Source organism: Crassostrea angulata, chromosome 4, assembly GCF_025612915.1.
Source record: "Crassostrea angulata isolate pt1a10 chromosome 4, ASM2561291v2, whole genome shotgun sequence".
Taxonomy (NCBI): Eukaryota; Metazoa; Mollusca; class Bivalvia; order Ostreida; family Ostreidae; genus Magallana; species Magallana angulata.
In genome coordinates this window covers 10,884,491-11,006,511 of record NC_069114.1, presented here as the reverse complement: position 1 = coordinate 11,006,511, position 122,021 = coordinate 10,884,491, and the positions used below count along the sequence as shown (strand labels likewise).

General features: G+C 32.3%; 7 protein-coding genes and 1 pseudogene across 12 annotated transcripts in view; 4 read left to right on the top strand and 4 right to left on the bottom strand.

Annotated features, from left to right (window-relative positions):
• Window positions 1–605: 605 nt before the first annotated feature.
• LOC128181752 (tripartite motif-containing protein 2-like) lies at window positions 606–2,951 on the bottom strand. Its single transcript, XM_052850268.1, has 2 exons — window positions 2,832–2,951; window positions 606–2,097 (listed from the first exon to the last, which is right to left on the bottom strand). The coding sequence occupies exon 2, from the start codon at window positions 2,084–2,086 to the stop codon at window positions 752–754; it is 1,335 nt and encodes a 444-aa protein (XP_052706228.1). The 5' UTR covers window positions 2,087–2,097; window positions 2,832–2,951; the 3' UTR covers window positions 606–751.
• A 1,060-nt stretch (window positions 2,952–4,011) lies between these two features.
• On the top strand, window positions 4,012–21,075 carry LOC128180933 (uncharacterized; annotated as a pseudogene).
• Window positions 21,076–23,762: 2,687 nt separating this feature from the next.
• On the top strand, window positions 23,763–38,251 carry LOC128180932 (uncharacterized). The gene is made up of 16 exons (XM_052849138.1): window positions 23,763–23,877; window positions 25,179–25,324; window positions 27,899–27,979; window positions 28,190–28,261; window positions 29,795–29,889; window positions 30,809–30,890; window positions 31,548–31,748; window positions 32,094–32,220; window positions 32,604–32,720; window positions 33,299–33,405; window positions 34,706–34,836; window positions 35,075–35,208; window positions 35,894–35,988; window positions 36,377–36,488; window positions 36,883–37,043; window positions 37,877–38,251. Exons 1-16 carry the CDS (start codon window positions 23,763–23,765, stop codon window positions 37,952–37,954), a joined length of 1,854 nt encoding a protein of 617 aa, XP_052705098.1. The 3' UTR covers window positions 37,955–38,251.
• Window positions 38,252–40,465: 2,214 nt separating this feature from the next.
• Window positions 40,466–73,168, top strand: LOC128180930 (glutamate receptor ionotropic, kainate 5-like). Of its 2 annotated transcripts, none has more exons than XM_052849136.1 (13): window positions 40,466–40,800; window positions 62,940–63,080; window positions 65,390–65,719; window positions 65,982–66,175; window positions 67,533–67,709; window positions 68,511–68,615; window positions 68,910–69,128; window positions 69,917–70,020; window positions 70,177–70,267; window positions 70,576–70,891; window positions 71,221–71,438; window positions 71,838–72,103; window positions 72,623–73,168. In XM_052849136.1, exons 1-13 carry the CDS (start codon window positions 40,704–40,706, stop codon window positions 73,014–73,016), a joined length of 2,652 nt encoding a protein of 883 aa, XP_052705096.1. In that variant the 5' UTR covers window positions 40,466–40,703; the 3' UTR covers window positions 73,017–73,168. The 2 variants fall into 2 exon arrangements, with proteins under 2 accessions (XP_052705096.1, XP_052705097.1); XM_052849137.1 differs by lacking the exon at window positions 40,466–40,800 and adding an exon at window positions 60,647–61,101.
• A 4,408-nt stretch (window positions 73,169–77,576) lies between these two features.
• LOC128181401 (C-type mannose receptor 2-like) lies at window positions 77,577–83,264 on the bottom strand. The gene is made up of 6 exons (XM_052849798.1): window positions 83,056–83,264; window positions 80,581–80,813; window positions 79,887–80,067; window positions 78,779–79,011; window positions 78,380–78,463; window positions 77,577–77,803 (listed from the first exon to the last, which is right to left on the bottom strand). The coding sequence occupies exons 1-6, from the start codon at window positions 83,262–83,264 to the stop codon at window positions 77,577–77,579; spliced, it is 1,167 nt and encodes a 388-aa protein (XP_052705758.1).
• A 13,184-nt stretch (window positions 83,265–96,448) lies between these two features.
• Window positions 96,449–105,197, bottom strand: LOC128180677 (uncharacterized). Its single transcript, XM_052848811.1, has 5 exons — window positions 105,134–105,197; window positions 104,382–104,550; window positions 102,227–102,468; window positions 96,801–96,884; window positions 96,449–96,678 (listed from the first exon to the last, which is right to left on the bottom strand). Exons 1-5 carry the CDS (start codon window positions 105,195–105,197, stop codon window positions 96,449–96,451), a joined length of 789 nt encoding a protein of 262 aa, XP_052704771.1.
• A 4,626-nt stretch (window positions 105,198–109,823) lies between these two features.
• Window positions 109,824–113,339, top strand: LOC128181595 (thrombospondin-1-like). The gene is made up of 5 exons (XM_052850059.1): window positions 109,824–110,020; window positions 110,176–110,358; window positions 111,373–111,543; window positions 112,733–112,897; window positions 113,159–113,339. The coding sequence occupies exons 1-5, from the start codon at window positions 109,966–109,968 to the stop codon at window positions 113,248–113,250; spliced, it is 666 nt and encodes a 221-aa protein (XP_052706019.1). The 5' UTR covers window positions 109,824–109,965; the 3' UTR covers window positions 113,251–113,339.
• Window positions 113,340–116,865: 3,526 nt separating this feature from the next.
• The window catches only part of LOC128181902 (uncharacterized), a 9,798-nt gene continuing 4,642 nt past the window's right edge, over window positions 116,866–122,021 (bottom strand). For all 5 annotated transcript variants that reach the window (XM_052850471.1, XM_052850470.1, XM_052850467.1 and 2 more), the window contains 8 exons: window positions 121,498–121,611; window positions 121,241–121,416; window positions 120,947–121,064; window positions 120,697–120,763; window positions 119,599–119,748; window positions 118,827–118,939; window positions 118,627–118,705; window positions 116,866–118,228 (listed from right to left, as the gene is read on the bottom strand). In XM_052850471.1, the coding sequence (XP_052706431.1) occupies window positions 118,113–118,228; window positions 118,627–118,705; window positions 118,827–118,939; window positions 119,599–119,748; window positions 120,697–120,763; window positions 120,947–121,064; window positions 121,241–121,416; window positions 121,498–121,611 (933 nt within the window). In that variant the 3' untranslated portion in view covers window positions 116,866–118,112. The remainder of the gene's footprint in view (window positions 118,229–118,626; window positions 118,706–118,826; window positions 118,940–119,598; window positions 119,749–120,696; window positions 120,764–120,946; window positions 121,065–121,240; window positions 121,417–121,497; window positions 121,612–122,021) is intronic.

Genomic DNA, 122,021 nt, shown 5'->3' with positions numbered 1-122,021 from the left:
GGTCAAGGTCAAAGCAAAATTCTCTGAAATAACATAAGGGGGGCCCTTTGAAATGTTCACCATTTCAATGTTGTCTGGTTCATAGTAATTTTACATAGAAAATATTCACAGAAGTACAGTAAAGTAAACTTTACATCGATAAGTTTCTGACAATTAATGACGCAACGAGCACACAGTACGAAAGGTCAACCTTTTGAAAAGCTGTGAAGAGGAAAAGTTGCTCAGAATTATGTTTTAAACAAAATTGATTTTTTACATAAATTTAAATTTTGCATTCTGGGTTAAGAAAAAAGATGTTAGTTCTAGGTAAAGTAAACTTGTACCTAAAATGAAGTCAAATTTGTTAAGTCGTACTTAAACACATTGTTTTTTTTTGTTAAGTCGTTCTTGAAATGGTTAACGGTTTTTGGTTAAGTCGTACTTAAAAACATTCGGATCATGTTAAGTTGTACCAAGAATCATTCGATTTTTTTTTATCTTTTTGTACTTAGGTTTCTTTGTTACTAGATTAAGAACTCTGCTTCTTAGACGTACTTCTAGCGTTGCTTTCGACATTAGCGGAAAACCCACTCGTTGCTTTGCAACGAGCTTTGCTCTAGTTGCCTTTATTGTTGTTGGCTCGTTTATTACTTGAATTGAGGTTTTGTGACCATATATATATATAAAAGTAAAATAAGTCGTTGACTTGTACACTGCAAACAAAATATACATGTACTCATGTTGTTTGTAAACATATAGTACACAGGTTAGTTTACGTGTAATATTGTATTTTTTTCACTTTTCTTGTGTACCACTCAGCCACAAAGAGGTTGTCTCTAGTGTCCACACATAAACCCCATGGTAGCTGTAATTCACAGTTATCAATGTAGCGGAGGAACTGTCCGTCTTGATCCAGGATGTGGATACAGTGGTTGTCACGGTCAGCTGTCAGGATCCGACTCTGACTGTCTGTAGCAATGCCGAACGGTTTGAAAAAGGAAGGTGGAGTAAATGGAGGGCCGTTATATGTAAAACGGTGTTTTCCGGCCTGATTGACCACCACTATTGCATGGTCTTGATAACTAGATACACATATATCTTGATTCCTATTTTCACTGATATATTTAATGTAACCAGTAGATAAATAGAGAGGTTGTCCTTTGTCATCGGGTTTAATACTTGGTTTTTCTGTCGAGCCAGAGTAACGCACGACTTTTACCTCTCCATTATGAATATTATCCATGACAACCAGGAAGTCACCTAATGAGGTAGTACACACACCGTGAGGTTTCCATTCCTGTATACTGATCGATTCTTGTACCGTTGAGTTCTGAACTATGTTCACAGTTCCTTTTTTGTAATCAGTATAAACTAGGTTCCCATCCTTTGTCACTGTTATGTCCCGTGGCTCGTTCCCTGACTCTGTTTGGATTGACTTTAGTAGTTCCTCTTTGAGATTATAGAGTTTCATTGTGTTTTCATTACCACACGTCCATACTTCGTTATTATTGACACATGTAACACCGTTAAGATATCCATACTCTGTGTCCAAAGTTGCGCTGATCTGGGGTACATCCATCAGTGACCGGTCTTGGGGAGAGGACTCGGCTCCCTGGGGCGGCATGCTGTAGTCTTGTTCCTCTGTTGTAAACGATAATGCTGACAGAGAACTAAACTGGGGTACATTCATCAGTGACCTGTCTGGGGGAGAGGACTCGGCTCCCTGGGGCGACATGCTGAAGTCTTGTTTCTCTGTTGTAAACGATAATGCTGACAGAGAACCAAACTGGGATACATCCATCAGTGACCGGTCTGGGGGAGAGGACTCGGCTCCCTGGGGTGACCTATTGTATATTTCTTCCTCTGTTGTAGAATATAAAGCTGACAAAGAACCAAACTGTGGTTCATCCATTAGTGAACGGTCTGTGCAATTGGTCAAGTATTGTTTATGTATCACAGCAGTGTGATTTTCCGATGCATATGGATATTTCTCATGACAGTTTTTACATACTAGACGAGTATGGCAAACTTCACAAAACACTAGGTTCTCAGGACTTTGACACAGGGTGCAGCGTACAGCATCCTGGGCACTGTTGGATTGGTCCATGGTCAGGGATTCTAAAAAAGGAATACAGTACATATGAATTCTGTGAAATATAATCTTTATATGTATGAATCTTTTATTTAAAGTTAAAATGTCGAAAATGTATTGCGAAGATCTTACTTTGGGGTACTCTGATTTTGCATTAATTAAAGAAATAAGTAAAACACGGTGTGTATCTAACCATTGTTAAAGGATAAAACAAAGGAAAGAAATTGAATTTAATTGTCTCTATTCTTTCTTGCTTCTGTAGAAGATCAAGTTCTACAACTGTATGCATTCATTATTGACTTTATTGCTATTCTGAAAGCTAAGAGAAACATTCAGCCGTTTTAAACAATTGACGGGAATCACTAAACAAGAATATTCAGACTTAATGATTTATTTTTAAGGTACAGAAAAATGCTACTCGACATAAAATGGGCAGTGGGGACATTTAATTTCGTGAACATTCATTCTATATTATATTGATATTAAACCCCTTTTGACTACATAATGCCATGCTGTTGTTTAAGAAACTGCTATTCCATGAAGAAAAAAAAAACCTGTATAAAAGAACTCCTAAACATTTATTTACACTATAGTTCAAAGTAACACTGATTAACTACTTTCTCTTCTTTTGTGTCCAATATTTTTTATCATTGAAAAGTAAAAAGATACATGTACATATGAATTCATATACGTGTTTTTTCTTTGCCATTTCAGAAGTAACATTGCAATCACTTAAGTGAACATGTAGTGAAAAACTTACCGTCTATTCAAACAAACTCAGTGTCACGTTCCAAAATGGCGTGTTTCGGTTGTGGAATATTTCCCTGTTCGCCGTTACCTTTACAAGATCACATGAATGATTTAAAATGCAAGTACACTCTTTTGAAATAGAATGCAGTATTTGAATTGATTGGCCTTATCTGGTGTTGTCAGATTTAAAGAGTAATCAATTTAATTATAATATCTTTATATAACCATGCAATTTTATTAAGATGTGAATGCAATAATAAATAAATATTCACAATTCATTTAGAGTAAAATAGAACAAAATAAGCTTATGGGCATAAACGATCGGCAATTATGAATATGATATATTTAAAAAGTTATGGTTAATATTGCTTAAGAATATATGCATGTTATGTATATTAAAATAAATTACATGTATACGTTAAACTTACATCATTTAGATCTATCTACATATCTGACTTGCATTACAAAACTTTGAATTTTTTTTGCTCATGATTAAAAGGTTAAAATTGTGTGTATCAATTTTTATTGGTTCTTTAAGGTACATCTATGTAAATGTATGACATTTTTTTTTTTTTTTTTTAGATCTAAGTACAATGTTTTGCAGTTTCAAAATATAACAAGAAACTGTCATTTTCCCGACTAAGACTTGAATGACTCGCGAGTTATCGTTCATGTTGAATTACAATTGACATTAATTATTAATTTTATACAAGGAACACTCCATCATACATGTTCTCACTCGGTATAAGTTTGTATGAAAATATACCATGCGTAGAACTTTATAAATACTTTACAGCGTATTAGTATACATGTAGTTATATTCATCGTATAAAGTAGCCTTTCCCTAAACCATGTGGGTCAGTATACACATAATGACACTAATTTTACTGCACATATTGACAGTTAATAAATTAGATGTTTATTTGTTAAAAAGTTCTTGATGCCATGGATGTTTCTAAAATTGATAAGAAATAAAAATAAAAGTACAAAAAGTATTACGGATATTATATGTATATACAACAATATGTTCCAGCAAATAAAGTAACTCGACATAGCAAGTGTTACAAAAATAGAGAGATGTCAAAAAACAAAACCATATTTGGCCATGTACATGTGCATGCAAACAATACGTGTAAGTACTATGCAAACGGAAATATAGTTTATTTACGTACCGAATACCGGATGCCCGGATGCGCTGCACAAAAAAACTGGACACCCTGTTTTCGTTCTTCACGAGAACGCATTTCATACCCAGCCTCCAGCGATGCTGCCGTCTTTACTTCTTCTCTGTGTTGTTGGTCCACTCAGTGGGGTATATGGTCTGCCATGGAATCTTCCTCCCAACTTCAGGTGTAAGTATACCTAAAGATAATACAAGAAATCATATTGACGCAAGCGTCAAATGGGCCGCCAAAAAAATTGTTGTATGATATACTTTCAGCAACTTGTTCTGAAGTTTAACATTTTACTATTATCATAAAGAATCGCTTTCGTTACTGTAAGCATTTCTAACCAAAATTGCATGATCATTGCCAAAGTATGAAGTAATGGAGAACACATTGATTTGTGCATTTCTCCAATACAAAGTCCAACTCATCATTTGAAATTTCTCTAAGAGATTATGTATTTCAAACCATTTTGGTTTTTTGTTGTTATTAGTTTGTTATATGATTTCAAGGGACCTCATAATAAAATAAAAATGGATTAGTTTAAATTTCCAGTCAATTCAAATTTTCATTTCTGTCATATTCTTGCGTGAATAATTGATATAATGTCATTTCATGATATTTTCTACCACATTTTACATGGAAATATAATAAATACACACGCAAAGACATTTTATTTGACACGGCACATAGAAATTCAAATATATCATTTATATAAAATTTAATGACATTCATTAAGGTCTTTAGTATTTCAGGTCTTTAGTATGTCCATCATACCGTTTTGAAAAGAATGAAGAACTCCGGCATGTCCGGAATTTTCCGAAAATATTATAGTCTCGATAAAAACGCGCGAAATATGACAATCTACTAAGTATGACCTTCTTTTTATTTACGAGTAAAACAAAAAATATGTGATATTTCTAAAAGGCATAAAACATATTTCTACATGCAAATTTCCTTTTAATTCATAAAAATAAGCATAGTAATAATTCTACTAAAAAAGGAACTATCCCGCAGAAACGCAGTAACAATATTTAAATGTGTATCAAATAACGGACCGCCTTCCGGCGGCCCGTAATAACTTGCATGATGATTTTTCTTTACTGATATGTGTGAAAAATTCACATTTTAAAAAAGGTTATTAATAATAATGTTTCGTTTATATTTCTCTGATTTCGTATAAATGTTTTGTAGGTTTCATAACTCAGATTAAATTACTTTATTAACAATGTAGACTTGTTGAAATTTGTAAGGGTTCATTTTCCGTTGATTTCGTTGATACCCCTTACACATGTTTTTTTTTCATTCCTAATACTTAGTACCAATTTTACGTAGTTACATCTTAAAGAACCTTACAAAAATGACAATCCATAACAATTAAAATGATTTCGCCGATTCATTTGATTTTTTGTTTAATTTTCATTGACGTTTCATCCACTTGTACATGTACACTGTAAATTTTTTTTTATCTGTAAAAAAATCTTCAACTTTGCGACACGACTAAGGTATTAACAATTTCTTTTAATGCATGCGAATTGAAATGTACGAAAAGTGTAATAATTTTTTTTAACTCGAATGCGGAAATTAAAACATCGAGGTTAATTTCTCTATGACGAATTTCCTTGATATTAATGGATTCAACAGACTACATATGGATCCAATCTTGTCCCGATTTTCTGTAAAGATTCAACGTCCAACAACTTTTACAAAATGTTGCTTAGCTTCCTGTTCAAATTAAATCTAACATAGAGTAACTTAGTCCCGGCATTCCTACAAAAATATAGCATTGTAACAGCGAAAACTTAAAATCATTTGCAACGTCAATATGACGCAAAAAAAGGCAATTTCAAAGATTTTTTCTTTAAAGCTTAAATACTGAACTACTGAAGCTGTCAATAAGTGGAAATTGATTCATTATTAACAACTTGATTTTAACTTTACTTTAACTTTTTTTGACAAGTTCTTGAAAAAAATATACAGCATGTTTGACCTTTGACCTTGTAGATCGGCCCGAGTGGGACAGCCTAAGAGGTATGTCGGAAACGTTTCCCGTCTTTCCTGTTTTGTTGTTTCTTGAGAGCTGTTTCTTGTAAAAAAAAAAAACACACACACCAAAAAATTCGAATTTATTTTTTCTTTTCTTATCTCCCTTATACTTGTTCGAATTAAAAATGAGTATATCCTTTTTACAGTTAAATGGGGACTTAATATATTTAGCGAGAACAATTTTCGAAGTCTCCCGAGAAAGGTTTCTGATGCCCACGATAGCCGATTTGCTTTGCTGCGTGATGAATGTCAAGGTAAGAAAATAAATCATTACACAATAGAATAATACACAAGCTGAAGAGAACTTCCATTAAGGCCTGCAAATTATTGGCTTCTTTAAATGAAAATATATTTAAGATAACATGAATTTAAAAATAGCCAGAATATGCATGGCGTCAAGATTAGCACCTGTTGTCAATTGCTAAATAGAAAAAAAATACATATACATGTACCTACATTTTCCTTTGTACCAAGACATTATTAATATCTCTAAAATATTTAAATATAACAAATCCATACTTAATTTTATGACATGTAGAAATAATTCTTATGGAAACATAGACAAAGGACTTTATATGATATTGGCCTAAAATGGCCCCCTAAAATGAACATCATCATTTTACTATAATTCATTGTTTTCCTTGTACAAATATGTATGTGATGTGTTTATATAATATTCATTTTGGTTCAAGTGCCCATAATTTAGAAATGTGCCATTGCAAAGACAATCTTCCCGCCATTTCTGCATTTCAAGCAGTTTTTCCTTCCGAAAACATAGAGTGCATGCTTGAACAAACAAAATATTTTAATCAGAGATGTATCTAGCCAAGACTAATAAGTGACAAAAAAAATTCCTTGTTCAAGCATGCACTCTATATTTCCCATTCGTAAATAAATAAGAAAATTGCCAATTTTTAGCTGATTTTGATTGAATTATAGAAATGGCATCATTTTTGACGTCATATACTACCATTGAGTGCAAATAAATCAAATGAATAGATGAAAAATATATTTATATCAACTATTCTAAAAATTAAGTTAACATTTTATTGTACCCAAAGCACTTAAATAATGGCAAATTATGGGGGCCAAATTTAACTTTATATAGTTCTTTTACCAATTCTGAAAAAATCCATCTTAAACTAATAGATTATTTCACATAAATTGAATGAAGTATGTACTACTTTTGTGTTTTATTACAATTATGTCCATGAGAACTCCATACGCGCACAATGAACGGTTACTTAGAATTGCTTGAAACAATGTAACACTTTTAGCGGCTGCGCATTGTTTTGCACTTTAGTTTTCAAATATATCAATTTTGATGTTTAACTACAGAAATCGAACAGGCTAAGAGGGAAGGAAGAAAAAGTCGAGCTAAATTTGCTGGTAGACGCTACTGGAAAAACAATGACCCCAGCGTTGTCCTCATATATGACACCAATGGCTATGTAGCTGGAATGCAAACTGCAGTGAGTTTTACAGAATGTGACAAAATGTTGTGCACCATATTTAGAGATTGTTGTTAAGGTTAAATGAAGAGAATGTTGTATAAGGTTAAAATGACATACATGAAATTTCATCAGAATTAAAATTATAATTTTTGTGAGTCAGATTGAAAAATTACAATATTTTAGATTCCTAAAAAGATTTTAGAAAAGGATGGCGAAATTATAAAATCTATTGGAGTATGGAAAGACGATGAAAAAATAATGATGCAGTCTAAATCACATGACAAAAGTGCCAAGGAAACACTTCATCGTATACGAAGACAAGTCCAAACGAGTAGCACGTCACCGGCATCGAGCACATCAACACTAGGTTCAAGTACAACACCATCTGGACTAGGTACAACAACACTAGGTTCAAGCACACAATCAACATCAACACAAGGTTCAAGTACAACACCATTAACTCTAGGTACAACAACACTAGGTTCAAACACACAATCAACAGCAACACTAGGTTCAAGCACACAATCAACATCAACACAAGGTTCAAGTACAACATCATCAGATCTAGGTACAACAACACTAGGTTCAAGCACACAACCAACATCAACACTAGGTTCAAGCACACAATCAACATCAATACTAGGTTTAAGCACACAATCAACATCAACACAAGGTTCAAGTACAACACCATCAGGTCTTAGTACAACAACACAAGGTTCAAGCACACAACCAACATCAACACTAGGTTCAAGCACACAATCAACATCAACACAAGGTTCAAGTACAACACCATCAGATCTAGGTACAACAACACTAGGTTCAAGCACACAACCAACATCAACACTAGGTTCAAGCACACAATCAACATCAATACTAGGTTTAAGCACACAATCAACATCAACACAAGGTTCAAGTACAACACCATCAGGTCTTAGTACAACAACACTAGGTTCAAGCACACAATCTACAGGCCAATCAGGAACACCTACTTTTTTAACAGGAACACCCACACACTCCACAGGAACACCCACACAATCCACAGGAACACCCACGCACTCCACAATAACACCAATATTGTTTACAGAAACACCCACATTGTTTACAGGAACGCCCACACACTCCACAGGAACTCCCATGTTGTTTACAGAAACACCTTCGATGTTAACAGGAACACCAACGCACTCCCCGGGAACTCCCACACCATTTACAGACACAAAAACTCTCTTTCCGGCTACATCTTCACCTATCCCGGGGTCATCCACCACCTTCCATGAAACACGTACCCACGTTTCGGGGACACATAATAATACCCCTGAAACATCTTTTACAAATCCCCAAGGAGGATCTTCAACAAAGAATCCAGAGTTTTCAAAAGATCAAATGGAAGTATTACTGAAGAGACCATTGCTGTATCCGTATGTTGAAGACGAGGAGTTCTTATTCTTTACAGTTTATTTCATTAAACCAGGTAATTTAAACCTAAATACTGGTAGACATTAATGGACATGTATTCATTAAAGCTCTGAAAAATAGACGAGAATAATTTATCGTTGAAATGTTATTCCGTATTAAAATGAAAGAACAATGAAACATAAATAAAAATGAAAGAAAAATCAGACTGGAACAATTATTTAAATGAAGACAACAGACAAAACTAATGACAGTTTTACATTAACATGTACATTTTTTTAAAGAACGTATATGTAATCCCAAGCAAGCGCAGACAGTGGACGAAGTTGAACATTTCGGTACGGGTTCCGGATTTTACATGCAAAATGGAACAGGGGTAAATTCAGTCATCGAAATACCACGTGACGAACAAAAGTTACAGGAAAATCATCCATGGAAGGCAGAAAAGTGCTTTTGGACTCAAGGTGACAATCCTTTACATAGGAATGAATAAATTGCTTCTACTCTCTTTTAGAAAAATCATTTCCGATAAACCACATTTCTTAGTTTTCATTGATTTAAGGTTATTTAATACTTTCCGTCATAAATGAAAAAAAAAATCAAATGAATGATAAGCTACAAGGAATCAATACTTTAATATCTTTAGGGAAATCTTTTACCAAAATCATAAAACTACTGGACTATATTGACAATTAAATTAATCCGAATGCTATTTCTATAGCAGTATTTCTTCACTTAAGATGTTTGCTTAGTTTAAAGTAGTTGACAAAAGAAAGAAGACACTTTAATTCATCTTCAATAGTTGCATTAAATACTTTGTAACAGTCTCTGTCGTCATTGTGATTTCAAGGTAAAGTATTACTTTATTTCAATAAGTTTGTTTTATATACCAATATGAATTCATAAATATATTTATATGATACAGGGAAGATCTATTCATACAACTTTCACGAAGACCAGGACTGCAAAGCCCAGTTTCCTCTTCTACTAAACTACAACAAAGGACGTCTGACTGGGTTTGCCATGTTGTGGAAGATGGACTTCTCATCCCCAAACTTAGAGCATCCAGACAAAGGACTGTTGAAGGTGTGGTTGCTATTTCAAGTACAATGTGGCATAGGTTTTAATTAACCATTACAAATTTATTTAATTAAAACAAATATTTAAACCAATTTGTTTAGTGATTCAGAAAATTAACTTAACAGTCGTGTAGTGTTGAGTTTATTAATCAGGCAATACATTGTACATATTATTACTTTAAAATCAAATGCTAGTTCGGGGTTCATTTTATTCATTTAAGACGTATATCTGTATCGGTTATTTTCAAATATATTTCGATAAATACTTTCCATGTTCTTTTCTATTTCAGTACATGTTTGAAAAGGTACCCAAGTGCTACAAAGGAATAGGGCGCCTGACAAAACTACAAGTCTATTTCACTAACCACTTTCTGTCACATCGATGCTAAAAACTGAATATTGAACCAAACTGTATTATATTCTTTATTTTCGCTGTATTGATAGACTATTCCGATAATTCATATTTTTTAACGTTACTCTAACCGTTTAGATAATAATCTTATTAAGTATAAATACTGATAACAAGTAAATCGTATTTTAGACTATGGGACATTATTTTATTAATTTTGCGTCAAGCCCATCCCCCAATGACTTTCCCTATCCAGAACAAAAAACCATACAGACTTTGTAAAACAAAATTGTTTTTGTCATTTCTGTCCACAGCATAACTTTATCAATCAAACTTCACGAAAAATGTAACTGGTATTGCTTTAGAAACTTTATTGTTGCATTTAAAATAATGATTGCATCGAAGCAAAAGTAAAATATTCCTGATTCCTCTGTTGCTTTTTATCTTCGTCTTTTTAAAAAAAAACAACAAACCAACAACACGTAGATTGTATATCAATTTATCTGCAGTGTATATTGCCATTTGTATCTTTAAGTTGCATGCAAAATATATTTTACTATTACTAGATAGTATGTAATAAATCTGTAAGTATTTATTCTAAAGCAATAGTTGTTACTTTTTATATTGTACTGTATTGTTACTGTTAGCAGATGTCGACAATAGCTTGATTTACATGGAAAGAATGGAGAAAAGAATTTTAAAAGATTGATTTTTCGTCCATGTCAGACAGAGGTTAACAGTAGTAAATGCGAAAGACAATGCAAATACCAGACATATAAACATATGTATCTATATATCATAAAGGTATTTAAATTGACGAAAATTGTTATATATATATTATATATATATATATATATATATATATATATATATATATATATATATATATATATATATATATATATATATATATATCAATTTATCTGCAGTGTATATTGCCATTTGTATCTTTAAGTTGCATGCAAAATATATTTTACTATTACTAGATAGTATGTAATAAATCTGTAAGTATTTATTCTAAAGCAATAGTTGTTACTTTTTATATTGTACTGTATTGTTACTGTTAGCAGATGTCGACAATAGCTTGATTTACATGGAAAGAATGGAGAAAAGAATTTTAAAAGATTGATTTTTCGTCCATGTCAGACAGAGGTTAACAGTAGTAAATGCGAAAGACAATGCAAATACCAGACATATAAACATATGTATCTATATATCATAAAGGTATTTAAATTGACGAAAATTGTTATATATATATATTATATATATATATATATATATATATATATATATATATATATATATATATATATATATATATATATATATATATATATATAATACCTTAATGAATTAAAATTAGCAGTGGTTATTCTTTACTAGAAAATAAATACAGAAAAAACTAATTATCATGTAATTGGATATAATCATTACGGTTTAATTTGTATTTACAAGTGCCAACTGGTTCTCATTTTGCTGTTTTGTTTCGTTTTCAACAATTCATTTTTAGTTAGTAATATAAATGTATCTGACGATGTAATATAGATAAGTGTAATATTAGAAATTTTTTTTTATGATTATTAGATGTATAGATTCTTTACTTAAATGATTATCAACCTTCATATAAATAAAATATGAACGCCTGCATTTAACATTCAGCGGATGTTTTTTGTAACAAAAAGTCATTCAAAACAAATTTATTCGAGTCACTCATTGAATGCAAACAACGTAGACTTTATAATCATATGCATCTCTATGTATGTGCTGAGATGGTTTTAGTAGTCTAATTAAACAAATTTGTTGTAAAGTAGACCCTTTTCCACTTCATAAATCTTCTGCTTAGTTAAAATATGCTTATTGATTAAACATACAGTCACATTTTATATGTTTAAGCTTAGATAATTTTTTCTGTAGTAATAAACGTCGGTAGACAGGTTTCAATCAATTAAAATTTCAATTATTAGTAATAAACAAAGAAAATCCAACAACGCAGTTTACATTTGATATCTTGTTTGGGGTTTTTTGATATGTCAGATCGGTTTAAACGCAAGAAAGACAGTTATGGCTATAATACCACTTGGTGTACATCCCATCAAAATAAATTGCTGGAATCTTAATTAAAATCAAAAGAAGATTTTAAATGAAGTTTAACGTAAAAATCAAAGATTACAACGCATCCTTTAATTTAACTTGTTTTTCTATAGATCAAAACAAATAAATAGTGTCCTCGGTAACAAAATCTACAGATATGTTTTGAAAAAAAAAATCAGCGGAATGAAATTGTTGTGTCAAAACTGGAAAACAGTTGTTTTATGTAATAACAAATAAGAGTACATATGTCCTTTTTTCTGCAATATTTAAAAGTAGAGGTAAAATTTGAACATATTAGTCTTATTGCTGTGTTAGTGCACTGAGATGTTAAATATTACATCGGCCATTACAGAACACTTTTACATTTTATCAGCAACTGCAAATATATAATCATTTCAATTTTGCATTAAATATTTTTGAATATCGTTAAATAAACATTAAGCACGTACACGCATTACTTAATTTGCATTAAAAAAAAAAACAAGATATTAAATGCAATTTGACAATGAAAGTCCAAAGGTTTCCTACAATAAACAAAAAAGGCTTTTACTGTAACATTACTTAACATATAAATTTACAGGATCTCCTATCTCAAATGTTAAAATATAAATTTGAATTCAAACGTAGTAAGGACAGTACAAACACATGCATAAATGCCTCAAAAGATGATTTAAAGTATACAAAAAAAAAAACAAACAAAACAAAACAAAAAAAAAAACACCCCCCCCCCCCCCAAACATACAGATTTAAAAAAAATTATAAAAACATACAACATGGCTTTAACAAATACTGATAGAAAAACACTTTGAAAATACCTATAAAGTTTGATAAATGCTTGACGTTTCTTTGATTAATGTATATGCTTTGTTACATCATTATTTCGTCTAGAGGTGGTTGTATTTTGCAAATAATATCATGTACATATTAATAAAATATTATATGCAATTTATAATTTCATATAAAGGATTAATAATGGTTTTTGCAATGTGTTTTGGATAAGAGTCAGAAAAATTATTAGTAGGTAGGTTAATTAATATAAAACATTAGTCATGACTTCAAAATTAACAGTTTCAGATATAATAATTTCTTCATTACAATTTAAATGTACTTTAATTTACCGTGCAGTGTTTTTTTTCGTAACATGTTTATACCGTACCCAAATTTAATGTTTTACAAAGCAAAAATGTACTTTAACAAGATCAGTCGAGTGAATTACGAATGTTTACTAGAGCCTGGCCTGTTTCCTCTCCGCTCCGGTCGGGTATGACGGCCTTCTACACTTTGTACCAGGCTAGTTTTTGTACAATAAATGATTCGATCTGTGTGTTTTTATTTTTATTCCAATAAAAATACGCGATAAAAAATCGGTCATCCCTTTGGTAAACAAAAATGATTTAAGATTATTTTTGATAAATATCTGCTAATAAGATTGAAAATGTGTTATACTTAATACGTACTTTAAAGTATAGTACGTGGTCCATAGAGGTAAACAAAAATATAATTGCATTTTTTTGAACATGAGGTTTCGATTTGTTGGACGTTTCATGATGATACAATTGCAATGGCGATGTAGTGTTTTACAAAGAACAATGAAAATTTGAAAGACGTGTTTGGTTTTAAGAACTGTGTCCTCAACAAAAAGTGACAAATATATGAGTTTTAAGATTCTTCAACATGATAAATATATTTTTTTTCACTATTCTATATGCTAATACAATCTATATCTAACTTTATAATTATGTAACCTTTTTTACTATCATTAAACAGATTTTGGTACGGTGTTACAAATAAAAGCCCGAGTAATGAGATATTTTGAATACATTTTCCCATTAAATGCATACGAAATTTTCAGACACCGCAATAAATTATTAATCATCTAAAAATTACGTAGGTTTACATAGATTTGTTTCTTTCAAATGAAGAATCTACATTGCAAAACAGTCCTAATAATTGAAACATCGAATTTATGAATGCATTATACTTATCGAAGATATACCCCCTACCTCACCTAATGAATATTAAAAATTACTGCTACTACAAATACTGGACAGTGGTATACATATATTCTCGCTAGGTAAGTTTTTGCTTTCATGTGCTTGATAGAGAGTTCTTCGTAGACAGAAAGAGTGCATGCGCAATCACAACAACAACTTCTTAATATGTAAACACCGGAACTGGATATGTTAAAAAAAAAACAAGTTAATCTTTTGCACTTTACCCAACGTCATTATTCAATATGGCAAACAATGATATCATATGTACTTTTCAAATTTAATTGCATTTTTAAAAATGCGTCTTAAGATTAAAAAGACCCCATAAAAACATGATATTTTTAATTCGATAAAGACGATAGCGACAAACAAAGGATATGGGTGGGTCTAAAACATGTATAAAAAGGAGAGCTAAAAATCAAACGGTCAGAAATCCGAAAGAAGTTGTTACAACTTTTAAATCGACACGACCATGCAGAAACTGGTATCAACAATACTCCTTTGCATCACAGCGGTTGCTGCCCTGCCTTTAAACAAATCATCTCGAGGTAAGTAACTCCTGTCTTTTTAATAATCTTGTAAAATGTTTCGGTTTGATTATCTTATATTCAATACTATTTGATTAAAAGAAGATGTTAAAAATCATTTGCTGGAGCTTGGTCAAACAAAATAATGAAAAAAGAGATAGAAAAATGGATTTCCGATAGACTATTGTATACTTATTTTACTCCGGTACGAAAAACTTCAGTTAGTATCGCGAGATTGCTATTCTACATTTACGTGCACCTGTACGAAATACAATTAAAAAAACCCCAAAACAATGTATTCTTTCTTCTTAATTAAAGGCCCAACAAGGCATATGTTTTCAATATGAAATGAAATCAGAGAGTGCACATGTACCTATTTTTTGAGAATTTTTTAGTATATTAAATAGAAGCGAAATATCATCGAATGCATTTTTGACAGGTAATTTCTAAAAATTAAATTGTATTTTATTTTCCTTATTAACTTCAGTTCAGATAGTTGGTAATTTTCAATTTCATTTCTCTTTGCCATGAGGAAAAACACGGAAAAATCTAAACAAACTTTGAATAGGGATTATATCTTTGGTCCGTTTTGAAAACGATGTTGTGTTGTTGAAAAAAAAAGTATAATGTTTATTGTACAGTGTATTTTTACAAAATCCACAATATTTCAATCTAAAAAATCTTAATTCCAAAATGAAGATAGGAAAAAATATAATCGTAACAATAAAAGTGCGAGGAAGTCGTTACATAAATACATTATGTGTACAGAAAAATAAACCCCTTAAGATCTTATCACTCTCATCTTTACTCAACCTGAAAAACATTACGAAGCAAAGAGATTGTTGTTAGTGTATTTAAAAACTTGTTATCTCTGCTTTAAAGGTGTTTTTATTTTTAATTTAATTTACATTTCATTTCACAATGAAAATAAAACTAATTTGTACTTTATTGCAAAAAGAAAACTCAAAAGACAAAACACAGGCATTTGTTAAAACGTTAAAGTTAGTAAGTTTGAGTTGACACACAAAAATTAAACCAATAGTTGATAAAGAACTCATGAAAGTGTTTGTAACTGCAGCGGTAAGCAGAGCTGGTAACTTTGAACTACCACCGACTTTCGTTTGGAATATTTGGGATGTCTTGACTCAAGCTGGAAACTGGCACCCTCGACTGTTTGATGAATGGGTATTTGGTTTTTTGTTTTGGTTTTTTTTTTTGTTTTGTTTTTTCATGCGACGAGCTTTTGAATAATGATATCATTGTAAAATAAATAACATTAAACTTTTTTTCATTATATAATTATGTGATTTTGGTGCATTTGTGTGACTAATAACCATGTAGTTGATTGAGTTTAACATTTTAATTAACGTTTATAAAAATCTAGTTTGGTCTGTTTATAGAAAAGTTCTTGTACATATCTTAAGACGAAAAAAACTTACAATATGCATCTTAAAACATCGTTTAAGAAATCGAAAGTATTTTAAAAAAATTGATGTATTTTCATATCAAATATGGGCGTGGATATATCCTCGAGAATCTGACGATATGGCTAAATCTTGTTTTTGTTTTTATCAAGGACCGAAACGATCAAGATTCACCTATCGCTGCTCTTCTTCAAACCATGATAGTGTTTGACGACAAAGGAATACCACATAAGGTCTTTTTCTAACAGCAAAAAAGCATAATTTAGACTTTTAAGCACTTCTTAAAACAAAAATTCTTATCAACTTAACAAACTATTTATGTTTTTAGATCGAAATTAACATCAGTAATTATAATCACATAAAGCTAATGCTTAAAATATCTTTCAGCCACGGGGAATTAAGCCAAGCAGAAAATCTTCGGTTAAGATTACCGAATTAGATCGTCATTTAGAAGCACCGGTTAGTATACATAAGGCAATGTGTAATTTTGGTTTTATTCAAGTTAAGCTTGCATTAATGATATTCCCACATGATGAACCCTGTCATTCAGTCAGCTTAAAGTGGCCTAGTGGTAACTGAAAGGTGACCGTATGACATATCCATTCATTTTATTCATTTTCTTATGTTGTTGTTGTTGTAGAAATCAGGACAACGAAGAGTAAGTTAATCTAAAAGCTAAGGCGCGATAAAGATTTTTTTTTAAAACAAATGTTTGTTATTTATAAGATACCAAAAAATATCAGAATCGAAATCGAGCAAATATATAACTAAATGAAACAACACAACGAATTGTTGTTCTTAAAATAGTAAATTAATATTGTTAACGCTGAAATTAATTATCATAAGCATTGTAAATGTTTGTGAGATAAAAATATTTTTTTCAACAATAATTGCTTTTATTACAGAAGAAAAGAAACTTCCTGACTACCTCAAACCTTTGGGAAAATAAGATCGTTCCATACACAATACAAACTGGATGTGAGTATATCATTTCGTCAGAATACAAACACATTTATTAATGATAAAACATCATATCAAAACAAATATGACAAATTTAAAGAAATATATCAAGATCTTAATTACTACAGAATAGCCCCTGCGGTGATTATATTAAAAGCAAGTCAATAAGATGTTTTGTACGGGCTTAAAATTCTTTTCAAAAGACTTCTAGCATTTCAAAAATGGAACACTCCAAATCTACAATGTACGTTAAAAGGAATGTATTATAATAATATTTTTGAATTGACTGGCTCAGATAAAAATGAAATACAGAAAACTTTTAACATTTCCTTATCGCAAAATATTTGATAAAAAAGACTACTGTAAAATATACGAAAAAAGGACAGATTCTAATGGTATTTTTGAATTGATAGTTTCTGCGCAAATGAACAATGGAATACAGGAAGGAATTCAAGACTTCCATGACATGACATGCCTTCAGTTTGTCCCAAACAGTCAGAGACCAAGCCTTCCCCATAACACGCACATAGCCTTTGTAAACGGGTACACAAGTTTAACCTTTTTAAAAACCTTTTTAACTTTTAACTTTGATGTTCTACCTTTTCATTCTGTACATGTTAAGTGAATAACAAAAACAGTGACCTTTATTTAATTTTAGAAATTCCTCCGAGATTAAGAGCACTTTTAAAAGCATATGCATGGTAGCAGAATAACTAGCTGCAAATAATACATTGGTCCAATTTCAAATGAAACTTCTTTTCTACAGTCAAGGATGCTCTTCGTACGTTGGACGAACATCATTCACTGCACAGCAAGTGACTTTACAGGACCCACAATGCTCAGAGGTTAAATTACTTATGTAACCTATTAACAAAGATATTTGTACAAAGATAACAACCTATTTATAATTATCCCATGATTTCTAGCCTTGCTTAAATATTGTCATTGAGATATATAATCCTTGCATAGGTAATATTTTAAAAAATATATTTAGTTTCTTACCACTTTTAGTACTGAGATTTGTTTTTGTTTATATACAAATTTTTTTCTTCAGACAAAAACCGTCATCCACGAGCTAATGCACGCTATTGGTCAGATGCACGAGCAACAACGAACTGATCGTGATCAATACATCGAAATATTGTCTAACAACATTCCAAGCAATGCAATGAACAACTTTGACATTAGCAACACCCATGACAGAACTCCATACGACGTGGAATCTATCATGCAGTACCCATTAACAGTGAGTTATAACAACCCTTCCATGTATTTATTAAAGAATGATTGAACCTCCAAATTTTGAAACTCTTTTAAACCACGTGTTATTATTAGAAATATAAGAAAAAAAATACACAGCTCTTGTGGTCTTGCGTTTTAAACAAAGCATATGAATAATAGATGTATATTTTAATTTTTGATAAAAAAAACTATTGTTCAATTTGTTTTAGTCATTTTCCCAAAACGGAGGAAAGACGATGAAACTCAAGGATACTAGACTAGAAGTATTGATAGATACCGCCAAAACCTTCACCCATAATGACATAAAGGAAATAACTCTTGCTTATCAATGCACAGGTACGTGTTGCAAATGTATCCGACACAATGATAATAATTGCACCCTTTCTGTAAAAAAAAAAAACACCCCCAATAACATATTAAAAGGATTCAAATGCATAAACATGTAGATTAGGACCTCCCTCCTCTAAAACAATTTTAAATGTCTATTTACGATACTATACATGCAGAATGATTAAATAAATAAAAAAAATTATATTATTACTATTTAAAATGGTAGAACACTAACGTACATAGTTAAAATTATCTATACGCATTCTTTTATTTATTGTATTTTATCACTGTTTTCAACAGAATCTTGTACCAGTCCGCCTAGCTGTCAAAACGAGGGTTTTGTGGCCCACACGTGTCAGTGTCTTTGTCCCTCTGAACTTACTGGCTCTACCTGTGAACAGGTTCAAACGGACACAGGTAAATTTATGATGCATGCAGTCAAATGGTAATGTAAAAACATTAGGGAACAAAAAAAGCAGAATGGTTTTCAAAAACGAAATAAATAAAGATTAAAAGGACATAACTTTAGAAAAAAGCTTTTTGCTAAATTTGATTTTTTTATGGTATTTAATTTCTCCGATCATAAAGTAGAGTCAAGGCCAAAACTGCAAATTGTTGTAATCGACACTCAAACCATAAAAACAGGAGCTTAAACTGTTTTAACACATCAACGGATTTTTATTTAAGAATTGGATTGTAACAAAACACTCTTTTTTGAATTTTAAAAAGGATGTGGTGGAGTAATAAACTTAAATTCTGGACAGCAGCATATCGTTGAATCTCCTAATTATCCAAACACAGTCACAACCGACAAGGAATGTGTTTGGCTTGTAAGGGTATGTGATCTAATTCATATTTATTTCATAAAATTACTACATGTATACTTATGTTGACGTTATATTTTCTTTTAAAATGTAATACTTTAAGACAACCGTGCCATCAACGAGGAGCAAAAAAACACCCGACATCAAATATGATGTTAACAATATACATGCATGTTTTAAGATCCAGTTTTCAAATAAGGGGTGGTTGAACATGCACTTCTACTAATTGTATTTCTCTTAAAATTAGTTGTGCACTTAAGATGTTTTCTCATTTTGAATTTATTCAGATGATTGTTAAACATTTTCACAGGGCCCCACTGGATCAAACATCAAACTTGATATCCAGGAGCTAGATTTGGCAAGAAACAATTTTAACTCGGAATGCCATCATTGGATCGAGATAAGATACAACATGGTTGGACAAAGTGGTATCAGGTATCTAAATATATATTTATATAACTTTATAAAATGTGTCTCGAGACTCTTAATTTTACTATATATTTTAGCTGAAAAAATACATTGATTTTGTCAATCTTACTTCCAGACAATGTAATACTGTTAACAACCAGGTGTATACCACCACTAATGACGGAGAGAGAAACTTGATGCTTGTAAAATTCGACAGCCGAGTCAGAAAGGATATTCAATCATCTCAAGGTCAAAAGTTTAAACTCCAGTTCACAGCTGAAGGAGGTAGGTGTTTTAGAGCATTAAACAGTACAGGAACAGTATTTCAATAATACAAAGAATTCAATTTCAAAGTGATCCATCAAAACTTATCAATATCTCTTTTATCAGGATCTTCTTCCAACCCATGTGATCCAAATCCATGTTTAAATTCCGGAACTTGCAGTGTAACTGGCTCAACGTATGACTGCACATGCACTGCAAGTTGGACGGGAACTATTTGTGATGTCCCTGTTCAATCATGTCAACCCAATCCCTGCCAAAATGGTGGAACTTGTTCAGTCATTGGTAATAGCGTGTCTTGCGACTGCCCACCAAATTGGGGAGGACCCAACTGTGAAAGTAAGACACCAAAACAATCTATTCCATATAGGTCTAAGTTTATTAAATGCTTTGTTTGTTTGTTACATATTTTTGCTATAACTTTTTAGTAAAATAGGTTTAGGAAATAGATATGTTTCGAAAGGATATAATAACACACATAACAAACACATCTTATTCATAATTTTGATTTTGTTAAAAATGAATCAATCCTAAATCGTTGTTCCTCATTTATTTTAAAAAACCCCGATGAATTGTCTTTTAGCGTCAACAGTGGTTACCACTACTACCACAACAACAACGGTGTCACCACCAACCGGAAGTACACATCTCTGTGATTTTGAAACTAATTCATGTTGGATGAATGCTTATGGCGCCATTTATACACGATCTGTAAGTAGATAACTTAGTATCCATTACTTCAGCAAGTAAATGGCAAAAAAATCAAGAATATTTACAAGAGATTTCAATTTTTTATTCTAAATTAATGAAAACATCATATTGATACAAGTTCTTTAGTTTATCAACATCACTAATGAAGCATCTTAGAGCATCTGAGGATGGATGATTAGAATCTGCATAACATACTTGTTATAAATGACTAAAAACTTCTCTGTTTATTTAGGGTTCGTGGTCAGTGGAACCGAGTTATGCGACTGAAGGAACATCTCGATATGCCTTTATTTATCCAGGAGCCTCATTCATCCTTCGTTCACCGGACAATTTTCTCTCTGGTAAATAATTATTAAAAACTAACGAAAAAAAAACACGCCGGCATTAGCATTGTTTGATAAATAAATTATATTGTTAATTGTTGAATGAAATGTCACTACGAAAAATATTATACAGTGTCGATACATTTTCATTTGCTATCTTGAAAAATTCAAGGTACCATTATTTACTTTTCTTTTTTTCAATATCAATTTTTAAAAATAATGATTGATAATAACATGGTAAAATTTAATTTTGTGTTTATTTCTTTGTAGACAAAGATTATTGCTTTGAACTGTATTACTACATGAATGGAAGCAGCCCATATTTAGAGATCTACCACCTGAATTCATTTCAACAAACAGAAAACCTATACTCATACAGTCAAAACACATCTGGATTTTGGCAAAACATAAAGCTCCCTTTCCATGGACACTCAGCTGACAAACTGGTGAAATTTTCCTCTTCACTTAATTGCAATGAGCATTGAGAGAGTATTTCTTAACTTATTGTTGTAAAGTAGGAAACTTAAGGCTTGATTTAATTTTTTTGAAGAAATGAAACATTTTATCCATTACCTTGAAAAAAAAATAAATTATAGACATAGAGAGTGTGATGTTAGAATAATAAGATAGAGAGGATGCCTTGTGTGATGTTTAACAATATTATATATGTGTTTTAAATGCGTTCTTTTTGTTTCAGACTATATATGGACAACTTGGTTATTCCTTCTTTGGGGGTGTTCTGGCACTTGACCAAATCCGTCTGACTGATGGGAGTTGCTGAGAGTAAACAAATATATCCTGCATTTAAGTGTTGCTTCAAAAGAACTGTTTTAAACCACGAGTAAATGACTTCTAGAAAATAATTTGAAAATTGTTGTGAAATCCATAAACACGTTCATAAATGATCCATGTTATTTCAATAAAATGTATGAATTAACTAGTGTGTGTGTGTTATATTTTATTTATTTTGAATATTTATTAAAAACAAGACGCAAAGTAACGTGGCTACATAGGAAGATGTCACAATGCCGTTACATTATAAGCCTATTTAGGCTTGATATTATATGGCTACTAGATTTTCTTTTTTTTTTTTATAAATAATGCAAATTGTCACTCAAACTACGAGAGGATATTGATGTATTTAACGCGTGTTGTCTCTGTTGCCTGTCATGCAAACTAAAAATAAGTTGTTTAATATAGCATTGAATCATGATTTTTGGAAGTATACACTCTCATAACTGCAGCGGTGTGTGCATACAAATTGAGTAACGCGCGTTAGCGCGTTATGAAAATTTGTATGCACACACCGCTGCAGTTATGAGAGTGTATACTTCAAAAAATCATGATTTAATGCTAATATTTACATTTTTTTTTAACTTCTTGCCTTGTCTGCAAAGTGATTCATACCTTAAAATTCCTATCTTATCCTAAGGGTAAGTTAATATTAATGGAAAAGCCACAGTAACAGCCATAAGCGTGAACTTTGATTTTAGCTTGTGACGTTGCAGTTTACAGCGTTCAACGTTTGTGACGTCATAATAAAACTCGTCAATTTGACCTTTGACTACTTGTTGCATTTAGAGGCATTTAAACATCACGGAATTTAATGGAAAAACACAGTAGAATGTAAATATAAGCATTTTAACAACATTAAATAAAACATGATTAATAGACCAAAATTGGTTTTTAGAAATGCATTTATATTAATATGCATGTCAGGCGAGCGATGAAAATTAATCATTGTGAATTTGATATCTGAAATATTGTTCACTTACAAAAAAATATAGATAATCCAAGTCTTCATAGAATTTCATAAATGATATATCAAAATATATTTCAATAACCTCAACACCCCCCCCCCCCCTTTCGAAAAAAAGAGATAAAAAAAATAGAAAGAAACAAAGGAACATAAGCTGTAATAAGCTGTTAAATAAAACAAATCAATGCATAGAAATGTCTTATATATTTTCACTTATATAGAAGAACATTTAAAGGGACCTTTTCAAACATTATTTCCTCTAGTATGTCCGGTTGTTCATTTAGTATGACCCACTGAGAAAATAATCCCTTAGAAATACATTACAACTCTGGCAAAACATCAACTTGTAATGCATTTATTTTTCCCAACTTGTCACAGAAAGATGGCCTTTCTATTGCGCCACAGATCATTAAACACACCTTCCTTAAAATAAAGACTGAAGCAATAACCATTTAAAATGACACATATGTAACTTTGTATAAAACATTCCAATTTTTTCTATGAGGAGCAGTTCACATTTTTGCATGCTATAGAACTTGACGCAATACCCATTATCGGCATAGATATGATTGAAGGCACAGTGATGCTTGCTTGCTTCATCCTGATATTATCAAGCGTCGATGCATTCGCTGATGAAGGGAATATGAGTGAGCTTCAGAGGTTGTTGAGGACGAAACACCGTAAGTTCTGGAGTTATTAACGTTTTGGTATGTAAAGATAAATCCGCTGTGAATGTTGATGTTCAATTTTCTTATGATGAAACCATGATAGTTTGGTGTAGCAAAGTTTTAGGTAACAGGAAAATCTGATCTAAAAAATGAATCCCGAGTCTTAGATTAAAAAAATACTTAGTTTAGTATATATATATATATATATATATATATATATATATATATATATATATATATATATATATATATATATATATATATATATATGTATGTATGTATGTATGTATATATATATATATATATATATATATATATATATATATATATATATATATATATATATATATATATATATATGTATGTATGTATGTATGTATGTATATATATATATATATATATATATATATATATATATATATATATATATATATATATATATATATATATATATATATATATATATATATATATATATATATATATAGATATATTGTAAAATTGTTTGTAACTACTAAAATACAAACGGATTATTGTTTTAACAATACGAAATATCAATTCTGATTTTTCAAAAATTATATTACGTCTTCTCTAGTATTAAATGATTTTAATTATATGCAGATATTAAAAAAACAGCAGGGGGATATTTAAAGCAAACAAAATCAAAACCATACAGTTTAAAATACATAAACATTGTTTTGTGTAAACTTATTGTTAATTGTGACTTATTGTTAATGACGTCAACAGATACATAATTATGTTTGTTATGCATATCATTCATATGAATGTGGATTGTTTTGAACTAAAAATAAATCACTATATGTTTTCTGTTCATTTTAAAACATATTATTGATCCTTGTGTATCGGTCCATATACCCGTATCAACGGATGTAGAATACATTTATTTACATTTTGAGATGATGCATTGTCATTTTTGCCTAAAGGTAAACAAAGGTTCATCATCAAATAAAAATTTATTCTAACGACAAGAGTGTTGCTTTACGATATTATCGGACAAATAAAGCCAATTGTTTGATAAACCACATATATTTAAATGGTTTTTTATCTTCAAGTTTGTTTTATTTTTCCTATAATTTTAACTTATTTTCAATTTCGTTTACAAAGAGTGGTATTAATGACGTAAATTTTAAATGCAGTCCTATTGTGCTTAAAATATTACTTGGGCGCAAAATATCAACTTACATATAATGCAAATGCATACTTTAAAATACTAGTAAGAGCTAAAAATTTATCTCATTTGAAACGAATTAATTTACACACTAGTAACACATTAACAATTCATATACTTCTAGTTAAAACGGTTGCAAGGTCCCCAAAACCCATGGTGAAACAGGAACTACCGTTTGTCGCAAAATCGAGAAAAAATAGAATAGTTTGGAGTGACTGGGAAGAAATGGAGAAACCAGAAAATTGGCACAAGCACATGATTAAAGACTGGGTAAACTGTTTATACCATGAAATATAAACCCAAACTAGGAGACAAAAACTATCGAATGTATATTTTCAACGAAAACATCCAAATCCCCCAAAATATATGACATTAGATAATTCAGATTTTGTTGTAATGTCAAACTAAGTTTTCTTTTGTGGGCTTATAAATTAATATGATGGTGTTTGCCTCAAAAGCAAAAATGTAAGCTATTCCAAACTTTCTGATTACGAAAATAACAAGATATCTGTGAGCCAATGCTCACTAGTGATACCCCCGCTCTGATGTGAATATGCAAAATAAGCAAAGTCGACATTTAACAGAAAGCAGTGGCATCCGATTGGTACAGAAATATATCCCACAATATGGCATGCCTAAACAAATAGTGTGTTAAAATTTCAAGCATCTGCGATAAATAGCTGCTGAGAAATCTTTGAGGAAAATTTGTTTGAAAATTTTGGCTAAAATAAACAAAGTACTCATTTAACAGGAAGATGACGTCCAATTGGCACAAAAATATATCCCACGATATGGCATGCCTTAACAAACACTGTGTAAAAATTTCAAGCATCTCTGATAAATAGCTGCTGAGAAATCTTTGACGAAAATTTGTTTGAAAATTTTAGCAAAAAATAAACAGTCATTATTTAACAGGAAGTTGACGTCCGATTGATATAAAAATCTATCCCACAATATGGCATGCCAAAACAAATAGTGTGTTAAAATTTTAAGCATCTGAGATAAATAGCTGCTGAGAAATCTTTGACGAAAATTTGTTGGAAAAATTTGGCTAAAAATAAACAAAGTCGTCATTTAACAGGAAGTTGACACCCGATTGGTACAGAAATATATCCCACGATATGGCATGCCTATACAAATACTGTGTAAAAATTTCAAGCATCTGCGATAAATAGTTGCTAAGAAATCTTTGATGAAAATTTGTTTGAAAATTTTGGTTAAAAAATAAGCAAAGTCATCATTTAACAGGAAGTTGACGTCCGATTGATACATAAATATATCCCACCATATGGCATGCCTAAACAAATAGTGTGTTAAAATTTCAAGCATCTGCGATAAATAGCTGCTGAGAATTCTTTGACGGAAATTTGTTTGAAAATTTTGGCTAAAAATAAACAAAGTCGTCATTTAACAGGAAATTGACGTCTGATTGGTACAAAAATATATCCCACGATATGGCATGCCTATACAAATACTGTGTAAAAATTTCAAGCATCTGCGATAAACAGTAGCTGAGAAATCTTTGACGAAAATTTGTTTGAAAATTTTGGTTAAAAAATAAGCAAAGTCGTCATTTAACAGGAAGTTGACGTCCGATTGGTACAAAAATATATCCCACCATATGGCATGCCTTAACAAACACTGTCTTAAAATTTCAAGCATCTGCGATAAATAGTTGCTGAGATAAATGCGACAGAAATTTTTGTTACGGACGGACAGACAGACAGACAGACAGACAGACGGACAGACGGACGGACAGACAGACACACAAGGGTAAAACAGTATACCCCCTCTCCTTCGGAGCGGGGGTATAAAAATGTTTTCGTTACAGGTAAAATACTAGCCTACACAACTTGCTGTTTAAAAAATACAAAATACAGATGCCGGATAATTATGCCAGTGCCAAAGTGGTATTTTCGCACACACTTACGACGCAGTTTCAGAAAAATCCAAATGTACTTAATGTAACATGTATACCATTGTCTAGAGGGTAAACAATCACTTTTGTTTTAAGTGGATTTCACCTGACAGGTGAGACAATTGCCTTTAAAAATTAATATCCCATAGGAAAATGATAATTCCCGTAGGAGAAATGATTCTGACAATCCTATAGAATTGTCTGAAGATCCCATATGAATAATATTTCCTATCGGAGAATGATATTTCCTGTTTGAATTTGATTGAGACAGGTACCTGTAGTTTTCCTATAGGAAATTAAGATCGGAATTGAAATTTCGATAGGAAGTTCTTGTATTCCTATAGGAAATTTTGATATTTCTATAGTAATATTGTTTTTCCTAAGGAAATTTTTTATCCTTTAGGAGTTTTTATATCTTACCTGACAGGTGATTATAAAGGTTGTTGTAAACTCTTTAAGCAATGGTCTTTCATATGGCTAATTTGAATATTTCTATATAATTATGCAGCTTACACGGGTGCAAAAATGCCACTTTGGCAGTGGCTAAATTATCCGGCACAGTGTTCAATACAATGCTTCTAAGTTTCTAATCTTGCAAGTCGTGCCAGAATTGAAACTGAAAAAGTTACAAAGTAAAAATTTGGTTTAGCATTCCACCTTACAGAAAAAAACCCACTTAGTCTAATGGTCAGGGAACGCTATTTTTTTTAAATTTCTATGTAAAAAATGATATAATTTGTAAGTGAATACAATTGTACATTGGATTTTGTTGGCGTGTTTATCAATATGATATGTTTAAAATAACAACTTTCAGCTCACGAAAAGAATCGTTAATGTTGCTGAAATTGACAATTTCATTTTCAATTGATATGCTTTAAAATATCAGCAGGCTTAGCAGTACTATATGTAATGCATTTCAGTATCAGGGTCCTCGCAATCAAGATGACCCTATAGCAAATCTCCTTCAGACGATGCTTACGTTTGACAAAAATGGAAGACCTCACATGGTAAGCTACCGATAGGCTGATAAACAATTCTTAAAAAGGATCTTTTTTAATATTAGATATTTTGAATAGGTTTAATTGTTGTACAATTAAATCAGCTTGAAAGAAACAATCTCTCGCTGGATGGTTTACTTTAGTTTTACCATAGTTTACATATTGTCAAGCAAAAACAAATAGCGTAATAGTCACTATGTTTAATCTTTGCTATTTCAGCCAAAGGGCATTGATCCTTCGAAAAAGGCATCTGCAAAGGCTGAAAATGAAGACAATCACTTTTTTTCAAAGGTAGGTTAAATACAAAGAATGAAACAAATTGGACGTTCTTATAAAAAAAAATAACATGGCACCCCTTAGAATGAACTGTCTCAAGTGCATTAAAGTCAGCGCAGCCTGTAGCTGAGGCAGATTGGCTGAAAAGCTCAAAAGAGAATTGTAAGAGGTTTAACGTCAGTAAAGGCTATGGTAGGAATAAATAAAGTGTAACCGGCAGTATTCGTATCTGGGATATTAATTTGGGAATCAGGATAGATCTGCATAAGATTGAGGTACCTGGTTCCCAATATTAATAGGAACCCAATACCGGGAAGTCTGCGGTGACAGTTTGCCCGGTACCCGGTATTAGTGGAAAATCTTTACATAATCAGGTCAATCAAAATACTCATAGTATCTTAGGAAAATTTATATCCTTTAAAAAGAAGCCTTACATGTTTATCTATTATTGTTAGAAAAACATATTACAAAAATATTAAATAACCTATATAATATAAGTCTTTGACCCCCATAATTCGCTATTTTTTTTTAGTGTTTCGGGTACAATAAATTATTATGTTATTCTTTAGATGAGTTATTATAAAAAATATTTTTCACTTATTCATTTGATTTATCTGCACTCACTGCCGTATATGACGTCAGTAGTGACGGTGTTTTTAGAATGCAATTAAAATCAGTCAAAGATTGACATTTTTTTTATCTTTTTACGAATGGGAAATAAAGAGCGCATGCTTGAACAAGGAATTTTTTTTGGTCACTTATAAGTCTTGGCAAGATACATCTCTAATAAAATGATGTTGTTTGTTCAAGCATGCGCACTTGCTTGAAAACAAGCTGTTGTATGCTAAAAATGCAAAATTGGCGGGAAAAAGTTATCTTTACGATGTCATATTTCTAAAATCTGGGCACTTGAATCAAAATGAAAATTGTGAGGAAAAAAAACATCACATATTTATCTGTACAAAGAAAAAAAGAATAATTATTACAGTAAAATGATGATGTTCATTCTAGGGGGCCATTTTAGGCCCATATCATATATCATCCTTCGCATAAGTTTTTTGTGAGATTTAGTGCAACACAATTGAAATGTAGCACATTCCAAACTTCTCAGGTAATTTTTTTATTCATTTGTTTTGTCAGCAGAACTGATGACAGAAAGGTATATATTGCACCTATGATCACCTGTCAATTTTATGGATTTGTCCATAATGTTTTTTTAGGTCATGGTGTATCCTTAACAGGTGAATGACATCGCTAACACATTTCTTTAAACTAAGAATAAATTTCACTAAGATTTGAAAATAATGGAATTATGAAAATTTCAAAGATCTCATCTTCAAAGAAATGCAAGTAAAATATGGTAAAGAAAAATGGAATAAAAAATCAAGAATTTTATGTGCAATATAAAAATAAAAGTAAACTTAACTCTGACGTCAATTTGAGAGAACGGTATAATTGCATGCTCGTGGTCCTTTTGACCAGGTACAACAGTAATTCCATTATTGATGTTAAGTAAAAAGTATATTAATTTTATTTCTACATTTCAAGGCTGATGGAAAAAGAAATTTTGCCGAGCGCGTGACTCTCTGGGAATATGCATACATTCCATACTATATAGACCCAACGTGTAAGTACACATGGATGTATGAATGCATTGGTCCCACAAGAAGAATGATTTGCTATATGTTAATGTTTATCCGGCCACAAATGTGTCCGTTGAAGTCAATGTATAATCATGGGTTGTGATTTAAAATTTGTAATCGATTATCATGCATAATTACGATTAGAATGAAATATATTTTTAGTCTCAAAAGTAAGCATGGTCTTGCAATTTGAATTGTTGTGACTTACATAAGTTAAGAGATTACTTAGTTAATATGGTTAGAAAAAAAATAACATCTATTTTACGACATTCAGTACTGTGAATATATAATTATAAAAATCTAATTTCACCTTATGAAATGATTTATTGTAAAAGATGTCTATTAATATGTCACGTTTATTCTTCGTCGAATTATAGTTGATTCAGCACAGAGAAAAACGATACTCGTGGGAATAAAGGAGTTCACGGATAAAACCTGCATCAGATTTGTTCCCAAAGAAATGGCTGCATGGTCAGCTCTTCCGCACCAAACATACATAAATTTCACTTCCGAGTAAGTACAGGGTATCTGTTGCCCATATGTCAGATACACTTCAAATCTAAGGCACAGTAAACATGATATTTAATGTTGGCATTTTGCTATTTGCTCCCCCCCCCCCCCCCTTCTTTTAACTCATGCGTGCATGTGATATAATATTAACGTCAAATGTAAGATTTCTTTTTTTATCGATAAATGAAATTATATTTAATTAAGTTTCGTAATGTGATAATGGAAAAGCAGTATAAATGAATGTTTTTATTCTTTGATATCACTCACTGTTATAAGTTTTCAAGTAACGATATTCAAACTACATGTATAACCTGGACACGCAATTTATTATATAATGAAATTCACTATTGTCTATAAATGTACAATTTTTTTTGGCATTGATACTATTTTCTCTTTCTTTTTACAACAGTTCAACATCCTGCAATTCATATGTCGGCCGAATACGGACTGGGTCTCAAACAATTGGGCTCAATAAGTGGAAATGTATCAATGTCAGTATGATAAAATTTTCAATCTACATTTTCTTTTGCGTATCAAGTTCATTAATTATTATATTTTCCAAAATGAAGTAAGATTTGAAAAAAAAAATTATAAATTGGTACTTACATGAAATGAAATTAAAATGATGATAGGTTTTCATACTTAAATAAAACGCTTCTAAATATCGTTTCTGAGTGTATGTCTTTAAAAACGTAAGAATTCGCAAAACTGTGACCCTTCTATAAAATTCAAAGCCGTTAAGAATGACTACATGCAATCACGAGGATGTCAAATTTTATCTTGTTATTTTTTAACGTATAAAAAGACCATTTCTACGAAACTCAAACTGTATCCTCACATCAGAGAACTACAGTCCTTTTTTTATATACAATAAAACACAGTTATAGCGAACACGCTTATAATGAATTGACGCTTACAGCAAAGTGATTTTCATTCCCCGTGACTTTATTACAAAGTCATGCTGTAAACTTGACGGATATAACGAATTACGCTTATAACAATGCAAAATCGCCCGTCCCTGGCGCTTCGTTATAACCGTGTTTTACTGTACGTATTCAATTGTTAATGTTTTTATGAATATTCTTATTTTGTAATCAGTGTCAAGTCTAAATCAACAATTTTGTTTACTTTTACATATTAAATAACAGAAGAAAACTGTAGTTCACGAAATCATGCACGCCCTCGGACAAGTTCATGAGCAGCAACGTAAAGACAGGGACCAACACATTATAATGCACTGGAACAACGTTATAGGTGGTCGAAACAACAAAAACATGGAAATTCTCTCCATTGGTTCTCATGACAGAACTCAGTATGACCCCACTTCTTCCCTTCAATATAGTTTAAAGGTAAGCCATACGTTTTTCCAATATCCTAAAACTTATTACCTGGATTAAGTATTTATATTACACTAGATCGGATCTCAAGTTCGAGTCCCTCAGCTACTTTTTTCATATAAACTGAATTAGATTTTTTAATAAATTCATATTTTATTGAAATTAAAAATTGTATATTTTCCCGCCTATTTGTATCGGAAACAATTGACGCATCATGCCATCTTTCAAAATCAAACACTAGTATTTTTCTGTTGATTTAATAAATAATTTCAAGATGTAATGAAACACCTTTTAGTGATTATTTATTTTTATATTCTTTATCTAATTTGATTTTGTTACTCGATATCGCTATAACAGGCATTCACTAGTAACCAACAGAAAACGATGTCTTTCCGAGATTCAACGCTTGAATCCTTAGTTGGTTCATCCAGTGGGCTTACTCACCTAGACGTACGAGAAATCACCCAGGCCTATAATTGTGCTTGTGAGAACTACCTATTTTCCGTTCTTTGTACATACGACCTATATTTTAACTTTGTGTCAAAACAATTTAAAAATTTTGTGTTACAGTTAAAAAAATATTGACGACATTTTGGCACAGGAGTTTGGCCTAGACTCTCCCCTGATAATTCTTTTTTTCAGCGCAAAGTCTTTAAAGTTCAACAAATGCTTGATTTCTAGATTTAAATGAAATAAAATGTTTACTTACCTATTGGTGTATATGAAAGTCGTTTATCATGATGCTTTTATTTTGTGTGTAAAGTGGCACATGTTTCAAACTTGCTTGAAGTTAAACCAATAAAAAATCAAATAAATTTTAACAGTGTAGAATTTGCATTGAAACCAAAGTTGTCTCGCTTATTTCAGGGCACTGCACAAACCGAGTATATTGTCGAAATGGCGGATTCGTGGGCGCGGATTGTACGTGTGTCTGTCCCGACGGTTTGTCTGGAACTGATTGTCAAGAGGTGGTCGGGGACCCAGGTGACAAGTTGACATAAGTTTAAACATGATTTTAGACATACAAATCCGGAAATTCGGAAATATTTTATTTTCGCCTTTTTGTTCACTGTTGTTGTCGATCTGCGAATTTAAGACTTGTCGAATCAAAATAACTTTTAAATGATGTATTGATAAGACAAAAGTATATCTATAAAATCGCGGTGTCTTGGGGAATTCATAACGGGACAAAAACTTTTCCAAATGAAGAAGGGCGAAAAAGAAAGTGCTAGAATAACAGTAACCTTTAACATGTTTGGATAGTTGTGAATGTAGAGAATAGTGTAATAGTGAAAACCAATTTAACAAGAGCTTGAACTTTAAGTAGGATGTAACAATCTATTTGTTGCGTCAAAACAAGTTAAAATGACGCTGGTTTCAAGCGAAATATACACCGTTTGCGGAGTCCTAGCTCAAAAACCAGACAAGTCTTATTGTTTTCAAGAGCTATGACTGAGTAGCCTACAATGAAATAGACATGCCTACGTCACATTGCTGTTTGACACAACTACCCAATGTCCAAGCTCTTGTCAAAATGGTTCTAATGTTTTTGCTGATTTTAGATTGTGGAGGAGTAGTATCATTAGATGCCGTCGACTATGTTGACCTTAAATCTCCTAATTACCCGAATAGATACCCAACGGATAAAGTCTGTACAGTCATTCTTACGGTAAGCGTTCAACAATGTAAACATGTTTAACACATAAAAAGTATGCGTAGTGATCACCTGATAATGCAGGTATTGAGTTGTATATTGTTTGTAGTTAAGGACAAACTATTTGAATAAAAATATATTTTTGATTGAATGGCAACACTGAAATGAAATGAACCCGAAAAAAAGAATTGCTGTCACTCTATATAATGTATGCAATGATTTCAGGTTTAGATAACTCATATTGTGTTGCAATGATGTTACATGTATGTTGGTTACTCATATGGTTTGATAGCAAGACGTTAACAGACCTTGATGGCCACCTGAGTACCAAAGCCACAAGAAAGAGAGACTCATGTTTACAATTTCAGATTCATTTTGAAATTGAAACCTTAGTCAGAAACTCCTGATTGTTATCACCGTTTTTATTATTTAATGTTTTAAACATCAATATATAAAAAAACAGAGGAGACAAGATTTGGGGTGAAAATCAAGTGGCCTGGAATATACATGTTCACTCTATACCAATATTTGCCACCACCTCAAAATTTTGCGTTTTCATTATGTGGCCATATTGTCGACCATACTTAAAGATTCGGAGCTCTGGCCCATGGGTCGTGAGGTTCACATTTGAAAAAGATGGCTTCATGGCGTCGTAACCATGGGTTCAGTTTATATGCACCTGCTGTGGAGATAGAGAAGACGATTTTTCAGGTTAAATACGTTTTTACTATATTGTCTTCACCCAAGTGCACGGTCCCCTGACCCAGGTGCAGTGAATTTCATGATCATAATCGATCATCCTGCATTCAGTTTATCTCCCACTTTATTGAAAGTTAAGAAGATTTATTACACCTTTACTTTATAGTCATATTGGTGTACTTAAGGGCATGAATCCCTGACCCAGGTTTTATGATTTTTTAATTACATTTTGGTAGCGGGTTTCATAGATATATTAATCAGGTATTTAGTTTTTTCTTGAATATATAATAAATTAGAAAAGAGTTTTCCAAGTTCTAATAAATTGTACATGTTCACAACATGTATTTGGCCGCTATGAATCCACCCAAGGGTCTGAACCCTTGACTCATTGGTCATGAATTTCCCAATCCATGTGTAGGATAAGATAAGATTTTTTTTAAATGCCTATTTGCATAGTTTGCTTCAAATATCACGTGCAGCACCTACGGTTTGATTCAGGTGACCTTGAAAATATTTTTAGCTTCTGAAATAATCTACTTCTGCGATAATCAATGATAATTTTATAGCAATCAAGTTGAAATGTATTAGGTGACTATAATCAATGCTTGTCTTGTAGGCGCCGACAGGAAGTAATATTGCACTTGATGTTGTGGACAATAAAATGAACCTGAAACAGTCCACGATAGACAATTCTTGTAGTCATTGGTTGGAAGTACGTTACGTTTCGCCTGAAATAATGGGTCCAAAGTAAGGGTCTAGTGAAAAGCTTATATCATTCAAACACTATGTTTTAGTTAGGAAATAGGATTGGGTAGATCTTTTAAGTATTAATTAAATAGCTTACGACGTTCTTTCAATAATGGATTCGTATTTGACTAGATATATTATTTTTGGAAATGAAAATAATAATAATTATTACATGTCCGACACGTTCCAAACAATTGAACTCTATAATACGTTTGTATAAACGTTATTGTCTTTGCAGATTCTGTACTCCGTTTAAACGCATCGTTTCAAAAAGCAACACGCTGATGATGCGCTTTGATAGCAGGTTTTCTAAGGATGAATACCCTTATTCTAACCAAATGTTTCACTTAAGAGCAAGCACGGGTGGAGCAGGTACATGTATGAATAACTATATTCAATGAAAAATTGATTATTCAACACTATCTAGGGAATGTAAAAATGTGTAACGACGAGTTGAGCAAAGGAAAAGTCTAAAAAGCCACGTATTCATATTATATTGTTAAATGAAATCGAATAAGGAGAAGAAGTGACCTGCTTATGGTTAAAAGATATAAATTAACCTTTCAAGCAAGATGTATTTATGGAGCAACTTTGAGTGCCAAATTCATGTTCTATTTTTAAATTCCTTAGCGTTGAATGCTATTGAATTCTTAGCTTTCATAAAATATATGAAGCATATTGGAACTAACATAATAATAAATGCAGAACATTGTCTTTGATATAAAATCATATCATGAGTTCGTGATTTTTGAACAGAATTTTCGCCCTTACAAAAAAGTAAACAATATGAAGAAAAGTTATATATGCATACGTAGTCTCCCCATGAAATAAAAATTATGGAGCCCAGCAAGAAGAAAAGAAAAAAGTAAAGAATGGCTAACTACATGACGCAGCCATTCCTATTTATGTAACATGACAGATTTAATTTGAGATATTGCTACTTCAAAAATTTTAGTGTTCATCTATAAATGGAAAGACACCTGAATAACGTAATCAAAAGTTGTAACCAAAGTGTTTAATACTGTCATATTTATAAACCTTTTATCTTATATAACAGGACCAAGTATTCAAGAGCTGGGGTTTGATAAAAGCTGCAACTTTGACACTGCTGAAAATTGTTGGATGTTGATGAGAGGAGTACATATAATACGGGTCAGAAAAAAGGATTCTAATGTGTCCAATTTCAAAACATTTATTTCTACCTTTTGTTCTAGTCAGACAATTATACTTGTATACTTTTATTGTTCATTTGAATTCGGGGGGGGGGGGGCAATTTTCTTGGATTTTGGATATTTTTGCCTATGATGGGCATGTTATTTCGTGGATGCGTAGGTTTTTGGTTTCATTAAGATAACTAAGTAAACTCTTTTTTTTTAATTTGTTTTTGTCGAAGATGTAAATTTGCGGGGAAGGGCTACAGAAATTCAAATGATTCTACAGTGTTTGTAACTCTTGTTTACACTGATACTTCTTTTAATTACAAATGCAGTGTTGAACATAAACTAAACATGGACGATAACTCCTGCGATTTTATTTTTAGGATGCATTTTCTGCGGGGATGAATCCTCCAAACGGGGGGAAAGGGACCCCGGGTTATGCCTTCATAAACACTCAGACAAACTTCATTCTGCAAACACCATCGGGTACATTAGGTACGACAGAACTCATTTCAAATACATACATATATGCATAAAAAATTAAAATCTAAATGTTTTAAAAAAATTTAAAATTCTTCTTGAAGATGCATTTTTATCATGAATTAGACTGGATTTATAGCATTCTGATAAAAAACATATGTATACTGAAGGATAACTTAACGTTTGGACACATCTTAAATGAAGTAATTTGTAAATGAATGGCGCAAATACTTTAATTTTTATCAAGATAAAAATTAATATGATTTTGTTCATAATTTGAAATTCAAAATTAAAAAAAAAATCTTCAAGAATGTCTAACAGACGTTAGCTACTTAGAAACGACGTCCCAAATGCCGGTTTCTAATGAATCTTTATCAACAATGTCGATAATTTCATATTCATTTCATAGACGGCGAGTATTGCCTCACCCTCAGTTTTTATATGAGAGGGTCTTCGGTGTACTTTGGGATCTACAAGGCGGGACCTGGCTGGCTATGGAGCACATCAGACCCTGGAAACGTCTGGAAATCTTTGACAATGACATTCACTTGTGAATCAAGCTCATATATGGTAAGGACACTTGTAATGGCATTCAGAAGTTGGAGTTCTATTCGTTTTTCGCTATTCACTATTCGAATAGCGAATAAAAATCTGTGATCGGTTCGCTTTTCAAATTACCGTAAACATGTTAATAGACGTAAATTCAAAATTTCATATAAACTTCCCTTTTTAATTGAAAAAAACCCCAGTTTTATTGTAAAAATTATTACTTGCTGACCTAACCTGAACATTGACATAATGAACAATTAATTAGCTAGCCTGGCGAAAATGCGACATTTCGTGTAATACAGTTATAATGGAATTTCTTTCAAGGGGCTGGCTAACACCCTGTATCCCATATTTGGGCCTTCATATTTGGTGAGGATGGGGCCCTGGGACAGCCCAGTCCACCCTCAAAAGGAATTGGGTTTACACGACCAGTGAGAGGCTTAGCTACCCTGGCAAAAATGCGACATTTCGTATAATACAGTTATAATGGGATTTCTTTCAAGGGAAACCCTTTTGAGGGTCGATTATGTTCATTGATTTTTTTTAAATTTACGTTAATTAGCATGTTTACGGTAATTTTGAATAGCGATCCGACCACAGGTTTCTAATAGCTATTCGAATAGTGAATAGAGAAAAGCAAATAGAACTCCAACTTCTGAATGCCAACAACCTACATGTAACATAAAAAAATTCAACAACAAACATAGCAAGTAATGTATGGAATTAAAATTAATCGTACTTGCTTTTTTATTGCATTAACCTACTTCGTTATCACCACATGTCATCATCTTATACTGTATGTAACCTATATGTGATAATTCTATGGATCTAACTCTATTCCTCTTACTGAACAGGTAATATATGGGCAACTAAGTTCTTCTGGATTAGTTGCTGTTGACCAAGTTAGGATCCAGAATGGACGTTGTCACTAAATTTTAGAATATTATTCATGTCTATTTTATCAATTTTTCCATATAAGCAGTAAATTGTAAAAGATAATAGTTTATGTATCAATTTGTCATTAGCAATAATACTACTGAGTACAGTATCCAGTGCTCTTTTTATAGAAAACTAAAGTTCAATTTTAAAATTGTAGCTTTATAATCAAACTGTTTCACATAAACGTTTTTGTCTGTTTCTCTCTCTGTCCTCTAATCTGTTGTTAGCTTGTCCCTTCATCTTTGTATTCTCTATAAGTAAATAAAATGTATATGTAAAAGTTAAAATATCTACACTACAACTATTATAAATATATATGTATATGTACCTTGATTTTTGTTGGAGGTATCGTCTTAAACTAAACTATGTATTTGATCCAAAAATGGATCATGTTTATACTAGCAAAAAAATAAAAAATAAAATAAAATAGTCAACTTCATTTACTCATTATATGTAAAATTTATATTAGTAAAAAAAGAGTATGTGAATTTTTTTTTTCAAATCAATAATTTTTGCTTAAAATCAAAACAATAAGTACATTTACTGATATATCGTATTTAATCTGTGTAAATTATATTTGACCTTATATTTTTGTCTCGATCTTATTTTAAATTTTTCTGGACATTATTTTATCATCATTCTGAGAGTGTTATTTAATCCTCAACTGCATGTACATTTATTGTTTTTTTCTTTTACATAGTTCAGTTATTATTATATACTAATCATATTTTGCCTTTACATGTATACATGTATGTGTTATAGGATATAATAAAGATTATCTTTATGAAATTATAAGCTTTTTTATTATCATTATGAAATATAATCAAATATGTTTGAACCATTTATGGAAAAGTGATTATAATTCATACCGTATACAGGAAAATAAGCAAACTCGTTGAATATTAATTTGCACTTTTTCTTCGAAAAAAACTGACGAATTCTAAGACTACACAAGGTCAACACATTTTTTAATTCCCGGGTATCTATCATATCAAGTGTCTGGGCGAATTCAATAAGGGGCTTTTCAGTTGAATTCAAATTTATTACAAATTACCACTGCAAAAATAATGTCTTATCAAAGATAATCTTGTATGCGAAAAGGCAGGTGATAATGCTGATTTGTTTTTTTACACACCAATGCAAAAATTTGCGTTCTACAGTGTACATATGTATATGCAACATATTTTGTCGCACTGTGAAGAAAAAAATGAAATTTTAAAAAATTTAAAAAAAAACCACACACACAAAAGCAACTTTAAACCACACCAATCGCGTTAAAATTTAACGAATTAAAAAAAAATCAAAATAATGATATTGTAGCCAATAACTTTGGCTTGAGTTAGTATATGCATCTTCGTTCGCTGAAATTCATGTCCCATAAACTTATATGTAAATCATGTTCTATCCGTGTTCATTATTGATGTGACATGATCAGCCACACGATTTGAATCGATCGCGCTGACTGCCGAACACAGAGAATAGAGTTGTATCAGGTTAGAAGAGCATAGTAGATCAATGCGATGATTAGATTCGTTTTAATTGCCTTCCGCTGGAAGCCTGTTATATACACAGTCAGCTGTAATTAAACATTGTTTCATGATGACTTGCAAAATGAAATCAATGTTTATACATGTTGACTTTCAATATTCCAAACTTATAAAAACTATGTGATAAAGCGATGTAGAATTCTGTTTGATGTAGTGGTTTTGATGATGATGATGATGATGATGATGACAACGTTTATGACGATGATTATTATGAAGACGACGATGATGTCGTCATCATCATCATTATCATTAACGTCATAAGCCTTCAATTAAGTCGGCAGTCAAAGCAGCTAATTTCCTGCAACAGATTTTGGAACGGAAAACTGCATTAAAACATGATGAATTTGAAGAAGACCTTGACTTTAATATCGCAAACAAGAGGCAAAGCAGTTCACAGGATTTTATTTTGTAGTGTAATTATTTATCAACACTTTTGTCGTAAATTACTGTGATCATGAAGATGTTAAATTGGATCCAAAGTACACGTTCATGTAAATAAAAGGAACGTCATACATGTCGACCGGAGAGTTGTCCCCCTTCCATGGTTTTTATAGCGGAATCAAAATCATGATTATTTGTAACAAAAGTAATTACTGAATGCGTTGATTAAGTGAAGTTCAGAAATGATAAATAAGTATGGTTCCAAAATGATAAAAATATTTTAACTCATGTCTTAATTTTCAACGGACAAATCTAAACTAAATATGATTGCTTCTTTCTGTCCGCTGTAGAAAGTATTTGTCAAACCAAGTGTCTGTACTGACCAAAGCAGTATTTATTTACAATTCACAAGTAGGTATTTGACACACATTTAATTTGAATACTAGACAAATATAATAAAACTACTGATCAATTTGCTGTGAAAGGACCCGAACATTCAATAGAAACCATTCTATGAAACAAAAGGATGCGAGATCGGCTTTATTGATTTGGACGTGTAATTCCTAAGGATGCTGCACAGCTCCCTAGCACGTCATGATCCAATCGGATCTGGGGTTTTTTAAAAGGAGAGGGCCACACAAACACATCAATGTTATGCATGATTTCCTGCAGTGTTAATTACCAAAGTACAATACATGTATATGTAACCTCTAATAAACAACGGATTAACGAGGATGACAACTTGTGCGGATCTTCAAAGGATATTTTATTAACACTTGGATTCGTGGCTGGTTCGTAAAAGATACCAATTGGGATGTTAGTTAAACATAGAATGGAGTGTGTACTAATCCTGACTTTTATCCTAACTGGTCTTGTTGTGTTTTTCGTTGGTGGTACTAACATAACAATAGGTGAGTTATTTTAATCCTGTTACATTCTCGTGACCAAAAGAAAATATTTTATCAGCCTTGGGTGTCGTTTGCTTTCGAAATGCCTGTGTTTGCCTGCATTGGTACTTTACCTGGAATCGGCAGTAATAGGTCCTACCGTCCGTAGGGTTTCGAAGTCATCTATATGTAAAGTCGTCCGATTTTTTTTTTCATCTTTTGACGCCGTTCAGGTTCAATCATTATTTATTAATTGTACTGTTTTGTCAATCATTGCTATAGTAAGTCTGCAATTGCCTTTGTTTATCACCTGTAGCTGCCTTGGTTTTGTTTCTGTTCATAATGTTGTAAACGTGTCACATTTGGCTATATTCTATTTAGCGATTTTGAAGGATCGCAGACTCCGCAAAATCAAGAAAAGTATACATTCGCAAATGTCATACATACTCTGTAAGCACATTCAGAAATGCATCAATACAAATACCTACTACAATTTACTTGTTGCAAAATATCATTTAGCACCAAATATCACACACGCTAAATACAATACCGTAATAGCTGGTTTAAGCATTTTTCTGTTGAACGAGGTCCATAGTTTTTAAAAATTATTTGGTATGTTTTTAAGTTGTTGTCAAAACAATTGATAAAAATCTGCTATTCAGTCAACTAAATGGTGTTTGATAAACAAGAGGCCCAGGGGCCACATCGCTCACCTGAGCAACAATTGCCTTAATTCTGATCAAATTAGCATTACAGTATCAAAATATCTTGACAACTGAGTACAGTAGATCTTGCTAAAAAAATTGAAAAACTGCCAATTTTTATCAACCTCTTATTTTTTGGTAAATACCAAGCCCCTTTTGTTGTTGTACCTGTAAGAAGATTTGTCTCTATTCCCATATAACCCCCCCCCATTTCATGGCCCCATTTTTCTCTAGGGAATCATGGTTTCATCAGACTTAAATCTGCATAACCTTTGCTTTCACACTAAGTACTGAGTTTTGAACCGAACACTTTCCCAGAATAGTTTTAAAGATTTTCTCTTTATATTCCTATGTAAAAATTCAAACCGCCATCACGGTCCCGCCCTACCACTAGGGACTGTGATTTTGCAAACTTGAATTTACACTACCCGAGGATGCCTCTACACAAGTTTAAACCCTTTCTGGCCAAAATTCTTTAAAAAGAAGATTTTTAAAGATTTTCTCTATATATTCCTAAGTAAAAATTCATCCCCCATTGTGGCCTCACCCTACCCCTGGACTATTATTTAAACAAACTTGAATCTATATGATCTGGGGATGCTTCCACTCAAATTTGGGCTTTCCTGGCCTAATAATTTTGAGAAGAAGACTTTTAAAGATTTTCTCTATTTATAAAAATTCATCCCCATTGTGACCCCGCCCTACCCCCAGGGACCATGATTTGAACAAACTTGAATCTACACTTCCTAAGGATGGTTACATGCCAATTTGAGATTTCTTGGCCAAATATATTTGAGAAGAAGATTTTTAAAAGATTTTCTCAATATATTCCTATGTAAAACTTGATCTCCCAATTATGGCCCCACCCTACCCCCGGGGATCATGATTTGAACAAACTTGAATCTACACTACCGGAGGATGATTCCATTTCAATTTGAGCTTTTCTGGCCTAATAGTTTTTGAGAAGATTTTTAAAGATTTTCTCTATATATTCTTATGTAAAACATGATCCCCCCTATTGTGGCCCCACCCTACCCCCGGGGACCATGATTTGAACAAACTTGAATCTACACTATCTGAGGATGCTTCCACTCAAATTTGAGCTTTCCTGGCCTAATAGTTTTTGAGAAGACTTTGGCTCAGGTGAGCTAAAAAAGGTTAAGTTTACAATACAATAAGTTGTTAAAGTTGGTTTCTGGAAGAAGAGACTTTGAAAATTTTCTTAATAAATATTGAAATTTTTTTTAGTTTTTTAATCTTTAGTTTTTAAGATCTGTGTACAAACATATAATCGTGAGCAAATCTCTGTATCTTGCTTATAATTCGAAGCTTAACACTCAAATATGGTTAGTAAATAGAAATTGTAAACAATTAAAACACAAGAAACATGCACTATAACAAATAAAGAACACAATTTATTTTTTCGAAATGAATCATATATATACATGTACATGTATATACCTACATATTTCCGACAGCGATATCAAACTCTATTTAAACTGAATAAACTCGAGAAAATGCCGAGCATCTCAACAAAACCTATTGCATTAATATACCATTACGCAAAATATAATGCCGAATTACCGATAGAATGAATTGTATTTCAGTACTTTTTTGATACATCAGATTTTGCTTAATTTGCACAGGTAAACAGTTAACTGTTTGATTTACCGAAGTCTCTGTTTGATTTGATACGTAAAAATCACGAAATACAGACCATAGTTCCCAGGTTACAAAGCATAAATAATGAAAACGAAACGAAAATCAGAACAAGCTAACACCAACGTCATGTGTGAAAACTGTCAACGCATTGAAATATTTAGCCTCAATTTACTTCACAAAATCGGCACCAATATATTTTGCATGTTTCAAAAATTTCCCTTCGTTCGCGAACTGTTGCACAACAAGCAAATTCATCATAGTCAGATCGACCCTTTTTCGTATAATGTCATGGCTGCTTTAAACAAAGAACCTCGTTTTAGATGTATGGAATACGAGTCTTGGTAAAATGGGTACGCACACCCGGGCCGTGGCAAAATAAAAGCCGGGGCAGATCGGCAATCGTCAATTCCAAATACGCATTATTTTGCAGCAATATTTACAGCAAATATAAATATACTGGTCCATCAAATATCCTGAAATTTTAATGAGATTGGCAGATTAATAACTGCCAATCTTTGGTTTTGCCCAGGCCAAGTCTTGTCTACCCATTTTACCGGATGCCGAATCCGAAGCTATTTACTGATTGAAACACGCCTTTCCTTTATTATTATTTTCGTAATAACTCAGATTTGAAACAGAATTAGACCTTAATTTTTGCAATTTATATTTTCCTTCCCATAAGGATAATTTATGCTATACTACGTTGAATTGGAATCAGTAGTTCTTGAGAAGAAGATTTTTTAAAATGCACCCCCCTTTTTCTACAGTTTCAAGGTTTTCTCCGCTTTGAATACAGATCGGACTTTTATTTCTGCAATTTATATTCGCCCTCCCATAAGGATGCTTTGTGCCAAATTTGGTTGAAATTGGATAAGCGGTTTTAGAGAAGAAGTTCAAAATGTAAAAAGTTTACAGACGGACAGACAGACGGACAGACGGACGGACAGACGGACGGACGGACGGACGGACGACGGACAAAAAGTGATCAGAATAGCTCACTTGAGCTTTCAGCTCAGGTGAGCTAAAAACGGAAAGGTGACTGAAAGGCATAACTGTACCATTTGGTCATTATAATTCAAGACGACCTATCCGTCACCATATCAGACCTTTCAGTCGCCTTTTCAGATCTTTCAGTCGCCATTCCAGACCTTTCAGTCGCCATTCTAGATCTTTCAGTCACCATTCCAGAACTTTCAGTTGACATTACAGCTAATTATACACAAAACAATTTACCCGTCTAGAGGTGTGAAACCCTCTCTTCGTTCACCAGACTCGTGTACCTTGTGTATACATACCCCAGATACACGTGTGTCTGGAGCAGTGGCTTTGTTAGTTTACCTGTTTACCTGTGTTATTGTCTCGGATCACTCGTGTGTGAAAGGATATTATGTAATCAAAAAATGAATAATGAACATAAATTTGCCCATGTAAGCGTTTTTAGATATCGTATTCATCGGTAAAAAGGCGACGAGAATAACACATTTTAAAATCCTTTAAAAAGAAGTCTGATTGTAATAAAATAATAACGGATACAAATTTCTAGATCTACAATACTTAAAATAACAAGATAAGTCAAAACATCAGACCTATATCAATCATTTTGGCTGAAAAATCGAATATAATTTGTATAGCTTTGTAAGGAAATATCCCTCATGTTGACCTCGTGACGTCACTTCCGCTGAAGCCTCGTTATCGCCTAATTCTGTTTTCTCTTGATTAGATTTCCCAAAGCAGGTAAAAATAGCCACTTTGAAGAGGCGTAACTCCGTTATTTTTGCAACGATTTCGATGCGGTTTTTTGCAATAAATTTTGGTAAATAAACTCTTTAACATATGTTTCACATCAGCTGGGCTGCAGGTACCCTTTAAGTCACAATTCCAGACAACCATTCAGTCACCATTCCAGACCTTTTTGTCGCCATTCCAGAACTTTCAGTCACCATTCCAGATATTTCAGTTGGCATTTCAGACCTTTCAGTCACAATTCCAGGCAACCTCTCAATCGCCATTTCAGATCTTTCAGTCACTTTTCCAGATCTTTCAGTCACCATTCCAGACCTTTCAGTCACCATTCAAGATATTTCAGTCACAATTCAAGATATTTCAGTTGCCATTCCAGATCTTTCAGTCACCATTCCAGATCTTTCAGTTGCCATTTCAGATTTTTCAGTCACTATTCCAGACCTTTCAGTCACTATTCCAGATCTTTCAGGCACTATTTCAGACTTTTCAGTCACTATTTCAGACCTTTCAGTTACCATTCAAGACCTTTCAATCACAATTCCAGTCTTTTAGTCACCATACCAGGCCTTTCAGTCACAATTTTGGCCCTTCAAGTTAACTTTCAGTTGACTGAATGACATATCCTTTTCCAGTAACGGGTCTCGTTGACGACAGGGTTTGCCAGTCTTTGCCAATTCTTTCAATGTTGGAGCGTTTTAAAAATATGTTCAAATCTCTCTGAGAAAGATTTTTTTTTATCCGTTAAGAAAATGACATTTATAAAGTACTTGTACACGTTAAACAACGTACCGCAACATTTTGAATGTAAATGTAGGTTATCAGAGATTATATGCTGACTTATCAAACCAGTCATCTATTTTGCTTCAAGGTGGATGTCTGGTCAACGTGGACATATATTGATAAAAAATATAACCCCCTTTTAACACCCCCCCCCCCCGGCCGTTTAAAAAAAAATAGCCCAAACTGCTGTTGAGAAAAAAGATCAAGATTAATAAAGCTGAAGTTTTACATGTTTTCTATTAGAATTCTATTTTATTTTAAATTAACAAGTACAGAACAATGTCAATTTTTTTTTTACTTGTTGAATCATTCATTTATTCTCTCAAACCCATATCAATAAACATAGTATAGTACAAGATATAAACATCTTTACATATATACAAACAGCTTGAATTAGCAGAGCTGGCTTATTTTACTTTTGAAAAACAGAATTCATTGATGTTAGTTATAACATACAAGAATAAATCGAAAAAAAAATAAAAGATTAGAACTGCGCAATTAAAAGTGGTCAATGGTGTTCACTCTGGAACTGTTTGTAAAGAAAAAGGTTGAATCATGCATTAAAACAATGTAAGTTGTAGTTTTGTCTCTCAAAGAGCAGTCTTGTTCTTAAAATGGATTTCAGAAACCATTCGTCGGAATGTGAGTATATAGTTTTTAAGACTTTAAAATCACCAGGAGAAGTCTGCAGCTACGCAACTCTAAGTGATTACAAAAGCATTGCGCTGTACTTGTAGGTTGTATGCACAATATGCATACAAAACAACATATAAAAGTGATTACAAAAGGCATTGTGCTGTATTTTATGCACAATATGCATCATCCAAAACAACAGGTAAAACCTTATCATTACATGTATATATGTTTTAATCTTTTGAAATCATGTTAAGCTAGTTTTTGGCAACACAAGGCTATTTCTAAAAATGTTTATATTTTTAATGCACATATGAACATGAACAATATGGCCGAACATCCCCCTTACCTATTGAAACTTGTCTTTTTCCGAAATTGTTTTTAATTCATATTGACATTCTGTAATGCAATACTGTATAGAAAGTGATAACTAATCCCAAACATCATTGAAATTTTTGATAACTTGAAGCATTGAGGCATAGATTAACATCTTTGTCGCTACTTAAACAAAAATCTCTCGTGAACATCGCGAAAGTTTCACACACGCGAGTAAATGTTGGTTTATATTACATATGTTATCATATCTTAATGTTGTACTTATTGTTTAATTTGAATTAAAATTTAATTTCGTCATAAAAAATTGACGACAACTAAGTATTTTGAAAACGGTAAAAATCTAAAAACAATTAATCACAGAATGGATTTGCGACGCCTTCGACATGCTACAGAACTTTTAATGTTTCTTTGATTACCATTCCCTGGAGGAACTTGATGCAAAGGGGATGGAACATTAGTTATTATGTGCATATGGATATGCTAGCGTGCCGACGTCAGTTGGCAAGATTGGAATGATTGTATCGATTCTTCAAAGTTTGCTTAATTTTTTAACTTTCAAATAGATTGAAAACTTGTGTTATCTTCTACATTTAAAATGCATTTTTACCTCCATATACCCGGTATTACCAACTATTGTATCACGAATTTATCATTTTGGATAACTGTAGGTGATGTTGAGCATTTCACGTTGATTGAAGGTCTGATGAAATATCGAGTCAACTTTAAGTGCGTCAGACTATATATTACAACATTTTCATTTTTTAGAATTGCTTAAAAAGGATGTTTGCTCTTGATCATAGTTTTGCTTAAGTATTCTTTTAAATGAATTTCAACCTGTCGTTGAGCATTAATTATTGAGAGCATTGTGACCGCGTAGATTTTACGGTGCTAGAGAATTCGTCTGGATCTGCATCGGTCGTGTGCAGTGAGAACCGGGTGAGGGAGTATTGGCGTAAAGGGCATAAGATATAAGGTTGTGGCGCGTTGTAGGCCGTAAGGTGAAAACGAAGGGTAGGTTTGTCGTATTCCCGAAGGTCCAACAGTATACAATTCCAGAGAAATAAACAGGCAATTGATGCAGGATCATTCTGAATTTATTGGACGCAAATAAACGATGGCAACATTATGACAATTTAACAGACAGACATGTTACAAACGAGTCGGATATGGCCAGTAGTGGCCTCCGGACTCAAGACTCTGGGTGAGTCGGACGTGGCCAAGGCTGGCTGCTGTATTTCAGACTGCCGATTGACAATTGTACATAACTATATATAAGAATCTGAGTATAAATTGACAGGTGATGACATAAGTAAACTGAGTGAAAGGTTCACAGATATAAAATAATTAAATAAACTCAATGAATCTTTGATGTCCAAGAAATGAAAAACTGATAATTGCACAATGTTGTTTTAAGAGATTAACAGTCCTTGAGACATGGCACTCTGTTTCTTTGAGAGTCCGAAAAAGTGTCAATCACTAAATAAACAAGCATTCTGAGAGTATTGCATAAGCAATACACGTCCCCTACCGGTTTGTATTATTCTATGAAAGCTTCCAAACACACAACTATTTCAGAGCTATTGTAAACGAGATGTCATGCTTTAATCAGAGATAAAAGAACAGAGGAAATTAAAACTATATAGTTGATATAGAAATTAAATAGGAAATGGGTAAAATCATACTCTTTATTTCATCTCCTGTAATTTCGCCAAGTCTATTCTGTATTCGCTGGTAAAAATTTGTGAAAACAATGCACTGTTATGCACAATATCATTTCTTACCGTCTTCTGTACCCCGAATCAAACCAAACAGTTAAACAGCCCAACCCGACAACGAACCCGATTGTAATAATAATACAAAAAAACCCTGCCGATTAAATTTACAACACAATGCTTGACACTATTTTATAGAATTCATTTGTTTGTTAGAAATGATAAAGGAATGGTACAGGAAATGAATGGTACAAGTAACGCACACCACTGGCGTCGGAAGCAAATTGAAAGTGGGGGGGGGGGGGGCTAGACTAATCCTCAGAAATATTGAGAAAAAAGTAATTCCCAAAATCATGGAAATCCTAATCCGGGGGGGGGGGGGGGGGGGGGGTTATACCTATACTTCAAAAACTTACCCTATTTTTTCCCCCCAAAATCATGAAGTTCCAAATCCGTGGGGGGGGGGGGGGGGGTAGTATGCTTCTGAATCCAATTTCTCAATCTTTCAGGGTAAATTTAGGAACAATAATCTTTCCTGCGAGAAAAAGTGGGGGGGGGGGGGGGCTGAACCCTCTATCATGCTATGTTTCTAATGGTTAGGTATAACTTTGCAAAAAAGAGGGGGGGCTCAGCCCCCCCCCCCCCCTTAGCCCCCCCCCCCCCGGTTCCGACGCCTATGCACAGTATACTGACTACATACTGACCTCGTTTATTCAGTTTCACACCGAACCCGATAACGAACCCGAACATTAAAAAATTGGAATATAAAAAATTAATTTTCTCGAAAATATGTCAATCAGACGCTACAAAAGTGTAAACTTGATCTGTAGTTTGACATTTTGAAGCTGTTCAGCAAGTTTCATATTATTCCTCAAATGCATAAAGAAAAAAGGTGTGGAAAACTGAAGTGGGACAGACAGACGGACGGACTGACGGACGAACAGACAGACAGACGGACGGACGGACAGACGGACTGACGGACGCAGAGGAAAGCTATAGTCCCCTCCGCTGAAACCGGTAGGGGACTAATAAGTAACTTTGTAAGTAATAAATTGTGAGAAAATACTACGAAACAAATGTTGAATTTTAAAAGTAAAGTCCAAAATAAAGTTATAATTGAACTGTGAATTTTGCACGGTGGTAGCATTATAAACTTTCTGGAAATTTCTGCAAACTACATGTATTAAAAAGCAGAAGCACTGCACTTTGTTCTATAAAAATGGTCGACGCCTCTCATCTAGATTCGTTGTTTTATAACAATATTATTACTTACATGTATTGGGTTTGTTACTTACTGACTACAGAAATATATCAGGATGATCAATCTCATAGATGGCGAGACAAAGATGAGCCCTTTATGAGATTGATCAACCCGATATAAATCCGCAGTCAGTCAGTCAGTCAGTCAGTCACAGACCTAATAAATGTATTGTGTTCCCATTTATATTTTCGCTTCACTAATGTTTACTTACAATGTTTTGTGTCCATCAAATTTTAAACGTTTTATCCTTTTCCTCTGCAGAGATTTGAGCAAATCACGACGCTGCCATGTTGTTCTGCTACAGACACAACATTGTGACGTCAATATTCAAAGGGCAACTACTCTAATTTTAAAGAACTTCAAAGGGCAACTACTCCAAATATTTTAGGAACTTATGGCAAGCAGTTTCTGTATTAAATAATATGAAAATTTCGAACTTAGTAAACGATATTGCCAAATTTTTACCGAACAGACATTAAGAGAAACATGTATATCAGACAGTGACGTACAATGTTTAAAACAATATATGAAAGTGTGACAAATCAGTCTGAGGGAAATAGAAGATTTATTTAGTCCGTCCCAAGATATTTATGCAGCACATTTGGACGATTTTTAATAAAAATACACATACCTGTGAAAGAAGTGCATTAGAAATAGATGAAAGGGATAATTTCCAAGATAACTTCATTGACACATTATCATCTTTCACTCGGAAAAACTCACACGAACGAAAAAAGATTCCTTATGGAGATTTATAATGGGGAATGTTTACATCTTTTCTCCATTCGGAATACACTCGGAATACATCGCGTTATTTTACGTTATCATCCGGGCTTGCTGTAATATAAAACCCTAGTAGACATAACATTTTTAAGCATTGTATTGAAACCTGATAAGCTAACAGGGGCGTTTTAACTGATAAATCTTGGAAATTTTTCATACTTTTGAATAAACATTGTTTGAACTCTGAGGTATTTATAAATATCATGCAATTAAGCAGAATGTAAATCCAGGATATCTTTGCAACATTACAGATCCATGAGAACAAGATACAAGATGTATCGATCAAAAATAGCTAAGTACCCTAAAAGCCATTTGCAACTTCTTGGGCCTTTCCGGTCTTTCGAAAAAAAGAAAACATCGATTCTATCATATAGGCATCAATGACTTCCTTCCCCCGCCCCTCTCCGTTGTTTTTATATATATATATATATATAAAACTAATATTACTTCTACATTTTTTCACGATCGGAAGAGATTTTAAATGGACTTCTATAGATACAATGATATGCCTTAAAGTACACCACAGACGAAACATGTAAGGCTGTCTAGCAGTTGCTTAAATTGCCGATGCTCAAATTGATGGGATACGACCTTATGTATAAAATTCTAGAATCCGGTGATGTTATTATTACATTTAAGGAGTTTCTCCGACTCTCCCAGAAAGGCCCAGTAATTATTTCGATTGCCCTCTATTAGAGCATGCAAGGCAAGAACATTATGACAGATCGAGAGATTCAAAAGGGTAAAATAAAAGCAAATGGATTAATTCCTTAAAAGCAGTGAAGGCCGAAATATCATGGGTTATATACTAGATATTTTTATGAAGACACATTGGTAAATTTGCTGTACTTTTCGCTTATGCCCAGTAATGTTGACAATGTCGTATCTCTTTTAAATAAAAAAAAATCAAAAGATGCATGACGGTGAACTACTATGTGCTCTAAACTTCATGAAATGTTTCAGCCCATGTATTAAGCAATAAATACATACATGTATCGTAACGCAATATTTCAGCTGCTAGAATACTTGACGTAAAAAATCAGCTTTAGTTCTGTCTAACTGCATTTTAACGCATAGTCAATGCTGTCTTACTTTCATCACTTGAATAAGTAATGTATATTCATGTTCAGATTAAGCATACTTGAATCGGAGCTAGCCAAAGAAAATCGACATGCAAGGTTTTTGTTCATGCTCGTTAACCAAATAACCAAATTTAAACATATTGGTATCGGCACTTGATAATAGAAACTCAATTTCAATCGGTTATTGATATTTTTGCAAAACTCATACAAATTCTTTCCGATGAATTTACGATGTTTCAAAGGGATTTTATGCTTGTTTTATTCACCGCCCAAATATCAATAAATTATAAACCATGACCTAGTTAAACAAACATATTTATTATTTAATATTTTTATTTTTACCCAGTAGAGACTTTATTTGTTCAAGTTCACATTTCCCGCCAAAAATAACTTTCCGGGTACCAATGCATTATCTTAAATCAATTTCCAAGTCTGCATCTCGACGACGGGCATCGTCCATCAGATGTTTATTGTAATGATTTAAGGAAAAAGGCATCATACTTGAGTATTATGAGGTGATAATTTCGGTCGGGGCGTGGTCAAATCCAATAAACCGCGGAGGGTATTATGATAGATTTGATCACGCCCCGACCGAATTTTATCACCTCATAATATTCAAAGAATGATTCCTTTATACTTATATTTATATAATTTTAAACCACCGTACGGTTAGATATTTAAAAATAAATATTAAGCAAACCCCTGCTGGTGCCTCAATTTGGCCTCACTTGAAGTTATGGATAATATAGTAAAAACTCGATAGGTAAAATTATCACAGGCAAAGACAATTGAAAATGTAAATATTTTACATTATAATTCATCATCATTTGATGATTTACCTTAATATGCGTACTCTTTGGTTACATGTACATGGTTTTGGTTGATATTGATGCCTCGTTTGAGTCAGTAGAAATCACGTTCATTAGTTTATTCTTTTATTGAAGAAAACTGGAATGAATTCAGCATTTATTTTGTTTACAAAAGTTTAAAAAAATACCATGACTTTACTTTTTTTCTTATTCTTTTTACAATCAATTTATGAATTTGATAATAGAAGGATGCAAATATAAACAATAAGTTTCTTTCTTTGATGGTTCATGGGGGTTATGAAGGTAGCGTGTTTTGCAGGGAAAAAAATACATAACCCGCTAACGCAGGTTATGTTTTTTCTGCAATGTCGTCACCTTCATATCCCGCATGAACCAGCAAAGTTTTTAAGATAAAACTACAAACAGAAAACCCCAGGGACAAGATAAATACAACTTTTAATCGGGTACTTTATAGTTAAGAATATAATGTATGTAATCCTGATCGTCTGTTTCAGTAATTACATTCAAAAGATTTATACTTCCTCGCCCATGAACAGCAATAGCAATATGTTTAATGTCATGTTAAATGTTCTACCAAAATTTGATACAAAAAGACCACTTGATAACATCATTGTTTTTTTTTAAATTTTCAACACCCTATAGAAATGTATAGAGCCTATTACAATGTATGTGGCAATAAAAAAAACTACGCATCTGCAGAAATTCGCCAATGGTCTCGTGTGCTCAAACACATTAAAGGATGCCTTCACGACCTGATTTTAATTGACGTGTATGCATTGGAGCGTTCGTCATGCTTTCATACAACGGATTTCTATAAACATAAAAACAACAAATTTGGGTTCCGTCCCTAGAGTACTAAGAAAAATGGCACGTGGTTGAAAACGTTTATCATTTCATGCCTCAAGAACACCTGCCCTTTTGTACCCAGAATAAATAATGTAGGGTACGGCGGTAATAATAGCTACACTGGTGAATAACTTATAAGTTATGCTTACGAGTCAAAGGGGCCTAAAGTATTTTTCAGCAAAAACTTGAATGGATTAAAACTATTGCTTAATAGAAATCATTATTCGACATGGGTTTTTTGGTTCAGATTGCAGAAAATAAAAGAGATACAATGTGTTGTGGGTAAAGTCTGACTAGAGATACAATTTAATATCATTCCAAAAAATTTCTATTTAAATGTGTTATTAAGATCAGTATAATTAATTCACTTAACTTTTGATTATTAATAATTATAATCACAACAGTATTCATATCTTGTTTTAAGGTCAAGATCTAGTACAAGGGGCGTTCTATAAATCACGCCATCGTTGTTTCCAAAAAAAAAAAAAAAAATAAACGCAGAAAACATAGTTTTGAATGGTTACCTTCAAAATACTTCCTTTGACAGACACACATAATTTCAATCGAATTATTCGAGCTTTGAATGCATTCAGATTATGTTTTTGGGAATGGTATTTTTGTACTGTCCAAAAGAATTCCTTGAAGCATATCTTCTTCATGACAAGTGCTTTTTTAATATAGGAAAAAGAAAAAAAAGTCACAGGGAGACAACTCTAGTGAATAGGGAGTACGGGCATTTATTTGTTGGGGCGTTGTAATGCAGAAGTCAATTCCGGATTTTTTCTCTCTTTCTTTTGTAATAATTTTTTTTAAACTTTCTTCGACAAAATATTTCTGTATCCAGTAATTGATCGGCCTTTTGTTATAGCAACTTGCATTACAGGACTTTGACTTTGAACGAAAATTGCGTATAGTACTTTCTTTGTATATTGCCATCGTTTTGCTATACTACAGTTTTTTACCTTCTTAGTAAACTACATCTTGTTGTCAATTTTTCTCTGCAGTTCAAAAAAATGTATTCATGTTTCAACACCTGTAAAAATTTCCAATAAACGTCGTCCACAGCAATTTTTGCAGATTTCAAGTAGTTTTCTACACATTTCTTTTTCTGTTAATAGATGAGGTATCCATCTTACACTAACATTTCGGAGGCCAGGGTGGTTTTTTTTTAATTGAAAATAATATCCCCGATGAAATGCCTACTATTTCTGTCATTTGTTTGGTAATTGACCATCATTTGTAATGATATGGGTTAATTTTGCAAGTATTGCATCCGTTGAAGCCCTACGAGATGTTCCAGAACGTCACCTAGCCTTCAAGTTTGTTTGGTCGTTCTTGAATTTGTTGACAGGTTTACAATATTTAAGATATCATTTCTTTTATTAATGTTATAAAACAATTATAGCTTTGTTTGAACCGGTGTACTGGGGTTTAAACTTTTGGTATTTTTCACAAAAATTTGCCAAAATCAAATTCAAGCAATATGCATATCATATTATGATATATTTGCAATCAATATGCAAAACAAAGACTTCCTTACTTGGAAAAATGTAGGAGAAGTAACTTTTATCTGTACAATACACTTCTGGTAAACGCCCGCCCGCAATTTTCACCATTTAAATAACTAGATTTTTCTTTAAAAAAAAATAAAAAGGTCAAATCATTTTTAGGAAGGCAACCCCTCCCCTTCAATAAAAAGATTTTTTTTTAATGAAAAAAAAATGCGATTATTATACATTGTATGATATGAGTTCGTAGCTCTTTGATAGGCTGATATCCAAATTAAAAGCAACGTTTTATTCGCCTGAACGTGACATAGCTAGGAGGTCCATATAACATGAATTTTGATCGGCTAAGGCTTCAAACTAAAATCTTTGCTTGATAACACTCAATTCGTCGCTGAATCATATAATAAAACAATTACAGTTCTTTGTCGATAAATGCCATGATTAAGCTGTCCTCAAAGTATAATCTTTGACTTTCAGTAGGATGTAGCTATCTATTTCTTGCGTCAAAACAAGTTTCGGTTTCAAGCAAAATATACAGCGATTGCGTAGTCTTAGTTCAACAGCCAGACAAGTCTTGTTGGTTTCAAAGAGCCATTGCTGAGTGGCCAACAATGAAATAGACAGGTCTACGTCACATCGTTGTTTGACACAACTACATGTACCCAAAATCCAAGCTCTTGTTAAAATGGTTCTATAACCGGGAAACTGGAGATATTGCCAATCATAATCATTCACTGCTGTAAGCGCTTAATAAAACAATTTTTTGAATTGACATAATTGGATATTTTTATGAATGAAACAAGCAATGGTTTGACTGTGTGTAAGAAATATTGATAAATAATCTTTATCGACGTATTCGCCGCTCGAACCCAATGTCATTCCCATATTTTAAGATAACTAGTTTAATCCAACTGTAGTTAGCTCAGTCCAGTAACTAAGTTCAATTAAGTAACGTCCCAAAGCCTCTTTTTTAACATCCATTTAGCACTGCTTTGTATTCTCTCATGTTTCTTAAGACAATAACAGGCAATTAACAGCAAATAAGCAATCTACAAGAAATTTAAAGCAATTCGCCTGCGTTTGTAAATGTATGTACAGCAAACCGAAACACCAACGGCAAATAATCATATTTTTATGAGAAGTGTATCGCCAATTATTTTAAACTGTAAAACCCGAATCACAAACCGGCAAACATTCCTAATTTTATCAAAAATTTATCGCAAATTATATAAAATTGTAAAAAGTATTGCACATTTTTAAATGATAAATATTCCCATTCTCTTAAGGACATTTCCTTGATTATAAAAGAATATCAATATGTAAATTATACAGGAATTCTTCATAATCCGGATTTCAGTCCCTTACGTAACAGGTCCAGAAACGACCTCTACGCGTATGAATATACAAGTACATGTACGCACTCCATCGGAATTTAACATGATTGCAGAAAGTAATTACATTAACTACTAGCGCATATTTCTTTACTGACTTCATACCCACATGAACCTCCTACAAAAGCATTTTATTGTTTCAGTCAACAAATAGGATAATAACTTCAGTCTTGATTTTAGTATACGGTGGATTCGTTAACTTTTGTTTGCTCAATTTTTGTGGTATTCGTGGGTAGCTATCTCCATCAAATTTACATACTCGGCGAAAACAAAATTTTGAAAGAGTTAATTTTCTTACTGAAACTGAAAACCGACCTATCCACAAATGAGCATAATAACCCACAATCCACGCAAATTGACCTCTTAAAATTTTATTAATTCCACAGTACTCAGATAAATATTAGATAGTTAGCTGCAAAGTGTACCCTATAACATAAACCAATGATATTGTTTCACAGTAACGACCATGCTTTGTAATTATTCATAATCTCTACATTGCTAAAATATATTAATCTTTAAAAACCCTATTTACAGCTAGGTAAACTTACGGAAACCGTCTCTTATTATTTTTTTTTTCAGAGAAGCCAAAGATTAATTTACTTCATAAATTTCAACATGAAATTACTTGGTACTTTAATGGTTGACTTATTATCAAGAATTGACCAATTTAATATTGATACTTCATCGGTGTCATCAAGTGGAAATGGCTGTTAATAGTGATGTTAAAGAGGACAAGAATAGACATTTAAAAGCTCCTTTTTAAATACGTGTGCCGTAACATCTTAACAAAGACATTGACATAAAATCTATTTTTTCATTTTTTAAAAAGAAGTCGTAACACGTTTTTTTTAAAACAAACAAGCTGTTTCCTGTATTATTTTTTTTTTGCAAAGAAAACCATTACAGAACACTTATTAACCATTGAATTAAGTATCGTGATTTTGTTAGTTTTGAGAAGATTGATCTAGCAAGGAAACTGGAGTTCTATACACCGTAAATATCTTGTTAGAGCTAATGAACATTCGATTATTCTTGTGTCTCATTGTCCTCTTTATTTGCAATATGTTTCCGTCACAATAACTGGTATGTAAATTTTTCATTGACGTCAAAACCCTTTCTTGGTGTATTAAGCACAACGCATTTTATTGAGAAAAAAAAATCAGTTACTTTTTTTGAAAGCTTCATTTAAATTGATACGAAAATGAAAAGAACCTTTCACGAATAAAAATTATGTCATTGTGTACTAGTTTAACTGCCATAAAACGTCAAGGTATCTGTTGGGCCTCCAAACATAGATGACTGACAATTCAAAGTGGTGAAGTTTTACAGATTGAAAAGAAAGATCTTTCCGAGCTAAACAATTGTAGTAATATTAGAATTAATCTATGTTCAGAAACACTAAAAATAAAAATATTAAAAACTGATGTCTATTTGTTTGAAATATTGTATATTTCCGCTATTAAGCCATTATTTGCGCTCTTAGTCAGGGATAGGAAACACACATTGAAAAGCCATATTAACATGTTATTTAGTTAGCTTCCGCGACAAAAATATAAATTATATATATATATATATATATATATATATATATATATATATATATATATATATATATATATATATATATATATATATATATATGATTGTTTTTCAATAGTACTTTATTATCAAATTGTTTTAGGATTGAACATTTCATTAAAGTTTACTCAAAACACGTTAAGACGTTTGTATCTGTGCTCAAGGCGCACGAGTTAGCAAAGTGTATATGGAAAATGGATCATCGCAGATTTCCATGCAAAAATAAGGGAAAATATAAACTGAATGTAATTATGAGTAAATGAACAACACCGAGTAAATGAACAACACCGCTATTGTTTGGAGCTCCATCAGATGCGTTATTGCTGTGTAAATAAATGTCTTGTAGACCCCAAACTATCGCTTGCTTGATTGCTTTAATCGAATAGATAATGAATTGTACTTACCGTTTACTTCATCATTTACACTGAAACCGAGATTCAACTAATGCAAACCATTATCATGGACTAGAAGATCGGGTACAAATAAATATGATTAATTGTTACTTCTTTCTGAGTTAAACGAAAAATGTTATAAATCAAAAGGTTGGTGTCTAATTACCAAATGATCAGCGAAATACTGCATTGTTTGAAAACTATAAGGATGTGTCAATATAAGAAATCATTTTGATTTTTTTTGATGCTGGTAGCATCATTAAATGACATCCTTTTGATATAATCACGAGATCATTGTTAAATATCCATTAAAGTTATTAGGTGCTTAGAATAATATGCTTGCTCAAACACATTGGCAAAACATTGGCAGGTCCAAAGAACATACAACTAAGAATAATTTAAACTATATGTTATAATAAGACTAGGTAATACATAAAAAATACGAGATCCAATACAAAGTAATAATACATGCATATTTTTTTAAAAGTAAGAATTTATGCATTCGTATCATGCGTTATCCAACATGAGATATTCCTTAACGCTTTAATTTATCAACCGACGAGAACGAGAAACCTAAAAAGTTTGAGAATAAAATGTAGAAACAAAATTTTGTTTGTGACAACAACATTTTAACATAAAATATATAATATCATTAAATGACTGAAAGGCAAAACAAAATACTAGCATATTAGAAAAAGTTATTAGAAAAAGAAATTTGGGTAAAAGCGCCAGTATTCACACATATGTTATATCGATGTCTCTAAAACTGCAAAACTAAAATAAATCACCAATATAGTACCATTTTAACAAGAGCTTGGACTTTGGGTAGTTGTGTCAAACAGCAATGTGACGTAGGCCTGTCTATTTCACTTTTGACCATTCAGCCATGGCTCTTTGAAATCAACAAAATTTGTTTGGCTTTTGAGCTAGGACTACGCAATCGGTGCATATTTCGCTTGAAACCGCGTCATTTAAACTTGTTATGGATAGCTACGTCCAACCGACAATCCAAGGTCTTGCTAAACTGGTTCTGTATAAAAACAATTGTTGAAATGAAATAAAAATATTAACAAAGTAAATTAAGTTCAAATAACATTGAAATGATATAGACAGTGTTATTGTTATACGCATATAAGCTTGGGATTGATCCAAATGTATTGATTTTGTCGGATTTAACTTAAACATTACTTGGAATAATGGAACTGTCACTTTCTAAAAGTGTAATAATTGCCTATCTGTGCTCGTCAGGCAATGAAATCCAGAGGTAGCCGACCATGTTGAATCCGATGGCCCAGTTAAAATGAAGCAGAAGCTCGATAATATTACCTCGAAATTAGCATCAAGCAGACATTAATCTCAAATCCATTTTTATCTTTCAACGTGGTTGTATCCATGGTGATCAGAAATAAAACGGCGTCAATAATTATTTATCTAATCAGCTTGATTAAACAAAAACCCCTGTCATCTGAATTGATTAAAGAACAGTATTTAATATCGAAAATGCATTGAAACAGTTGATAAACATCATTAAATTGATACTGAAAGACTTCGTACATGGCTTTGTTGAGTTATCGTAATGATTTTTTTTTTATAAATTGTATGGATTTTGTACACTGTCCACCGCTCTATCTAAAGGTACGAAATGCTATCCTTTTTAATAATGATAGGAATATCCATTAAATAACTATGCCCAGAGCAAGCTTTATTACAATGCGGGGGTGTCTATTCATTCTTTGATATATTGTAAATGATACTCGAACCTTTAAAGTTTTGATGTTTCTCATTTGAGTGTAGTCAGGGTTTCTAAATCTGTTCTAATCAAGTCTACATAAACGCGTTTTAATGAATAACAAACTTACCTATGGAAAATAGTTATTTAGCACTCTAAGCACAGAATGCATCTATCTTATTTACCTGTTAAATCAAAGTAAGCTGTATTAATTTCTCCTGATTTTTTTTCGCCACACTGATAAATGTACTATAATATTATTAACTTTCATGTTTATTAGATTTAATTAAGACAAAAAATATTGACTATTTTAAATAAGAGTCTGCATGGTAACTCTGGTTCATGAAATATACAAGTATGTCAAGTCAATATCCGTTTGGGCGAAAATAATGTCATTTTGCTTCGATGCTAAAAATCATGAAAAATAATTACCCCTGCAAAATACGTTTGTTACATTATCATTATCATTTAGATTTGTTTTAGTCTTTCGGGTAATTTAAGATTATGTAAATTTTAAACAGCATATCATTTGAACATAAACCCCCAAAAGAACTGGGTTTTTATAAGCATTTGATAAGCTTTACATTTGGTTCTTTCTGCATCAAACACTAATGGTACGGCACGGAATAGTAAAAGTCGATCTTATTTTTAGAATATAATGCATGTTTAATGCATTGACATCTATAGAATTGTAAAAAAAAAAGACAATGCATATTGTCTCGCATAACGTTTATTTATGTTTCCGGAATAGAAATTAAAAAACCATGCGTCGTCATCGGCTTTTTTTGATTATCTGCGAAAAAAAAAAATTCAATGCAGTGGGTTTCAGAAAAAAAGTTCGGTATCTATAATGCACAAGCTATAGAGAAAACAACAATACCTTAATGTTAATACCATGTACTGCTTCAAAACAAACAATTCAATGTAGGCTGGCATTTTGTGTTTAAGATGGATTCTGAAGGTTATATCCAGGTCAATAATCAATTTAATTAGAAGAACAACTAAGTATTGATTTTTCTCAGTCAACAAATAACTCGCCTAGTAGTCCCTCTGAAGTTTGAAAGGATTATATTCGGAATTCTGCGGTCTTTCGCCTCCACCATTATCTTAGTACTCTGTGTCCGGTCGGAGACTCGCTTTTGTGTTGTGGGGCCATCTCTTAAACCGGATTTTATTTTATCGGTTTGGAACTCCACACGGAAACCATTAAGTAAATGGTTTGCTATTTGTGTATCTACAGTTTAACCTGTTGAAAACAACAATGCTGTGTTGGGAAGAGAGGCTTGGATTTCTTGCTATAGTGTTCATGGAATTTATACTTGTATATAACGTTCATGCTTCGTCTGGAACAATAGGCAAGTCTATAAAAACAACTTTTGGTAAATCATTTTTATTCACATACTTAGTCTTATGAAATATCGCTTTTTTCAAATTTCCTAAAAAAAACCCTCTCGAAGCATCGCAGTAACGCATGCGTTCGCAAATTTGAATTATAGAACATATGCATTGACGTGGCTTTTTGCAGATAATAAATAGATATAACTCTCGTATGTTCATCAAGTTAAAGTGAAATTAAAACCATTTAACACAATAACTAATTGGTTCTGCAGATCTATCAAGATTTTAGCAACTACTTGTACTCTTGATACTGAAAGCCAAACACAAAATTAATAAGACGTACAATGAAGATTGATTTCTCTTTTTTGAAAGGGGGAAGGATGCGGGGGCTAAAGGAAAACTGTTTTTAAAAAAAACCCAGAGTTCCTTATAAGAAGGGCGTTTTCAATTATCATTTATTATCATTTCTGGCTTGAGATTCTAGTTGATTTACTTCATTTAAAAAAATGTATAAAACAAAAGTATTCTTTACATTAAGAAATATTTCTTCTGGATCAGTGTATTTTATTTAACATGCATTGAAGAGAGAAACAATCTTTAAATTTTGTGATCGATATCAGTTTAACTTTTGTTGAAACCAATGCAACCATGACAAGGTTACCAAAGGTGTTAACCCTCTGTAGGAAAATCGGTACGGGGATTTCTTGGAAATGAAGAATGCAAAGAGTTAAAAAAACATTTTTAGATAATGGCATCTCATTAAATGTGGAAAGTGTTGAGCGTTTAAAAATATTCTTTAAAATATATCCCTACCACTCGACGAAAGAGAAAACTATAATTTGTTCTTTTAGATTGTATCACAACCCCAGTGTCACGATAAGTCTTTGCCTGAATATAATGTTCAACATGTTTCTTTTTTTTTTCTTCCTATGTAATAGAATATTTGGTCCAGAATAACGCGTTAAAATTAATGAGGAAACTCAACTTTAGACGTTTGACTTGATGAAAATAAAGATAAAATCAATGTTTGCATAACCGTATTCAGTTTCAGCAATCAATGTATTTTAATTTAAACATTTACAAAACAATGAACGCTATTATGTGTAACATCCATCTGAAATAATGATTATATGTTGAAGTCATTGTGCACAACTTTAACCAATGACTGCATCGATCTTTTTTAATTAATTAATGATATAATCTTCATAGGAGATTTTTCACAAACAAAGGCGTTTCGCTTTATACATCAGGATGTAAAATGAGGTATTAATCGTCAAATATAGATTAGATATTTAGCTGCATCGATTCAAATTGCAAGCAGGTTAAAACCTTTCATGAGTCGTTTCTTTGAACATTTAGAACAATGTAAGACTAAAAAAACACTGTTATACTTATAAATGATTAAAAACGAGAGTTAAACTAAACATCAATGAGATTTCAATTGTAGGTGAAAAAAATAAGATGAAATATGTAAACAATAAATAGAATTTAAAACTTCAGAGAGTCAGTGTAGCTCTATATCCATATGTAATCGATAGAGATACTGAGTTAATGGTTTTAAATTTAGGACAACAAAAGCTTCAGTGAACTTGTACATGCAAAAATTTATTACATGTCGTAATATATGACTGCCTTATAAATGAAGATTTGGTTAAAACACAGTTTGGTTACACATACGACCATGGTTCAATGAATAAACAGTTGCTAAAAACTACCATTCATTTAGATGATTAGAACAGGCATCTCAGCTTCCCTTATTGCCACAGAAACGTATATATGCATGCTTTTAACAACTGCACGTATTGAATTAAAATCAATGACCTTTAAGAGGAAAATAATAATGAATGTATTTTAGGTGTTATCAACAATATTTGCTCCCACGAACATCCGGAAAACACCACTTTGGGAACGTCGACATTAGAACTGCAGAACACCACTATCAACGTCATTTGGTCCCAGGCAGACTTCACGGAATTATACCTGGTTCTTCAGAAAGGTAAACTACGAACACATAGAATTTCAGGTAGTCAAAGATACGTGTATCAGCAAATGTATGCTACGTGTATATAATTATGTCTAAGGTTACCATTTCAGCCACGTTTGATATTTTCTGAAGAAACCACATGCTTGTGAAAGAATCACACTTGAACATGTATTCATTACAAAGGAGAAGTCGGACATTCCATTCACTGAAATGTCAGAAGCTCTATATACATACTTTATAGTTATGAATTGAGAAGCGCAAAAACAGATTACTTACGAAGATTTATAATGGTTTGTAAAAATCTGAGATCCTCTCCGACATATTTGAAATTATCATATTGTTATTTTCATGTCGATTGTAACTCAATACCATTGTACAGTTTTACCTAACCTTGCTTTTCAACTTAACAAGATAGCGGGGGTGTCTAAAAGGTCGAATTTTGAGTTTTAATACTGTAAATCTATCGTGCCGGTTTTTTTTTTACGATATTAACTCCAAAATCATTTTAGATTTGTGCGTAGGATCGATGTAACGTATTCGCGTTCATCTCGTATTCGAATTCGATCAAACGAAAGCCTTGTTGGCAGGTGACAAAGTATATGTACAAATCTTCAACACAAGATAAATTTGCAGATATTAGGCATAGAAAGTCAGGTTTTATTAAATTAGAGAGACAGATTATTAAGAGGGCTTAAAATGATCACGGCTATATTAAGACAGTATTGATCTCCTTTAGGGAAAGAGCTCTATATAATAATATAGGATATAAAAAATAAATAAATAAAGTTTAATTATGGTGATTAAATGCCATCTCCTTTAGAACGATGCAATATCCTTAAATACAAGCTACAAGAAAAGGAGATTCTGCCTGGTGTATCAACAGCATTCATACTGTTGATTGTGTCAGTGTAAGCATACCTCTATTTGGTAAACATTTACAATAAATACAAAAATCCTAATTCTCAATTAAAAACATTGAAAACAGATGTGCAAATTCATGGTTAATAAACAGTAGTGAATTAAAGCGTGGTACTGTCACAACTGTGTGATTTTAATGAAAAAATTAAATAACTTTTGTTTTCAGATTTTAACTTTAGTTTGAAATGATACTTGAAAAAGGTTAACGGAATGAAAAAAAAGTCTTTAAAAACGCCTCAACGAAGGGTAAATATAAATTCATGCCCGGATGAAGAATTTTTTCGTAGGGATGGGGGGGGGGGTCAAAGGTACATGTAAAATTATGTTTACCGGGAGGGGGGGGGGAGGTTGCGAGGTTTATTTTCTGTACTTGTTTTATAGGAATCAAATAAGTTTGAACTTCCTAGCGGGGAACCCACGACCCTGAAGTCACCCTCTATAAGCTAGATCCGCGAATGAAATCAGATAGTTCTTAAAACAAAAAAGTTGTTTATGGTACACGACACTTTCGAAACCAATATCTTAACTAAGTTAAACAAAGCCGCGCTGCTAGTCTCGCCTATATTCCATTAGTAAACATAATTATATTAATTGATCTTGTACCGCGTCATGTAAAATTAATTTTGTGTTAAAATCTTTTCTGCTGGGGTAATGATCGTATCGCAAATCTTCATGTATTCCGCAAAGCGACAGAGGTCAAATTCGCTGTTGTTATAATCGAAGTTTCACAATCAAAGCAGTGAAAACTTCAATTAAGATTCTCTGGAGAGCCTTTAAATGGAATTTTTCATTATTGATTTGTTATGCTTTCTTCGTTCTTACAAGAACAATTCATTTCAGACGTCGCCACAAATTAACTTTGAAAATGAACTGTAAATCAATTCTAAATATTAAAAAAAAAATCAGTGGTTGATTTACTTTGACTGTTAAGAAAAAGAACAAAAATACGTGGGTTTAAATTGTCTTTGTACCTTTACTTTTGTTTGAATGGCCTGCAAAACGTTATCATCCTCATTTTTCAGCGATTCCAAATTTCCAAGTTTAACTTATAAGTTTAAATGTTAAATTTATATAAAAAAAAAAAAACAACCCAGAAATCTAGAACATTTTTTTTCTTCAAAATTTCTACTTTTCTGTACTTTTGATAATTTGATGAAGCGTTAAAGAGATAATTTGATGAAGCGATAAACATCGTGTGACCCTGGCCCTATGCATAGAAAACGTTCAAGTGCCTGATAATGCAACATGGTTGATAACTACATGTAGAGGCAGTTGCGTTAATGGGTTTGTTAACGCCGCTAAAAGGTGTATGGTATTCAGAACTAAGATATTATAGTGATGTTAGCAATTGCAAAGATTCAAATCCATATCATTTTTCTTGTTTTTTTTAAATTTGCTTTTAGTCAAGGAGTTACGGAAAAACCATGCGGACCTCGTTTACGTTAATTCAACAGATCATAGCATTGTAATGGCTATATCAAACCTGAACAGCACACCTGCTTTACACCTGAATGACGTCAATCAAGAAACTGTAGAGAATCTTGTGGCCCCGGAGAGTTACTCCCCCTGCCAAGAGACACCTCCTAAAGTGGAGGACTCACCCACCGTAGCTTGCTCGGCTGTTGCTTTTGGCAAAAACATCTTTGACGAGTTTGGAATTACTTTGATGGTTTCCAGGATTTTAACACATCTGCAGTGGACATCAACTTTTGCATTTTTTGAAAACTCTACAGGTGTGTTTATTTCATAATAATTGTATTATAGAAATAATAAAGCAACACATGGATTTTTACCTTACCTTAAAACGGCAAAAATTATTAAAGCACAATTGTATAACACAATAACACAAACAAAACCCACTAAACCCAAGCCCCCCTTTCAAAAAACAAAACGGAAAGGCTGCAATTCTTTCATCCTGAAATATAAAGTGTGTTGTTTTTGGTTATAATCTCAAATAAATGCAAATAAAACCTTTATTTTATTTTTTCCTTTTAGCTCACAACATCGATATGATTTTGGAAAAAATAAACGAAATCGGGATCAAACATCGTACATTCAATGTTGACAATTTACGTACGACAGATGACATTCTCCAAGTACTGGATATAATCCACAGAGAAGTGGTAGATAGGATGGTCAATATCACTATTGTATGTCACCTAGACTGTATCGAGCGGATTTTGAAACAGGTAATTAATTATTTAGTTAGTATAGTCCAAGTAAGAACCGAGGTTTGTCTGTGTATATTGCTCATTATTGATACATTGATTCAGTACATACCAGTGTATGGGGCACTGCGAGACTATAAAAATTTAACGACGCAGCTTGATATGAAAAATTAATTTTTAGTGAAGATTCGGCATTGTAATTGTTTCTTCGGATGAATTCGTGTGGAAATTTTGTTCAAAGTTTATGACCAAAAACAAAAATTAGATTGGAGAATAGATAACAATGCCAATTGTGATTAGCATTCGGTTGATATATTTCACACAAGGCGTATATAATTAATATTTTATCACAAATGTCACTATTCAATTGAAAAATGACGAGTGGTATGATTATGTTTTGAACCATGCAACTGCAGCTAACAAAGAAATCCTCATTAACAGTTCGGCTAGTCAACAAATATACTTCAAATGAAGTCATAAACTATTTGTTTTTATATGTAATTCTTTAATTATCAAAATTATCTGTTAAAGAGCAGAGGAAATAAGTCTGCGTTAAATATGATCATGATTTCTGTACTCGTGTAATATAACTATCATAGCTCGCTAACAATATCTGAGGAAAGTTGTCATCCCGATTTTGTCCCTTTTCACATAATGAGAATCCACAGTTGACACTCCTTCGCAATCTGTGTGTGTACATTTATATGTGCATTCCAATTTTGCCCTAAAATTAATGACAAATTATAATGCAGGTTAAATGCGAGTTTAACGGTATTTTTATAGCCTACTACTGTCTTCGTTGTTGCGTATTCGTATTCGTTGTTGCGAAATACGTCAACAAAGTAAAAACATAACACGTGTACAGGTATTACAGTTGTAAATTGGACTTTCTTCATTATAACGAACGTTTTTTTTTTTTTTACCAATAATTGCAATTAAACATCTGAAGGTACCTCACTACACATACACTTATACTTTTTAAGACACTACGTCCCAAGATGGCGATTTAAATGTTTTGTTAAACTGTTTATGTATATCGTTTGATTGGGTTCTATATCCTCGTAGCTCAATGGTTAACGTATTGGGCGTCTGAAACGCAGATCATGAATTCGAACCCGCCTGGAGCTTTTGTTCATGTTAAATCAATTTGACATATCCATTGTATTCGAGATATCGGTGTTCAAGTTACCGAAGTTCAACTGTATTTGAAAATGTAATTTTTCACCAAAAAATGCACATTTTTTTGCCTATTACACTTAAATACTTCTTATCCATTATTATATCTATCAAAATCAAGTAATTTTTGGCTGATTTGAGAATATATTTCACGGTGTAGTGAGCCACCTTAAATGTCATAGTCTATTTCAATAATTACTAGGCAAACAAGTACGACAACTTGCCAGCAAACTTCCGGCGGACTGCTTTGCGGGACCACACCTTTTGGTTCGTAGTGACCCAGTTGCCTGGAGACGAAGCAGAGTTCATCCAGTCCTCCAGTGAGCTAGACAACGTTTGTGTTTTGAACATCAATGTGACAACCGATGAGTCCGCTTTAGTAAGTTCTTTGAGAATGATTGTATGATTTGTTCCAATGACTCAAAATGAATTTATATCTGCACCGCAAAAATGCATACTGTTTTGTGTGTGCTTTGCTGTGAATATGCATGTAAACGTATGTCAAAACTCTCTTTTGATACGGAAACCAATTCATGAACCAATTCATGAAGACGTTGTGAAAGTAGATCCAATAAGTTATGGATTATGTATCTGTCTTAAAACAATTTTAACAAGTCATTGGGTTTTCAGCAGGACATGACTTCAAAACAAGTTAAAAATGAAGCTGGTTTAAAACTAAATACATGTATACACCGATAGCGTAGTCTTAGCTCAAAAGCCAGAACATTTTTGTAATTTTTAAAAAGCCAAGGCTGAGTGGCTAGCAATGAAATAGACAGGCCTAAGTCACATTGCTGTTTGACACAACTGTCCAACGTCCAAGCTCTTGTTAAAATAATTCTAAAATAAAACGGAAAAATAACTTATGATCCTATTCACTGCTTTTTGATGTTGAAGTTTATTATTTTTTTTTTATTTTGCTGAAGGAATGACATGCCACCTCCGCAACGTCTTTCTGCATTAAATCAAAAATCTAATCTTATTTTACACAATTGACACTTGTCATGGGAACAGAAATCCAAGAACTAAAAATTGGATTGTAATTTCGTCAAAATTTTGATGATTAAAAGTTTTGATTTAAAAATATACCGCATGACTAACTCTACACTTTCAATGAAAATAATAATAATAGAATTGACGAATAAAAACCAAACTGTAATAAACACTATTGAATTAACAGGATCCAAACAGTTATCTTGATCAGCAGAAAATAATCGATCAACTCGGGAACATCACGACCCTTGTACAGAGTACAGGATCTTCTTCAGCCATCCTAGCTCTGAAGGTATTGTATTATTAATGGATACACCTATCTAGATATTAACCTTGTAGTTTCACACATGAACACAGTAATTTGTTGACAACGAAACCACAAAATAATTAAGTATGCCAATTTTTTTTTTTTTGGAAAGTTTCTTTTTCGCTACTTTTAAAACACCGATTGTTTTTTGTATTGCATAATGAAAACAATAAAGTTTACATTTTTTTATGATAAATGTTTTACCCACTGAATAATTACACATGACCAAAATTCTTAAAGATATGCAATCATTATTTGTCGATATTTTCTTTGACACAGAATTATAGCCAGAGTATATTCAGTCCCGTGTCTTGTCGGACTTATCCGCTCTCAACTTTGATGTGGAAGGAAAATCCTGAAAATGGAACATCACTGATAAGACAGCTGGAAAATGTTGGATGGGTTGAGGTTAATGGGAGGTTTCAATTCGATTCCAAACTTTACCCAAATGTCGAATTTGGATTCAATAAAAGAAACTTTCTCGTTACAACAACTTGGGTATGTAACTTACTAGTAACTCTTTTATAAGATTTTGTTTTGCAAGTGCCCTATAATAATACATTTATCCGCTTATCCGTCTGTTCGTTCGTCCATCTGACTGATTTCATATATCCGGAGCACATTTGCTCTTTACACTTGGTCAATTTGGGCTATAATAATTATGGTTCCAGAATGCTCAGTGAAGATCAGAATTTTTGGGGGAAAATTCTCCAGATCATATTTTTGCCTCTTTGAATTCAGTTTCGGTTCGGACTTTATCCATTAAATGCCAATGTAGAGAAGGTGTTCAGTAACAAAGAACCAAGTTTTTTTTGCCTCACTGCCTACCCCTTTTCCTTTAAGCAACTTCGTTTGTTTTCATCGGAACATATGTCTCTAGGCAGAGCAAACACAGTGACTTTTAATGACGTTTCTAGATCAAATATCAATGTCGAAAATAATCCGTTTGAAATCATTGTTTGATAAAATTCTTCACAGTTTAATGTTCTCTTCTAGAAGCAAGATAATTTTCAGTGATCAATATAATTATGTACTTTGTATTGGAAGTAGATTTATTCAATGGCTTTATCGTTTTGGAGCAATTCTGCAATTTACTGTGAACACCGAACGCATTTTCACTTTATAGTTCTACATAAGTCCCAAAATCATGTATTGCCTGCTAGTGACCAAAAAAAAAAAGATTCTGTAAACTCGGAAACTTTTGGATTTATTTTAAAGAACAGAAAGAAATGTGGCTATATACGCTCTATATAAATGTATTTTTATGCATATGAATGCCATTTTAGTGGCCTCCATTTACCGAGAGAATTCAGGAAAATGGACAAACAATTGACTATGTGGGTTTCTGTGCTGATTTACTGAAGGAACTTAAGGAGGAATTAAATTTTACGTATGTCAGACTAACTACATAATAATGTAATTTGGATTTAAAGATCATAAAAACATGATATAAAAACAGTTTATTAACACGTTCCAAAAAAATGACAAGGTTTAAATATGAATACAAATTTTAATGACAACACTTCATTGGTATTTTGTTATTAAGTTATACATACACGGAACCATCAGACAACGAATTTGGGAGCATGTACGCTAACAAATCTTGGAGCGGTATGATTGGTCAGCTGGAAAGACGAGTAAGTTCAATGATTGGAGCTTAGTATCTCACATTGTTTCCAGCCATTTACATGCCGGTGTAAGGAAGTTTAAAGTTACATGTTATAGGGGGGGGGGGGACTATAAATTTTAAAGTACTATTCTTGAAATAAAATCATTTAGAAAAATGAAATATTTGTAACAGAGCGTTTACTTAAATAATTCAATTTAAAAAAAAGCAATAATTAAAAACTATTTGCAGGTCATAATGATAAAATAATCGCAACAGAAACGAATCAAATGAAACCATTTTCTGTAATTATCGTAAATGTTGCACATTTTACGACAGGAAGTCGACCTAATGGTGGCAGGAGCTTCCATTCAAGCATCGAGGGAACAAGTCATGGATTTCACCCATCCCTTCTACTACGATACTACCACCATCTTGATTAAACGTCCGGACCCGGATGAAAACAAAATGTTCACTTTAGCCAAACCTTTTAAAATCGAAGTGATTGTGTGTATATTTTTTGTTCTTCCTGTATCTGCGTTCCTGTTGTTTGTCATTGAGAAGCTTTCTCCTTACTACAAGATCCACGGACCTGAAGGCAGACAAAATTACCAGATGTCCTTCTGGTATATGTTTGGGGCACTTCTAACTCAAGGTATTGGCGATATAAGTTCATTACTTCTATATAATTGGTTTAGCTTGATGGCATAAAAGAACAAGTGTTATGAATTTCGATTAAGAAACGACGGTACAATTCAAAACATTTTTCCTGCAAAACTTAATCCCATTGCAACAAAGATTTGGCAGCATTCAGTCAAAGTTTATGATATTTTTCAAAACATCTAATTAAATTTTTCATTAGATAAATTCTTCTTATAAAAAAGACGCAGTTTTATTTTCACCAGAAATAATCTTTTCAAACAGCTAACACGCATAGAACTTGATCAATAGACAAATTGTGTTCTGAACAATATTTTTTGACAGGGGGAGAGAGTCTACCTAACTCCCAAAGTGGCCGCACGATGATCACGTTTTTCTGGTTATTTTCTCTCATCATGGTGGCCACTTACAGTGGAAACTTGATAGCCTTTCTGACCGTCACCATAGATAAAGCTCCCTTCAACTCTCTGGAGGAACTCGTAGAGCAAGATGATTATAAGTGGGGGATTCTTGCAGGGACGTATTTTGTAACTTGGTTTCAGGTAAATATTTTTTATTGTCTAGTTACTAAAGTAACAATTATAAGTAAATTATGTTAAATCAACTATAAAAATCAAATATAATTGTGCTTGTTAAAACTTGAAAATATTATTTCTTTTTTGGCATTTGACTGTTTATTTACCAGATAAGTTTATGAGTGACACCGATATCATAATGACTTATAAGATATGGTTTATATAAATATCATGATACTTATCAATATTATGATTAATGCTAAATGTTAATTTATGATGCGAGACACGTTATAAATACATCTAATATAATTACAGGGTATTGGAATAAAATATTTGGAAAAAAAATTACTTGAATATTAATATTCAATTTGCAGATATATGTTGTTGTGTCATTTTAATTTTTTCATTACATATTTCATAAAAAAGGAATCACCTTTTGAACTACTTCAAAAAGTGTGGAGTGGAATTAAAACATTTAATAGAACAGATACCGATGTTTTAAATCCGGATCCAAATGTACATATCGATAAAATGTACAAAGAGAAATATGTGTATATTGGTGATAAGTCTTACATGGAAGTGAGGAAAGCTAACCGGTGTGAACTAATAACTGCAACAGAGGAAATTCCGAACATGTCATATGGCATTGGGCTTCCAAACAACTCCCTTTACACCAAGTTGTTCTCTGATAAGTATGAGCTTTCATATATATTGATTTGATGTAGATTATCTTCGTTTGCGAACCAAATGAGATTGTAAATCATTTCATTTTGTTTACATGCTTTTCGTTCTCTCTGGAATTTTCCATTTAATTTGTTAAACTTATTATTCAGTAATAAGGAAATAGAAACTGTTGTTAATCATTTCATTGAACCATCTTCCATATCTATTGAAATTATTTAATCGTTTAATTTACATTTGTGGGTTTATTTTTTTTTAATTTGGTACTGTGTTAATGCAAAAGAAGATTGATTGTGGATAAAATATTGATAGTTTTTTATTGCAAGACAAACGAACATTCATACACGCATAATATAAACACAATTCTTTAGAGGTTTGATATGTTTAATTTGATACATCTTTATGGTGTACTTGCAAAAATTATTGCAATTTTTTGTGTTTGAAAATCAATACCATTGAGAGTAAAAAAAAGAACCCAATGCATTAGTACATAAATGATGCTGATTTGGTTTGTTTCCTTTCTATTGCAGAATACTTTCACTCCAAGAAGGAGGGATATTACAGACATTCAAACAAAAACACTGGCCCCGTGAAGAGTTTTGTCACGGGTCGCTGGTGGCCGAGGCTAAAGAGATACGCCTCATTGACGTTCAGGCAGCATTCATTGTGGTCGGTGCGGGTATCGCACTAGGGACCATTGTGTTACTAATAGAAAAGTTAGTGAATCGTTTGTCGCTGAGATTTTGCTTGAAGAAAGAAAATACTCCGTGTAAGCATATTAAGACAGTTCCAACGATAGAAATGGAGCTGGACGAAGTAGAGATTTCCGGAATGTCTAATGGTGTGTATTCTGTGGAGGACAATGGTACAAACAATCACATTAATAACGGATACTATTCACAAAGTAGTCTGGATGGATATTGAAGCAGTATTGATGAAATAAACATTGGTCATAATTCTTTATAATTAACACATGTCCGCCAACATATTTTTTCAAAGCATAGCTAGACTACGTATTCATAAAATGTTGAGAAAATAAACAAAAAGTACGAAATAAAATTGAACGCGTTAGTAAAGTGGTTTTTTTCCCCTAAATATTATAAATTTAATTTACCCCTCGACAGCAACTGCTATACATTCGTCGGAAAGCGTTGCCGTCTAAGAGGGACCATTGAATTGCTATCGGTATCATTGTCTGTAAAAGATAGTATTACCTTATATAAACTAACTTCGATCGGTACTTAGTAATTGTTCCTTGTCCTGAACCCACTTTCAACATGGAAGAAAAAAATCAACAAACACAGAAGTAGTACAGTTCTAACGTCAAGTTTTAAAAATGCATTTTCTATCTTAAAATCTTTATACACATGCACATGTATTACGATAGATCATATTTAAAAGAGAGCATGAGAGAGAGAGAGAGAGAGAGAGAGAGAGAGAGAGAGAGAGAGAGAGAGAGAGAGAGAACCAGAGAACCAGTTGTAATTGAACTAAAATCTGAAACCCAGTATTGATATCAAGATGTCACCAGCAAACTAAAACCTTTTAACGAGACAAATGGGATGAATAAAGCGATCAGTATCACTCGATCTTTGTGTGAGTGTCTCCGTTATTTAGGTCAAGGAGGCCTAGGTCAAGCTGTTCCAAGAGAAAAACAATTAATGACTATCATATAAATGACAGTTGTTTTAAATAATCCCTTAAGTTACAATATTTAATAGATTTTCAATCCACTATTTCCGATATGTAATTGGATACGCTTTTTTTTCTCGTGAGAAATGGCCCCAACGAACTCTAGAGGAAAGAAATTATTTCTGAAGACTATTTCTTACGATTCTAAAACTGCTATCTTTACCCCAGTTAGCTGTGACACATATAAAGCATATCATAACAAACTGTGATATGTTTTACGTCGAATTGAATGGAATTGAATAGTAAATTCAAAGTACATCTCTACTTAAATATACAATGTACGTGTACGTATAGACGCTTGTTTAATACCGACTTTTGTTAGTCTTTAAGGGACTTGGACACGATTATTTTATTTTGCATATAATTGACCAAAATATTGAATGTTAAAGTTTAGTTACAAGCAAGACACAAAGGTAAGAACTGATTGTTATGTAAACAATTACGAGTCTTATAGCTGTTTACAAAAATGTAATGTAGAGAATTACCATTTCTTGATGACATGTAAAAAACAATTTTAACTAATATTCAATATCTTCATAAGTACTATTATCAACAAAAGAAAGATGCATTTGGTTGAAACTTACACCAATACAACTCAAATGTGAAAAAATTTACAATATTCCAGTTTTGTTTACAAAACAAAGAATTATGAATTCTGTATCTTGCTTATAACTTGATAATTTTATTTGACTTTAAAATTGTTACATAGCATTGTAGACTTCTGTATTTATCAGTATAAACATTGAAAAATCTATGGAAAACTAAAATTTGAAAATTTTAAGTCAAATCGTGTCCCAAGTCCCTTTAAGTTTATAAATTGATTAAATAAATTGCTTTAGTGTTTTATATATATCGAATTAATCTCGAAAAAAAAACCCAGTTAATTAGAACGAATGTAATGAATTATATATTTGAGTTTATTTACAGGGTACCGTGCATTTTTAATGCATTAATTTGCAAATATACAATTTAAATCTGAAAAAAACCCCACAATATATGCAATATCTTTAAAGGTGCTATCTAAAACAATGACACGATTTTCAGTTTTATTGCGATATTTAATGGAATGAGATATAGTATTTTTAATCTTATAACCAGGTGAAGGGAGAAAACTTCTCCAAAACCAGAATCAAACTTCTGTAAAGGTGGACTTTAAAATAATTACAAAGAATCATGCAAGTTATTTCAAAATGATATTATGCAACCTTAAGCACCTGATTTCATTCATATAGCAATAACACTTAATATTTATTCTCTCAGGTTGTACATAAGAATCTTTTAACAACTTTCAATTACGTATCCTTATGCACTTTGCATGTAACATCGATCAAAGGACAATGATTGCATGGTATTGCAATAGCTACATTGAAAAGCAATCAAATAATTTTCAATCACGGAGAATATATTCTAGTAAATATTGTGGTATTAAAAATGATTTTTTTAAAGAAGTAGTAAATCGCATTTGTACATGCTTTAACAGAGCTTAATGGTTGTGGCCATTTTTTGATAGTCTCCTTACTTTTAAAATGTAAGAACATTACTATACCCACACTTTCTAAAGAAACTTCAGGTATATTGTTGTTACCATATTCCTTCTGTCCGTCCGTCTGTCACGTTTTACTTTCTCAAACTGCTCTTACATCTTATACACAGGAAAAATAACTCTAAGAGTTTGGTTGGAGGTGTCATGTTGTTTTGTAAAAAGGTTTTATAAATGCTCTGGTAGTCCTAGGGGTCAATCAAATGGTAAAAAAAAAAAATGACGTTTTTTTTTCTCTTCACAAAATACCTTCTTCCTCGAACTCATCCTACATTTTCAACATTAGACAATAAATCACTTGGAATAAGTTTTGGGGTGTCCTATAGATGCACAAAAAGGTTTTCGGAAATTTCCATTTTGTGATGGGGGTCATTTGGTAGCTGAAAAATATTTTTTTTTTGTTTTTTAACAAAAAATCTTGTTTCAAAAACGTCAACATTTTTTTTCCGTAGCCAAATTATCTTCTAGAATATGATTGTGGTGTCATTTTTAAGTGGCATCAGGTTTCAGAAAAAAATTTTCATCACGGGGATCGGTTGGCAACAAAAAAATGACGTTTTTTGCAAAAAAATGTTTGGTTGCCATAACTCCTCTTACAACGTTAAAAGAAGCTACGTCATCTCTTGGGATATGATTGGGACTGTCCTATAGATATGCAATAAGTTTTTAAAAATTTAAATTTCATTTAAGGAGTCAAATAATTATAGCAAAACTTGACGTTTATCACTCCTAAAAAACTAGAACCCAGATCTCCTCTTATAAGTTAAGGAATATGCTCATCATATCTTAGGATCAAAAAGAGTCTGTATTATCAAACTATTCACTATTTTTTCTTTTAGAGACGTATTTATCTTTTTTATTAATCTTATAAATGAGACCTTATAACCAAATACTTTTGTAATATTACACTAAATAATAAAACGCCATAATATGTAAAACTATGACTATCTTATATCCTGAAAATTCTTCTGTGGTATATATTCATATCTTTAAAATATGTTTGTCATTGCAGGATACATAGCTCAATCTATAAAGCTTTATCTTTTGTTGCTTATCTCCTTTATTACTCCTATACTGCATTTTGTAAGCTTTTAGTCAAGTTATTTTTTACGATAATTTTTTCATGCTTTTGAAATGAATAATTTTCCATCAGCCTGGCTTTTCGAATGAAAGAACCATTTTTAAAGTAGTTTTTTAATCGATGTTTGTCTTAAAACCTGAAAACATCTACTTGTAATATATGTAGCAGCAGCAAACAACCTGTTAATCTAAAGAGGATTTACAATCGGGGATAATTTTGCTAGAAAATGAGAAAATATTACCAATTCAACCGAAGACATGTGGAATTAAGGGATTTTTTCGTTAAGAGCATTTACTACTTTATCCTTGTTTCCCTTCAGATTCAGGCCTAAAGTTAAAAGGAAGTATCACCTGGAAGGTTTTTTAAAAGAGAAAAACAAAGAAAAAAAAACAAACAAACAAAAAAACTGCTTTAATTTACAATTTTATATTCTGCTTTACTGTTCTCACATAGAAGAAGACATAGAGTGAATAATGATTGTACATGTCATTGGTAAAGGAACAATAAAATCAGATTTTATTCATAATGACATTAACACAATCAAATAGACCATTTATGAAGAGATTGTATACAGTTTAAACATGATATAAGGTTACAAATTCAAGTAATGCGCTTTTCATAGAATTTAACGTTCTATACACACAAACAACTAATGTCCCTTTGATCTGCAATATGTCGAATACACGTAGAGGTTTAATAAAAAAAATAAAATTGTAATATGCTACCTTAAAAAATGTATAAAGACAATTTATCAAACATTAATTTTTTGCAATAATTGTTTTACAAATTATTTTTCACGATAAATTGATGAAAAATAAGAATGATCACGCAGGGTTTATATAAACCGTTACTCTTTAGCCAAAGGCAATAGAATAATTTTTTAACGGTCTTAAGAAAAAGCTTCACAATAGTTTCAATATCCCCAAAAAAAGCGTGATTTTACAACCATAGGATGGTCCTAGGACAAGGCAAGTGATGCCCCAAACTGAGTACAAAGTTATGGCGACTCCTAAATTTAGGAGAGCTTCAAGAAACAGACTTAAGACAAAGACTATCCTTTGACCTACTTTGGACACACCATAGTCATAAGATAGCCCTATGAACATTCATGTACCTGCAGGTTGGATTATTTTAACAGTCGTATTAAGCTAAGTCTGACACAGAACTATAATTATACTTTTGTTGTCATTTTGCTCCTGCCTCTGATATTTTCATTATTATGGCTGATGTTATGAATATGTCGCTTTCTTTTTTTCTTTCCATCGATTTTTTGTCGTTGACCACAATCTAAGATAACCACGAACGCCATCACAGCTACTATTACAGACACACCGACACATCCAATTCCGGTGGAAGAAGCTCGCCCATCAGAGGCACTGGTACGCTTTATAATTTCCGCTAAAACAACATGCACAAAAATAAGATAAAGAGTAATGAAAAACACTTTAAAAATATTCTCATATATTGTGATAGTATTTAGATAAAATATGACAGTTTTCAAATAGGCAATTTAGCACGAGTTATTTCTTTTCGGCGGCTGTTTTGTGGGACAAACTTGAGATTCCTTATCCAACGAATTTTACCTAGCCATCCTGGGCATTTTGACGCAAATAGTACTTTTTAGACATAGTTTAAGAGCTTCCATTATTTGTTTTTCTTACGCTCTTTATTGTTATTTTCCTTTGTATATTTCTGCAATACTTTTTTGAAATTTGTTTTTAAAAAGGACAATTAATAAGATGGCGCCTTAAAAAATAACTCATAAGGAATAAAAACTATATATTGATGAATGTGACATATACAAACCGATGCACCACTAGAATGTGGACTTTAAAGTTTTTCCCCATTTCTCTTAAATTTTACATTCAAAATTCCTTTTATGATGGCAGTTTTTGGTTAAGTTTTACATTCACACAATTTACCATCATTAGTACACTAACTTAAAGCATATAATCATAAAATATATAAACTCACTAGTTGTTTCCGATTTGTCAATCTGCAGAGCATTTCTGATGTACGCATCACTCGTAGAGTTTTTCTCTGTGTACCAGCGAAAACCTACGGGAGAGATTGAATACAACAAGTATTTTATTATAATGGATGAAAACGAAGGTAAACGTTTTCAATCCATCAGGCTCATTCGTTTAAATATCAAACACAGTTAAAGTTTAAGTGAGAAAAAAAAAATTGTATATTCCCTGGCTGTTTTGTCACAAAATTGCCATTGGCCGCTAATCTATGCTATTGTTACAGTACATGTTTTTATCGAAGAAACTGACTTTAAATTGCAAGGAGTAAATATGTTAAAATGCATTATAAAAACGTATTTTGCAGTTCCACACACTTGATTGACACTTTAGATGAGATATATACCAAGCTTGCTTCTGGTGCAAATTCCAGCCATGGATCCGGATGTGTCACAGGAATGAAAGGAGTATAAATCATTATATAAGACCGATTTCTGACCGAACTGTAAACACGAGTCTTCTGGCGGGTCACTAGTAACATTAAGGACATCAACCGGAAAATCGTCTCCATTCACATTACGGTACTGACCGTCAATGAAGTGAACACCCAGCCAAGCTGATCTTATGCCCATATATGTTCTAGAAAAAAAATTGTGAAACTATAAGTTTAGCATTTTTGAGTGTCATGCTATACACCTTACAAAAAAGATTAAGCATTACATCATCCCAATGATTATATTTAATAACAAAATAATTATCAAATTGGAAGAAATAAATAATCATTTGAGAGAGAGAGAGAGAGAGAGAGAGAGAGAGAGAGAGAAAAGAGGGGGGCAACATATTGATTTTACTGTCAATCGTTCATACTGAGTATTTATGATAAGCAAGGAAAATTAGCATTTAAATCAAGATATAAAGTTTTGTTTTAAATGTGATACAACAAAAAATATAATATATGCAATATAAAATAATTAACACAAATGAAATATATATATATTATTTTCAAAATGTGCCCCCATTATAAACCATAGGTATATCTGCATGCACCTATGATCCTATGCATAATGATTCTAACTTGACGGTAAGGCCAAATGTATCTCTTCATACAATGTACTACATTATATTATGTACAAGCGCCGTGGAAAAAATTAGTTTGCTTTGATGCATTGACGCGCATTTTGTTAATCAATAACAGTAGTATTGTAATTCAGGCCTAAGAAAGATAAAACGGTAAAAAACAAACTGGACTCTTTTGATTCGAAGATTGTCCTAATAGACTCATGCATAATTTTGTTCTTACTATCTTAAAGCCGGTTTCTGGAACCGAGAACACTTTTATACATGCAATTCTTAGAAAAGTAAAATGCATTCTGACATTAGACTGGATAATTTTATATGAAAATTATTATGGTCAACGCATTAGCCCCAATCACACAATAAAATAATTATAGAAATAGATAATATATCAAATAGTTATTTATATATCAGTGCAGTTTAAATGATAATAAACTTACTGAAAGCCAAGAAAAGCGTTTTTTAGAAATTCGAATTCCTTCAAACTTGCCACAGAGGCCAGAACACCATCCTGTTCTTTGCATTGAGCGTTTGCGCCATGAAAAGTCCAATTTGCTTTTTGTGAAATAAACCAGAAACAATCAGTCCTGCATCTCCATTCGCAGTTTGTAAAGCACAGAGCTGTAATTCAAAAAAAATATATAATGTTCTATTTATTTCTATCAACCAAATCATTCACACAATCGATCATAGATAGAAGAAATATGTCCATGCTTCTCAGAAAAAAACCATATCCTGATTACTGTAAATTCCTTATATTACGGGTGTACTTAATTCCGCGATCCCGCTGGTTTCTACCAAATTGCGAGAATATAAAACCGCGAACGTTGAACTTTTCTCCTTATTTCTTATAGTTTTCAACTCTCAGAAAATAATGGCGAGATTTTAAAATCCGCGAAGGATGCTTCTCGCGATTTTACGCGGATATTAATTCCTCGCGTTTAATTAGGAATTTACAGTATAACTGAGCAGACAAGTTGAATTGTGTAAAAATATGCTAGCAAGGTTATGTAAAGAATATGAACCAAAATGAAAAATAATATCTTTTGCATAATGTAATTCCGATGTTAATTAAACTTTTTTTAACGCAAGATTAATATGGCAACCCAATATGTTGTATATTGATATATGTACCATCCCTATAGCAGAGAAACCCATCAAAAGTCTCGGAACACTCTTTATCTTGCAGTTTAAATGGCTCTCCAACTGAATATCCTGGTGGTTCGGCATTGATCACCACACAGTTTTGATCTCTATCGCCATTCGGCTGACGTGGATTCCAAGGGAGATTATCGACTGGGGTCCCATCAAATGACGTCCAGACGCCTTCCTGAACCAAATCATTGACTCCAATTATGATTTCACTCCTTAAGGTAATCAGATTTGTAATACTAGATAAGTATTATGTTTTGAAAGCACATGCTTATCGAAGTAATGCAGTTATATGAAAAATGAAACATGTTTCTTTAATCTTAAGTGTTTGTATGATTTATTTTAATTAACATACAGTCCAATAAAAGTTAACCCTTCGACTAGCTTCACAATTAATTCTTTTTTTTTAATATTGAAGTTTTGAATTAAATGATATAACAAGTGTCCAATGGGTCACATCGCTCATCCAAACATTAGTTCCTTTTATCATTTTATATGTTTTGTAAGTATTTTACCAATATATTTGTATGTTAAAATTTAAACACCTCTTGGGACTCTAGTATTAGTCAAGGGGTTACAATTTGAACAATTTATAATTTACATGATCTTAGGATGCTTGCATTGTATTTTTACAAATTGAAGCTTTGCAGTTTTTAAGAAGATGATTTTTAAACATTTCCCTATATATTTCTGTTAAGCTCTCATGGGGCCTCAGTATTGGTCCGGGGTCACGAATTTATAATCATACATTATCAGAGGATGCTTTCATAGTAATATCACAAATTGGAGATTTTTCAACTTTTTCCCTATACATTTTAATGTTAAGCTTTGAACCCCTCTTTGGATCACAATATTGGTCCGGGGTCAGGGTTTTATTAATTTAGAATATCCATTATCTGAGTAATGCTTGCATAGTAATATCACAAATTTGGGCATTGTGGTTCATGAGAGGAAGATTTTAAAACATATTTCCTATATATTTCTTTGTTAAACGTTGAACCCCTCTTTGGGCTAAAGTATTGGTCCGGGTTTAGTTTTAACAATTTCTATATTGTTTCAATATTAATCTACATCATTTGAGGATGCTTGCATAGTAATCTCAAAAATTGAAGCATTGTAGTTCTTGAGAGGATTTTTAAATATTTTCCTTAAAAAGTTCTGTTTTGAAATTTGAACTCATCTTGGGGGCTCAGTATTAATGCGTGGGTCACAATTTCAACAATTTAGAATCTACATTATCTTTGGTTGCTTGCATAGTAATCTCACAAATTGAAGCTTTGTTGTTCTTGAGAAGAGGAATCTAAAACATTTTCCACATTAATTTTTCTGTTAAACTTTGAACCCCTCTTTGGGCCCAAATATTGGGCCGGCGGTCACGATTTTAACAACTTATAATTTTATTTTAATAACAAGACACCTTATTTTCACTCTTATGCAATCAGTTCCCACTTAAAAAGGGATTTGCCCTTTATTTTAGCAATCTAGATTCCCCTTTCCATAAAGATGCTTTGTACCAAGTTTGTTAAATTTGGCATTGCAATTCTTGAGAAGAAATCAGAGATGTGAAAAGTTTACATACAGGTGGATGGACGGATAGACAAACGAACGACGGACAACAGGTGATCAGAAAAGCTCACTTGAAACGTCGGTTCAGGGGAGCTAAATTGATTTTAGAAATATGTTCGTGATTTTTTTCATATTAAACAAATCGAAAGATTTAAGGAAGCCCCTAATATTGAAAATATAAAATCACCAAAAGCAAGAAAAATACCAAATCATAGAAATTTGATCTTGAGTCTAAGACTGCAACAACCTGGTATCTAGTATACTTTATGTTGTTGTGTTAAGTATAATGAAAGAGAAAATATAATGATATGCATTAAAACAAATTACCGGGAAGTATTTCAACCCAAAACGTAAAACATTGTGTACGTACATATAGTATCATCAATACATTGCTTTATATGGCGTTTTTTTCAGTTGATTAAAAGCAACTCGTGCAATATTTTAATATTTTCAAAGATTAAGCTTTCAAGTTTTTTTTCAAATATCAAAATCTAGTTGTAAGACCTAGTAAATGATTTCCACAAGTTTTTGTTTCCATAAAATATGTTTATTATTTTCCGATTTTATTTTCATTAAATTAATGCTATTGTTATATGTTAAGATACTCAGATATAGAAATAGAAATCATTTCGTCAGTCCACATTGATATTTGAAGAAAATTCAAACAAACAAATTAATTCTATAGCATATAGAGTAGTTTACAAATTTGTTGAATATATTCACAATTACAACAAAATAGCTGTTTAATGTACAATCATTACTTTAAAAAATCCGACATCCTTTTTCAATAAAAATAATTAACAATTTTATGTAATTTTGGTACAGTACAGTATACATGTTTTTCTACAGATGTATTAATATTTTCTGAGCATTTAAAAAAAAATCTTGTACCTAACCGTAGGTAGAAAGTCTCGCCAAAAATTGAACTGGAATTCATCAACAAAGGGGGCTAGTTGTCCGCCTGACATCTTACAAGTTGCCTCGGCTTCAAAGGTTGAATTCCTGGTTTCTTGAAGATATTCGTAGCAATGAGATCTATATTTTCCGTCTCGAGAAGAGGTCCATTGTATGCATTCCAACGAATAGACACCTTTAATCATAGTAACATGTAACTCACATATTGTAAATAATCAAATGATTAAGATCAAATTGAAGAAGCAGCTGCGAACAATTACATGTGTTCAAGTGTCTGAAATATGTTTAATTAAATTGAAATTATATCACCTCGCCATTCAAGATATTGCGTTTACATGGCCATAAAAAGACTTATGACAATAAAACACGTTTTTTATGAAGCTATCTGCGTATTTATATGCATGTATTTAGGTAAAATGTAATTATACATTCTTTTTCACTTATAAAGATTCAGTTGTCGAATGCCAAGTTAAGTTTATTAAATTTTGACGATTTTATAACCCCTGAACTTGATAATGTTCACATCATTCACTGGTTTCGTGTGTTATCTAATGGATAAATAACTCAATAGTGTTGAATAGTTTAGAGAAAACATTCCCTTCGAGGGCTCAAGGCCCGACTAGGGGATGTTTTCTCTAAACTATTCAACACTATGGAGTTATTTATATACAATGGGTGACGTCATAGACATTTTTTAAACATAAGTGGATCGTTACATGTATTTTAGTTAGTTACTTTGTAAGCACGAACTACGCAGATTTGAACTGACTAAAGACTTTCATTTAGTTGACAAGCTTCTGACACATTGGAGAATTTTTCTGTGTATCACATGATTATTGAAAATGAAAACGTGGTGATTACGAACAGTGTTCAAAGTCAAAAGTCTACAGGAATAATACAAAACAGGAGCAGCGCATATACGGACCTCCAAAACATTTAGAGGTAGGATAAGGTTCCATGGAGGAGTGGGCCTCGTCTGCTGACCTGTCACACCCGCCGTGTGCTCTCTGTTAATCGGGAAACACGAAAAAAAATCGATAATAAGCTGATTATTTATAGTCTAACAATAAGTTTGAAGAAGTCAGTCAGCATGCGACCCAGTGGATGATCATTTTTGCTGACGAATGCACGTATATCATATCAATGTCCCTTTCTATAAAAATATCCAAATTTGAAACAGATGACGCAGACTCTGTAATGTCTTTTATTTCAGATTCACTGGGATATATCAAGTTGACGTAAGTTTGGAAGTAACATTTGTTAATTGATATTTTTTTCAAATAAATTCTGCTCTATATGAATACAAAAATTGGTCCGCGAACAATTTGGGGCATTTGGTACCCATAGGTCATATTTTATGAATAATTATAAAAGTGTTTCATTCACATTAGTAACCCCGAAAAATTGTTAGGATATTTTAGCCACAAAAAATATAATTTCCTTTAAAAATTAGAATAAAGAGATGAGTTGACAATTTCCATTTTTTATTTTCCCTTTCTGATTGTTTACAATGCAAGAGTTAAGCAAAAGTTCAGGTAGAGCCAAAAAATAGATTTAAAAGAGAAACAGAGTTTATACTTTTTTAAAGGCTGTGTGGCTCTAATGATGTTTTTGTTTACAAATATAGGTTGCTAACTAGAGGAAGAATGTTAAAAAACAAACTGGGAAGTGACACTGTAATCGTGCAAATATAAACTTTGTATGTTATTCCATGAACTGAAATGTGTCTGAAAGGTTTCAAAATGGTCACTTATTAGCAAAAGAATACTGTTCAGTCATCATTTTAGACCTATAGGATAATATTTTGACTGTTACATGGCACTTTTTGTGGTACTTAAAAATTGTCTGATTGAAAAATGAAGAAAAAAAAGTATACAGCAAATGTAGACAAAAGCATAACAAAGAGCATGAACGCTTAATCTTGTTTTTGCATGTGCAGTTTTAACAAACAAATAAACAAGACCCCAAAAAAGCTTGTAACACAAGAATCATAATTGTTTACAAAATGCATGATAAAAATAATTGAACATTACCTACACTGTATGTTTTGCAAGTACAGTGTCATGCATATGTTTTTGATGATATGCTTATGATAATCTTAACGATAAGAGCATTCAATTTTTAGAGTATCCATAATGTATTCTATATATGTTTCGAATAATTGTATTTTTTAAGCAAATCATAATGTTTAAAAGTGGTTCGTGTACAGATTTTTATCACATTTAGAATGCATGCGCTATAATTTTATTTCACTATTTGGTTAAAAAAGAAAAATCTTAAGGCAAAAAAAAATTATGGAAAATAACACATACTTTTTAACAATTTTAATTTTCGTACAGTTCCGAAGGAACAAGAAAATCAAAGGCCGGAACGGCCACAAAGGCGTCGAGCTGACATTTTCTTTTATATAGAATGATATCAACAATTTGAATTTCTGTACTAATATATATAGTCGTTTATCAAATAATATTAGAATAAAAAAGGAAATAAATTACGTTTTGTGCTGTTTCAAAAACAATAATCAGTATATTTCGTTATAAAATAGGTAGTGATGAGTTTATAATACAATAACTCATGATAGTTACAAAAATCGAAGAAATTTCAAAGTTAAAAAAAATTATTATTTTCTTTCTGCTTTAAAAAGTCTGCGCACATTTCACAGGCTCATAATTTGAATACATTAACAGTGTGTCCCTAATTATAATAATAAAACATACTTTTATTTATTTCAATTCCCGTTTGAAACAAGATTACCTATGCTATGGTTGTTTACAAACAAATCCACAACACGTGCTATCTAAAATGCTCGACCAAACCAACTGCATTATCGTGTTTATTAATTGCAACAAAATCTCTAGATAAGTTTATCGCTTACAATTATATTGGAGACCATGCCCGATAACAAATACATTTACATATCAAATTTTATTTCTATCGGGCACAGTCTCCAATCAAAATGTAAGCGATAAACTTAAATAATATTTTAGTGAATGTTTACATTGCACCTTATTGTATTCATCCGCCATTTCTTGATTAAGCAAATTTATACTAATGCAATGAGTTGTCAATAACCAGGGAGGTAAAGTTGGTTTTTTTGTACACAATTTAGTTGAATAAAAGGAATACAAATCTTGTAGTACGTTTAATACTTCAAGGAACTTATTTTTTATGCGCATTAAAAAGGCGGTGCAGTGCATGAATTTTTGGATGATTGCCAATCCAGACGATCGCTAGAAGGCTGCCGAGCATTAACTCGACGCCTTAAAAATAGTATCCTCTGAGAAAATTTCAAGCGATCAGGGAGAAGTTCAAATCTTCATATGATAAATACAGCATCATATATTATGGCAAAAATTTGAGAAAAATATTTAAAGTTCAAAATATACTTTGCGTCGTTAATTATTACTTTTTATCACAGGTGCTTGAGGACACGATCGACCTCCCCCCCCCCCCCCTTTTCCATCCCCTTTCAACCCCACCCCCAAGTATAAAGACCCCGAGACTTTACTCTTTTTTAAAATTAAATTATCCTTTTATGACATGTTTATAATTTATTCATTCATTGCTTAAAATTACCCGTCTTCGCTAGCCAAGGGTGTTCGGTCCACTATGCTCCCCATAAACCCTTGGCTGATTTCATTGCGAAAACTCGGTCACGAGCTCCGTTTTATGATTGGCTGCAGCTGCGAGTAGCTGATCCAATCGCAGTGCTTGTAAATATAAACTTTAAAAGAAAACACGTGTGTGATCATAGGTAAATCATTCGGTGCTTTTAACAAATTGAGACACAAGTTCTCGAGTACAGTGCCTCGCCAACGATGGTCTAACCAGATCGCTTAAAAAACCTATATATTTTACTGGGATTGAACATAGTTCTACAAACTTGTCAAGGCTCGCGTGATAGCAAGGGAAGTAAACATGGCGAATGTAGAAGCTGCCCATCCCGTTAGCATATACGTTCCTGCTTATGGTTATTGCTTTTAAAGGTTCAATGAGATTTATTTTATTTAATTTCTTTGGTTCACAATATTTACGACAACGATTCCTGGTTTTATGACATGAAAGCTTTGATATAAATCGGCGACTTTTTCACTCCTGGTACAGGTCCTTACAAAACACTATGAATAAAACATTCCATGCTTTCCCTAGTTTATAACTTAATTCGTATTTAAAAGCATCGTTAATTATGTTCCGATATTCGGTAGTCAACATGTTTTCAAGTTGTATTAATGCCGTAGTGTGTATGTAAATATGCAAGGGGCGCAACTCAAGTTGCTCGCTAGATAGCGCCACCACATCACCGAGTTTTCGCAATGAAATCCGCCAAGGGTATATGGGGAGCAAAGTGGACCGAAAACCCTTGGCTAGCGAAGATGAAAATTACCTAAAACAAACATTTTTAATAATCAGACCCTCTACATATATAATACAAGAAAGTTGGTAACTTCGTCCATCTAGAATCAACGGAAGTAAGTGTTTATCGCAAGGAAGAAAACTCGTAACATTATTTTTTAATTTTCCCTTTTATGTATTCCATTGTAATACTTTCAGTATGAGTGCCTTCTTTTAGAATTTCCAGTACCCAAGACGATAAAAAAGTTTTCAGTTCGTCGGGCTTGATTAGAATTCATACTTCTGTCTTTTATTAATTTTCAATCTAAAGTTGAAAATGATTACATGACAAATAATTCTGTCTTTTATTAATTTTCAATCTAAAGTTGAAAATGATTACATGACAAATTATTTGTCATGTAATCATTTTCAACTTTAGATTGAAAATTAATAAAAGACACTTCTAATGAATTGTATTGTTTCGAGTTTACCATGCAATTTCGTAAATCTCTTACCTTTTAATTGTTCTCGTGTACACTCGGAACTTTTCTGTTTATGAGCGGAGTTCTAAGTCAGCCCGCGGGCTGACTATATTAAGTAAGGATGAAACTTTAATTGCGCTTGCGTAAATTGGAATTCTGGGAAGAAATTAGACATTTCGTGATAGAAAAATTCGAAGACGTTATGAAACCGGTCAGTTTCTAGGTCAAACTGCGCATCAATGTATTGGGAGACTGTCAGTGGGATTCGTTTGCGGCCAGTCCGGTGTCCGCTTATTTCTTCCCAACTCTCCTAGTGAGATTGAAAAGTAAATATATTGGAAGTAGCTTGCCACCAGACCATGAAAATCAGAGAGCTATGTCTAAAAAATTACAACTTTAAGTATTAAGTAGGTGTGCATTCATACATTGCATTTACACCGTTACACGCTTATCTTCTCATTTACATGTATACCCATAAAAATAAGGCTGCAAACTAGATGTGCACCCGCATATTATTATTGTTCTGAAAACTATCTATCTAGTATTTTAATAGATTGTGTATTCACTTTTGCCATAAAATTAAAATTCCGCTGGCTGACTTTCTTAGCTTTTTAAAAAGCTAACCTTGTCATCTTTGCGATACACCCTCACTTCTGTTGATTCTAGATAGATCGGTTCAAAACTTGCAACTTGTAGGTGAAAATTGTCCTAATTTACCAAATAAATGTATTTACACGGGCATAGTATGCAAATATTTAGTGATGGGAATTTTCGGGCTACGACATGAGGTCACCGTTTTTACTGGTAGATGTAGTTTGATAGTACATTTCAACAAATATTCATCGGCAGTGCCTCTCGGCTGGCAGACGAAGTTAGCAACCTTCTTGTATTATATATGTAGACGGTCTGATTTTTTGAAAATGTTTGTTTTAGGTAATTTTATGCAATGAATGTAGAAATTAGATTAGAAATATGTCATTAAAGAATAATTTAATAAAAGAAAATAAAGTCCCGGGGGTCTATATACTTGGGTGGGTGGTGGAAATGGGGGGGGGGGGGGTCGATCCTGTCCGCAAGCACCTATGCCTTTATAGGTTCAGACGTTCATTATGTATAGTGAAAAACCGTTTTTATGATTTCTTTCCTCCTGGATAAGGTAAGACCTTAAAAGCTTATGTTCGTTTAGGTTAACGTTTATACGAAAGCCGAGAAGGATCATTCGAGATTCGAGATTCGAAATACGAGATTCGAGATACGAGATTCGAGATTCGAAATTCGAGATTCAATATCTAAATTAACCAATCAAATCATGGATCTGAAACCTGTATCCTAGCAACATCAAACTGTTCTAAATAAAGATCATTCGTACATGCTCTTGCCTACAACTAAATATAGTGGTTATAACATGGTTAAATTAACATTGATGAACTAACCCCACACAGTATAAACAATTAAATTAGAAATAACACTGTTGGCTTTGCGAATCTAAGTGGTTTTGTTTGCCCTGTATATATTTCCCCCCGAACAATTTTAACCCGAAGTGTATTCGCCCCAACTGTGTAAAAATTGGCTCGCGAAGAAAGATCTGTTTAATCTAAATGTTTTAGCTATGAAACGAAACTCAATGAAATGATCGACATGTCAAAATATAGGTTATGATAAAGTTTTAAACCATAGGAGATATAATGATTTACAACCTCGTAGACAAATTCCAGATAAGAATAGTGTATTGTAGGGTATGGCAATGCCATTGTCGATATATGAGAGAGAGAGAGAGAGAGAGAGAGAGAGAGAGAGAGAGAGAGAGAGAGAGAGAGAGAGAGAGACAGACAGACAGACAGACAGACAGACAGAGTTTTGTAGTGTCAAATTCAGTTTTGATTTAGAATTTGAAATTGATTTGATTTGTTACAAGCATATATAGACAATAATTAAGCCTCTAAAAGGAATAAAAAGAGAGGAGGTAGCTAGGGTAGGGCAGACCAACAAGCAAGCTTTAATTTTAACGGTGTTAGCGCACCTGTGATTTACATCGACTCTCTCTCTCTCTCTCTCTCTCTCTCTCTCTCTCTCTCTCTCTCTCTCTCTCTCTCTCTCTCTCTCTCTCTCTCTCTCTCTCTCATCACCTAGCATTTCCTTTTCCGTGAGGGGGTTTGGGGTATTTGTGATGTCTTACATTAGCTAGCGAAAATGATAAAAAAAAACATGAAATTTTCTTTAAATTGTGTGCGGATGTTGTACTCCAATAATCTGTTTTTAGTATATACATTTCAAGAGGGTGGGGGGGGGCTATAAAGTCCTAATTAGTTTGCCAATTATTCTGTCCCCACTTTGTTTTCTCTTCGTTTTCCAGGTTTTTTTATTTGGCTCGGCAAATTAATATAAAACTTTATGTGTAGCTCCATAACGATGCACTGTAGATAAATTATGAGTAGTTTTACTTTTGATAAACAGGTACATATCCGTACTTGATTTTTAATTTGACTCTTATAATCGGATTTAATATTCCAATAAATATAGGGTAGGGAAGAGTAGACGGGACTTTTTTGCGCACATTCATTCAACACAGGTATTAGCACTCATCGAGTTCGACTTGCTTTCCTTTTTTTCATCCACTGGATTTAAAGCTATTAATTTTTGAAAATATTTTGAATTTATGGCCTGATTATATATAAATAAGAGCTGCGCTGGTGCATCTATTTACCCAAATGGACCACAATATAAATAAATGAATTTTAAAAAATTGACAAAATTAGTTTTAAACTTACGACTCTTTTTCAATTCTAATCGGGTATGTCCTTTAGAAAAATCTTGAACCACACACATTTTAGCAAATAAAACGACAATTGTTTCATTTTTTTATGGGGAGGGGGGTGGTGCCGGTAAAGGACATGTATTGCTTGTGGCAGTTGTGCTATACTCTCATTTGTTATAATAGGTAATACTACATATTGATATAAAATGAAAGTTTCAAATTACACTGTACATAGCTTCTATCATGCATTTTGACCCGTGCGATAGTTTAAAACAATTTTCAAAGCATTTAATGTAATTCAACCGATCATTTTTGAAATTTAATTTTCTGGATCCCCGCCTGATACGTCCGCCTTCTTGTATATTAGAATTACATGTACGTTGACCATATGTACACATTAACTTAATCGGCTATGTTATGGGACGATAACATTTTTTATCAATGTTTTTGCAGGATATGTAACAAATAACAGTCTATTTGTTGGTTTTTGCACTGATTATTTGAGATAATTTGCCGCCATCTTTTATGCATTCCACACACCACTCACAGTTTCTTTATTTGGTGTTCTGTGTGTATGGCGACAAATTGGTAAATTTGCACCACTCACCCCTTGTAGCTTCATCTTGATTACATTTGATCTGGCTAAGTGTAATGTAGTAGTATATTAAATACACACACCTTTGTTTGCAGTGCTTATTTACATCCTTAGAGATTTACTTACAAAAAAAGTAAACTTTTGTATGACTCATATGTTATTATTGTCAATTTTGGTGCGGGGGGGGGGGGGGGGGGGGGGGGTGGGAAACTACAGAGACACTTGACTTGGCTGTGAAACATATGCTTTTAATCTTTCTTATTGATATATCAATGAATGAATTATAACAAAATACATGTACAACAATTAATTTTGAAATATTAATGCACAATCAAATTTTTAAAAAGTTTTACTGTTCTCTGCACAAGAAATCGGCAATGTGAACAAATTGGCACCCTATCATCCCTACCTTTAATTGTAGAGAGTAGGTATCCTTCTATATTGAAAACAATTCCAAAAGTAAGACTCATAATAAGTTGTTTACTGAGGAAAAGGAAAAAAAATTGTATTTATTAATAATTCCGTATAATGTGATAATATCTCAATGATTTGTTTATAATCATAGTACTAGTGTATCACTGTATGCATACATAAAAACGATAAGTAATGCTTATATTTATTAGTGAAACAGGACAGGTTATTTATATTTAGATTATTTAGATACATGCACTAATCTTCATGCGGGGATCTAGAAAGGAGGGGGTCAGGGGATCTGGACCCCTTCCTCGGGAAAATTGGAGCTTATTAAATTTACATAGTAAAATTTTTTAAAATTGGCCTAGGACCCCCTACAGAAAAAATTAGCTACACTTATGAAGTTCTCTACCATAACCGCATTTTTACACAAAAGGGGTGAATAAACCCGGGTTTTAAACTATTACTGGTGGTGAAATACCCCAGGGTTCAAACGCATCAGGTGGAAATGCACCAGGGCAAACAAAATCACTTAGATCCGCGAAGCACACTGCATTATTACTAGTCTACTTAGATATTCTGTGTAAAAGTAAATACACATAATTATTTAGTTAGGTAGAGAAATGAACATAGCATTTATTAAGAGCTATAAAGACATTTATTTGTAGGAAAGGGCATGTACGAATGATCTTTATTTAGAACAGTTTGATGTTGCTAGGATACAGGTTTCAGATCCATGATTTGATTGGTTAATTTAGATATTGAATCTCGAATTTCGAATCTCGAATCTCGTATTTCGAATCTCGTATTTCGAATCTCGAATCTCGAATGATCCTTCTCGGCTTTCGTACGTTTACTATTAAATTAGACGTTTCCAAGCACACTGGAATAACTAAAAATAAAAAAATGTCTTACCCTGTTTGGTTGTCATTACAGTTGTGTAAATAATTAGAATCTCAATGAAATAATGATCCATGTGAATATATTTGCACTATTTGTAATGACTTATCCTATATTAATTGCAATTATTTTTTTTCTGTTTTCGCCTTAGCTCTTTCACGTACTAAGCTACATTGATACTATGAACGAAGGTATTTTTATCATTTCTATTTGTAATTTCACAGAAATAACTATTGATTTTTGCATCAATATATTTTTTTTATTTAAAACCGTTTTTTTATTCGCTGAACAAAAATCGATGACCAGACACCGACTCAACTAATGGAAATGGAAATTTTCCGCATTTCAGCAAAGAAAAAAAGAAGGTAAAATTGGCATGCTAATCAAGCAATATTCTTTTCTTATTCATTTTTTTTTCTTTTCGAAAAAGAAACAATCACCATATACATTCAAACTATTCAAAGTCAAATGTATGGAACGCCATACCTGCCTTATGAAGTTATTCCATGGGAATATGGTGTATTTTAAATGATTAGCGTATTAAGGTTTTTTGCATAGAGCAGATTGCAATTTAAAAATTTAAAGTCCTAATACACGTAGATCTAAAATGTATCGACAGTTATGTGCCTCATCAGGGGTCTGCAGGAGTTAATGATGTTTATTTTAATTAGGTGAGACCTGCTTATCTCATCGTCTCTGATTTTATGATTGCTGAAAGCAATGAGTCGGGAATCAAAATATGCTTTGCATTTAGAATTCCTAAGTAAAATATCTAAATACTTTTATAAAAGATCAGTCCTTTGTGTACTGAGTAACCAACATTTTAGGTTTACGTATAATGCTTTAAAGTCTTTTTGAGATAAGTTTTGCTCGATTTGTGTATGTATATAAATAACTGTTTCTTTGATGATTCATTCCGAATGCCTACCTTCACATAAAAAAAACCAAACCAAAAACAAAAAAAAAACAAAAAAAAACAAAACAACCACATTCACATGAAATAACCACAGCATGACATAAAAAGCACAATCTTCACATGGAAAAAAAACCCTACTGCTTTACTTATTAAAGCACCATTTTCACATTAAAAAACACAGCATGTCATAAAAAGCACCATATCATATGACATTAAGACAGTACAATATATATAAAAAAAACCACCATATTCTCATGTTAATACGGCGGCTATGGTGTCCTATACAAATGTAAAAGAAATCAAAGGATGAACAAACTTTCTGAAGTTTGTCTCAGTGCTTCTGTACATGGGTTTACTATGCCCAGTTTGCTGTTTGCTAGAAATGGAGAAAAAAATAAGCATCTTCTTCTATAGTACTCTATATATATTGTACACAAATCTGCTTATTTATTAATTAGCCAATTAAATGAATAAAATACTTACATCAAAAAATTAATTTTCTTTTTGCAAATTATACGTTTAGTATGGGAAACACATGTAGACGCGAGAAAAACAAATAAAATGCAAATTTAGTTGGGTAATTATTAACATTTTTAATTCTTATGATAAGTATGTACATTAAAACTTGAATAAAAGTGAATGTCCTCTGCGGGTTTACGGATTTTATTTATTGATCCTCTCCATCTACATCCTTATCATTTCCGACTCCTGCATTCTTTTATTAACGTCTACTTATATCGACATTTTTAAAGCATTCAATTCAACTGGCAAGTTAAATCTCGGATCTTTAAAATCGGAATAGTTTCAACAACATTTCTTGAATAGAACGTTAAGTATTAAGACTCAAGCCACACTTAATTGTTTTGTATAGAGGCATGTACAAATCCATAGTTTACATAATAGAAAATGATTTTAAAAAGTCATGTTTAATTTTTTTCTTAAGCTTTAACAGACTACACATTTTACAATCATTGACTTTTGATGAGGGTTCCGCAATATCGATGTTTGATTAATCAAAAGGATTAGAGTAAATAGTATAGACTTTGGCTTGTCTTTGAAAATAGAATACCTCTTAGGACTAGTGGAGATCTTGTATTCATATTATATTCATGATTCAAAATTTTTAATCTAACTCACACCTCATTCTTTATAAAGTATGATATAAATTAAATATTCACTGGAATCTCTCTCTCTCTCTCTCTCTCTCTCTCTCTCTCTCTCTCTCTCTCTCTCTCTCTCTCTTCCAGAAGCAGGTTACTTAAGTTTATGAATCAATTTGTAGACGTAGTTTGCTTAAATATTAATTTGAAGGTCACTGTCATCTGTAAAACATTCTCTGCATTTCAAGTATGAACAACATTGTTTAATAAATATAATTATGTCCCAATAGTAGTAAGAAATAGTAAAATTACAATAACAATATATCAATAGTTACACGTAGACTGTTTCATTTCACAAATACAAATAATTATATAAAATGTGTTTAAATACTGATTAGGCCAAACACTTGGGCATACGCTGTCAAGATCTTTTCGCCCGAGGGGGGGGGGGGGTCCGAAAGTAAATTGGTTTGCAGGGGAATTTAAATAGTCTGATTGCATGATTTCCCAAGGGCTTCTGATCTCCTGACTCCCTTCAAGATCCGCCCATGCTATGCGACATTGTTTTGTGCCAACTTGTGGTATGTATCGGTAAATTAACTGATGTTTATGTCGGATTATGAGTGGCAGTTCTCATAAAGAAACTGCTTTTTTGAAGGATCTACCATCATAAACCGTTTTTTCCAATCGAAATGAATACACCTCGCATTAAATCTCACCAGGAAAGAATACATTGGGTTTAAAACTATCTGTAAAGAATAGACACAAAGAAAACAACAGATCTGCACGGTATTTTCTCTCTTTTCTAAAGTTTCTTCTGAATATAAGAAAGAGAAAATACTGTTATATCATTATTGTGTAAGTAAGAACATGAACGTTTTCTAACATTTAAAAAACAGTTTAGTATTGCTTGGATACGGGATTAATATCCATGATTTGGTTTTTTAATTTCCAATATCAGATTTAATATTCAGATTATCAGCTGTCGAGTCTTTTAAACCTCTGCGCTTTCGTTCAAATCATTACATTATACTAAGAAATCGAATATTATAACATGCCGGTTAGACATAAGCATTTTTGATACAGCATGGAAATCAATTTTAATGATGCATGTATCATGTACTCTATCATGGCAAATTCCGAAAATAAACATGGTGGAGAATCATTTAAAGCATACAGCACGGATGGAATATGTGCATAATGTGTCAATCGTTCATTTTTGTGTTACTGTGTCAAAGGTTGTAAACTTTATTCCATTGAATCATCATTTGTATATTTAGTATCAATTCATAATGACTCTACTTATGAGAATGTGAAAAGAATTTTCCTGTTGTATATGAACTTTGATTTTAAAGAAATATATCCATATTTTATAATTTTGTTTTCCTTTATTTATACAATATGTAGATATAAATGTCTGGGTCTTGGTTTTACAATTATATTTTAGTAATTTATTCTATGATCGAGCAAAGATTTGTGAGACCTTGGAGGTCGAACTTAAATCTATATTTCCGCATTCTCCTTTTAAGAGCTTCTTTCATTGTAATATTTAAAAGACGTGAGAGGGCTTTCACAAAATGCAAAGTTTTATTAAAACATCGACACTTCTAAAAAATTAAAACAATACAAAAATGGTATTACATAGTTCAATGTCAATGAAACTCTGTTTGAGATATTATTACAAATGTAATTTGTTGTTTGATATACATACAATAAAGTCTATTGCATGTTATATGAAAACTACGAGCGTGCTTAAGTAGCATATATATGTATAAGTAGAAAATTATCAATAAAATTAGATAAAAATAAAATAAAAAAACGATGAAGAAAAAATCATTAAGAAAATGATATCAAATTTAAAATAGGACTCGTAAGTTAGACTTTTGTCATTGATATTTTGTTTGTGACCCTCAATTTCGCTGTCTGATGTTCAGTTTGATTTTTTTGCTTCTTTCTCGTTTTCTTTTTGTCGATCTTTGGTCGTTTACCACAATCTAAGATAACCATGAACGTCATCACAGCTACTATTACAGACACACCGACAATGCCGATTCCTGTAGACGAGGTCCGGCCATCAAACACACTGTTATGTTTTAAAACTTCCTCTACAAAGAATGCAGACACAGATTTATACAGATCTAGAAAAAAGAAACTCGTTATGAATAATTCAATTTAATCATAATACATGTATATCAAAAACTGTCAGATAAATTTTATTTACACTCACTAGTTGTTTTCAATTTGTCAATCTTCAAAATGTCCCTGATATATGCATCACTAGTAGAGTTCTTCTCCGTATACCAGCGGTGACCTACATGTACAGGTCAAGGATGATTATTAATTGGAAATTATGAATAAAATCTACGTATGTAACATTTTCATTATATGTCTATTGATATCAAATATTATAATAGTCAACAATAAATGACGAGTTTTTGTTGTTGCGTGGACCCTGGAGTCCCAGAGAAAATACATGTGTATAACTAGGCGAGGTAAAACCGGATGAGGGAAATGCAACTTGTGCATAAGTTAGCCTGGTTTCTGCGCAATATTATGTGTAGGCCAGGGAACCAGAGGTGTGCATGTAATCAACAGAGGGAGTGCTCGCGAGCGCAAAATTTCCATATACTCGCAATCACTTGCTCTGCTAAATACGCCTCAGGCTAACACTCGCTTATCTGAATCGGGATCGGGATTACATGACATGAGCACATGTCACGAGCACAAGTTCAATCATGTTAACGTTCAAAGAAGCTCAGTTTGTAAAGATGTCGGTAAGTAGTAAATAAGCAAAAAATTCCATTAATTAAATGATCGGCATTTTGACTGTCAACTGTCAGCATCTTGAAAGCTTTTTATGTTACGCAAACACCACATTACTTTGAATTATAGCATAAATCGCGATATTTTAATTTAAGCATGCAAGGTTATTGTACTTCTGAATGAAATATAATGCAAAACATAATTGATTTATTATGTGATTGTATGGAATTTGAAATCTCGAGAAAAATAGGAATTGACAAAGCTGTTATCGCACTGTTAGGCGTAAATGTGTGCAAAATATTAAATTCGCCTGATGCTAATGGCCAATACGAACGAAGCCGATCAGAAAAATGGTAATCACTGACTTTTAAGATATGCATGTAATCCTCACTTATATATAATTCATGATTATGTTTGCGGTATGAACTGTTTTAACTCTAAGGTAAAAGGCCATAGCTACATGTACATATACGTTATACAGCGTACAAATGTAGAGGTTAAAGGCAAAATCCAGGTTTGTTGCCGTTGTTTATTTATTACATTCATTTTGCAATTGGAGGTATCCCCCACACATACCAAAAAATAAAATCGGGGTGATAGAGACGGAGGTATTATATTTTTATATATATTTATAACCTTAAGGCTTTCATTTGTGCGCTAGAAACGCTTGCTGATGTTCCACGTACTGCGGTCTTTTATTGTAAAGACACCAAATTGAATTTGTTTGTCTCTATTCCTAACAAAATTACAACAAAACTATGATTTACACTTAAGGTGGAATATCCCTCTGATAAGAGAGATAACTTCTGTAGAAAATAATCTCACTTTGTTTCTGTTAATCACAATTATTAAGGCATGTAGCAATAAGGGAAGCAGTGCTGGGCCCCAATTTATGTTGGAAGGCGACATTTATTTAATATTCAATTATAAAAAAAAAAATAAAAAGGAAATTTGAACCAAACGAACCAAACCCAAACTTTTGGCAAGTGTAAAAAAGTAAAGAAAACTTTCACAAAAAATGTAAGAAGCGAATTATAATGAGGCAGTATCTACATGTATACCCCTTCCCCTCCCCGAATGGATTAATCTATTTTTAGAAATATTACTAAATTTTATGTACTAGTTCAGTACATGAACAGTACGTGTTTGATGTTTTAGGCCAGAGCATTTTGGATGAAATTTTGCTCTCTCTCCCCCTTTATAGCTCGTTCACAAAGGTTAATGAATTATAATTGAGAAAAACTTGACCGACAATTGCAAAATCTAGACTTAATTATCATCGTTTGAAACATTTGAATATGGGTTTTCTTATCTAGGAGAGCAGATATGGGACAACAAAATTAAACAAATAATAATATTACATTATATTCAAGACAATATATCCCTATATTGAGATCATACCAATTACTGGAAGATCATTCATTTGATCCCCTTTTAGTGTTATAACAAAATGCTTTCACGACTGGTTTACATTTTTAGCATTTCTAAAACATATGGATCCATTCACATGAACTGTTATCTTATCCAAATTTAAAAACAGAAAACATTTCTGATTTATTACAAACTGTGGCAATTTATCAAGTACTGTATGTGAAATATGTATGTAAAACCTTCAATAGTCTATGAAAAAGAAAGATAACTCTTGCTAATTGAAGCAATTTTTGTTACAAAACTATGCAACAAAGTGCTATTCTGAACTAAAAAGCACCGTATGTTTTCTTATATGAATTGGCAATATATATAACTATATATTATTTTCATTTACATTTAATATTATTATTTTTACGCTGCGATGGTAAAATTTTGCTTTTTCTATTCACTATGTCTAGTTTTCTTCATAACATGATTAGACATATTATCAATTTTTGAAAAATCTAGCAGCGCTTCATCTCTTCAACTTTGTTTCATCTGAATCTATTGATATTGACTTTCATGAAAATCAATATGAATTTTTTTCTAAAAGATATGGTAAATTTAATAGCAGAGGGATATTACACCTTAAATAGAATAATACGTTTTCAAAAATAGTGATTTTATTAAATCAACTGTGAATTTCTGTTCAGAATTGCGAAAAAGTACAATGTATGCTGTTTATTGATAGTATCAGAACTAATAAATGTTATTACTTAGAAAAAAGAATGAAAACAATGTCGTAGATAATTTTACATAGATGAAAATAAATATTTCCTAAGAGTAATTTGACTTACCAAAACAACAAAACCTATGATTCCTTTGTATCATAGGCGTTTAAAAAATTTAAACAGGAAAGCGTCATCAATTGAATATGGCGAGTACATTTATATTTTATCATTTATTTATAAATAATTGTGTGCATAATTTAAGGCGATCACACACCTACATGTATGGAATCCGGATAGGACCATGTAGTTCACTATCGCATCATCGCACCATCGACGTTTGAGTCGATAGTGCGATGACGATGATGCGATAGTGCGATGACGATGATGCGATGGTGCGATAGCGTGATGACGATGATACGATGGCGTGACAATGCTATGACAATGGTGCGATGGCACGATAAAGCGATAGCGCGAAGACACAATGATATGATAGCGAAAAAGCGATGGTGCGATAGCGAAGACACAATGGTGCGATAGCGAAGATGCGATGCTCTATCGCGTCATCGTTAGTTCTTTATCGCGTCATCGTTATCGTGCCATCGCACCATCGCACTATCGACTGTTTTGCGCATGTGCAAGAGAGAAAAGGCGCCAGGCAGTGAATATATGGACAGATTTCATATGAGAAAATGGCCTACTAGGTTGATTAACTTGACTCTCTAATAATAATTAGGTATTACAAATAAGCCTTGACCTTCTAGCTAACAATATAAATATTTAAACTATAGGGACATAAACAAACAAAACATTGCAATTAAAGACTACATAATCATGGATTTAAACGGAGAGGGTGATATTGATTTTTATCAAAGTCAGTACCAAGAGATTCAAATGAAACAAAGTTGAAATGATGAAGCGCTGCGAGATTTCTCAAAATTTGACGTGTGTAATCATAATATGAAGAAATTAGACAAAGTGATTATGAAAACCAATCTTTTACCATTAGAGCATAAAATCAAAAATATTCAATGTATATGGAAATAATATATAGTTATATGCAATGTCACATCATGTTACAAAACATTGTGAAGTGCTGCTTTTAAGTTCAGAATAGCACTTTGTTGTATAGGTTTGTAACAAAAATTGCTTCAATCAGCAAGAGTTACCATTCTTTATCATAACCTATTGAAGGTTTTACATACAGTTTCTACATACAGTATATGATAAATTAACATAGTTTCTAATTTTTCAGAAAAAATTATCTGTTTTTAAATTAGGATAAAAAAAAGTAAATGGATTCATATGTTTTAGAATACTAAAAATGTAAACCAGAGCATCTTGTTATAACACAAAAAGGGGATCGAATGATCTTCCAGTAAGTGGTATAATTTCAATATAAGGATAATATATCTTAGATAAAAATTACAATTCATTTACTTTTGTGAACGAGCTATTAAGAGAGAAATAAAACAAAAATCATCTAAAGATGCTCTGGCCTAAACCACATCAAAAACGTACTGTTCATGAACTGTACTAGTTCAATTAATATGATTTAGTTAATTTTTTTATAAAAATGATGCATTAGAAAAGGTGTGAAGGGGAAGGGGTATATAAATTACCTTATAAAAATTTGATCAATATGATTGGTTGTAATTTTTGTAAAAGTTTTCTAACTTATTTGTCCCCTGCAAAAATTGTGGTTCAGTTCGTTCCGTTCAAAATTTCGATCTTTCTATAGTTTAATTCAAATAAATTTCTCCTTCTAGCGTAGAATGGGGCCCAGCATCGCCTCCCTTGTTCTTACAAGCCTTAACAACAAAGTGAGAATAATTTCTACAGAAGTTATCTCTCTTTGCAGAGGGACATTTACCTTAAAGGATAAGTACGTACTCTATATTCATTGTAATTGTCAGAGTTACCTTCCTTTAAATATTTAAATGATTTGTGAACATAATATGAATTATGATATTGCAGTTGTATTATACTTTCATTTAGATTTAGATGGAAATTATTTACAAGTTAATTACATTATAGTTATTTTTCTTATGATATATTTGCACATCAAAAAACATAAACATCTGCACGTTACTGTGTCCATTTATTATAAATTTATTTCATCTTAAATCCTATCCATTAACAATATTTTCCAGCATCTTTTCCTCTTCAAACGCCATGTTGTGCAATGGCTGCTGGGAATGTTATCCTTTTTAAAGAAAGTCGATAGAGCGATGATGCAATTAAGAACTAATGATGATGTGATAGAGCAGACACATCATCGCTATCGCACCATCGTGTCATCGCTATCGCACCATCGCGGTATAGCCATCGTATCATCGCGTCATCGCTTTATCGTGCCATTGCACCATCGTCATCGCAATGTCGCGCCATCGCATTATCGACATCGCGCAATCGCATCATCGTCATCGCACTATTACGTGTATCGCACCATCGCACTATCGACTCAAACGTCGATGGTGCGATGATGCGATAGTGATCTACATGGCCCTATCCGGATTCCATACAAACCAGTAGTCTGGACTTATTGGTATGCTGCATTGACCAAAACATAATTAAATTTTAGAACACATCAAAGTCTGATGAACTAAAAAAAAAGATATCCTTTTACAAAAACTAAAAAAAGGAACTAATATCATTAAATATTCCATTTTGCAAATTCTATTAAAAGACAGTGATTTAAATTTTAAAGTAAGCTTTTAGAAGGAAAGATATGATGAGTCACGAAGGCTTGATACACCAGTCGCTTTTTTTCTGACATCGAAAGAAATATAATGTAGGTGTAAGCATTTACCATGTTTTAATTTGGTGCAAACACCAGCCATGGATGTAGTATTGCCACAGGAAAGAAACGAATGTTGATAGCTAGGGTACTTCACTTCAGAATCTGCAGGGACTACATACAGTTGCAAACAATTGTCAGGAGCGTTTGTGAGATCATTAACACGGTCTGGGAGTTCGTCTCCATTCACATTACGATGCTGTTCATCGATGAAGTGAACACCCAACCACGCTGACTCTATCCCTGTATACACTCTAAAGTTTAACAAATTAAATGAAAACTTTAGTGTCAAAATCAACCTTTTGACAGTTTTGGTGGTTTCATGTATGCAACCAGACAATATGATTCGCAATTTATTGACCATATTACACCAATCTGCAACACGTAGAATGTGTTGAGACAATGTAATAATATAATATTTTCAAAAACTGTTAAAAGTGCATCTAAGAGAGATAAAAAGGGAAATCTAGAAAAAGATATCTCAAATTTTGATTGTTAGTCATTTAATTTTATGTATAGATGGTTATTAATTTATTCGTAACTAAACCCGGTTTTGGATTACGAGATCGTGGAAGAATTGTTTGATGAAAAGCAATAATCGTTAGACATATGTTTGCAAGAAAACCAACCTTAGTTAAATAAACTGATTTAAGAAGATAGCCACACAGGACAGGCGTGGGGAATTAAATTTTAAAAATAAATGGTCTTTGTTTGTATTTTTGGAGCACATTGTTTTAGAATAAAAGCTATTTTTTTTTTAAAAATTGAAGTCATAAAACAACTAGCTGGACATTTAGAGCGGCTGGCAGAGAAGAAAATCTTAACTGATAATGTTTATATGTGGCCTAAATTCTTTTTGTTGCAGCTGATTGGAAATATTTCATGTAAAAAGAAGATGGGTAGATAAGGCGTGTAAAAAGCTACTGAAAAATAAAAAAAATCTATAAATCTTATATGTATTTTTTTTAAATCATTTAAAACAATATATATATATATAACATATCATTGATTTTTAACCTATAAATATGTTCGATACTTGGAATATGACTGAATCAGGCGTATACGTATCAAAACCTGCAAAAAGTTTCAATTTCTAAAACGGCATGGCATTTTTTTTATAGAGTTTTTATAGAGTGGGTCTGTGCTCCATTTATTTTTCATGATCTAAATAATGTCTAATGGAAAACAAACCGATTTCAATCAACAAAAACGTAAAGAGATGCATAACGTCTACCCAATATAAAATTAGATTAAATTAATTAAAAATAGCATTTTGTAGCCCAACAATTCAACGTTTTGAAAAGTCCGTAAATTCGTGGAAAAGTCACCAAAATATTTGAACAGCTTATTTGGTTGTTTTTGAAAGGCTCAATGGTTAGAGTACCTGACATAATTATATAAGCTAACCTTATATTTCTCGGGTTTTTATATTATGTGTTCGATACCATCAAAAAATTCGGGCAATATTTTTTTTCTTATCTTTTGTTAAATAAATTAAAAACTGTATATAGATAGATATTGACAATCATGCTAAATGCTCAAATTATGTTAAAATCTGTATTTCAGTACATTGAGATTCAATATTCGAGTTTTCGGTTATTTTTACCAAAAATTCATACTGAACTTGAATGTTAAATTAATATTATCCAATTTTAATATTCTGCAGTATGAATACTTATGATATATTGACAGAAAATACAGGTCATATATTAATAAAAACTTCATATATGCATGTATGAACGTTTAAATATCTTATAGACTCTTCACTATGACCTGTCGGTTCGAAATAAAGGTACTGTTAAAATGTTGACTGGTTTTTATATTAACCATTTACTTGGAAAACAAACCGGAGTTGCGTTTAAAAAATGATTCACATTCGTTATGCAAGTTATGTCAATTTTTATCTTTATCAACGTATCAATGTTCAACTTGAAAGTTGATTGTATTGAAATTTTCTTTAGTGGCAAAGCTTGTGTATTAGACTTTTTAGGATAATGTGCCTTATTATTCTTATGCTAATTCACAGTGCTTGTGACTTTTTAATTTTTTCGTTGAAAAAAGACCACAATTATCTTTTTTTCTTTAAATACACAAAGTTATCAATTAGATTTAATTCACCATTAAACCGTTCTGATAGACTTATTTAAATTTGCATAAAAACACATACGTAAAGTTTTCGAATGCTCTTTTAAGGAATTCAAAGTGGTCAGAACTCTTTACAGAAGCCAAAACACCATCCTGTTCTTTGCATTGAGCGTTTGCTTCGTGGAAGTTCCAGCCCTCTTTGTCAGAAATAAACCAGAAACAATCTGTCACATCATCCGTGAAACACATGGCTACAATAAAACTCAATGACATGTCATTTCATTTATCAATTATCATATTAATAAAAACAATTTAGCTTATCAAGTTTTTAATATTGTAAAATCGTTACAATTCTTGATGGGTCTTCTTGTGTTTTTGTGGGGTCCCCCCTCACCCACGAATTTACATCGTGTAAATTTAGATTTTTTAACCTAAAGATTAAATCAAAGAAATAACTACCTGATGAAATTTGCAGAAAAAAAATATATACATGTAGGTTTCAAGAAGATTGATTATAAAGAACTTCAGTTTTTCCAAATAAGACAGTGTTTAGATTTCTAGCCAATCTTTAAAAAAAACTGTATTAAAGTATGCTTACAATGGTGTATTTAACAATAAAAAAAAGATGCTGAAAAAGGGGAAAACAACCCATTTCATTTCCTTTTCACGAAAATTGCATTGAAAATTGGTATTCAGGGTGATGATAATTTACCATCGTTGTAGCAGAGAAAATTGTGGCATTTATCGGAACATGATTTGTCTCGCAATGTAAATGGGTTTCTTTCAGTCCATACGCAGTTTTCATCTCTATGGCCCTCTGGTTGACCTGGATACCACGGGAGGTTACTGACTGGGGTCCCATCAAATGATGTCCATACACCTTCTTTAACCAGGTCATTGATTCCAATAATGATTTGACCACTGCAAAATAGAGCAATAATATTTTTCTTTCCAAAACTGAATGGTTTTGAATCGCGTTTATGTAATTGTCATATATATATATATATATATATATATATATATATATATATATATTATATATATATGCAGCTGAAAAATATTATAAAACAAAACATTTTTTTTTACTGTATCTAGACTTTGATGCGTGTGTGTACGGATTAACATTGCATATCTAACATTTACGAAACATATAAATCGACACATTTATATTGTAAGGTACTTTGATTTTGAAATAAACAATTAATGTGAGTATTATTTTGGTATTTTTTTATTTTATTTTATTTTTTGGTTGTTTTTTTATTTGAAAAATTGTTGCGTAACGGCTTAGCACAGAATGACATATATTAATCATAACAAACATTTCTGAGACTGTAAATACTTTTCATCTAAAATTTTAATCAGTATAATGGAAGAATTCATCAATTTTCATCAGTGTTATATTTACACGCAATGTTATCATTCGAAGCTCTCGGGATTTTTCATAGTAAATGCACCGAGTTAGAATTATCTCCCGTATTTTCTTTGCTACGGAGACAATACACGGAACGCATTCTATCGTAGGCCGTGTCCTTGGAAAATTTGTCATTTTAACGATTGAACACTCTATCTACACTCTCCTTAAAAATATGATGTGAATTATTTAGGATGGAATCAAATATTTCTTTGTGTTTGTGTTGTCTTTATGTTTCCACAATATCACATTAGAATGAACAAACTCAGAAACGATAGTACAAATATTAAACATTTGCTATAAATTTGTTTCATTTATATTTATGATTTCTTATGAGAAAAATTATAAAACAACAGATATATGAGGGTTGTTAGAAAAGTTCGCGGACAAGTTCGATTGTGAGCGGACTCTTCACATGATACCGGCGAAACTTTCCAGATTTAATCTTGACGTATTTTTAAAGAAGCATGTTAAGATTTGTTTGTTTTCAATGTACCATAAAAAATATACAGCTTAAATATTTTCATAAGACATGCTTCAAGGAGCATGTCAGGGTTTTTTTATTCATTTTTTTTATATTTTGTACGCATTTTTCCTTATTAAAAACGTACCGTGTGCATAGAAATAAACGATATGTATTATGACATCACAATAACTTGCGCAGGTCATTGTAGCAAGTTTCAATTAAATCTAAGAATTTATGACAGTTTCATCGCCGAATTTGGACAAACAACGCTTGAAAAATGAGTGGAGATCAAAAGGTTCTTAGATGCTACTATTTTTATAAAAAAAGGTATAAAATTAGAATTACAAATGAATAGCTGCAGAATTGTAGCTCTCCGGGAAAAAAAATTGACAGACCGGAGAGCTACAGGGCCGCCCATTGAAAAAATTGTATATTTATTGATAAGAAAAACGTTCGCTAGTCTTCGACTAATTTACCTTATTTATACACAAATTCTGTGAAAACAATTAGTACCTTTAAATTCTTCATGCAATTTACGTATAACCTATCACATAAATACAACGCAACGTGTCAACCTTCTATACTATTACGCATGCGTATTTACTGTAAACAAAATACATGCAGGGCTCGCGAAGATTCTCCTGTACATGTTTGTTGATAAAATATGTCTTTCCTACTTTTCCCAGGTAATAGTTGTTCAAAGTTTTAAAATAACCACAATTATTTTTATGTAAGTATGTATTTTGCGTGCTTATTATAGGAGTTGACTACAACCTAAATTTATTTTTGTAAGAGGCCCCTTGAGGGGTTATTTGACTCATTTATGTCTGTTCATTTTAAATGAACCGAAATTGGAAAACCATTAATAGATTATCGAGAAAGTGATAATGTGTTCCGTTTAGAGAGTGTTTTTTTCCTCGTATACCACGATGATCGTAGTCAGGCGAATATCTTGTAGTTTTCAGCACGTGTCAATTACTTTCAATCAAAACCCACGTGGTGCAAATAAACGATATAAGATTATTTCGGTTTGTACGACTCTTAAATTTCCGGAAGCTCATAATTACATTAATTAGGTACGTGAAAGGGATTTTTATCTATTTCAACCGTTACAATCAACGTTTTTTTTTATTTCCTAACGAAACAATGGGTAAATCTGAAGTTATTCACACATGTGTTTTCCGCTGTACTGTCTCTTTAAGAAGAATCAACAGTTTGATCATCTAAGAATCTTCGTAGTCAGTAGGATTAAATATTAGATGTCATGCAGTTCTTACAATTTTGAATGAATCCGTTCCATTACAAATCTAAAGATACACTAAGTCCATATTATTTAATCAGCTTAAAAAGGTATCTTTTAAACATGTATTTGATGCTTGTTTCTAAAAATGATTAATTACACGATTATATCGCTCTTTTTACGTCTTTAAATGGCTACCATCATCAAGCCCTCTTACATCTGTGTAATAGTAACAATTTTTGATAATGATATGATATAAATCCTCTACCTAGAATTAGGGAGAAATCCATTCCAAAAATCATACTGGAATTCATCGATGTATGGCGCAAGCTGTCCACCTGAATTCTTGCACTCTGTCTCGGCTTCAAAGGTTGACTTTTGAGGTCCATGATGGTACTCATAGCAATGAGATCTGTATTTTCCGTCAAGATTTGAAATCCATTGGAGGCATTCAGAAGAACGGACGCATTCTAAATTAATTGACGCACGTTGATACATGTAAACAAGTTTGAAATTAATAACTCAAAGATAGAAACTCCGTTTTGACAAAATTAAAAAAAAAATAAATTAAGATACGTTTTACGGAAACTAAAAGCAGTAAATAATCTTAATTTAAGCTCAAATTTAGCTTATTTAAATCCACTTCTCTGGTTTTATAGGTCAATAATTGTCAAAAAAAATTGTACAGCGTCAGCTTAACTACTGTTTTTTTGTAAGTAATAACGTATTGTAAATAATTTCCATAATTCGTCCGCTATGAATTGTCTTTCATAGAAATCCGATTGAAATAGAAATTTAATCAACATCGAACTAAAGACATTTACATGTAGATAAAACTGTACGTGATCAGTTCTACTTCACGATGCAGCACATTATTAAATAATGTACTGTATTCTATTTCTCTAGAATCATATTTCTATAATTCACACTCAAAGTTATTCTATGATTATAACGAATTTGCAATAAATATAAATACAAACATGTAATTATAGTTCTTATATACATCTTACGAATATCCTTAAACGCTGTGTTACTGAATGGTTCAAGATACTAATTAATTTTTTTTAAATCTTACTTTGCCTGGCTATCATTACAACTATGCAGAGCAGTAATTTCTCGCTTAAAAAAGTTTTCATAATAAAATGGTGTTGTCCTTATCCTTCCTTCAACGTCTTGCAGTATTCCCACCTAAAGAGTACAGGGTACATGTACTTATAGCCTCTAATGTTGATTTGTGTCGAGGTTTTCTCTGGTATCTGGGTTTTATTGAAAAGGCTATTGTTTTATTTTTCGTTTTGAACATGCTTGCACGAACCAACTCTTATTCAAAGCTTAGATCGGATCAGGAAAACATATTGACTGTTGGCGCTAATTACAAAATATTAAATATTATTATTCGAGTAATGTATGAGCTATAATTGGATCTGAAGCAAGGAATCGACTTTAATGAGTGAATCAATTTGTTTAATGAATGTTTTATCAACAGCAGGTGAAATTATAAGGACCAATTTGTGACAAAACATACGAAAAAATCTTAAAAGGTTGTCCAAAATTCAAAGTTCCTTGCAATTATTACGATATATTTGAGATTCACTGAAAATGCGTTTGCTGCAAGAAAATGTTTCTAATCTGATGCTACCTAACAAAAGAAAGAAAATATCAATTATCGACGTTTAGAGAGTTTAACAATTTTTGGAGAATACAAATGTTTAAAGTTGTTTAAAACCTCGCCCACTGATTTGGCCGTCGATATGTAAACCAATTAAAATCTTTTTATTATACAGTTAAATTTGAATTTTGAAGCTATATTCCAACCTGCTCTTTGTAATTTGTTATTTCTTTATCGGATACCATGCTAAGCGCAGACTATTGACCACCCTTTCTTTTGGCTGCTATAGATTTGACACTTCGCGAAACAATCTTGTTTGTTAGATTTTAAAGTAAAAAAGTATTGGCACAAGAATAATGATTTGACTGTAATATCTATTGTAAGTAAATGAACTAGTATACGTAATAAAGCTGTAACAGGTTTCAGCATTTTTTTGTTAACATTTACTTTCGTGTAGTTTTTTTTATAATACTACATGTACCAATATTTATAATGGCAATTTGTAATTTTGATTAGTCTGATGAATGTTATAAGCTTACATTATATAATGTATTGCAACTGAAGAAAGTAAGAGACAAAATAATAAATTAAATAATAGTAAAATTAATGTTGAAAAATTGATATGTTGACAAAAAACACGTACTTAAACAAATTTCTGAAGATAATAGCGTGTGTACAGCAAGTTAAATTGTTGTTTGGATATTTAAATCTGTCTTTAATCATTAGATTTACCGAAAGATGTGCCATGTCCATCTCATATTTCATGTCTCCGAAGACGGTATTTAAATCTTTTTTTTTCCTGATCAACAAAGACCAGGATACAGTAAAGAATGGCAACATGATATCTACAACGTTCTGTTAACAAATGTGTGTGAGGGTCTGTCTACTGTTTAACCGTTGTTTGTGGATTTACGTGTTTTAAACCAAACTATACTGTAGAATGAATGGATGCAACTTTTATATATTGGTAATTACTTACCTTGTTTTCAGTTTAAGTAAGTATATGTTGATACAACTCGCAGAATGATTTCAACCGTTTGTTAAAATTCATGTTTTGATATTTGAAAAAAAAAAATAGAATGTAAAACAAAAACATGTAGTTATGGAAAGTAAATCAGAAGTAAATAAATCGTATTGTTCTTTCCCAAAGACTCGGTCTATGGTAGAAGAAGGCCGGACGGACGCTGGGGGGATTGGGGCCCCTGGGAGGGGTGCACGGCTTCCTGTGGGACAGGTATTTCCACCAGAACAGCCAACTGGATTATGAACGGGATCAAGACGCAGTACCTATTTCACGACATCATGGAATGTTCCGCTGCTGTTAAATGCCCAGGTTTGAACTTCGTATTTTAAATCTCTCTCTCTCTCTCTCTCTCTCTCTCTCTCTCTCTCTCTCTCTCTCTCAAAACGGACTTCATTTACATACTTTTTTTATGTACATTTATCTTTAAAAGTATGGTGTGCGATAAGCTTTTGCTCATTTTCAATTATTTGAAACTGTTGTGCGTATTCATTCGGCCAACTAGAGCACTTATGGAATTAAAGTGTTGTTTTTCACACTGATGAGCGCCATTAATTCAATACCTTTATTTAATAAAAAAAGAGCATTTCAAGTAATAAAAGAAATCAACGTATGATCAAATTATATTATGCATTCAAAAACTCTCAATTGAATTAAAATCATGGTTGAAAAATTAATATCATTTATTTATTTACAATTGATATATGCAATGTAAAGCTTGAGATATCAATTCAGTATCGAATATATAGTAATCAATTAAAATTATAAATTGAGGAGAGCATGAATTAGATCTAAGCCATTTATTATTACAGTCTTACTTTGACTGCACATAAATCGAGTTGATTTCAAGGGCTCTCAAAAATATCTGGAAAAAGTTTTGCGTACTATCCTAACCTTCTCTATTCATAAGGGATACGGATTCTAGCAAACGTTCGACTTGACAACAACAGAAAATGATATACAAGTTTAGGGTAAAACCAATTTTGAAAAAAAAAATCATATACGTCGCTTATTATAAAAAAGTATCCGCTGTTTTCAAACTCGCGAGATCGAAGTTATACCTATGCGTAAGACAACTCAATTTAACTATATTTAATTTCAAACTTCCGCCAGAGTTAATTTGTACCAAACCAAACGTGCGGAGACGCAGAGGACTATGGGTAGTATGTATTTTATTGAACTGTTTTACAATAGGTTGAAATCGCCATTTCTTGTCGTACTATATATGATAAAACGTAAAAGTTACGGGGTATGGATGACCCTCCAGTATACAAATAAAAGTGGCATATTTTATATACCATGTATATTATAATTATATGTAAACAGAGGACGGACACTGGGGTGTATGGATGATGTGGGAGGCGTGTCCTGTAATGTGCGGGGGAGGAGTTCATAAACGCCACCGGAAGTGTGATAGCCCGGAACCAACTTACGGCGGACGTGACTGTACGGGGGATAGTTCCGAAAAGAGGCTCTGTAACAACCAGACTTGTCCAGGTATCCATTCGTAGAAAAATATGTATTTATCGTACTACTTTAATTAAGCTAACATTAAGAAATTAGTCATATCAAGAGAACGTGTAGATAAAGAATGAAAAGTATGTTTTCTTTTAAAGACAATTTGCATTCAATTTTAGGTTAAGCTTTTATGGTAAAAAGTACCAGTATTTTGTCGTTTTGAAATGAAATAATTTATTTTAATTCAGCTACGTTTATGTAGCACTCTTTAAAAATTAAAATGTTGATATCCAATATTAATTGCGTGGACCCTGAGGTCCACGCAGAAAATATATAAGCGAGGTTAAACCGGATGCTATGGGGAAAATTCAGCCTGCGCATGAGCTAACCTGGTTCCTGTGCGTAGTGGGTAGCTCAGGGAACCAGGCTAGCACACGTTTATCTGAATCGGGTCCGGGATTCCGTGCCATATGCACACATAAGTTCAAAGGCGCTGTAATTGTAAAGTTGTCGGTAAACAGTACAGAAACAAAGTATTCCTTTTAAAGAAATGATTGGCATGTGATATGAATTATCAGTATTATGAGATAAGTTAATGTTATGCCGAAACTACAACATGCATCAAATAGCATTATTTGCAATGTTTTGGTTGTTTTCCGAATACACATGTAACTTAACTTTACTTTTATAGTAGGCGAGGCTAGAGAACTTCCCGATTAAATTTTTTTTAAGCATTTAAGTATGATTGAATAATTATGTCATTGTGTAAAAGTTTAAATCTCAAGAAAAATGCATCAAAATATGAAATTTTTAATTTACACAAAGCTGTCACTGCATAGTTAACACAGTAGTGCGAATCGTAATGTGTGCGCAAATAGTAGAATTCACCGAATGCCTGATACTATACATGCAAACTTCAATCATAGATAGATCATAATTATTTTAGAAGTATGAACCCTTAAAATTCTGAGATAAAAAGTCAGGGCTATACATACATGTATACGTAAAACAACGTACAAATTTAGTGGTTAAAAGCAGAGGGCTAGAGTCGGTGGAATCTCTGATAATCTTAAGGCTTTCAAGTTTTCGTTTGAAACACATGCAAATTGTCCACGTATTGTAGTCCTTTTTTAAAGGACAGCAACTTGTATTATTACATAAACGAACTGTAAAGGGGTATTTGACGTGCTGTTGTGGCAGAACGATTTATATTTATTTTCCTCCACAGCTGTTCCCAAGGACTTCGATCCCTCTTTTTGCTTAACAGACGTGTTTATATGCAAAAGTGCAAAATTCTGTGTAGCTCGGAAACAGACATGTGATGGGGTGCTGCATTGTGATGACGGAAGTGACGAAATAGATTGCGCCACTGTCTCAAATTTCAAACAGCTAGGTACACTGCATAATTTTTTTTTTAATTTATGCATTTTTTAGCTGCTACATATAGCTATGGATCTAGACATTCAAGAATATGTTACATTAAAACTTTAAAGTTTATCAAATTTTACAGTTTATAAAACTGCAATAGTTAGGTTTAAATTGTTAAAATTTTAAACTTTTAATATACATGTAACAAATACACAATTATTGCTGTTTTATTTGTTTTATTACCATCGATATGTAACGAATTTTTGTATGTGGTTTTCTTTTACAGACAATTCTGGATGTTCAATGACCAAACATACTGCTAGCAGAAGTATTCAGCTCTTATTAGCTTGGTTAGCGGTAATCTACCTCAAATACTGAAACACGAGATTATCGCGGTTTTCCGTATTCCAAAAAAAAAAATGTCTCGGACTGTGAATGTCATTTCTTTAATAAAATGAATAAGTCTATTACATTGAAATCTTATGATATTTTTACTCTTAAGGTTGTAGTGCATTTTTTTTACTTGACCGTTCGTTGTGTGATTGATTTTATAGATGGTGAAGGTGATGGCGGATTGGCAGACCGCGGGGGACAAGGGTTAAACTTTCTCTCAATTTATCACAAATCAGATTAAATACCTGAGGCGTGTTCAGCAGAGCAGTTGCTCGCGAGCGCTCGTCAAAATTTGTGTTGCGGGTAAAGCTGATTTTGGCGAGCGAGAGCTTGCGAGTACCCGCACTGCTGAAGATACCTCTAGCCACTGCCTTCTGTATGTAGAACATCTGATAAATTCAGTTTAGTTTGATAAAGTGAACTCAATTACAATTTTAACATTGAAAGTTTTACTGTAGAATGCTGTATTACTTTTGGCCCATTAGCTACTCCATATACAAGAGTGCTAAATCTAATGTTCCCTCTTTGACCGTTAACGACATTCTATTAATAAATTCATTCTTTTCAATTTACAACCTTCATCAATGCGACTTAGTTTTTTTTCCAGAAATATTTTACTGATATGCCATAAAAGCCAGGAGGTTTTTTTTTGGTAACGTTTTATTGCAGGAGCCATCATAAATCAAAATATCATGGGTAATTAATAAAAAGCAGGTTGGATTATAAAAAACAAAACGTTAGTCTCTGTTTGCTAAACACATTTAATGCTCCAGACTATTTCACAATAGCCGACATAGAAATGACCTGTCTATTTAGTTGAATTGAAATGTTCTGGTATTCTTCTAGAATTCTGGTATTGTAACTGTCTAAATGCTGTGGTATTTTACGTGTGTTTAAAGACCGATTTAAAAATTCAATCAATTATTTTCAAATAATATGTTCCATGACCGTCTTATTACATTCTAGAATAAAAATAATCTATGAAGTTCTACAATGTACATGTACGTGAACGTTTTTTATTCGATGTTAAAGATTCTTCTCACATTAATCAAATTTCTTTAGGATGGGGCCACTTATGCATGGAGAAGGAAATATTAAAATAAAGGGGTATATTATAATATTTCTCTTAGATAATGGTTACATTAACATTTTCGGGGGGGGGGGGGTTACATGAAAAAAATGTACTGTTTCACTTTCCAATTATAAACCCAGTTGACAACCTTCATTAATTCAATACTTCAAAAATATCACCATATAGGAAAAATAATCACAAGCTGAAGTCGTAGAGAACTCAGTTCTTTGTTTCAATTCTCCGTCTCTGTAATGTTTTTTCTACAAAATTAAACGACGAGTTGGCTTTTCTACAGTTTTACGTATACTTATTTTTTGCACATGCCTGCAATTTAGAAGTAATCGAGACGCAGAAAGAAACCCCTTTTTTGCACTTTTGGTCCGTCCTTTCGATACTAGGTATCTATAAACACATAGTGTCATTATCAAAATTCAATTTTTCTTCTTGTTTTCATACGAATTGCATCTTGAAGTTATCTTTATTTTTGGCCGGGCTCTGCTGAAAGCAGACTCCTGGCTATAGGCAGGCAAATCGCGAATGTTACTATAAATAGCACAACTTCAAAAGTAAAGAAAAAACCAAACAGCGTCAAGGTAAAGCTTCCGCTATACCAAATAGTTAAACAAAGTTCCATGTTTTCTCAAAAGTGTTGGCATTTTGTTTCTTTTTTTTAAGTTTCGAATGAATTATCTTTTTTAGTTTTCTTATTAATAACGTGTTTTTAAAACATTACTATGCATTTTGGACACATACAATGCGCATGAATTTCCATGAACTACTTTGCTGCGCGATGAAGAAATGGGGTTTGAATATATAATGCTTGTTGCAAAATTCAAGGCAGCAACTGTTGAACTTTTTAACTTCTGCTAGACAGACATATTTTTTGTTTATAGCAGCTTACAAAATTTGGTCGCTCTCTGACGCTTTGCCGACATTAAAAGCATGAGAGAGAGAGAGAGAGAGAGAGAGAGAGAGAGAGATTTTCAGTCTTTACTACACAATAAGCATTAAGACACACCGAAAGAGCCCGGCTTTCAGTACTTTGATTTCTTAATGTAAGCGAAAGTATTCTTTTTTGTTCCGTTATTCCAATCGAGGGACATCCTTATTTGTTTTGCTTTTTTTAAAAACCAACTTTTTTATTCTTATCTTATAAAAATATTATATTCATTTATCTTTTAAAAGGAAAATTAAAAGCGTATTGGCAGGCATTAAGGTAGCTCGCGGGTTTACTGCTTGCGAGAAAACCTATCCTGAAAATTTGTCCACGTGATCGATAGGTTTCAATGATTTATTTCTAAAATTTATTTGAGATTCGTCTGCGTAGTAATAATGTTATCGTGATTCAAACACAGTGTTGCTGATAAAATCAAGCAACGCCATTTCAATGAAATATATAGTAAAATGCATATCTTAGTCGAAAACCGCATTTCAAAACTATGCTTCAAACTTTTAAACGATCTAGACGAACTTAATCTTACTCAACACAATAACAGAAGAGATTATTTTGAATCAATTCATAAAAAAAAATCAGTATGTTTCTCGGCCAATTTTTCGTAAAACAACTTTAAAGATTTAAAAGATTTCACAAAATCCTATATTCTTATCACGACGTTAGCCCGACGTTATCAATTTCTTTCGTCTGAGAACCAAATATGAAAATGCGCTGGTTGACCAGACTAGCTGATTTACACATATTATAACATGCAAATCTAATTAACATTATTTTGAATGTTTTCGAATGCATAAAGGAAATTAATGTAAGGTTGTGAAGAGAAGAAACATGGCTACTTTAAATTTCTTTTCAATGAGTCAGTCATGCATTCAATGCAAAAAAATTACCATACACGTATTGACATATAAATAAGTTTGTAATCGCATACGATAACTACCTAAAGCCAAAATGATTTTAATAGTTAGATCGGTATTTGAAAATACAGAATTCATTATTGTGAAACGAGCGAAGTTAATGCATACGGTTCAATTTATTAAATTAAAGAGTTCCAACGCACACTCATACCTTATAGAACTCAATGCGACAATGTATGTCATCTTTAAATTTTTAGCACTTGATAATTATAAATGTTTGTATAAACTGCAAATTAGCTCTTTAAAATGTTTCTAAAGATCATTTATTATTTCTAAAAGAATTGTATGAGTTTGTTATGACGGTCAACTCTTTACGTCGAATCCTACTGTGACGTCAACAAACCCGCGAGCTACGTTAAAACAGATTTAACGAACGTATTCTTCTCAGTAATGATTCCTTTTTTCTTTAAATGCCAATTAGGAATGTTAGCCATTGCCGAAAGATTAACACAATCTTCCTCTGTTCGAAGATATTCAATGTATAATGAAGGGCTGTTGATCAATTTTGAATCATTAAAACGTTATTAGATATTTACTGCAAGATAATGATGAAAGTAAAATAAATATAACTAACACGAGGGCTTACTTCTAAGAAGCTGGTCATTTTGTACCTAAACTCTTTTGAAGAGTTATCTCCCCTTGAAAAAAGAAAAAAAATATCAAAGGATTCATTTTATTTCATATTTTAAAAAAGAGAGACTTCATGCATATAAGCACCAAGACATTTTTAAAAAATTCAAGATACATTTTACAATATCTTTATAAAACATGCTCTGTCCATAGACTTCAATGTAAAATTGCAGGTACAATTGGTTGGACAATAATCAAAATTTCGAAAATTTCTTTAGTGGGTATTTTTATTTGATAATATATTCAAAATCAAACCATAATTTCAATGATCGGAACATTCATTTACTTTGTACAAAATGTGGTTGTTACTTTTTAATACCTCAATATCTAATGGACATTAAAAAAATGAACTTAAAGAAAATAGAAGGTTTTTTTTTATATACAAAGCAAAACATTAGTTAAATGCTGAAAATACTGGCCTTGAACATATCAGTCTATCATAAAAATATCAAAATAATTCAATATCGTCGTGAAAAAATCTCTTGTGATTATGCAACATATAATGCTTAACATACAATAAAATCCTAAAAGCAATAACTGAAAAGCAAAGTCAATTTATTCAATGAAATGTTTGTTTTCATGATAAATAAATTAATAAAAACATGCATAGTTTAACAAAAAATATATACTTGTACAGTTAAGATTAAAACAAGATAAATTATAATAATGACCTTATAAACAATATAGAAGGGATTGACATAGAATTACACATCATTTTTTGTGAAAAATTGACGATAAAACAACGCTTTTGATTGGTCAATCACTTTTGTTGATATCACCAGACAACAATTTTTCTATTAAACTGCCGGAAAAACTACATCTCTTCCTTATTCTTTTCTTTTTGGGTTAAGTGTCTTTTTCCGTTTTACATTTTAGTATTAAAGATGCCATTAGATAATAAGCAGTGAATATATTTTGCGTAGTTAAAAGAAATGAATTCAATATGTATTGAGTAATATGTACATGAACTATATTTCTTTATTTTTTTTTACTGGATTACAGAAAATGTTATTTGGCTTACTTCAGTTGCTTCGGTAAACACTTACCACTTAACAGTGCATTTAATTTTAATTCAGTCAAGAATCGTTTTCGTGTCATTTAGTTCAAAGAATAGAAATTATTGATGAAAAAAGACATCATTAAACTGTTTAAACAAATGTACTTCGAGCAAGTTTACTTGTTATTGACAACCAAAGTTATCAATTACTGTTGTTAAACTTTGCACATAATCTGTCGAAAGTCAAGTTCGAAAAATGCAATGATTTTGATCCTTTTCCTATGGTGTGCAATCGGTTTTTTCTATCCACACCCCAAAGCCTTTACGTGAGACAGCAGTCTCACGTGTTCCCAGCTCATAATTTCCTGTTGTCTCATTGTAGTGGACATACTTATCTGAAATATAAAATTGTAAACAAATACCAATTTGAGCAGTATTTACGACACAACTCTGTAATTGAAGTTTTAAGACTTGCTGTTAAATTTTATTTTATTGTTATTTTTCCTCATTTAAAGAAACCGTGAAACAAAACTGAAGTTTATTGCACATTTGGCATGTTTCCACAGAGTTTTTATACGTATGTGTAACCCCTCGTAGATCATTTCTAAAGTTACTTCTAGGAGGATGCCCAATCCTCCTAGGCACCTGATCCTATCTCTATCTTTTTGGAGGTCCATGTTGCTCTGCTTTGAATTTGTATTTCGTTTTATGGAGTTTTGAGATGGTTGACAGTTTGTTGTTGTCATTTTTTCATTTTAAAAGTCATGATAAATGTGTTTTTAAGAATACTCACTATCATTTCCATCTGGTTTAAGGTAAACATCCCTGTCTATTTGCTCTTGTCGAAATATTGGAATCCCCTTTGTTTTATCCTTTTAAGAAAGATATAACAAAAATACAGTGATAACATAATATAATTCACAAATAAATCTTTCATCTTTTCTATAAAAAAATAATATCTATAATTATAAAATTATGCAAATTTAATCTTACAATGACATCCAGTCGTTTCCCTTTGAGACCAAGGTATTTTGATTTATCTATCTGAACTTGGAAAGTGTATGCAAGGTAATATCCGGCGAGAGTTTTTGTGACTACAAAATGGTCTACAACGAAAAAACCCATTTACAAAAAAATGCAAGAAAGAATGTATTAAATCACCTTAGATGGTTTCTTTGCCACCAATGAAACAAAAAGTTTGCTTTTAACGAACTTCTATTGTCAGCAACATCTATTCACACATTAACAATGATAAGTTACGTTATATATTCGGTTATTTGATTCTCGGTCGAGCCTATGCTGAAATTTGGGAGAAAACATGGATACAATAGAGAGTTTCTGGCGAAATATTGATCAGATTTCATCCCATGTAATTATCAGTTTCATTTTTAATTTATTATATAATTGCAAAGTTTTTTATATAGCGCTTTTAAATTGCAATGCATTTCTCAAAGCTCTTTTACAATTATTACCCCAGCAGACCTTAAAGCATTCCAGAGCCTTTTCAGTGCGGCAGCCGTTAAGGCGCTCGGACACACACATTCTGACAATATCTTACACTGTCTATAGCCAGGTACCCATTTTCACACTTGGGTGGAGTGAGGAAATACATGTAAAGTGTCTTTACCAAGGACACAACGTCGACCTGCCGCGGCCAGGATTTGAACCCACAACCTTTCGGTCATGAGCCCTGCACCTTAACCACTCGGTTACCGACGCCATATATAATATCACAAGTGGTAGTTACAAAATGTGATAATCTTACGAGCACAATTCGAACTGACGTCTCCAGAATTACAGAGATTCAATTGTCCATTAGTATATGCCAACGATTTGTTGCTTCTCGGACACACTATTGCCGCCACAATGGGTGGGTCGTTCGTAAGCTTCACAGAGTCTTCTTTCACTATAATTTCTTTGAAAGATAGAAAGAATCAAATTCCTTAATTTGAAATGTAAAAATATTATCAAGATGGTTTTTGTTCTTCCTATTTGCAATCATTTGTACTTTGTTTCATCTTGATATTATTTTTATAATGTTCTAATATCTGTATCATATATTTTCCATTTGATTTTGAAATTTTGATCTACAAAGTTAATTGAAACTGAAAAAAGGTTTATTCTATTGTACAAAATATTTGAGATTAATAGAATCATTTATTATTACGAGTGTGGGATAGTGAAATTCCACCGAGGGGACAAGATTCACCGTCTAGGGCGAGGCTTTGCCGAGTCCTAGACCGTGAATCTTGGCACCGAGGTGGAATTTCACTATCCCACACGAGTTTATAATGAATGATTATTTTTCTCGCATTATATTAGCTTAAAAATGATGTTTGACAACTTTCTGTTTTGACGTTCAAAAGATTACTTTCAGTTTATCCCTCCGCGTGCTTCAAATAGTGCAAGTTAAATGAAAGCATACGACAGTTTTTTCAATGAAAATATGAAAAATTGTAATTAATTATGCAACACAATTACTTAATGGATAATCTCAATGCACTATTTTGCATTTCCCTACAGCAGACAACGTTTGTTTTCGTTTTAAAACGGCGTAGTAATACACAGTGTAAGACAGAAAAATCTCACACTGCTGTCTCACACCGGACAAACCGATCTCACACCGGTGATAATGCGAGAAATGCTTTTCCGCGGGATAGATTGACAAGGTTTTTTGAAATATGACGTTTTGTCAAATATTTTTTATGGGGCCATCAATACTATTTACTAACAAAAACTTTGCTTGAATTTATCAATTTGCCCTGAAAATAATGCAGCACTGCAGGAAACAACTTTAAAAACTTTTACTTTTCGAATACAATCCAATGATTTCGTGATAATTATACTATATTATTTACTCTACCTTCCGATGCTATTTCAAGAAGGAATTCGATGGTTGTAAACTTGTCAGATCTTCTATTGTATTTCACCTTTCAATGACAAAAAAACCCCTAGATAAATTGATGATTGGTGTAATAAGGTTTTCTTTAAGGTGATTTTTATTCCAATAGATGTAGTCAAAAGTATCATAAATAAAGAGAAATATAGAGGTAAAGTTTGAAAAATTCAAAACAACATATGAAAAAGATGTTGAATTATCTAGACTATATTACCATTGATATTGTCTTTGACATTGGTAAATTTCGAAACATCTCCACAACATCTGCATTGTCGTGTGTAAAAGATCCTAGTATCTTTATGCCATTTAAACTCACCAAAATGTCTTTATTTCTAGAAGAAAAATGAAATATTGAAACCGAATTCAACGTTTTGATACGCAAAAACATAGCAAGACAACAATATTAATATACCCAATAATCTATCATTATAACATTTCTATTTACACAAACTGTTCACTGTATACGTTTGAGAGTGTGGAACAAGTAAACAAATTAGTTTTGCCTTACTTCAGATGTAAAGCTTTAGCAAAGATTCCGTCTTCTTCCAGGGAACAAAATGCATGAAGAAATGCCCCATCACTTCGTCTAATCGTGGAAATGAATCCTCCCAGGGATTCCTCTTTATCAATATCCTCCTTAGGGTATCGCACAAAAATTTCTGACACCAGAGAACTCTCATCCAACTAGAACAAAAAGTAATACAAACAAACAAAAATACATATTTTCAGAGTGCAAACCGTTTATTACCGTCTAGTTTCACTTACCAGAGTACTTTCTCGAGTGTCAATTCGTTTCAGTTGTTTTCCCTTTTTGGTTCTTTGAATGACTGTCAATTCTGTGGTCTCAATAAACTCGAATGATTTCTCATCATCACAGTTCTACAAACAAAATAGCAGTCAGCAATCACATTTTTGGAATACGATATTCCATATTTCTAATCAATTCTACGAAATTATCATATGAAAGTTGCGTGTCAAATAGTACCATTTCAATAACCTTTAAAACTTGTTTAATTAAAGAGGTTCGTTCCTCAGTTTTTGGGTAGCCATTTGGGTCACCTCTATTGTTGAAATTATGCATCATATATTGATTCTACCCAAAAATTCAAATTTTATAATGCCAATTAAACTATCTTAAATAACATAGTAATGGAAAAAAAGTACATATTTAAAGAGTTTAGTATGGGACTATCTTTTGTGGAGGAAGGTTTTTAAGAAGAAAATGAAAATTTTTTTTATAACTCAGTTGTTTTAGAGTACCATCATTTTAGCTTCCTTATTTTCAGTCC

What these genes read in the sequence shown, in the direction of transcription:
- LOC128181595 (XM_052850059.1), top strand. Translation starts at nt 109,966, where the DNA reads ATGAATGGATGCAACTTTTATATATTGGTAATTACTTACCTTGTTTTC. An exon ending in CGCTGCTGTTAAATGCCCAG is followed by an intron (nt 110,359 to 111,372) that starts GTTTGAACTTCG and finishes ATATGTAAACAG; the next exon opens with AGGACGGACACTGGGGTGTA. An exon ending in CTCAAATTTCAAACAGCTAG is followed by an intron (nt 112,898 to 113,158) that starts GTACACTGCATA and finishes TTTCTTTTACAG; the next exon opens with ACAATTCTGGATGTTCAATG.
- LOC128181752 (XM_052850268.1), bottom strand. Translation starts at nt 2,086, where the DNA reads ATGGACCAATCCAACAGTGCCCAGGATGCTGTACGCTGCACCCTGTGT.
- LOC128180932 (XM_052849138.1), top strand. Translation starts at nt 23,763, where the DNA reads ATGATTGAAGGCACAGTGATGCTTGCTTGCTTCATCCTGATATTATCA. An exon ending in ACGTGTAAGTACACATGGAT is followed by an intron (nt 29,890 to 30,808) that starts GTATGAATGCAT and finishes TTTTTACAACAG; the next exon opens with TTCAACATCCTGCAATTCAT. An exon ending in CCAGGCCTATAATTGTGCTT is followed by an intron (nt 32,221 to 32,603) that starts GTGAGAACTACC and finishes CGCTTATTTCAG; the next exon opens with GGCACTGCACAAACCGAGTA.
- LOC128180677 (XM_052848811.1), bottom strand. Translation starts at nt 105,197, where the DNA reads ATGACCTGGTTAAAGAAGGTGTATGGACATCATTTGATGGGACCCCAG. An exon ending in CCAGTCAGTAACCTCCCGTG is followed by an intron (nt 104,551 to 105,133) that starts GTATCCAGGTCA and finishes GTTTTATTGTAG; the next exon opens with CCATGTGTTTCACGGATGAT. An exon ending in TTGCACCAAATTAAAACATG is followed by an intron (nt 96,885 to 102,226) that starts GTAAATGCTTAC and finishes CTGTACATGTAG; the next exon opens with GTCACCGCTGGTATACGGAG.
- LOC128181401 (XM_052849798.1), bottom strand. Translation starts at nt 83,264, where the DNA reads ATGATTAAAGGTGTCTATTCGTTGGAATGCATACAATGGACCTCTTCT. An exon ending in GTTTCTCTGCTATAGGGATG is followed by an intron (nt 80,068 to 80,580) that starts GTACATATATCA and finishes TTTGAATTACAG; the next exon opens with CTCTGTGCTTTACAAACTGC. An exon ending in TTGCACCAGAAGCAAGCTTG is followed by an intron (nt 78,464 to 78,778) that starts GTATATATCTCA and finishes TCTCTCCCGTAG; the next exon opens with GTTTTCGCTGGTACACAGAG.
- LOC128180930 (XM_052849136.1), top strand. Translation starts at nt 40,704, where the DNA reads ATGTTAGTTAAACATAGAATGGAGTGTGTACTAATCCTGACTTTTATC. An exon ending in AAGGAGGAATTAAATTTTAC is followed by an intron (nt 70,021 to 70,176) that starts GTATGTCAGACT and finishes TTTGTTATTAAG; the next exon opens with TTATACATACACGGAACCAT. An exon ending in ACCAAGTTGTTCTCTGATAA is followed by an intron (nt 72,104 to 72,622) that starts GTATGAGCTTTC and finishes TTTCTATTGCAG; the next exon opens with AATACTTTCACTCCAAGAAG.